The sequence below is a fragment of the Dendrobates tinctorius genome, unplaced genomic scaffold, assembly GCF_039654945.1.
Source record: "Dendrobates tinctorius isolate UK_male_01 unplaced genomic scaffold, ASM3965494v1 ptg000095l, whole genome shotgun sequence".
NCBI lineage: Eukaryota > Metazoa > Chordata > Amphibia > Anura > Dendrobatidae > Dendrobates > Dendrobates tinctorius.
Window position 1 is genome coordinate 18005270 of NW_027361763.1, and position 144179 is coordinate 18149448.

At 47.0% G+C, this 144179-nt stretch overlaps 1 protein-coding gene across 2 annotated transcripts; it reads left to right on the forward strand.

The window, feature by feature from the left end:
- Positions 1 to 21777: 21777 nt before the first annotated feature.
- DNAAF9 (dynein axonemal assembly factor 9) lies at positions 21778 to 107346 on the forward strand. 2 transcript variants are annotated; one of them, XM_073586757.1, is made up of 37 exons: positions 21779 to 22080; positions 51295 to 51374; positions 52309 to 52428; positions 53300 to 53424; positions 53540 to 53636; positions 53867 to 53973; positions 54310 to 54387; positions 57974 to 58072; positions 58446 to 58501; positions 61580 to 61715; positions 67305 to 67386; positions 68787 to 68823; positions 71074 to 71161; positions 73032 to 73108; positions 73508 to 73552; positions 73844 to 73889; positions 75650 to 75761; positions 76332 to 76402; positions 76630 to 76680; positions 77681 to 77768; positions 77923 to 78026; positions 80292 to 80438; positions 86455 to 86546; positions 93484 to 93585; positions 93971 to 94088; positions 94929 to 95017; positions 95347 to 95505; positions 98341 to 98466; positions 99610 to 99647; positions 99731 to 99866; positions 101359 to 101445; positions 102202 to 102308; positions 103412 to 103486; positions 103586 to 103791; positions 103882 to 103947; positions 104457 to 104550; positions 105537 to 107346. In XM_073586757.1, the coding sequence occupies exons 1-37, from the start codon at positions 22031 to 22033 to the stop codon at positions 105647 to 105649; spliced, it is 3504 nt and encodes a 1167-aa protein (XP_073442858.1). In that variant the 5' UTR covers positions 21779 to 22030; the 3' UTR covers positions 105650 to 107346. The 2 variants fall into 2 exon arrangements, 1 of the variants encoding a protein (XP_073442858.1); XR_012234352.1 differs by lacking the exons at positions 103586 to 103791; positions 103882 to 103947; positions 104457 to 104550; positions 105537 to 107346 and having other exon boundaries at positions 21778 to 22080; positions 101359 to 101552; positions 103412 to 103423.
- Positions 107347 to 144179: the final 36833 nt, after the last annotated feature.

The window sequence follows — 144179 nt, forward strand, 5'->3', positions numbered from 1 at the left end:
ATGGCGGTACTATAAGGCTATATGGTGGTGTTATGAGGGCACTGTATGGCAGCACTGTATAGTCATCATAGAATGTATTACCGGGCCCTGAATGGCAGCGTTCGGCATCACATGGTGGTACTATACCGCTATATGGTGGTGTTATGTGGGCACTGTATGGCAGCACTGTATAGTCATCATAGAATGTATTACCGGGCCCTGTATGGCAGCGTTAGGCATCTCATGGCGGTACCATACCGCTATATGGTGGTGTTATGTGGGCACTATATGACAGCACTGTATAGTCATCATAGAATGTATTACCGGGCACTGTATGGCAGCGCTAGGCATCACATGGCCGTACTATAAGGCTATGTGGTGGTGTTATGAGGGCACTGTATGGCAGCACTGTATAGTCATCATAGAATGTATTACCGGGCCCTGTATGGCAGCGTTAGGCATCACATGGCGTTACCATACCGCTATATGGTGGTGTTATGTGGGCACTGTATGGCAGCACTGTATAGTCATCATAGAATGTATTACCGGGCACTGTATGGCAGCGCTAGGCATCACATGGCGGTACTATAAGGCTATATTGTGGTATTATGTGGGCACTGTATGGCAGCACTGTATAGTCATCATAGAATGTATTACCGGGCCCTGTATGGCAGCGTTAGGCATCACATGGCGGTACCATACCGCTATATGGTGGTGTTATGAGGGCACTGTATGACAGCGCTGTATAGTCATCATAGGATGTATTACCGGGCCCTGTATGGCAGCGTTAGGCATCACATGGCGTTACTATACCGCTAAATGGTGGTGTTATGTGGGCACTGTATGGCAGCACTGTATAGTCATCATAAAATGTATTACCGGGCACTGTATGGCAGCGCTAGGCATCACATGGCGGTACTATAAGGCTATATGGTAGTGTTATGTGGGCACTGTATGGCAGCGCTGTATTGTCATCATAGAATGTATTACCGGGCCCTGTATTGCAGCGTTAGGCATCACATGGCGGTACTATACCGCTATATGGTGGTGTTATGTGGGCACTGTATGGCAGCACTGTATAGTCATCATAGAATGTATTACCGGGCCCTGTATGGCAGCGCTAGGCATCACATGGCGGTACTATACCGCTATATGGTGGTCTTATGTGGGCACTGTATGACAGCGCTGTATAGTCATCATAGAATGTATTACCGGACCCTGTATGGCAGCGCTAGGCATCACATGGCGGTACTATACCTCTATATGGTGGTGTTATGTGGGCACTGTATGGCAGCGCTGTATAGTCATCATAGAATGTATTACCGGGCCTTGTATGGCAGCGTTAGGCATCACATGGCGGTACTATACCGCTATATGGTGGTCTTATGAGGGCACTGTATGGCAGCACTGTATAGTCATCATAGAATGTATTACCGGGCACTGTATGGCAGCGTTAGGCATCACATGGCGGTACTATACCGCTATATGGTGGTGTTATGTGGGCAATGTATGACAGCGCTGCATAGTCATCATAGAATGTATTACCGGGCCCTGTATGGCAGCGCTAGGCATCACATGGCGGTACTATACCGCTATATGGTGGTGTTATGAGGGCACTGTATGGCAGCACTGTATAGTCATCATAGAATGTATTACCGGGCTCTGTATGGCAGGGTTAGGCATCACATGGCAGTACTATACCGCTATATGATGGTATTATGTGGGCACTGTATGACAGCGCTGTATAGTCATCATAGAATGTATTACCGGGCCCTGTATGGCAGCGTTAGGCATCACATGGCGGTACTATACCACTATTTGGTTGTGTTATGTGGGCACTGTATGACAGCGCTGTATAGTCATCATAGAATGTATTACCGGGCCCTGTATGGCAGCGCCAGGCATCACATGGCGGTACTATACCGCTATATGGTGGTATGAGGGCACTGTATGGCAGCGCTGTATAGTCATCATAGAATGTATTACCGGGCCCTGTATGGCAGCGTTAGGCATCAAATGGATGGCCGTACTATACCGCTATATGGTGGTCTTATGTGGGCACTGTATGGCAGCGCTGTATAGTCATCATAGAATGTATTACCGGGCCCTGTATGGCAGCGTTAGGCATCAAATGGATGGCCGTACTATACCGGTATATGGTGGTCTTATGTGGGCACTATATGCCAGCGCTGTATAGTCATCATAGAATGTATTACCGGGCCCTGTATGGCAGCGATAGGCATCACATGGCGGTACTATACCGATATATGGTGGTGTTATGTGGGCACTGTATGGCAGCGCTGTATAGTCATCATAGAATGTATTACCGGGCCCTGTATGGCAGCGTTAGGCATCAAATGGATGGCCGTACTATACCGCTATATGGTGGTCTTATGTGGGCACTGTATGGCAGCGCTCTATAGTCATCATAGAATGTATTACCGGGGCCTTTATGGCAGCGTTAGGCATCACATGGCGGTACTATACCGCTATATGGTGGTGTTATGAGGGCACTGTATGGCAGCACTGTATAGTCATCATAGAATGTATTACCGGGCCCTGTATGGCAGCGTTAGGCATCACATGGCGGTACTATACCGCTATATGGTGGTGTTATGTGGGCACTGTATGGCAGCACTGTATAGTCATCATAGAATGTATTACTGGGCCCTGTATGGCAGCGTTAGGCATCACATGGCGGTACTATACCGCTATATGGTGGTCTTATGTGGGCACTGTATGGCAGCGCTGTATAGTCATCATAGAATGTATTACCGGGCCCTGTATGGCAGGGTTAGGCATCACATGTCAGTACTATACCGCTATATGGTGGTGTTATGAGGGCACTGTATGGCAGCAATGTATAGTCATCATAGAATGTATTACCGGGCCCTTTATGGCAGCGTTAGGCATCACATGGCGGTACTACACCGCTATATGGTGGTCTTATGAGGGCACTGTATGGCAGCACTGTATAGTCATCATAGAATGTATTACCGGGCCCTGTATGGCAGCGTTATGCATCACATGGCGGTACTATACCGCTATATGGTGGTGTTATGAGGGCACTGTATGGCAGCGCTGTATAGTCATCATAGACTGTATTACCGGGCCCTGTAGGGCAGCGTTAGGCATCACATGGCGGTACTATACTGCTGTATGGTCGTGTTATGTGGGCACTGTATGGCAACACTGTATAGTCATCATAGAATGTATTACCGGGCCCTGTATGGCAGCGTTAGGCATCACATGGCGGTACTATACCGCTGTATGGTCGTGTTATGTGGGCACTGTATGGCAGCACTGTATAGTCATCATAGAATGTATTACCGGGCCCTGTATGGCAGCGTTAGGCATCACATGGCGGTACTATACCGCTATATGGTGGTGTTATGTGGGCACTGTATGGCAGCACTGTATAGTCATCATAGAATGTATTACTGGGCCCTGTATGGCAGCGTTAGGCATCACATGGCAGTACTATACCGCTATATGGTGGTGTTATGTGGTCACTGTATGGCAGCGCTGTATAGTCATCATAGAATGTATTACCGGGCCCTGTATGGCAGTGTTAGGCATCACATGGCGGTACTATACCGCTGTATGGTCGTGTTATGTGGGCACTGTATGGCAGCACTGTATAGTCATCATAAAATATATTACCGGGCCCTGTATGGCAGTGTTAGGCATCACATGGCGATACTACACCGCTATATGGTGGTGTTATGAGGACACTGTATGGCAGCACTGTATTGTCATCATAGAATGTATTACCGGGCCCTGTATGGCATCCTTAGGCATCACATGGCGGTACTATACCGCTGTATGGTCGTGTTATGAGGGCACTGTATGGCAGCACTGTATAGTCATCATAGAATGTATTACCAGGCCCTGTATGGCAGCGTTAGGCATCACATGGCGGTACTATACCGCTATATGGTAGTGTTATGTGGGCACTGTATGGCAGCACTGTATAGTCATCATAGAATGTATTACCGGGCCCTGTATGGCAGCGTTAGGCATTACATGGCGATACTATACCGCTGTATGGTCGTGCTATGTGGGCACTGTATGGCAGCACTGTATAGTCATCATAAAATGTATTACCGGGCCCTGTATGGCAGCGTTAGGCATCACATGGCGGTACTACACCGCTATATGGTGGTCTTATGAGGGCACTGTATGGCAGCACTGTATAGTCATCATAGAATGTATTAATGGGCCCTGTATGGCAGCGTTAGGCATCACATGGCGGTACTATACCGCTATATGGTGGTGTTATGAGGGCACTGTATGGCAGCGCTGTATAGTCATCATAGACTGTATTACCGGGCCCTGTATGGCAGCGTTAGGGATCACATGGCGGTACTATACTGCTGTATGGTCGTGTTATGTGGGCACTGTATGGCAGCACTGTATAGTCATCATAGAATGTATTACCGGGCCCTGTATGGCAGCGTTAGGCATCACATGGCGGTACTATACCGCTATATGGTGGTGTTATATGGGCACTGTATGGCAGCACTGTATAGTCATCATAGAATGTATTACCGGGCTCTGTATGGCAGCACTGTATAGTCATCATAGAATGTATTACCGGGCACTGTATGGCAGCACTGTATAGTCATCATAGAATGTATTACCGGGCCCTGTATGGCAGCGTTCGGCATCACATGGCGGTACTATACCGCTATATGGTGGTGTTATATGGGCACTGTATGGCAGCACTGTATAGTCATCATAGAATGTATTACCGGGCCCTGTATGGCAGCGCTAGGCATCACATGGCGGTACTATAAGGCTATATGGTGGTGTTATGAGGGCACTGTATGGCAGCACTGTATAGTCATCATAGAATGTATTACCGGGCCCTGTATGGCAGCGTTCGGCATCACATGGTGGTACTATACCGCTATATGGTGGTGTTATGTGGGCACTGTATGGCAGCACTGTATAGTCATCATAGAATGTATTACCGGGCCCTGTATGGCAGCGTTAGGCATCTCATGGCGGTACCATACCGCTATATGGTGGTGTTATGTGGGCACTATATGACAGCACTGTATAGTCATCATAGAATGTATTACCGGGCACTGTATGGCAGCGCTAGGCATCACATGGCCGTACTATAAGGCTATGTGGTGGTGTTATGAGGGCACTGTATGGCAGCACTGTATAGTCATCATAGAATGTATTACCGGGCCCTGTATGGCAGCGTTAGGCATCACATGGCGTTACCATACCGCTATATGGTGGTGTTATGTGGGCACTGTATGGCAGCACTGTATAGTCATCATAGAATGTATTACCGGGCACTGTATGGCAGTGCTAGGCATCACATGGCGGTACTATAAGGCTATATTGTGGTATTATGTGGGCACTGTATGGCAGCACTGTATAGTCATCATAGAATGTATTACCGGGCCCTGTATGGCAGCGTTAGGCATCACATGGCGGTACCATACCGCTATATGGTGGTGTTATGAGGGCACTGTATGACAGCGCTGTATAGTCATCATAGGATGTATTACCGGGCCCTGTATGGCAGCGTTAGGCATCACATGGCGGTACTATACCGCTAAATGGTGGTGTTATGTGGGCACTGTATGGCAGCACTGTATAGTCATCATAAAATGTATTACCGGGCACTGTATGGCAGCGCTAGGCATCACATGGCGGTACTATACCGCTATATGGTGGTCTTATGTGGGCACTGTATGACAGCGCTGTATAGTCATCATAGAATGTATTACCGGACCCTGTATGGCAGCGCTAGGCATCACATGGCGGTACTATACCTCTATATGGTGGTGTTATGTGGGCACTGTATGGCAGCGCTGTATAGTCATCATAGAATGTATTACCGGGCCTTGTATGGCAGCGTTAGGCATCACATGGCGGTACTATACCGCTATATGGTGGTGTTATGAGGGCACTGTATGGCAGCACTGTATAGTCATCATAGAATGTATTACCGGGCCCTGTATGGCAGCGCTAGGCATCACATGGCGGTACTATACCGCTATATGGTGGTCTTATGAGGGCACTGTATGGCAGCACTGTATAGTCATCATAGAATGTATTACCGGGCACTGTATGGCAGCGTTAGGCATCACATGGCGGTACTATACCGCTATATGGTGGTGTTATGTGGGCAATGTATGACAGCGCTGCATAGTCATCATAGAATGTATTACCGGGCCCTGTATGGCAGCGCTAGGCATCACATGGCGGTACTATACCGCTATATGGTGGTGTTATGAGGGCACTGTATGGCAGCACTGTATAGTCATCATAGAATGTATTACCGGGCTCTGTATGGCAGGGTTAGGCATCACATGGCAGTACTATACCGCTATATGATGGTATTATGTGGGCACTGTATGACAGCGCTGTATAGTCATCATAGAATGTATTACCGGGCCCTGTATGGCAGCGTTAGGCATCACATGGCGGTACTATACCACTATTTGGTTGTGTTATGTGGGCACTGTATGACAGCGCTGTATAGTCATCATAGAATGTATTACCGGGCCCTGTATGGCAGCGCCAGGCATCACATGGCGGTACTATACCGCTATATGGTGGTATGAGGGCACTGTATGGCAGCGCTGTATAGTCATCATAGAATGTATTACCGGGCCCTGTATGGCAGCGTTAGGCATCAAATGGATGGCCGTACTATACCGCTATATGGTGGTCTTATGTGGGCACTGTATGGCAGCGCTGTATAGTCATCATAGAATGTATTACCGGGCCCTGTATGGCAGCGTTAGGCATCAAATGGATGGCCGTACTATACCGGTATATGGTGGTCTTATGTGGGCACTATATGCCAGCGCTGTATAGTCATCATAGAATGTATTACCGGGCCCTGTATGGCAGCGATAGGCATCACATGGCGGTACTATACCGATATATGGTGGTGTTATGTGGGCACTGTATGGCAGCGCTCTATAGTCATCATAGAATGTATTACCGGGGCCTTTATGGCAGCGTTAGGCATCACATGGCGGTACTATACCGCTATATGGTGGTGTTATGAGGGCACTGTATGGCAGCACTGTATAGTCATCATAGAATGTATTACCGGGCCCTGTATGGCAGCGTTAGGCATCACATGGCGGTACTATACCGCTATATGGTGGTGTTATGTGGGCACTGTATGGCAGCACTGTATAGTCATCATAGAATGTATTACCGGGACCTGTATGGCAGCGTTAGGCATCACATGGCGGTACTATACCGCTGTATGGTCGTTCTATGTGGGCACTGTATGGCAGCACTGTATAGTCATCATAAAATGTATTACTGGGCCCTGTATGGCAGCGTTAGGCATCACATGGCGGTACTATACCGCTATATGGTGGTCTTATGTGGGCACTGTATGGCAGCGCTGTATAGTCATCATAGAATGTATTACCGGGCCCTGTATGGCAGGGTTAGGCATCACATGTCAGTACTATACCGCTATATGGTGGTGTTATGAGGGCACTGTATGGCAGCAATGTATAGTCATCATAGAATGTATTACCGGGCCCTTTATGGCAGCGTTAGGCATCACATGGCGGTACTACACCGCTATATGGTGGTCTTATGAGGGCACTGTATGGCAGCACTGTATAGTCATCATAGAATGTATTACCGGGCCCTGTATGGCAGCGTTATGCATCACATGGCGGTACTATACCGCTATATGGTGGTGTTATGAGGGCACTGTATGGCAGCGCTGTATAGTCATCATAGACTGTATTACCGGGCCCTGTAGGGCAGCGTTAGGCATCACATGGCGGTACTATACTGCTGTATGGTGGTGTTATGTGGGCACTGTATGGCAACACTGTATAGTCATCATAGAATGTATTACCGGGCCCTGTATGGCAGCGTTAGGCATCACATGGCGGTACTATACCGCTGTATGGTCGTGTTATGTGGGCACTGTATGGCAGCACTGTATAGTCATCATAGAATGTATTACCGGGCCCTGTATGGCAGCGTTAGGCATCACATGGCGGTACTATACCGCTATATGGTGGTGTTATGTGGGCACTGTATGGCAGCACTGTATAGTCATCATAGAATGTATTACTGGGCCCTGTATGGCAGCGTTAGGCATCACATGGCAGTACTATACCGCTATATGGTGGTGTTATGTGGTCACTGTATGGCAGCGCTGTATAGTCATCATAGAATGTATTACCGGGCCCTGTATGGCAGTGTTAGGCATCACATGGCGGTACTATACCGCTGTATGGTCGTGTTATGTGGGCACTGTATGGCAGCACTGTATAGTCATCATAAAATATATTACCGGGCCCTGTATGGCAGTGTTAGGCATCACATGGCGATACTACACCGCTATATGGTGGTGTTATGAGGACACTGTATGGCAGCACTGTATTGTCATCATAGAATGTATTACCGGGCCCTGTATGGCATCCTTAGGCATCACATGGCGGTACTATACCGCTGTATGGTCGTGTTATGAGGGCACTGTATGGCAGCACTGTATAGTCATCATAGAATGTATTACCAGGCCCTGTATGGCAGCGTTAGGCATCACATGGCGGTACTATACCGCTATATGGTGGTGTTATGTGGGCACTGTATGGCAGCACTGTATAGTCATCATAGAATGTATTACCGGGCCCTGTATGGCAGCGTTAGGCATTACATGGCGATACTATACCGCTGTATGGTCGTGCTATGTGGGCACTGTATGGCAGCACTGTATAGTCATCATAAAATGTATTACCGGGCCCTGTATGGCAGCGTTAGGCATCACATGGCGGTACTACACCGCTATATGGTGGTCTTATGAGGGCACTGTATGGCAGCACTGTATAGTCATCATAGAATGTATTAATGGGCCCTGTATGGCAGCGTTAGGCATCACATGGCGGTACTATACCGCTATATGGTGGTGTTATGAGGGCACTGTATGGCAGCGCTGTATAGTCATCATAGACTGTATTACCGGGCCCTGTATGGCAGCGTTAGGCATCACATGGCGGTACTATACTGCTGTATGGTCGTGTTATGTGGGCACTGTATGGCAGCACTGTATAGTCATCATAGAATGTATTACCGGGCCCTGTATGGCAGCGTTAGGCATCACATGGCGGTACTATACAGCTGTATGGTCGTGTTATGTGGGCACTGTATGGCAGCACTGTATAGTCATCATAGAATGTATTACCGGGCCCTGTATGGCAGCGCTAGGCATCACATGGCGGTACTATACCGCTATATGGTGGTGTTATGAGGGCACTGTATGGCAGCGCTGTATAGTCATCATGGACTGTAATACCGGGCCCTGTATGGCAGCGTTAGTCATCACATGGCGGTACTATACTGCTGTATGGTCGTGTTGTGTGGGCACTGTATGGCAACACTGTATAGTCATCATAGAATGTATTACCGGCCCTGTATGGCATCGTTAGGCATCACATGGCCGTACTATACCGCTGTATGGTCGTGTTATGTGGGCACTGTATGGCAGCAATGTATAGTCATCATAGAATGTATTACTGGGCCCTGTATGGCAGCGTTAGGCATCACATGGCGGTACTATACCGCTGTATGGTCGTGTTATGTGGGCACTGTATGGCAGCACTGTATAGTCATCATAGAATGTATTACCGGGCCCTGTATGGCAGCGCTAGGCATCACATGGCGGTACTATAAGGCTATATGGTGGTGTTATGAGGGCACTGTATGGCAGCACTGTATAGTCATCATAGAATGTATTACCGGGCCCTGTATGGCAGCGTTAGGCATCATATGGCGGTACCATACCGCTATATGGTGGTGTTATGTGGGCACTGTATGGCAGCACTGTATAGTCATAATAGAATGTATTACCGGGCACTGTATGGCAGCGCTAGGCATCACATGGCGGTACTATAAGGCTATATTGTGGTATTATGTGGGCACTGTATGGCAGCACTGTATAGTCATCATAGAATGTATTACCGGGCCCTGTATGGCAGCGTTAGGCATCACATGGCGGTACTATACCGCTATATGGTGGTGTTATGTGGGCACTGTATGGCAGCACTGTATAGTCATCATAGAATGTATTACCGGGCACTGTATGGCAGCGCTAGGCATCACATGGCGGTACTATAAGGCTATATGGTGGTGTTATGTGGGCACTGTATGGCAGCGCTGTATTGTCATCATAGAATGTATTACCGGGCCCTGTATTGCAGCGTTAGGCATCACATGGCGGTACTATACCGCTATATGGTGGTGTTATGTGGGCACTGTATGGCAGCACTGTATAGTCATCATAGAATGTATTACCGGGCCCTGTATGGCAGCGCTAGGCATCACATGGCGGTACTATACCGCTATATGGTGGTCTTATGTGGGCACTGTATGACAGCGCTGTATAGTCATCATAGAATGTATTACCGGGCCCTGTATGGCAGCGCTAGGCATCACATGGCGGTAGTATACCGCTATATGGTGGTGTTATGTGGGCACTGTATGGCAGCGCTGTATAGTCATCATAGAATGTATTACCGGGCCCTGTATGGCAGCGTTAGGCATCACATGGCGGTACTATACCGCTATATGGTGGTGTTATGAGGGCACTGTATGGCAGCACTGTATAGTCATCATAGAATGTATTACCGGGCCCTGTATGGCAGCGCTAGGCATCACATGGCGGTACTATACCGCTATATGGTGGTCTTATGAGGGCACTGTATGGCAGCACTGTATAGTCATCATAGAATGTATTACCGGGCCCTGTATGGCAGCGTTAGGCATCACATGGCGGTACTATACCGCTATATGGTGGTGTTATGTGGGCAATGTATGACAGCGCTGCATAGTCATCATAGAATGTATTACCGGGCCCTGTATGGCAGCGCTAGGCATCACATGGCGGTACTATACCGCTATATGGTGGTGTTATGAGGGCACTGTATGGCAGCACTGTATAGTCATCATAGAATGTATTACCGGGCTCTGTATGGCAGGGTTAGGCATCACATGGCAGTACTATACCGCTATATGATGGTATTATGTGGGCACTGTATGACAGCGCTGTATAGTCATCATAGAATGTATTACCGGGCCCTGTATGGCAGCGTTAGGCATCACATGGCGGTACTATACCACTATACGGTTGTGTTATGTGGGCACTGTATGACAGCGCTGTATAGTCATCATAGAATGTATTACCGGGCCCTGTATAGCAGCGCCAGGCATCACATGGCGGTACTATACCGCTATATGGTGGTATGAGGGCACTGTATGGCAGCGCTGTATAGTCATCATAGAATGTATTACCGGGCCCTGTTTGGCAGCGTTAGGCATCAAATGGATGGCCGTACTATACCGCTATATGGTGGTCTTATGTGGGCACTGTATGGCAGCGCTGTATAGTCATCATAGAATGTATTACCGGGCCCTGTATGGCAGCGTTAGGCATCAAATGGATGGCCGTACTATACCGGTATATGGTGGTCTTATGTGGGCACTGTATGCCAGCGCTGTATAGTCATCATAGAATGTATTACCGGGCCCTGTATGGCAGCGATAGGCATCACATGGCGGTACTATACCGATATATGGTGGTGTTATGTGGGCACTGTATGGCAGCGCTGTATAGTCATCATAGAATGTATTACCGGGCCCTGTATGGCAGCGTTAGGCATCAAATGGATGGCCGTACTATACCGCTATATGGTGGTCTTATGTGGGCACTGTATGGCAGCGCTGTATAGTCATCATAGAATGTATTACCGGGCCCTGTATGGCAGCGTTAGGCATCACATGGCGGTACTATACCGCTATATGGTGGTGTTATGTGGGCACTGTATGGCAGCACTGTAAAGTCATCATAGAATGTATTACCGGGCCCTGTATGGCAGCCTTAGGCATCAAATGGATGGCCGTACTATACCGCTATATGGTGGTCTTATGTGGGCACTGTATGGCAGCGCTGTATAGTCATCATAGAATGTATTACCGGGCCCTGTATGGCAGCGTTAGGCATCACATGGCGGTACTATACCGCTATATGGTGGTGTTATGAGGGCACTGTATGGCAGCACTGTATAGTCATCATAGAATGTATTACCGGGCCCTGTATGGCAGCGCTAGGCATCACATGGCGGTACTATACCGCTATATGGTGGTCTTATGAGGGCACTGTATGGCAGCACTGTATAGTCATCATAGAATGTATTACCGGGCCCTGTATGGCAGCGTTAGGCATCACATGACGGTACTATACCGCTATATGGTGGTGTTATGTGGGCAATGTATGACAGCGCTGCATAGTCATCATAGAATGTATTACCGGGCCCTGTATGGCAGCGCTAGGCATCACATGGCGGTACTATACCGCTATATGGTGGTGTTATGAGGGCACTGTATGGCAGCACTGTATAGTCATCATAGAATGTATTACCGGGCTCTGTATGGCAGGGTTAGGCATCACATGGCAGTACTATACCGCTATATGATGGTATTATGTGGGCACTGTATGACAGCGCTGTATAGTCATCATAGAATGTATTACCGGGCCCTGTATGGCAGCGTTAGGCATCACATGGCGGTACTATACCACTATATGGTTGTGTTATGTGGGCACTGTATGACAGCGCTGTATAGTCATCATAGAATGTATTACCGGGCCCTGTATGGCAGCGCCAGGCATCACATGGCGGTACTATACCGCTATATGGTGGTATGAGGGCACTGTATGGCAGCGCTGTATAGTCATCATAGAATGTATTACCGGGCCCTGTTTGGCAGCGTTAGGCATCAAATGGATGGCCGTACTATACCGCTATATGGTGGTCTTATGTGGGCACTGTATGGCAGCGCTGTATAGTCATCATAGAATGTATTACCGGGCCCTGTATGGCAGCGTTAGGCATCAAATGGATGGCCGTACTATACCGGTATATGGTGGTCTTATGTGGGCACTGTATGCCAGCGCTGTATAGTCATCATAGAATGTATTACCGGGCCCTGTATGGCAGCGATAGGCATCACATGGCGGTACTATACCGATATATGGTGGTGTTATGTGGGCACTGTATGGCAGCGCTGTATAGTCATCATAGAATGTATTACCGGGCCCTGTATGGCAGCGTTAGGCATCAAATGGATGGCCGTACTATACCGCTATATGGTGGTCTTATGTGGGCACTGTATGGCAGCGCTGTATAGTCATCATAGAATGTATTACCGGGCCCTGTATGGCAGCGTTAGGCATCACATGGCGGTACTATACCGCTATATGGTGGTGTTATGTGGGCACTGTATGGCAGCACTGTAAAGTCATCATAGAATGTATTACCGGGCCCTGTATGGCAGCCTTAGGCATCAAATGGATGGCCGTACTATACCGCTATATGGTGGTCTTATGTGGGCACTGTATGGCAGCGCTGTATAGTCATCATAGAATGTATTACCGGGCCCTGTATGGCAGCGTTCGGCATCACATGGTGGTACTATACCGCTATATGGTGGTGTTATGAGGGCACTGTATGGCAGCATTGTATAGTCATCATAGAATGTATTACCGGGCCCTGTATGGCAGCTTTAGGCATCACATGGCGGTACTATACCGCTATATGGTGGTGTTATGTGGGCACTGTATGGCAGCACTGTATAGTCATCATAGAATGTATTACTGGGCCCTGTATGGCAGCGTTAGACATCACATGGCGGTACTATACCGCTATATGGTGGTGTTATGTGGGCACTGTATGGCAGCACTGTATAGTCATAGAATGTATTACCGGGCCCTGTATGGCAGCGTTAGGCTTCACATGGCGGTACTATACCGCTGTATGGTCGTGCTATGTGGGCACTGTATGGCAGCACTGTATAGTCATCATAAAATGTATTACTGGGCCCTGTATGGCAGCGTTAGGCATCACATGGCGGTACTATACCGCTATATGGTGGTCTTATGTGGGCACTGTATGGCAGCGCTGTATAGTCATCATAGAATGTATTACCGGGCCCTGTATGGCAGGGTTAGGCATCACATGGCAGTACTATACCGCTATATGGTGGTGTTATGAGGGCACTGTATGGCAGCACTGTATAGTCATCATAGAATGTATTACCGGGCCCTTTATGGCAGCGTTAGGCATCACATGGCGGTACTACACCGCTATATGGTGGTCTTATGAGGGCTCTGTATGGCAGCACTGTATAGTCATCATAGAATGTATTACCGGGCCCTGTATGGCAGCGTTAGGCATCACATGGCGGTACTATACCGCTATATTGTGGTGTTATGAGGGCACTGTATGGCAGCGCTGTATAGTCATCATAGACTGTATTACCGGGCCCTGTAGGGCAGCGTTAGGCATCACATGGCGGTACTATACTGCTGTATGGTCGTGTTATGTGGGCACTGTATGGCAACACTGTATAGTCATCATAGAATGTATTACCGGGCCCTGAATGGCAGCGTTAGGCATCACATGGCAGTACTATACCGCTATATGGTGGTGTTATGTGGGCACTGTATGGCAGCGCTGTATAGTCATCATAGAATGTATTACCGGGCCCTGTATGGCAGTGTTAGGCATCACATGGCGGTACTATACCGCTATATGGTCGTGCTATGTGGGCACTGTATGGCAGCACTGTATAGTCATCATAAAATGTATTACCGGGCCCTGTATGGCAGCGTTAGGCATCACATGGCGGTACTACACCGCTATATGGTGGTCTTATGAGGGCACTGTATGGCAGCACTGTATAGTCATCATAGAATGTATTACCGGGCCCTGTATGGCAGCGTTAGGCATCACATGGCGGTACTATACCGCTATATGGTGGTGTTATGAGGGCACTGTATGGCAGCGCTGTATAGTCATCATAGACTGTATTACCGGGCCCTCTATGGCAGCGTTAGGCATCACATGGCGGTACTATACCGCTGTATGGTCGTGTTATGTGGGCACTGTATGGCAACACTGTATTGTCATCATAGAATGTATTACCGGGCCCTGTATGGCATCGTTAGGCATCACATGGCGGTACTATACCGCTGTATGGTCGTGTTATGTGGGCACTGTATGGCAGCACTGTATAGTCATCATAGAATGTATTACCGGGCCCTGTATGGCAGCTTTAGGCATCACATGGCGGTACTATACCGCTATATGGCAGTGTTAGGCATCACATGGCGGTACTATACCGCTATATGGTTGTGTTATGTGGGCACTGTATGGCAGCGTTAGGCATCACTTGACGGTACTATACCACTATATGGTTGTGTTATGTGGGCACTGTATGGCAGCACTGTATAGTCATCATAGAATGTATTACCGGGCCCTGTATGGCAGGGTTAGGCATCACATGGCAGTACTATACCGCTATATGGTGGTGTTATGTGGGCACTGTATGGCAGCACTGTATAGTCATCATAGAATGTATTACCGTGCCCTGTATGGCAGCGTTAGGCATCACATGGCGGTACTATACCGCTATATGGTGGTGTTATGTGGGCACTGTATGGCAGCACTGTATAGTCATCATAGAATGTATTACCGTGCCCTGTATGGCAGCGTTAGGCATCACATGGCGGTACTATACCGCTATATGGTGGTGTTATGTGGGCACTGTATGGCAGCACTGTATAGTCATCATAGAATGTATTACCGTGCCCTGTATCGCAGGGTTAGGCATCACATGGCAGTACTATACCGCTATATGGTGGTGTTATGAGGGCACTGTATGGCAGCACTGTATAGTCATCATAGAATGTATTACCGGGCCCTGTATGGCAGCATTAGGCATCACATGGCGGTACTATACCGCTATATGGTGGTGTTATGTGGGCACTGTATGGCAGCACTGTGTAGTCATCATAGAATGTACTACCGGGCCCTGTATGGCAGCGTTAGGCATCACATGGCGGTACTATACCGCTATATGGTGGTGTTATGTGGGCACTGTATGGCAGCACTGTATAGTCATCATAGAATGTATTACCGTCCCCTGTATGGCAGCGTTAGGCATCACATGGCAGTACTATACCGCTATATGGTGGTGTTATGTGGGCACTGTATGGCAGCACTGTATAATCATCATAGAATGTATTACCGGGCCCTGTATGGCAGCGTTAGGCATCACATGGCGGTACTATACCGCTATATGGTGGTGCTATGAGGGCACTGTATGGTAGCACTGTATAGTCATCATAGAATGTATTACCGGGCCCTGTATGGCAGCGTTAGGCATCACATGGCAGTACTTTACCGCTATATGTTGGTGTTTTGTGGGCACTGTATGGCAGCGTTAGGCATCACATGGCGGTACTATACCGCTATATGGTGGTGTTATGTGGGCACTGTATGGCAGCACTGTATAGTCATCACAGAATGTATTACCGGGCCCTGTATGGCAGCGTTAGGCATCACATGGCGGTACTATACCGCTATATGGTGGTGTTATGAGGGCACTGTATGACAGCACTGTATAGTCATCATAGAATATATTACCGGGCCCTGTGTGGCAGCATTAGGCATCACATGGCGATACTATACCGCTATATGGTGGTGTTATGAGGGCACTGTATGGCAGCACTGTATTGTCATCATAGAATGTATTACCGGGCCCTGTATGGCAGCGTTAGGCATCACATGGCAGTACTATACCGCTGTATGGTGTTATGTAGGCACTGTATGGCAGCGTTAGGCATCACATAACGGTAATATACCGCTATATGATGGTATTATGTGGGAACTGTATGACAGCACTGTATAGTCATCATAGAATGTATTACCGGGCCCTGTATGGCAGCGTTAGGCATCACATGGCGGTACTATACCGCTATATGGCAGTGTTATGTGGGCACTGTATGGCAGCGTTAGGCATCACATGGCGGTACTATACTGCTATATGGTTGTGTTATGTGGGCACTGTATGGCAGCGTTAGGCATCAATTGACAGTACTATACCACTATATGGTTGTGTTATGTGGGCACTGTATGGCAGCACTATATGCACAGCTCAAAAAAATAAAGGGAACACTAAAATACCACATCCTAGATATCTCTGAATGAAATATTCCAGTTACAAATCTGTATTCATCACATAGTGTAATGTGTTCAGAGCAATAAAACATAACAATTATCAATGTAAATCACAATGAATATTCCACGGAGGTCAGGATCTGGAATGTTACTCAAAATCAAAGTGGAAAATCAAATTACAGGCTGATCCAACTTCAGTGGAGATACCTCAAGACAAAGAAATGATGCTCAGAAGTGTGTGTGGACTCCACGTGCCTGTATGACCTCCCTACAATGCCTGGGCATGGTCCTGATGAGACCTGGGCTAAAGCATCAGTCATGTTTTGGACAGTCTGTGGTGGAAGGTGGTGTTGGTGGATGGAGCTAGACATGATGTCCCAGATGTGCTCGATTGTATTCAGGTCTGGGGAACGGGCGGGCCAGTCCATAGCTTCAATGTCTTTATCATGGAGGAACTGCTGACACACTCCAGCCACATGAGGTCTGGCATAGTCCTGCATTAGGAGGAACCCAGGGCCAACCGCACCAGCATATGGTCTCACAATGGGTCCGAGCATCTCGTCCCGGTACTTCATGGCAGTAAGGGTACCTCTGGCGAGCACATGGAGGGCTGTGCGGCCCTAAAAAGAAATGCCACCCCACACCATTACAGACCCACTGCCAAACCGGTCATGCTGAAGGATGTTGCAGGCAGCAGGTCGCTCTCCATGGCGTCTCCAGACACTGTCACGTCTGTCACATGTGCTGAGTGTGAACCTGCCCTCAACTGTGAAGAGCACAGGGCGCCAATTTTGAATAAGCCAATGTTGGTGTTCTCTGGCAAATGCCAAGCATCCTGCACGGTGTTGGGTTGTAAGCACCACACCCACGTGTGGACATAGGACCCTCATGGGGTCTGATTCTGTCAGTTTGAGCAGACACATGAATGTTAGTGGCCTGCTGGAGGTCATTTTGCAGGGCTCTGGCATTGCTGCTAATGTTCCCTCTTGCACAAAGTAGGAGGTAGAGGTCCTGCTGCTGGGTTGTTGCCCTCTTACGGCCTCCTTCATGTCTCCAGGTATCTGCTCCATGCTTTGGACACTGTGCTGACAGACACAGCTACAATTCTGGCCACAACTCGTATTGATGTGCCATCCTGGATGAGCTGCACTACCTGACCAACTTCTGTGGGTTGTAGACACCACCTTATGCTACTGTACAGTATCTTCTAGGGGAGAGAGCAATGACAAAATGCAAAAGTGACCAAAACAACAGCCAAGAAGGATGAGAACAGAGAAATGGTCTGTGGTCATCCCCTGCAGAACCACTCCTTTATAGGGGTTGTCGTGCTAATTGTCTATCATTTCTACCTGTTGTCTGTTCCATTTGCACAACCGCAGGAGAAATTGATTCACAATCAGTGTTGCTTCCCAACTTTACAGGTTGATTTCACAGAAGGGATTGACTTAGTGTTACATTGTGTTCCCTTTATTTTTTCAAGCAGTGTAGTTGTCATGGAATAGTATTACCGCAGCCTGTATGGCAGCACTATTTAGGCTCCATAGAACGGTATTACTGCACCCTGTATGACAGCACTATTTAGGCTCCATAGAACGGTATTACTGCACCCTGTATGACAGCACTATTTAGGCTCCATAGAACGGTATTACTGCACCCTATATGGCAGCACTATTTAGGCGCCATAGAACGGTATTACTGCACCCTGTATGATAGCACTATTTAGACTCCATAGAGCGATATTACCACACCCTATATGGCAGCACTATTTAGGCTCCATAGAACGGTATTACTGCACCCTGTATGGCAGCACTATTTAGACTCCATAGAGCGATATTACTGCACCCTATATGGCAGCACTATTTAGGCTCCATAGAACGGTATTACTGCACCCTGTATGGCAGCACTATTTAGGCGCCATAGAGCGATATTACTGCACCCTGTATTGAAGCATTAGGCATCACACTGGGTGGCGGTTTCATGTGATAACATAGTAACATAGTTTTGAAGGCTGAAGGAAGACCTTATGTCCATCTAGTTCAGCCTATTTTTAGTGCAGCTGTTCTGCATTGTTGATCCTGGGGAAGGCAAAAAACCCACAGAGTAGAAGCCAATTTTCTCCATAGGGAAAAAAATTCCTTCCCCTAAGCTGGGTCACCCATCTACCTATAATATTCTGTTATTTGTAACCTTCTATACTGTTACTCACAAGAAAAGCATCCATTCCTTCCTTACATTCATTCAGTGAGTTGGCCATCACCACTTCCTCAGGAAGAGAATTCCAGAGCCTCACTGCTCTTACCGTGAAGAACCCTCTTCTATGCTGGTGCAGAAATTGTCTTTCCTCCAAACGAAGAGAATGCCCCCTTGTTCTTGTCACAGTCCTTGGTACAAACAGTTCATTGGAGAGATCTCTGTATTGCCCTCTGATATACTTGTACATATATATTAGGTCTCCCCTAAGTCTTCTCTTTTCTAGAGTAAATAGACCTAATTTTGATAACCTTTCTGGGTATTGTAGTGAACCAACTCCATGTATGATTTTAGTAGCCCGCCTTTGAACCCTTTCAAGTTCAGTAATGTCTTTCTTGAGCACCGGCGTCCAAAATTGCACACAATTCTCCAAGTGTGGTCTGACGAGTGATTTGTACAGAGGGAGAATTATGTTTTCATCTCGTGTCCCCAGACCTCTTCTAATACATCCCATGACCCTATTTGCTTTGGTGGCAGCTGCCTGACACTGGGCACTCCAATTTAGCTTCTTATTAACTAAGATGCCTAAGTGTTTTTCCATGTCTGATTTCCCCAGCAGTTTCCCATTTAGTAAGTAATTGTAGCATCTGTTTCTCCTTCCCATGTGCATAACCTTACACTTATCTGTGTTAAACCTCATTTGCCATTTTTCAGCCCAATTCTCCAATTTACTCAAATCTGTCTGTAGTTGCAAACTGTCCTCCTTTGTGGTAACTACCTTACATAGTTTTGTATCATCTGCAAATACTGATATTTTACTGTGTAAGCCATCCACTAGATCATTAATAAATATATTAAATAGTAGGGGGCCCAATACAGAACCCTGTGGTCCCCCACTAGTAACCCTGGCCCAATCTGAGGATGCCCCATTAATAACCACTCTTTGTTTTCTATCACTAAGCCAGCTACCTACCCATCTACACACATTTTCCCCTAGCCCAAGCTTTCTCATCTTACTTACCAATCTTTTATGTGGGACAGTGTCAAATGCTTTAGAGAAGTCGAGATAAATGACATCCAATGATTCTCCTTGGTCCATTTGAGAGCTTACATCCTCATAGAAGCTGATCAGGTTAGTTTGACAGGAGCGATCCTTCCTAAATCCATGTTGATAAGGAGTTAAACATTTATTAACATTGAGATATTCCATAATGGTATTCCTCAGAAACCCTTCAAAAATTTTACCCACAACAGATGTTAAGCTTACCGGCCTATAGTTTCCAGGTTCCCTTTTACACCCCTTTTTGAATATTGGTACCACACTTGCTTGCCGCCAATCAAAAGGAACAGACCCTGTTTCTATAGAGTCTTTAAATATAAGGAATAGAGGCCTGTCTATCACATTACTTAACTCCCTTAATACCCGAGGGTGAATGCCATCAGGGCCTGGTGATTTGTCCATTTTAATCTTTCTAAGGCGGTTCTGCACTTCTTCCTGGGTTAGGCAGGTAATACTTTATGGGGAGTTTACATTATCACTCTGCATTTCCCCTGGCAAATCCTTTTCCTGTGTGAACACTGTTGAGAAAAAAGTATTTAAAACATTTGCTTTTCCCACATTGCTCTCTATGATTTCACCCTCATTGCTCTTTAAAGGGCCGACACCATCAATTTTAATCTATTTACTGTTTGTATAATTATAGAATAGTTGGGGGTTTGTTTTACTTTCCTTAGCAATGAGTCTCTCACTTTCCACTTTTGCTAAATGTATTTGTTTCTTACACATTTTATTTTTTTCTCTATAACGTTTTAATGCTTCTTCATTGCCTTCTTGTTTTAGCTTCCTAAATGCCTTGTTCTTGTTATTTATTGCCCTTTTTACATCCTTATTTAGCCACATTGGTGTTCTCCTGTTCCTAGCCCTTTTATTTCTGTACGGTATGGCTAGCTCGCAGTGGGGGTGTAAAACTGATTTAAATATTTCCCATTTATTTTCTGTGCTCCTATTTTTGAGGACATTGTCCCAATCAATTCGGCGAAGGTCGTCTCTAAGCTGATCAAACTTTGCTTTCCTGAAATTCAGCGTTTTCGTTACCCCCTTCCAGGGCACCTTACTGAAGGACAAGTGGAGTTGTGTTATATTGTGGTCACTGTTCCCTCGGTGCCCATCCACTCGGACTTCTGTTATTCTATCTGGCCTGTGGCTTAACATTAAAATTAAGTCCAGCAGGGCTGGATGTTCCCCATTATTTGGGCCATGTTGTTGTGAGGTAACTGTCTGATGGACGTCGTCTCGTTTGCATGAGGCGCGCACTCGCGGCAGCTCGGAGGGCGCAGCGCTCTGTACCATCACTCGCAGACCTCGGCTAATAAAACGAGCCTTGTCGCCTGTAGTGACCAATCAGAGCTCAGCTTTCATTTTTTAAACCGCTGTGGTAAAATGAAAACTGCACCCTGATTGGTTGCAACAAAGACAGTTTTCTTTCAGTTTTATCATTGCACCATTGAAAACTGGTATTAAATGTCTTCTGCTAAACATCCCCCTCCCCATAGACATTAGACCGCCGGGAGGAAGAGGGCGCCGCACTTCTTTTTTGTTTTGGCTTCTCTCTATGTTGTGGGATGCGTGCGCGCTCTCGCCGTTGTCAGGCCTGAGGCGCATGCGCACACTCCCCCGGCCTGAGGCAGCGGTGACGCGCGCTGCAGTCGGGGACGCGCCTGGAGGCAGGCAGACAGAGGTCGGTGAGAAGGAGACGCGAGGTAACGGGCACATGCCGCGCTGTGTGCACCGGGAGGACACGGCGTGATCTGCAGCCATACACGGCGCCATCATGTCCCAGAGGAGACGCAGCCGCTACCAGAGCTGCCGCCCTGCTGCCAGGTACGTGCCAGCCTCATAGCCTGGGTGTGACAGCCATTGTGTATGGAGAGGAGGTAGCAGGCCCCGGGCACCACAGCTCCCAGCATGCCAGGCCTGGTCGTCATAACCTAGAAACGGAATAAAACGGCGACTCGTCCGGATTGTGGCACGTTACGGCGATGGCGACCCCGTATTTCACTACGTCGGTTTCCATGGTAACACATTGCCCTGCGCTGCTACACTGTGACGGAAACGCGAGACGACGGGAAGGGATTCCTGGTTGTCAGGAGGTTTGTGGTGACGGTTTGTTGTCGGACTCTGCCGCGTTGCTATGGCGATGTCGCTGCCGCCTGTCAGTCTCCGCGGGGTCGGATGGCGTCCTGCTTTCATTCGCTGCCATAGAGAGGGGTCCTCATCTCACATAGGACCCCCGCCTGCTGTCACTGAGTGAGGACACAACTATTTACACCCCGAGGCTAAAATCCCTGCACAGACCTGACGCGTGTACCCGCTGCATGCATTCCTTCATAGAGAAAAGTATGTGCCCCCTACAGCCATAGATATGACTATGGCGTCGCTCCATCACTGCACAGAACACGTCTTCTCCAGAGCCCAGCGATGGCGGCTTTACACCACTCCATCCGACGCTCGGCCTTGTGCTTGGTGGTGTACGGCTGCATGCAGCTGCTTGGCCATGAAGCTCCCGGCGGGGCGCAGGGTTTATACCAGAGGAGGTCTGGACTCTGCAGTTCTGGGGGCAGCAGAGCGGTGGAGACTTTTCTGCCCTCTGCTCCTCAGCACTTGGCCCCCTGCTCTGTAACCTTACGGGGTCTCAACTTCGTGAGGTTCATTCCACTTCTCAGTAATATCACTCTCAGGTGTCCAGTGCGAGTCTCTCGCCTCTATCGCTGGCACTCGGGACCGGAGCGATCAGCTGTATAGAAAGACATGCAGCCCACACTCCGATCCCGAGTGTCAGGTATTGAGGCGAGAGACTCGCACTGCACTCACGTGTGACCCCGGCCAAAGAACCGGAATAGTAAGTCACAGATCGCTTCACTATAGGATTTATGGAAATACATAACTTGGGATTTCGGTGGGACCGGCCGACCATCTGATGTATATGGGGCCACCAACTCTCCCCTGACAGATGATGTCGGAAAATATACAGACAGTTGTAATTTTAGCGTCAGATCCTGGTATTTCCAAGAGAAATGAGCCACTGCTAGAGGTGCCCGGCAGCGTCTCACTCCTCTCTCCCCATTGAAAATGCATGAATGCTTGGGTGAGCACTTATGTTTATGGGGATTCAGGAGAAATTCTGTTCACACCATGATAGAATCTGGTCTGAAACCCAAAGCTTCTGATGATTGCTACGGATCAGCATATGAGCCACCACCGGTGGTGGTCCACCACGGATACAGCTTCAGAAAATGGCAGCTGAGGCGATTTGAGCTGGCTTAGGGTGTACCGCTAAGCTCTATGACAGTGAGATTCTGCGGGTAACAGTGTAGCTCAGAGCTGTCCTCCAGGTGACGGTGTAGCTCAGAGCTGTCCTCCAGGTGACGGTGTAGCTCAGAGCTGTCCTCCCGGTGACGCTGTAGCTCAGAGCTGTCCTCCAGGTGACGCTGTAGCTCAGAGCTGTCCTCCAGGTGACGCTGCAGCTCAGAGCTGTCCTCCAGGTGAATCTGTAGCTCAGAGCTGTTCTCCAGGTGACGCTGTAGCGCAGAGCTGTCCTCCCGGTGATGGTGTAGCGCAGAGCTGTCCTCCAGGTGACGCTGTAGCGCAGAGCTGTCCTCCAGGTGACGCTGTAGCGCAGAGCTGTCCTCCAGGTGACGCTGTAGCGCAGAGCTGTCCTCCAGGTGACGCTGTAGCGCAGAGCTGTCCTCCAGGTGACGCTGTAGCGCAGAGCTGTCCTCCAGGTGACGCTGTAGCGCAGAGCTGTCCTCCAGGTGACGCTGTAGCGCAGAGCTGTCCTCCCGGTGACGGGGTAGCTCAGAGCTGTCCTCCCGGTGACGGGGTAGCTCAGAGCTGTCCTCCCGGTGACGGGGTAGCTCAGAGCTGTCCTCCCGGTGACGGGGTAGCTCAGAGCTGTCCTCCCGGTGACGGGGTAGCTCAGAGCTGTCCTCCCGGTGGCGGGGTAGCGCAGAGCTGTCCTCCCGGTGGCGGGGTAGCTCAGAGCTGTCCTCCCGGTGACGCTGTAGCGCAGAGCTGTCCTCCCGGTGGCGGTGTAGCGCAGAGCTGTCCTCCCGGTGACGGGGTAGCTCAGAGCTGTCCTCCCGGTGACGGGGTAGCTCAGAGCTGTCCTCCCGGTGACGGGGTAGCTCAGAGCTGTCCTCCCGGTGACGGGGTAGCTCAGAGCTGTCCTCCCGGTGGCGGGGTAGCGCAGAGCTGTCCTCCCGGTGGCGGGGTAGCGCAGAGCTGTCCTCCCGGTGGCGGGGTAGCGCAGAGCTGTCCTCCCGGTGGCGGGGTAGCTCAGAGCTGTCCTCCCGGTGACGGGGTAGCTCAGAGCTGTCCTCCCGGTGACGGGGTAGCTCAGAGCTGTCCTCCCGGTGACGGGGTAGCGCAGAGCTGTCCTCCCGGTGACGGTGTAGCCACACCATCACATACAGGAAGCCCTGAGCTACACCGTCTACTACAAATCAGCCATACAGCCCCGAGCTACATTGTCACTTACAGTGCAGTCATGGGGTCATTCCATGGTAACTTACTTTACAACACAGTTAGTACCTTGCGTTACAATAAGTTTACTTCTCATAGGAAGTAATGGTATTGTAACGTAAGTTGCCATCAGCTTTGTAACGTAAGTTACTGCATTGTGTTGTAACGTAAGTTACCAAGTAATAACACTGTATTTTGTTTTTAATTTGTATTTTTGAAAAATCAAACTGTGTTGAAATCTGTTGAGAATAGTTTAATGTACAATATACATTCACTCATTTTTGTGCCTGCCTTCAAAGAACAATCTGTAGCCATTATTAACTCAGTTTTTGTCTTGTGAATGTAAAGCAAGTTTTCATGGAATGACCCCATACCTAAGCTTCGTCACCTACAGGATAATCAGACACTGAGCTACATCATCACCTAAAGGGCTAAAAAGGAAGCACACTGTAGCGCCAAACCATGCAAACATGAAAAATGAATAATGAATTGCATTAGAAGTATGAAAAATTGAGAAAGTTTAGCACATAAAATGGCCAAGTTATGTGCACCTGGAAGCCAGTGTTAAGGCATTTCTCGTTTTCCAGGTCTCTATTCTATGCCAATCCTCACTAAGACTGTAGTCTCCATCTGAATGGGAGCCTATGAATAATCCTCTGTTAGGACTGAAGTCTATATCTCTGTGGAGGGGAAATGGCCCTAGTTTGATTAATGCAGTAATGCAATTCATTATTCATTGTTCATGTTTGCATGGTTTGGCGCTACAGCGTGCTTCCTTTTTTGCTTGAATGTATATGAGTTGGTGACTCTAGGTTAAGCATCTGTTCACACTATGCTTGGATGTGATGGTCAGTTTTTGAAATTTTTATCACCTAAAGGGCTGTCAAAGAGCGCTGAACTACGCCATCATCTACAGGATAGTCGTAGAGCCCTGAGCTACCTGTATGTGATGGTATGGCTCAGGGTTCAATGACTGCCTGTATGTGACAGTGTGGATCAGTGCTCTGACTGTCTTGTATGTGACTTTGTAGTTTATTGTTCTATAGGTGACAATGTAGCTTGGGGCTGTATGACTATCCTGTAGGTGACGGTGTAGCTTAGGATTCGAAGACTTCCTGTAGGTGACGGTGTAGCTCAGGACTTTATGACTATCCTGTAGGTGACGGTGTAGCTTAGGGTTCGAAGACTTCCTGTAGGTGACGGTGTAGCTTACGTTTCTCTATAATTGCTGTAGGTGACGGTGTACAGTCATGGCCAAAAGTTTTGAGAACGACACAAATATTATATTTTCACATGATCTGCTGGCCTCTGGTTTTTATGTGTGTTTGTCAGATGTTTTTATCACATACAGGAATATAATTGCAATCATATTATGAGTAACAAAAGGTTATATTGACAGTTAGAATGAGTTAATGCAGCAAGTCAATATTTGCAGTGTTGACCCTTCTTCTTCAGGACCTCAGCAATTCTCCCTGGCATGCTCTCAATCAACTTCTGGATCAAATCCTGACTGATAGCAGTCCATTCTTGCAAAATCAATGCTTTTATTTTGTCTGAATTTGAAGGTTTTTGTTTGTCCACCCGTCTCTTGATGATTGACCACAAGTTCTCAATGGGATTAAGATCTGGGGAGTTTCCAGGCCATGGTCCCAAAATCTCTATGTTTTGTTCCCTGAGCCATTTAGTTATCACCTTTGCTTTATGGCAAGGTGCTCCATCATGTTGAAAAAGGCATTGTTGATCGCCAAACTGCTCTTGGACGGTTGGGAGAAGTTGCTCTTGGAGGACATTCTGGTACCATTCTTTATTCATGGCTGTGTTTTTAGGCAAGACTGAGAGAGAGCCCATTCCCTTGGCTGAGAAGCAACCCCACACATGAATGGTTTCAGGATGCTTGACAGTTGGCATGAGACAAGACTGGTGGTAGCGCTCACCTGGTCTTCTCCAAATAAGCCGTTTTCCAGATGTCCCAAACAATCGAAAAGGGGATTCATCAGAGAAAATGTCTTTACCCCAGTCCTCAGCAGTCCACTCCCTGTACCTCTTGCAGAATATCAGTCTGTCCATGACGTTTTTCCTGGAGAGAAGTGGCTTCTTTGCTGCCCTCCTTGAGACCAGGCCTTGCTCCAAGAGTCTCCGCCTCACAGTGCGTGCAGATGCACTCACACCTGCCTGCTGCCATTCCTGAGCAAGCTCTGCACTGCTGGTAGCCCGATCCCGCAGCTGAAACTCTTTTAAGAGACGGTCCTGGCGCTTGCTGGTCTTTCTTGGGCGCCCTGGAGCCTTTTTGGCAACAAGGGAACCTCTCTCCTTGAAGTTCTTGATGATACGATAGATTGTTAACTGAGGTGCAATCTTTCTAGCTGCGATACTCTTCCCTGTTAGGCCATTTTTGTGCAGTGCAATGATGACTGCACGTGTTTCTTTAGAGATAACCATGGTTAACAGAAGAGAAACAATGATGCCAAGCACCAGCCTCCTTTTAAAGTGTCCAGTGGTGTCATTCTTACTTAATCATGACAGATTGATCTCCAGCCCTGTCCTCATCAACACCCACACCTGTGTTAATGGAGCAATCACTGAAACGATGTTAGCTGGTCCTTTTAAGGCAGGGCTGCAATGATGTTGAAATGTGTTTTGGGGGGATAAAGTTAATTTTTTAGGCAAATATTGACTTTGCAAGTAATTGCTGTTAAGCTGATCACTCTTTATAACATTCTGGAGTATATGCAAATTGCCATTAGAAAAAATGAAGCAGTAGACTTTGTAAAAATTAATATTTGTGTCATTCTCAAAACTTTTGGCCATGACTGTAGCTCAGGGCTCTATGGCAGTACGGTAGGTGACGGTGTGGCTCAGGGCACTGACTTCTTGTAGGTGGTGGTGTAGCTCAGGGCTCTATGGCAGTGCGGTAGATGACGGTGTAGCTTACGGCTTGACTTTCTGTAGGTGACGGTGTAGCTCAGGACTCTATGGCAGTGCGGTAGGTGGCTGTGTGGCTCAGGGCATTGACTTCCTGTAGGTGGTGGTGTAGCTCAGGGCTCTATGGCAGTACGGTAGGTGACGGTGTGGCTCAAGGCTTTATGGCCGTACGGTAGGTAACGATGTGGCTCAGGGCACTTTCCCCATTGAGTTGCATTACCGGCGGATCTTGACGGATGGCCATCTGTTGGATCCTTTTTTTGCAGATCTGCCAAATTTTTGCCGTCCACTGAGATCATCGAACAGAGCCTGTAACTTTTTTTGCCCTGCGGATCCGCATTTTCCCTTTTTAACCCTGAATCTTGTCTGGCTGCTGGAAGAAAATTCTCGCTCTCTCGAGCTCTGGGTCTCTGACTGTCCTTCTGTGTATAGTTGATGGTGGAGCTCGGGTCTCTCTGACTGTCCTTCTCTGTATAGATGGTGGAGCTCGGGTCTCTCTGACTGTCCTTCTCTGTATAGTTGATGGTGGAGCTCGGGTCTCATAGTTGATGGTGGAGCTCGGGTCTCTATGCCTGTTCTTCTCTGTATAGTTGATGGTGGAGCTTGGGTCTCTATGCCTGTCCTTCTCTGTATAGTTGATGCAGGAGCTTGGGTCTCTATGACTCTTCTTCTCTGTATAGTTGATGGTGGAGCTCGGGTCTCTCTGACTGTCCTTGTCTGTATAGTTGATGGTGGAGCTCGGGTCTCATAGTTGATGGTGGAGCTCGGGTCTCTATGCCTGTCCTTCTCTGTATAGTTGATGGTGGAGCTCGGGTCTCTATGCCTGTCCTTCTCTGTATAGTTGATGGTGGAGCTCGGGTCTCTATGCCTGTCCTTCTCTGTATAGTTGATGGAGGAGCTTGGGTCTCTTTGACTCTTCTTCTCTGTATAGTTGATGGTGGAGCTCGGGTCTCTATGACTGTTCTCTGTATAGTTGATGGTGGGGCTCGGGTCTCTATGACTGTCCTCTGTATAGTTGATGGTGGGGCTCGGGTCTCTATGACTGTCCTCTGTATAGTTGATGGTGGGGCTCGGGTCTCTATGACTGTCCTTCTCTGTATAGTTGATGGTGGAGCTCGGGTCTCTATGCCTGTCCTTCTCTGTATAGTTGATGGTGGAGCTCGGGTCTCTATGCCTGTCCTTCTCTGTATAGTTGATGGTGGAGCTCGGGTCTCTATGCCTGTCCTTCTCTGTATAGTTGATGGTGGAGCTCGGGTCTCTATGACTGTCCTCTGTATAGTTGATGGTGGAGCTCGGGTCTCTATGACTGTCCTTCTCTGTATAGTTGATGGTGGAGCTCGGGTCTCTATGACTGTCCTTCTCTGTATAGTTGATGGTGGAGCTCGGGTCTCTATGACTGTTCTTCTCTGTATAGTTGATGGTGGAGCTCGGGTCTCTATGACTGTCCTCTGTATAGTTGATGGTGGAGCTCGGGTCTCTATGACTGTCCTCTGTATAGTTGATGGTGGAGCTCGGGTCTCTATGACTGTCCTTCTCTGTATAGTTGATGGTGGAGCTCGGGTCTCTGACTGTCCTCTTTATAGTTGATGGTGGAGCTCCAGGTCTCTATGACTGTCCTCTGTATAGTTGATGGTGGAGCTCGGGTCTCTGACTGTCCTTCTCTGTATAGTTGATGGTGGAGCTCGGGTCTCTATGACTGTCCTCTGTATAGTTGATGATGGAGCTCCGGGTCTCTATGACTGTCCTCTATATAGTTGATGGTGGAGCTCGGGTCTCTGACTGTCCTTCTCTGTATAGTTGATGGTGGAGCTCGGGTCTCTATGACTGTCCTTCTCTGTATAGTTGATGGTGGAGCTCGGGTCTCTGACTGTCCTCTTTATAGTTGATGGTGGAGCTCCAGGTCTCTGACTGTCCTCTGTATAGTTGATGGTGGAGCTCGGGTCTCTGACTGTCCTTCTCTGTATAGTTGATGGTGGAGCTCGGGTCTCTATGACTGTCCTCTGTATAGTTGATGGTGGAGCTCGGGTCTCTATGACTGTCCTCTGTATAGTTGATGGTGGAGCTCGGGTCTCTATGACTGTCCTTCTCTGTATAGTTGATGGTGGAGCTCGGGTCTCTATGACTGTCCTTCTCTGTATAGTTGATGGTGGAGCTCGGGTCTCTATGACTGTCCTCTGTATAGTTGATGGTGGAGCTCGGGTCTCTATGACTGTCCTCTGTATAAGTTGATGGAGGAGCTCGGGTCTCTGACTGTCCTTCTCTGTATAGTTGATGGTGGAGCTCGGGTCTCTGACTGTCCTCTGTATAGTTGATGATGGAGCTCCGGGTCTGTGGCTGCTCCTCAGCTTGTTGTGGATGTGAAGCTTAGTTGATAGGGAGGAAGTCATCAATTAATGGGATCTGAGTCCTGGGGAGTGCTCTGCATCTTCCCCTCCCCCGCCTGCTGTCACAGACCCCGGATCATGTCTCAGCTTTTGGTTGGTGTAATGATTTCTCCACCTCCTGTGAATAGGAAGGTCAGAGAGTCGCCATGCTGGCGCTGGGGTTACTGGGGGGATTTCCAGTGATCTCACTCCCACCAATAACAATGGGCTGATTATTCTGTTATTTCCCAGTAATGGGATAAAAGAACTTGGACAGCAGCTATGTGATTGCTTGCAGATGTAGCAGGGGTCAGCTTGTCCTATGGCTTCTGCAGGGGAAATGCAGACTGACATGGCACACACTGAAGTGACTGAGCCTCCTACAAAAAACCATGAGACTCTATGGGATGTAGACCCACAATGCTGTACACTGCCCTACATTGGAGGCGTTCATGCCCACATACCCAAAGACCTCATGCTTGGTCTTACACTAATGGTTGCTGCCTCCTGGTGTAAGCAATCCTCTGTGAGCTAAGCAGTCTGCTAGTCTGTCCTGATCATCTGTCACATTGTTTCTATGATGGTACACTAAGACAATGGTCTGGATTGTTACACCTGGTAAAAGCTCATTATGTGTCACTGCAAAATTGCAAGTGAGCTGCTGTCCATGGGATAGGGCCCGGGGGTGGACCGTTGGGGCTCCTCAGAGCCTGGAATAGGGCACAGCTTTCTGATTGCTCGGGGTCGGACCGTTGGGGCTCCTCAGAGCCTGGGATAAGGCACAGCTTTCTGATTGCCCAGGGTCGGACCGTTGGGGCTCCTCAGAGCCTGGCATGAGGCACAGCTTTCTGATTGCCCAGGGTCGGACCGTTGGGGCTCCTCAGAGCCTTGGATAGGGCACAGCTTTTTGATTGCTCAGGGTCGGACCGTTGGGGCTCCTCAGAGCCTTGGAATAGGGCACAGCTTTTTGATTGCTCAGGGTCGGACCGTTGGGGCTCCTCAGATCCTGGGTTAGGGCACAGCTTTCTGATTTCTCGGGGTCAGACCGTTGGGGCTCCTCAGAGCCTGGAATAGGGCACAGCTTTCTGATTGCTCGGGGTCGGACCGTTGGGGCTCCTCAGAGCCTGGGATAAGGCACAGCTATCTGATTTCTCAGGGTCGGACCGTTGGGGCTCCTCAGAGCCTGGGATAAGGCACAGCTTTCTGATTGCCCAGGGTTGGACCGTTGGGGCTCCTCAGAGCCTTGGATAGGGCACAGCTTTTTGATTGCTCAGGGTCGGACCGTTGGGGCTCCTCAGAGCCTTGGAATAGGGCACAGCTTTTTGATTGCTCAGGGTCGGACCGTTGGGGCTCCTCAGATCCTGGGTTAGGGCACAGCTTTCTGATTGCTCGGGGTCAGACCATTGGGGCTCCTCAGAGCCTGGGATAGGGCACAGCTTTCTGATTGCTCGGGGTCAGACCGTTGGGGCTCCTCAGAGCCTGGGATAGGGCACAGCTTTCTATTTGCTCGGGGTCGGACCGTTGGGGCTCCTCAGAGCCTGGGAGAGGGCACAACTTTCTGATTGCCCAGGGTCGGACCGTTGGGGCTCCTCAGAGCCTGGGATAGGGCACAGCTTTCTGATTGCTCGGGGTCGGACCGTTGGGGCTCCTCAGAGCCTGGGATAGGGCACTGCTTTCTGATTGCTCTTGGTCAGACCGTTGGGGCTCCTCAGAGCCTGGGATAGGGCACAGCTTTCTGATTGCCCGGGGTCGGACCGTTGGGGCTCCTCAGAGCCTGGGATAGGGCGCAGCTTTCTGATTGCCCAGGGTCGGACCGTTGGGGCTCCTCAGAGCCTGGGATAGGGCACAGCTTTCTGATTGCTCGGGGTCGGACCGTTGGGGCTCCTCAGAGCCTGGGATAGGGCACTGCTTTCTGATTGCTCTTGGTCAGACCGTTGGGGCTCCTCAGAGCCTGGGATAGGGCACAGCTTTCTGATTGCCCGGGGTCGGACCGTTGGGGCTCCTCAGAGCCTGGGATAGGGCGCAGCTTTCTGATTGCCCGGGGTCGGACCGTTGGGGCTCCTCAGAGCCTGGGATAGGGTACAGCTTTCTGATTGCCCGGGGTCGGACCATTAGGGCTCCTCAGAGCCTGGGATAGGGCACAGCTTTCTGATTGCTCGGGGTCGGACCGTTGGGGCTCCTCAGAGCCTGGGATAGGGCACAGCTTTCTGATTGCCCGGGGTCGGACCGTTGGGGCTCCTCAGAGCCTGGGATAGGGCACAGCTTTCTGATTGCCCGGGGTCGGACCGTTGGGGCTCCTCAGAGCCTGGGATAGGGCACAGCTTTCTGATTGCCCGGGGTCGGACCGTTGGGGCTCCTCAGAGCCTGGGATAGGGCACAGCTTTCTGACTGCTCGGGGTCGGACCGTTGGGGCTCCTCAGAGCCTGGGATAGGGCACTGCTTTCTGATTGCTCGGGGTCGGACCGTTGGGGCTCCTCAGAGCCTGGGATAGGGCACAGCTTACTGATTGCCCGGGGTCGGACCGTTGGGGCTCCTCAGAGCCTGGGATAGGGCACAGCTTTCTGATTGCCCGGGGTCGGACCGTTGGGGCTCCTCAGAGCCTGGGATAGGGCACAGCTTTCTGATTGCCTGGGGTCGGACCGTTGGGGCTCCTCAGAGCCTGGGATAGGGCACAGCTTTCTGATTGCCCGGGGTCGGACCGTTGGGGCTCCTCAGAGCCTGGGATAGAGCACAGCTTTCTGATTGCCCGGGGTCGGACCGTTGGGGCTCCTCAGAGCCTGGGATAGGGCACAGCTTTCTGATTGCTCGGGGTCGGACCGTTGGGGCTCCTCAGAGCCTGGGATAGGGCACAGCTTTCTGATTGCTCGAGGTCGGACCGTTGGGGCTCCTCAGAGCCTGGGATAGGGCACAGCTTTCTGATTGCTCGGGGTCGGACCGTTGGGGCTCCTCAGAGCCTGGGATAGGGCACAGCTTTCTGATTTCTCGGGGTCGGACCGTTGGGGCTCCTCAGAGCCTGGGATAGGGCACAGCTTTCTGATTGCCCGGGGTCGGACCATTGGGGCTCCTCAGATCCTGGGATAGGGCGCAGCTTTCTGATTGCCCGGGGTCGGACCGTTGGGGCTCCTCAGAGCCTGGGATAGGGTACAGCTTTCTGATTGCCCGGGGTCGGACCATTAGGGCTCCTCAGAGCCTGGGATAGGGCACAGCTTTCTGATTGCTCGGGGTCGGACCGTTGGGGCTCCTCAGAGCCTGGGATAGGGCACAGCTTTCTGATTGCCCGGGGTCGGACCGTTGGGGCTCCTCAGAGCCTGGGATAGGGCACAGCTTTCTGATTGCCCGGGGTCGGACCGTTGGGGCTCCTCAGAGCCTGGGATAGGGCACAGCTTTCTGATTGCCCGGGGTCGGACCGTTGGGGCTCCTCAGAGCCTGGGATAGGGCACAGCTTTCTGACTGCTCGGGGTCGGACCGTTGGGGCTCCTCAGAGCCTGGGATAGGGCACTGCTTTCTGATTGCTCGGGGTCGGACCGTTGGGGCTCCTCAGAGCCTGGGATAGGGCACAGCTTACTGATTGCCCGGGGTCGGACCGTTGGGGCTCCTCAGAGCCTGGGATAGGGCACAGCTTTCTGATTGCCCGGGGTCGGACCGTTGGGGCTCCTCAGAGCCTGGGATAGGGCACAGCTTTCTGATTGCCTGGGGTCGGACCGTTGGGGCTCCTCAGAGCCTGGGATAGGGCACAGCTTTCTGATTGCCCGGGGTCGGACCGTTGGGGCTCCTCAGAGCCTGGGATAGAGCACAGCTTTCTGATTGCCCGGGGTCGGACCGTTGGGGCTCCTCAGAGCCTGGGATAGGGCACAGCTTTCTGATTGCTCGGGGTCGGACCGTTGGGGCTCCTCAGAGCCTGGGATAGGGCACAGCTTTCTGATTGCTCGAGGTCGGACCGTTGGGGCTCCTCAGAGCCTGGGATAGGGCACAGCTTTCTGATTGCTCGGGGTCGGACCGTTGGGGCTCCTCAGAGCCTGGGATAGGGCACAGCTTTCTGATTTCTCGGGGTCGGACCGTTGGGGCTCCTCAGAGCCTGGGATAGGGCACAGCTTTCTGATTGCCCGGGGTCGGACCATTGGGGCTCCTCAGAGCCTGGGATAGGGCACAGCTTTCTGATTGCCCGGGGTCGGACCGTTGGAGCTCCTCAGAGCCTGGGATAGGGCACAGCTTTCTGATTGCCCGGGGTCGGACCGTTGGGGCTCCTCAGAGCCTGGGATAGGGCACAGCTTTCTGACTGCTCGGGGTCGGACCGTTGGGGCTCCTCAGAGCCTGGGATAGGGCACAGCTTTCTGACTGCTCGGGGTCGGACCGTTGGGGCTCCTCAGAGCCTGGGATAGGGCACTGCTTTCTGATTGCTCGGGGTCGGACCGTTGGGGCTCCTCAGAGCCTGGGATAGGGCACAGCTTTCTGATTGCCCGGGGTCGGACCGTTGGGGCTCCTCAGAGCCTGGGATAGGGCACAGCTTTCTGATTGCCCGGGATCGGACCGTTGGGGCTCCTCAGAGCCTGGGATAGGGCACAGCTTTCTGATTGCCCGGGGTCGGACCGTTGGGGCTCCTCAGAGCCTGGGATAGGGCACAGCTTTCTGATTGCCCGGGGTCGGACCGTTGGGGCTCCTCAGAGCCTGGGATAGGGCACAGCTTTCTGATTGCTCGGGGTCGGACCGTTGGGGCTCCTCAGAGCCTGGGATAGGGCACAGCTTTCTGATTGCTCGAGGTCGGACCGTTGGGGCTCCTCAGAGCCTGGGATAGGGCACAGCTTTCTGATTGCTCGGGGTCGGACCGTTGGGGCTCCTCAGAGCCTGGGATAGGGCACAGCTTTCTGATTGCTCGGGGTCGGACCGTTGGGGCTCCTCAGAGCCTGGGATAGGGCACAGCTTTCTGATTGCTCGGGGTCGGACCGTTGGGGCTCCTCAGAGCTTGTCTTAGATGGAGCAGAGGTGCCGACTATAGCGGAGCTTTCTGCTTTGCATTCTCCGTCAGTCCCATAGACAATGAGTGAAGCAGAGTTTAGCATTTTTGTGGGAGAGGGGGCTCTGTTGGGCTTCCTAATAATCAGGACCCCATTGGACAAAGGACGACTTATAATTCTGGTAGTAGAAAAAAGTCAGCCAAACCAGGGGATTTCTGTAAGGGTGGCCATATATGTACTGTATGTTATGGTGGGATGCCCTCCTGGTGATAGATGGTGTGCACAGAAGAACTGGGCAGGTGAGATTTTAATATAACAAGGAACTGAAGATTTGGAAAGTTGTCCTCTGACCGATGTATATGTGAGTGACGCCGTCCCTCCACGGTGAGTGGGCAGAGCGCCAGCGAGCTGTTAACCTGCGCTGTAATCCCCCGCACCCTGTCATTACCAGCAGATGATTACAGCAGGTTGTACTATGATCACTGACAGGCGAGTTAATTTCTCTTTTACTTTTATGTCTTCTCATAATTGAGTGTAATTACTTTATAACAAAAGCCAGTGCTCAAAAGTGTGCCGCTCTTAGGCCTGTTTCACACTTCCGTTTTTTCAAATCCGTCAAAATCCGTTGTTTTCCGTAAAAAAACGGATCCGCCATTTTTTTTCAGGATCCGTTTTTTTTGTCCCATAGACTTCCATTACGGTTACCGCGGATCCGTCAAAAAAACGGATCCGTTTTTAAAAAAACGGATCCGTTTGCATCAGTTTCCGTCAAAAAAACGGAAACGGATCCGTTTGGCGGACACAAAAACGGAAGTGTGAAACAGGGGAAAGTATCCTTGCAGCCATTGGTGTGTATATTAAATAGGTGTATACAGTGGGTATGGAAAGTATTCAGAATCCTTTAAATTTTTCACTCCTTGTTTCATTGCAGCCATTTGGTAAATTCAAAAAAAAAAAAGTTCATTTTTTCTCTTTAATGTACACCCTGCACCCCATCCTGACTGAAAAAAACCCAGAAATGTAGAAATTTTGGAAATGTATTAAAACTGAAATATCACATGGTCATAAGTATTCAGCCCCTTTGCTCAGTGTTGAGTAGAAGCACCTTTTGAGCTAGCACAGCCATGAGTCTTCTTGGGAATGATACAAGTTTTTCACCCCTGGATTTGGGGATCCTCGGCCATTCTTCCTTGCAGATCCTCTCCAGTCCCGTCAGGTTGGATGGTGAACGTTGGTGGGCAGCCATTGTCAGGTCTCTCCAGAGATGCTCAGTTGGGTTTAGGTCAGGGCTCTGGCTGGGCCAGTCAGGAATGGTCACAGAGTAGTTCTGAAGCCGCTCCTTTGTTGTCATGACACAGACTACGTTGATACCGTGAGAAAGTCGCACAGCGCGGAGGCGAGTTCACAGCAGTAAAATTCTCCCGGTGAACTCGCCTCTGCACCGTGCGACTTTCTGGGTGTCTGTGTTTTCATACAATGTGACTATGGGGTTAGGTAATGGGGGCGTCTTATTGGCACCTCTCCAGCAGCAGGTGTCGGATGATGGGATCAGTAGTCTCATCAGCTGACACCAGTGACCGGAGGTAAGCTTTATATCTCTGATTACAGCTGAGCGCTCTCAGTCTTTTGACAGCGTGGGAACAGCGGCTCTCTGACCTGCAGGGATGGTTTCACCGCTGATCAGAAAATCTGTTTGCCACGCTGTCATGCAACGTGTGAAACACTGTATTGTAGGGCCCCCCATACAAGTCAATGGGGTTCGGGTCCACTCTGCTGGATGACAGGCTGTATGGACGCATCATGCAACCATGCAGCCTGCCATCTAGAGGTAGCGGAGCTGACTGTGAGGTCACATCCTGCTGTCCTTGACTTTTCTGCAGCAAATATGCTCACAAAAAGTCAACCTGCGTATTTGCAGCGTTTTTTCACCATCCATTCAAGTCAATGGGTGAAAAAATCTGAAAGAAGTGACGTGCTCTATGTAAAAAAAAAACACCGCAAAGAGCAAAATCCTGATAGCAAAAAAAAACAGCTTTCTGATTGCCTGGGGTCAGAATGTGTGTGTATGAGATTTCTCAGAGGCTTTGCTGCTACTGTGAAAAGCAGCTGAAAATTAGCATATAAAAGCAGCAAAAAAAACGCCCAGTGTCTGTGAACATTCCCTTAGGGGACCTTTGTGGCCACTGTTTTCTGGATTTGTGTAGTCCGACAAGTGACCTTGAGTATTCTTCCATGGGGTTGTGGACGCGATACATTTCTTCGTCCGCAGACAGACGAGTATTGTGGCTTCTGCTTATAAAGGAAAGGATGTCAGTGTGCCGAGCCCAGTGCGCGCCGGGGCCAGGGTTTTGGATTTGTAATGGGGCACGTCAGATTCTGGCGTGACGTTCATTGGAAGATCAGTGCTGTGGGCTGTGAGATTTCTGTGCTGTGGACAGACACTACTTTTTAAACAGCTTCCCTGACAATAATCGGATCACAAAGTGTCCTCCTGCTATGATCTCAACATGACGTTTCCCTGCAGCGCCACCTCAGGGGAAATTATGTATTGCAAGGGGCCCATTCTCTTCATTTTGGGATTTCTGTGGGACAAGCTCTAAGGCTGTGTGCACACGATGCGTTTTTTTAAGCGTTTCCGCAGCGTTTGAGCCGGCTCAGATCGCTGTGTGTGACGGGACCCTAAGAGTAAAAAGATCATTAGAAAGGTCTCTTAATAGGTTTGTCACCTTGTACTCCATCGAGGCCGGTGGAGTGCGCAGTGTGCACAGAGCCCAATCAGTCACATGTGGGGTACCACAGGGCTCCGTCCTGGGCCCTGTATTGTTCAACATCTTTATCAACGATTTAGATGAAGGAATTGAGGGTAAACTGATTAAATTTGCTGATGACACAAAGCTAGGAGGGATAGCTAATACTAGAGAAGAGAGAGAGGATTCAAAAAGATATAAACTGGAGAAGTGGGCAGCAACTAACAGAATGGTTTTTAACAGGGAGAAATGCAAAGTACTACATCTGGGCAATAAAAATGAAAAAAGCATATACAGAATGGGAGGAATAGGGCTAAGTGACAGCACATGTGAAAAAGACTTGGGTATACTAATAGATCACAGACTGAATATGAGTCAACAGTGTGATGCAGCAGCAAAAAAGGCAAATGCAATTCTAGGATGTATTAACAGAAGTATACAGTCTAGATCACGTGAAGTCATTATTTCCCTCTACTCCTCTTTGGTCAGACCTCATCTGGAATATTGTGTCCAGTTTTGGGCACCACATTTTAAAAAAGACATCAACAAACTGGAGCAAGTTCAGAAAAGAGCGACCAGAATGGTGACCGGTCTGCAAACCCTGTCTTATGAGGAAAGGTTGCAGGATTTGGGAATGTTTAGTTTGCAAAAGAGAAGACTGAGAAGAGACTTAATAGCTGTCTACAAATATCTAAAGGGCTGTCACATTGTAGAAGGATCAACTTTATTCTCATTTGCACAAGGAAAGACTAGAAGCAATGGGATGAAACTGAATGGGAGGAGACACAGATTAGATATTAGAAAAAACTTTTTGACAGAGTGATCAATGAGTGGAACAGGCTGCCACGAGAAGTGGTGAGTTCTCCTTCAATGGAAGTCTTCAAACATAGGCTGGACAGACATCTGACTGGGATGATTTAGCGAATCCTGCTTTGAGCAGGGGGTTGGACCAGATGGCCCAGGCGGTCCCTTCCAACTCTACGATTCTATGATTCTACACATGTCCCTAGTTGGGTTTATGACAATGGCGTTTCTATTTCTAAACTGACTGGAACCTTTAGGCTGTGTGCCCGCGTAAGCGTTTTTTAAGCGTTTTTACCAGCAAAAACACTTAAAAATCGCTCAAAAGAAGCATCCCATTCATTTTAATGCATTTTAACGCATATTGATGCGTTTTTTTCCGCGAAAAAAACGCTTCGCGGTAAAAAACGCAGCATGCTCATTAATTTTGCGGAAAAGTCCACATTTTTAGCTATTTTCTATGTGTCTGGGGACGCGGCAAAAATGCGCGTTTTCTGGGAAGGAGTCCGTTTTTTTGTCAGGAATTTTCTGCATACGTGGGCACATAGCCTTAGGGTATGTGCACACGGTGCGGATTTTACTGCGCATCCGCAGGCATTGTACAGTACAATGCATTTCAATGGGTTTTCAAATCCACAGTGCACATGCTGCAGATTTTTCCGCACAGATTTGCTGCGGCTTTAAATCCGCAACATGTCAATTCTTTCTGCGGATTCTGCAGGAGTTTGACGCCTGCTCCATTGTCCAGGTGTCAAACCGTAGGGGAAAACCGCTGGCCAATCCGCAGGAAAACCGCAGGTCACATTACCTGCGGTTATACCTGCAAATCCGTGCGGAAAAATCTGCAGGTCAATCCGCAGCGTGTGCACTCACCCTTACTCTGATGTGTACAGATAAAGGGAGTAATGCAATCACCAGGTCAATAACGGGGGCTCCGCGTCCATGAGTGTGAATGTAAAGCATTGGTAAGAAGAGAAGATGATGAAGTAGCTGCACATGGATGGGAGCGCAGGAAGCCGCTGGCACCCAGGAGACTGCTAACACGATGCACATGGAGGGGAGCGCGCCTCAGGACGGGGGAGCGCAGGAAGCCGCAGGCACCCAGGAGACTGCTAACACGATGCACATGGAGGGGAGCGCGCCTCAGGACGGGGGAGCGCAAGAAGCCGCAGGCACCCAGGAGACTGCTAACACGATGCACATGGAGGGGAGCGCGCCTCAGGACGGGGGAGCGCAAGAAGCCGCAGGCACCCAGGAGACTGCTAACACGATGCACATGGCGCCTGGCGTCCAGCCGCTCACATACACACATATATCCGCAGATACACATTATACAGTTGTGGCCAAAAGTATTGACACCCCTGCAATTCTGTCAGATAATACTCAGTTTCTTCCTGAAAATGATTGCAAACACAAATTCTTTGGTATTATTATCTTCATTTAATTTGTCTTAAATGAAAAAACACAAAAAGAATTGTCCTAAAGCCAAATAGGATATAATTCCATACCAAACATAAAAAAGAGGGTGGACAAAAGTATTGGCACTGTTCGAAAAATCATGTGATGCTTCTCTAATTTGTGTAATTAACAGCACCTGTAACTTACCTGTGGCACCTAACAGGTGCTGGCAATAACTAAATCACACTTGCAGCCAGTTGACATGGATTAAAGTTGACTCAACCTCTGTCCTGTGTCCTTGTGTGTACCACATTGAGCATGGAGAAAAGAAAGAAGACCAAAGAACTGTCTGAGGTCTTGAGGAAGCATGAGCAATTTCAAGGCTACAAGTCCATCTCCAAAGACCTGAATGTTCCTGTGTCTACCGTGCGCAGTGTCATCAAGAAGTGTAAAGCCCATGGCACTGTGGCTAACCTCCCTAGATGTGGACGGAAAAGAAAAATTGACAAGAGATTTCAACGCAAGATTGTGCGGATGTTGGATAAAGAACCTCGACTAACATCCAAACAAGTTCAAGCTTCCCTGCAGTCCGAGGGTACAACAGTGTCAACCCATACTATCCATCGGCGTCTGAATGAAAAGGGACTGTATGGTAGGAGACCCAGGAAGACCCCACTTCTTACCCCAAGACATAAAAAAGCCAGGCTGGAGTTTGCCAAAACTTACCTGAAAAAGCCTAAAACGTTTTGGAAGAATGTTCTCTGGTCAGATGAGACAAAAGTAGAGCTTTTTGGGCAAAGGCATCAACATAGAGTTTACAGGAGAAAAAAGAGGCATTCAAAGAAAAGAACACGGTCCCTACAGTCAAACATGGTGGAGGTTCCCTGATGTTTTGGGGTTGCTTTGCTGCCTCTGGCACTGGACTGCTTGACCGTGTGCATGGCATTATGAAGTCTGAAGACTACCAACAAATTTTGCACCATAATGTAGGGCCCAGTGTGAGAAAGCTGGGTCTCCCTCAGAGGTCATAGGTCTTCCAGCAGGACAGTGACCCAAAACACACTTCAAAAAGCACTAGAAAATGGTTTGAGAGAAAGCAATGGAGACTTCTAAGGTGGCCAGCAATGAGTCCAGACCTGAATCCCATAGAACACCTGTGGAGAGATCTAAAAATGGCAGTTTGGAGAAGGCACCCTTCAAATATCAGGGACCTGGAGCAGTTTGCCAAAGAAGAATGGTCTAAAATTCCAGCAGAGCATTGTAAGAAACTCATTGATGGTTACCGGAAGCGGTTGGTCGCAGTTATTTTGGCTAAAGGTTGTGCAACCAAGTATTAGGCTGAGGGTGCCAATACTTTTGTCTGGCCCTTTTTTGGAGTTTTGTGTGAAATGATCAATGTTTTGCTTCATTGTCTTTTGTGTTTTTTCATTTAAGACAAATTAAATGAAGATAATAATAACAAAGAATTTGTGTTTGCAATCATTTTCAGGAAGAAACTGAGTATTATCTGACAGAATTGCAGGGGTGTCAATACTTTTGGCGAAAACTGTATATGGGGGTACGTGTGGTGTCTCCCTTACTGAGGTACTGAGGACGACGAGGACCTCGGCGGATCGGCATCATGGCGCCCAGCCTGTGTACAGGCGCAGGATTCATCCAGGCTGCCCAGTACTGAACCTGGGAATACCCTCTTTGTATTATGAGGATTTTTCTTATTACTTTTTCTTCTATTCATCGCAGATGTGTAAGGATCTATAAAGCCCCGCACGGGTTCTGCTATAACACATTCAGTTTTCAGTGGTTTATTCTGAGGCTACACTGCAATTACTGAGCGTGCGTGGCCCAGACGGTGAGAGGGCTGGTGTGTGTATGGACGAGGAGAGGGTGCAAGCCAGATTTAGAACAGCTGCTTGGTCAGGGGAGGGTGATTAGCCCAGACCACCCCTGATACCCGGGTGTGTCCTACTTGGCAGGATGAGCAGCTGCTAGGGGACCCGCCCCTGGGGCATTTGCCCCTCTGTCTCCTGGCCCTGCTCGCCCCTGATACCCGTGTGTGTCCTGCTAAGCAGGCGGAGCAGCTGCTAGGGGACTGGCCCCAGGGGCATTTGCTCCTCTACCTCCTGGTCCAGCCCGCCCCTGATACCCGGGTGTGTCCTGCTTGGTAGGAGGAGCAGCTGCTAGGGGACCGGCCCCAGGGGCATTTGCTCTTCTGGCCCTGCCCACCCCTGATATCCAGTTGGTTCTTGCTTGGCAGGATGAGCGGTTGCTTGCCCCGAGGGCATTTGCCTCTCTGCATCCTGGCCCAGCCCACCCCTGATACACGTGTGTGTCCTGCTTGGCAGTAGGAGCAGCTGCTAGGCTGCCTGCCCCAGGGGCATTTGCCCCTCTGCCTCCTTGCCCAGCCCGCCCCGATATCCAGTTGGGTCCTGCTTGGCAGGAGGAGCAGCTGCTAGGCGACCGGCCTCGGGGGCATTTGCCCCTTTGCCTCCTAGCCCAGCCCGCCCCTGATACCCGTGTGTGTCCTGTTTGGCAGGAGGAGCAGCTGCGGCCTCTGCATATTTCCTTCTGCCTGTGTCAGTGTTGTGCCGGTGGTGAGCACCACCTCATCTGCTGTCCCCAGGTGTTGTTACAATGTGTCAGTGCTGGGAAGGTGTCCCAGTAGGATTGTCCAGACAGGGGGCTCTCTTGGCACAGTACTAATTCATGGCATCCATTGCCCGCTGTATTTCTTGGTGACCCAGGCACTGGTACATGGCAGGTGGGGGCAGTCTTACAGATTTTGTTTCCGGTTACTCATCAGTTTCGGACTCCATGAGGGGCGAGGCGCTGCCCCGATCTCCCAGTACGATGCAGTCCAGTAACTGGATCCATAGGCTGCCCTTACTGGGGTCTTTGGGGACCCCCTGTGATCTCTTCTGCCACCTGCCAGACATGTACTAACCCGAGCACCTCCCCTATGTGATCATAACCACTCATAATGACACAGAGATTGCAGCTCATCATCCTCTTGGGCTTCAGCCTCAGCATTTTGGCAGCATTAGTGAATCTCCGAGGTCCTTGGGCTTTGATCAGGTGACTAATTGCGGCCTCCATTATCATCATTTTCTTGTCCTGAGCGACGGCTTCTCGTCACTTCTGACGATCCCTGTATGATTTAATGCCCAAGACGTTCTCCATACTCTGCGCTGGTTACATTATAGACGAGCAGAGATTTACCCCGAGGAGATTTCTCACGTTGCTGAATCCCTCGAGGAATTATCCGCTGGGGTCTGTCCTAACATGAGCGATGGCTGTTTACTCGCACGCCTTACTGTAATATCCCCAGGTTCCCCCCTCCCCATAGTAAGAGCACGGCTTCTCCTCCGCTGGAGGCTTTTCACTTAGGACGCGGAAAGCTAAAAAATCCTGGGGAGACCTCAGTCTGTTCTTTGTACCAACGTGTGTCGCTTCCAGTCACAGCCCAGCGGGGGGGGGCATGAAAATAAGTGCGATCTACAGTATCGAAAGTGAGGGGGAAAGAACGATCGCACAGATCCCCCATTATTGGTAAATGACAGTTAATGAGAGCCTATCAATGTCCCATAAAACTATAGAGGTGTTATCAGTTATTGTACAGGAGGAGGAGGAGGTGAGCTGTGACATCACCTATTTGGCATGTGGAATCCTGTGTTATCTACTGTATATATGTCACAGCTCACCTCTTCCACCTACTGTAGAATGACTGATAACACCTCTATATACCGTAGATAACACAAGGATCCACCATTCACAACAGGTGATATCACAGCTCACCTCCTGCTGTACAATGACTGATAACACCTCCATATACAGTAGATGACACTGGATCCACCATTCACAATAGGTGATGTCAGAGCTCACCTCCTCTCTTGTACAGTGTCTGATGATAACATCTCCTATATACAGTAGATATCACAGGATCAACCATTCACAATAGGTGATGTCAGAGCTCACCTCCTCCTCCTGTACAATGACTGATAACACCTCTATGTACAGTAGATATCACAAGGATCCACCATTCACAATAGGCGATGTCACAGCTCACTTCCTCCTCCTGTACAATGACTAATAACACCTATGTTTCTTATACACCTGATTGATGTATGATGAGTGCAATGTGACCCCAGAGATCCCCTCGGAGGATGAGAATGAAGGGTCCTGAGCCCCCCACTCAGATCTGCTTTTTGTAGCTGGGCCTTTCTTTCTCCTCTGCCTCTTTGTATCATAGAATCATAGAATCGTAGAGTTGGAAGGGACCTCCTGGGCCATCTGGTCCAACTTCCTGCTCAAAGCAGGATTCGCAAAATCATCCCAGACAGATGTCTGTCCAGCCTCTGTTTGAAGGCTTCCATTGAAGGAGAACTCACTGCCTCTCGTGGCAGCCTGTTCCACTCATTGATCACTCTGTCAAAAAGTTTTTTTCTAATATCTAATCTGTGTCTCCTCACATTCAGTTTCATCCCATTGCTTCTAGTCTTTCCTTGTGCAAATGAGAATAAAGATGATCCTTCTACAATGTGACAGCCCTTGAGATATTTGTGGACAGCTATTAAGTCTCCTCTCAGTCTTCTCTTTTGCAAGCTAAACATTCCCAAATCCTGCAACCTTTCCTCATAAGACATGGTTTGCAGACCGGTCCCCGTTCTGGTCGCTCTTTTCTGAACTTGCTCCAGTTTGTTGATGTCTTTTTTAAAATGTGGCGCCCAAAACTGGACACAGTATTCCAGATGAGGTCTGACCAAAGAGGTGTAGAGGGCAATAATGACTTCACGTGATCTAGACTGTATGCTTCTGTTAATACATCCTAGAATTGCATTTGCCTTTTTTGCTGCTGCATCACACTGTTGACTCATATTCAGTCTGTGATCTATTAGTATACCCGTCTTTTTCACATGTGCTGTTGCTTAGCCCTATTCCTCCCATTCTGTATATGCTTTTTTTATTGTTATTGCCCAGATGTAGTACTTTGCATTTTTCCCTGTTAAAAACTATTCTGTTAGTTGCTGCCCACTCCTCTAGTTTATTTATATCTTTTTGAATCCTCTCTCTCTATTATTGGTTATCCTTCCTAGCTTTGTGTCATCAGCAAATTTAATCAGTTTACCCTCAATTCCTTCATCTAAATCATTGATAAAGATGTTGAACAATACAGGGCCCAGGACAGAGCCCTGTGGTACTCCACTTGAGACATTCTTCCAACTGGATGTGCATCCATTTACGACCACTCTTTGGGTCCGATCACTAAGCCAGTTATGAATCCACCTAACAGTTGCCTTGTCCATTCCATACTTAGTCATTTTTTCAATAAGGATTGTGTGAGATACTTTGTCAAATGCTTTGCTGAAGTCAAGATATACTATATCTACAGCATTTCCCTGATCCACCCAGTCAGTGATTCCGTCATAGAAGGAAACTAAGTTAGTCTGACGTGACTTATTAGTTACAAACCCATGCTGACTCTGTTTTATCACTTCATTCTTATCCAGGTACTGACATACATGTTGTTTAATAATTTTTTCAAAGATCTTTCCTGGTATAGAAGTCAGACTCACCGGCCTATAGTTGCCTGGGTTCACGTTCTTCCCCTTTTTGAAGATAGGAACAACGTTTGCTCTTCTTCAGTCTTCTGGGACTTCTCCTGTTCTCCAAGAATTTTCAAAGATTATGGAGAGGGGTTCAAATATTTCTTCTGCTATCTCCTTCAGTACTCTGGGGTGTAATTCATCTGGACCTGGAGACTTGAATTCATTTAGGTTAGCTAAGTGTTTCCTCACTATCTTTCTGTATAGATATCCTGGATTCTTCTATACTCTTAATAGGACAGTGAAGAACAGTTGATGTTACATTTCCTTTCTGAGAGAAAACAGATGCAAAATAGGAATTTAAAAGTTCAGCCTTCTCAACATCCTGTCTTACCATTCCATCATTTTCATCCTGTAAAAATCCTATAGCATCTTTGACTTTTCTTTTACTTTTGACATATCCCCAAAATCCTTTATTATTGCTTTTGACGTCTCTTGCAAGCCTCAATTCATTGTCAGCTTTAGTAATCTGATTTGTGCCCTGCAGGTTCTGCAGACAGCATTATATTCTTCTTTAGATATGCCTCCCTCTTTCCATTTTATAAACATTTTTTTCTTACTTTTTAGCTCTGTGTTCATCCATCCTGGTTTCCTTAAATGCTTCCTATTCTTCCCTCTTTTCGGAATTGTTAACAATTGTGCTTTGAGAATCTCATTTTTCAAGATTTCCCATCCTTCCTAGACATTTTTTTTTTTAAATTTGTTTATTAAGCCATAAACAGGGTATACATTATACATACTTGTACATGGTGTAAAATACTGTACAAAATATATATGTTCATATGACATTAAATGCAAAAGAAAATGTGCACACCAGTTGTATACCGAATAAAACAATGTCAAATATATCACACTGGTCTTTATGTTATTGCTCAAGTGATAAAACCTATCTAACTACCTATATCTACAAGAACAACAACTATTTTGCAGCCTAAAACTACACAATTAATCATCTATTATGTGACATCTCCACTCTACAAAGTAAGGTGAGAGGAGTTCCACCTCTCCCAAATCTTCTCAAATTTACCCGGGCATCTTCTGTTTTGATGCAGCGTGCGCTCATATGGGATGATAGAGTTCACTAAATTGATCCAGATCCCAAGAGAGGGCGATGAGCCTCCCATCCACCGCAGTGCCAGTACCCTTCGTGCCATAAACAACGTCTCCCGTAAGAAAATCCCAGCATATCGATCCCATGTCTCCTCATCCCATACCCAAAATAAACAGACCAGCGGCTCAAGGGGAACAGGAACTTGTACCAGGGACGTTAATGATGTCACCTCCTTCCAGTATTGTGCAGTGATAGGACACTGCCAGATCATGTGGATAAAATCTGCATCTAGTAGATGACATCTTTAAGACGGCCCATCTTAAAGAGTCGAGTCAGAGTCAAATATGATTGGTTTATAATATATAATTGTATCCTCCTGTTATTAACAGACGGAGATACCCTGGTTGGAGACTCCAAAATTTCCTCCCACTCCACTCCCTGTGCACCAGGGATGAGCCTTTCCCTTTAACCGAATCTATTGTGGACTCTGACCCCACTGACAGCATGTATGTGTACAGAGAGGAGATGAGACTCTGGGGACCCTGTGATGAAAGGATTCCTATCAAGGGTAAAGACGAGAGAGCATTGTCTGCACCCACATTTCTCATGTGTGACTGAAAGGCTGACCTTAATTGTAAATAACGGAAGAACTGCGACCTTGGGGCACCGCATTTAACCTGTAAATGTTCAAAAGATATCAGAGATCCATGATCATGTAGATCACCTATCGTAAAACATTGTATTGAGTCCAGAATTCGGCAGACGGGTGTTCAAGTAATGCCGGGAGGTAACCATTATTCCATAGGGGCATCTCAGCTATAATATCTCTAAATCCAATCACCCTTCTAATCTGTTTCCATACTGATCGTGCCAGACGAAGTAAGGGCAACGAACGAGAGACATTTATTTTCCCCAATTCCAAAAAACCCAGCGGGCAATCAGCCCGTGCGGCATGAAGCAGATGATCTTCAGAATTAGGGAGGTGACCACCGGGCATCCACTTACAGCTCTGGCCTGTCCAGCCAGATAATACAGAAAAAAGTTCGGTAACGCTGCCCCCCCATCTTTTTAGGTCTTTGCAGGGTGGATAGCTTGAGTTTAGGCCTGGTTTTCCCCCATACAAAAGACGTAATCTGGGAATTCAGGTTCGCAAAGAAGGACCTGGGCACCACCACAGCACTGTGAGAGAATAGCTGAGCTTGGGGAGCAATATCATTTTAATTAGGTTAATGCGTCCGGCTACAGACAGCGGGAGTTTACTCCAAACTGTGAATTTGACTTTGACCATCTCCAGCAATGGATGTATGTTAAGTAAGCGTACTGCCATGAGAAATATGGACACCTAGATATTTAAAACTGGGTACTATGGGTAATGAGGAGAGAGTCTCAAGTTGGGGCATGGGAGAGAGGCATCAGAGCAGATTTCTCCCAGTTTATATACAGGCCAGAATATTTACTGAATGTATTTATAGTGGTGATCACTCTTGTCAGGGTTTCTTCCGCTCTATCCATAAATATCACCATATCATCAGCATATAGACCTATGGTATCTATCCTATCCGCTATTTCTATGCCCACAATACTGGGGGAGGATCTTATGTGTATTGCCAGTGCCTCGATCGCAAGAGCAAAAAGGACAGGGGACAGGGAACACGGGTTCCCCTGTGAAGTGAAAAGGCCTCAGATATGGAACTATTTACAATAACCCGGGCCTTGGGTTTCATATATAATATACTAATCCATTTTAAAAATCTATCACCGAATCCGTATTTCTGTAAACATGCATGGAGGAAAGGCCCTTCCTGGACATTTTTGTCCTTAAAATCCCTTAAAATCTGCCTTTCTGAAATCTAACCTTGACATCTGAGTCTTCACAGGTCTTCCTCCTCTAGTTATCCAAAATTCTAAAATAGCATGGTCGCTACATCCTAGGGTCCGAGCCACTTATACCTCCTCAACCATTTCCTCCCTGTTTATAAGGATTAGATCCAAGGTAGCAGTTCCCCTTGTTTTCTCCCCTACCTTCTGGAAGATAAAGTTGTCAGCAAGAGAGGATAAGAATTTCCTTGACCTGTTAGTTTTGCCTGAGAGAGATTCCCAACAAATGTCTGGATAGTTGAAATCTCCCATGACAACTATGTCATATTTTTGGAGAACTTGGCCATTTGATGCATAAAGAGTTCATCCATATCTTCAGCTTGCACAGGCGGCCTGTAGTAAATGCCTACAATGGTGTCCTTTCCATTGTTCTGTCCTTGTATTCTTACCCAAACAGTTTCCACAGAACTCCCAGTCTCTGAAGCTTCAATCTCTGTGCAGATATACGCGTTTCTAACATACAATGCGACACCTCCTCCTCGTTTATCAAGTCTGTTTCTGGCAAATAAGTTGTATCCTTCTAGTCTTGTATTCCAATCATGTGTATTGTCCCACCAAGTTTCAGTGATTCCAATGACATCATATTTCTTTTCCTGTGTTAGTAGTTCCAATTCTCTTTGTTTGTTGCCCATGCTTTGTGCATTAGTATAGAAACATTTTAGTTTGTGATTGGTTTCTCTTTCTCCAATATTTTTATTGTTTAGATTTTTTTGTCTTTGTTCTTCCTTTCCACTTCTAATAGCAGAATTCTCAATAGCATTTGTCAGGTGTATGGCTTTTTCTGGCCTTTTGCTTCCCTTCCCACGTTGTTCTAGTGTAAGGCTGAGTTCACACGTGGCGTTTTTTTCGCGTTACCGCGGCGGTTTTAACTGCGCGATTTTGCCGCGAAAAATAAGCATCCCATGCATTCCTATGGGATTCCGCAATGCTTTGCTAATGCTGCGTTTTTTACCGCTGCGGAATCGCTTTGCGGTAAAAAACGCAGCATGCTCATTAATTTTGCGGAATTGCGGCGATCCCGCACCCATAGGAATGCATTGTTCTGCTTACTTCCCCGCATGTGGCTGTGCACACCATGCGAAAAGTAAGCAGAACATTTGCGGATGGTACCCACGGTCTGGAGGAGAGGAGACTGTCCTCTGGGCTTTGGGTAACATATCCCTGTAAAAAATAGAATTTAAAATAAAAAATATTGTTATTCTCACCTTCCGACGTCCCGCGCAGCCTTCCCGCCTCTCTCCACGCTCCCGGTCCCAGTAAGCCTTTGCGAAAATGCCCGCGATGACGTCCGTTCTCGCGGGATCGCGAAGTCTCGCGGTCATTCACGCAACGTCATCGCGAATGATCGCGAGAATGGACGTCATCGCAGGCATTTTCGCAAAAGATTACTGAGAACGGCAGCGTGGAGAGAGGCGGGAAGGCTGCGCGGGACGTCGGAAGGTAAGAATAACACCATTTTTTATTTTTTTTTTTTTACATTTTATCTTTTACTACTGATGCTGCATAGGCGGCCTCAGTAGTAAAAAGTTGGTCACACTTGTCAAACACTGTTTGACGAGTGTGACCAACCTGTCAATCAGTTCTCCAAGCGATGCTACAGATCGCTTGGAAAACACTAGCATTTTGCAAGCTAATTACGCTTGCAAAATGCTGGTTTTTCCGCGGGAATTTAAAATGCGATTTTCCCGCGGAATGGAATTCCAGAACTCCGGAGTTCCGTTTCGTGTGAACTTAGCCTTAAGCTCTCCTGATAAGTGTAGCAAGGCAACTTCCAAATACATGTTTTCCAGTCTTGGTAAGGTGCACCCCATCTCTAGCAAGTAGTCCATCGTAAAGGTAATTCACTCCGTGATCCAGAAATCCAAATCCTTGCTGACGGCACCATCGACGTAGCCAGTTGTTCACCTGCAGAATCTTATTCCACCTCCTTGTTCCATGGCCATCCACTGGGAGGATGGAAGAGAAGACCACCTGCGCTCCCAGTTCTTTCACTTTCTTATCTAAGTTTTCAAAGTCACTGCAGATGGTTTCCAGGTCGTTTCTTGCTGTGTCACTTGTCCCCACAAATAGCCGTCTCTGTTTCCTTCCTACGGTTCCTTTATGATTATTTCTGGCCCTTTCCTGGTGGTGTTGAGCGCCGCCAGTCACGAGGCTGCCCGGCAGCGCCACCCTCGCTCCCAATCCTTACTGCAGGATGACAATCTGGTGTTGTGCTGGACAACAATCATCTGTTTGTGCCGGTCACGTCTCTGCGGTCACGGTCCACGTTACCAGGGAATATTCCGGATTCTTTGCAGTCCTCTGATCACGGCTGACACCAGTGTGTTATTACGGGGATGAAGCTCGTTGTGCTGAACCTTTTTTTTGATCTCTGGAGCAGGGTTGGGTCCGTTCGTGAATTCCGTCTCCTCTACTCCCACAGCGCTCAATAATTAGTAGCGTTGTAATAACGGGGATCCGATCCGAGGGCTGTAGGGGCGTAAGATGATTTCTGCCATTTTACCTCAAAAATCCAGTGGATGGTTTGGGTGAAAACCTTCATGTCCATATGCAAATAAGGCGCTGTGAGCATTATGGGCGGGGCCTGCGTTCTGAAGGACCCTTCCTACAACAGATTGGCCAGCTGGCTTACTGCCCTCCATCAATGCAGTGTGGGCAGAGCTAGCTGTGCAAACTGGGAAGGGCACTTGTGTCACAGCCCCGCCCATGGGGCTCCAGGTGCATTATTTGCATATGAGCAGGAAGTTCCCCCCCCCCCCCCGAACCGTGCTGCGGTCCCTACAAGGAGTGAGGTTGAGGGGTGGTGGTGATTTCTCCTTGTGGTAGTCTCTCGTATAACTTGCTTTCTTTTTTGCTCTTCAGCTGCAGTCGTCTGAGGAAAATACAAGAAATCCTCACAAAATCCAGCAAATCCTCTCCGGACGGCATCCTGTGTATACTGGGTAAGGGGCTGACATGGCCGCTGTTACACCAAGACAGACCCCGACTCCACAGCCCCGGTCACTACTGACGTGAAGAGCAGCGGAGTCATCTAAAGGCCGAGACCCTCAGATCAGAAACAGAACTGACATTAGGACGTTTCATTGCTTTCCCAAATTATTATGAAAAAACTTACATTTTATAACGACTCCACCAAAATGGACCCAGACTCCACAGCCCTGTCCCAAACTGAAGATGTTCTGGGGTTGGAAGGGGTCATGATTAGTAAGATACCCAGGTCGGCTGTGTAGTGAACTGGTGCCAGCTTGGATGAGTGGGGTACAGAGGCTGGTGGTGTGAGGTACAGCAACTGTGATGAGTGGGGTTCAGCGGCTGGTGGTGTTTGGGGGGGTCCAGCGGCTGGTGGTGTGGGGGTTCAGCGGCTGGTGGTGCAGGGTCCAGCAGCAAGTAGTGTGGGGTACAGCGGCTGGTGGTGTGGGGTGCGGCCACTGGTGGTGTGGGGGTCCAGCCGCTGGTGGTGTGGGGGTCCAGGGGCTGGTGGTGTGGGGGTCCAGGGGCTGGTGGTGTGGAGGTCTTCCGGGTGGAGGGGAGGGGTACCAGCGGCTGGCTGTGTGGGGGTCCAGCGGCTGACTGTGTGGGGGTCGAGGGGCTGACTGTGTGGGGGTCGAGGGGCTGGCGGTGTGGGGGTCCAGCGGCTGGCGATGTGGGGGTCCAGCGGCTGGCGGACTCGGGGGTCCAGTGGCTGGCGGTGTGGGGGTCCAGCGGCTGGCGGTGTGGGGGTCCAGCGGCTGGTGGTGCGGGGTCCAGCAGCAAGTAGTATGCCTGACAGCGGCTGGTGTTGTGGGGTAGAGCAGCTGTGATGACTGGGGTACAGATGCTGGTGGGGTACACCCTGGTCTCTGCAGTCTCTTATATGATGTATCTCTTTGCTTCCAGGCATTGACAGCCGCTACAATGATGGCTGCAGGGATCTGGCCAATTATCTCCTCTTTAACCTGTACAGCCAGAGAAGCATGGACTTTGAGAAGAATGGATTTCCAGAGGAAGTTCTGGATGGTGGGTTGACAGTACTACACTTCGGCTGTCTCGTCGTCTTCCTCCTCGGCTGTCTCGTCGTCTTCCTCCTCGGCTGTCTCGTCGTCTTCCTCCTCGGCTGTCTCGTCGTCTTCCTCCTCGGCTGTCTCGTCGTCTTCCTCCTCGGCTGTCTCGTCGTCTTCCTCCTCGGCTGTCTCGTCGTCTTCCTCCTCGGCTGTCTCGTCGTCTTCCTCCTCGGCTGTCTCGTCGTCTTCCTCCTCGGCTGTCTCGTCGTCTTCCTCCTCGGCTGTCTCGTCGTCTTCCTCCTCGGCTGTCTCGTCGTCTTCCTCCTCGGCTGTCTCGTCGTCCTCCTCCTCGGCTGTCTCGTCGTCCTCCTCCTCGGCTGTCTCGACGTCTTCCTCCTCGGCTGTCTCGTCGGCTGTCTCGTCGTCTTCCTCCTCGGCTTCCTCCTCGGCTGTCTCGTCGTCTTCCTCCTCGGCTGTCTCGTCGTCTTCCTCCTCGGCTGTCTCGTCGTCTTCCTCCTCGGCTGTCTCGACGTCTTCCTCCTCGGCTGTCTCGTCGTCTTCCTCCTCGGCTGTCTCGTCGTCTTCCTCCTCGGCTGTCTCGTCGTCTTCCTCCTCGGCTGTCTCGTCGTCTTCCTCCTCGGCTGTCTCGTCGTCTTCCTCCTCGGCTGTCTCGTCGTCTTCCTCCTCGGCTGTCTCGTCGTCTTCCTCCTTCTCCTCGGCTGTCTGGTCCTCCTCCTTCTCCTCGGCTGTCTCGTCCTCCTCCTCGGCTGTCTCTTCCTTGGCTGTCTCGTCCTCCTCCTCCTCGGCTCTCTCGTCCTCCTCAGCAGTCTCGTCCTCCTCCTCGGCTTCTAGTCACAGTGTCTTTGTGATTTCTTGTCTTTTTGCAGATGTGATCATCCTGATCCGCTCGGACAGCGTCCACCTGTACTGTAACCCTGTGAACTACTCCTACCTGCTGCCGTACGTCAGCTGCTGGAGGAACCTGCACGTCCACTGTATGAACCAAAATGAGGCACGTGGTCTCTCCCGTCCTCGCCTGTCACACATGTGCTGCCTGCTTGTCCGTGGAGCTAACGCTCGCTTGCATGAAGCAGATGTCTAAGTCTTATCTTCTTTCTTGTCTGTAGTACGAAGATGAAGAAGCCGCAGAAGAGTTTAAAATTGCAAGTTTTGTCAACATGGTCCGAGACTGCCGCCGCATCGGGATCCCGTACAGCTCCCAAGGTCAGCAGTGCTGGACCCGTCATGGTTCAGGGGATCAGCGGCCCCCGTTAGAACCCAGTGCCTTACTATTGGGACAGGTGTATACTGTGCTCTGGTTACGTGCCCATATCCCTCGTCCATTTCTCCGCCGATCTCTGGTAGTGGAGGAGTGAATGCCTCCATCCCTGGTGATCTGATGGGTAATCGAGAGCCCATCCATAGCGTGACCCTTCACCCTCGTATTCCCTCAGGTCACCTGCAATCATTCGACATGTTCATAGTGGAGAAGTGGCCGATCGTGCAGGCGTTTGCACTGGAGGGCATCGGAGGCGGGGGCTTCTTTACAATGAAATACGAGGTATGTGTTATCATAAGGGCCATGGTCATTGTTCCTACACTTGGTGATTGCCTCCCTCATCAGTGTTTCCTTCCACCCACCCTGCTCTGTTCACTGTGTGTGGTAGGAGGGTGGGGGCAACATGGACACCTGGGACATTAGACCCAATATTAGAAGGAGGCAGAAGACTGTCCCCAGCCTCCTGCTGCTCTGGGGTAAGACATTGTGTATTGTGGCATGTTGTCCAGCACCCTGGGGTAACATTGCATACGACAACTGCTGAGAGATTTCTGTCAACTGTACTGTGTGTGGTCATATCACGTATGTCACGTCCCGCAATCACGGTGTGTCTTACAGTTGATGGACGTGAGCGAGAGTCTGTGGAGAGTGTACAGCATCATGGACCCCGTCTCTTTAGAGGATCTGGTAATGGAGGTACGACTATCAAGATGGGGGATATGCTGGTCACTGCATACATATGTTGCCTTGCAAAAGTATTCACCTCCTTGACTTTTTACCTATTTTGTTACAGTACAACCTATGTGTGATACATCAGATTTAGAATAATCTAGGCATAAATTAAATTTATGGGATCAAATAGCTAAAAATTGGCATGAACATATGTATTCACCCCTTTTGCGCTAAAGTCCCTAAAAATTTCTGGTGCAAGCAATTATCTTCATAAGTCCCATACTTAGTGACAGGACGTCCCCCTGTGTGCAATCTAAATGTTTCATGTCTGTTAGTATATACACTTTACCTTTTCTGAAAGGCCACAGAGGCTGCAGTACCATTAACAAGAGGCACCACTAACCAAACACCATGAAGACCAAGGAGATCTCCGAACAACACCATAGAGACCAAGGAGATGTCCAAACAACACCACGAAGAACAAGGTGATATCCAAACACGACCACAAAGACCAAGGAGATCTCCGAACAACACCACGAAGAACAAGGTGATCTCCAAACACCATGAAGACATGAAGACCAAGGAGATCTCCAAACAACACCACCAAGACCAAGGAGATCTCCAAACAAGACCACCAAGACCAAGGAGATCTCCAAACAAGACCACCAAGACCAAGGAGATCTCCAAACAAGACCACCAAGACCAAGGAGATCTCCAAACAAGACCACCAAGACCAAGGAGATCTCCAAACAAGACCACCAAGACCAAGGAGATCTCCAAACAAGACCACCAAGACCAAGGAGATCTCCAAACAAGACCACCAAGACCAAGGAGATCTCCAAACAAGACCACCAAGACCAAGGAGATCTCCAAACAAGACCACCAAGACCAAGGAGATCTCTAAACAAGTCAGGGACGAAGTTGTTGAGATGTACAAGTCAGGAATGGGTTGTAAAAAAAAAAAAAAAATATCCCAATCACAAACCTGCCAAGAGAGGGTGCCACCAAATCTCTCAGCCCGGGCAAGGAGGGCATTAATCAGAGAAGGCAGCACAGAGACCTAAGGTAATCCTGAAGGAGGGGCTGAGTTCGTAAGCAGAGACTAGAGTATCTGTTCATAGGACCACAATAAGCCGAACACTCCATAGAGGGGGCATTTGTGGAAGAGTGGGCTTAAAAAAAGTTTTACTTAAACACAAAAAAATTTGGGAGACCCCATATGTACGAAGGAAGGTGCTGTTGTCAGATGACACCAAAATTTAAATTTTTTAGCCACCAAAATAAATGCTATGTCTGACGCCAAACCAACACAGCTCTTCACCCCAAGAACACCACCCCCACAGTAAAACGAGGTGGCAGCATCATACTGTGGGGATGTTTTTCGGCAACACGGACAGAGAAAGTAGCCCGAATCAAAGGGAAGATAGATGGTGAGAAATACAGGGATATTCTTGAGCAAAACCTGTTTGACACTGGGACGGAGGTTCACCTTCCAACTAGGCAATGACTCAAAGTATACTGCTAAAGCAACACTCAAGTGGTGTAAGGGGAAATGTGTAAATGTTCTGGAGCGGCCGAGTCACAGCCCGGACCTTAATCCAATGGAGAATCTGTGGTCAGATGTGAAAATTTCTGTTCACCAGAGGAAACATTTAACCTGATGGACATGGAGCAGTTTTACCATGAGGAATGGGGAAAATCCCAGTGGTAAGATGTGGAAAGCTCATAGAGACTTAACCAAAGCGACTAGTAGATGTAATTGCTGCAAAAGTACTGACTTTAGGGCGGTAAACAGTTATGGATTTTGTCCTATTTGTTGTTTGCTTCACAATAAAAATAAAAATGTTCACAGTTGTCATCATGTTCTTTATATGAACTGATGCAAACCCTAAAAAACAGTAAAATTGTAGGTTGTGAGTTAGCAAAACACAAAAAATGCCAAGGGATTGAATACTTTCGAAAGCCACTGTACATTACATTACTTATTTTGTACTGATCCTGAGTTACATCCTGTTATACTCCAGAGCTGCACTCACTATTCTACTGGTGCAGTCACTGTGTACATATATTACTGATCCTGAGTTACATCCTTTATTATACTCCAGAGCTGCACTCACTATTCTGCTGGTGCAGTCACTGTGTACATACATTACATTACTGATCCTGAGTTACATTCTGTATTATACTCCAGAGCTGCACTCACTATTCTGCTGGTGCAGTCACTGTGTACATATATTACATTACTGATCCCGAGTTACCTCCTGTATTATACTCCAGAGCTGCACTCACTATTCTGCTGGTGCAGTCACTGTGTACATACATTACATTACTGATCCTGAGTTACCTCCTGTATTATACTCCAGATCTGCACTCACTATTCTGCTGGTGCAGTCACTGTGTACATACATTACATTACTGATCCTGAGTTACATCCTGTATTATACTCCAGAGCTGCACTCACTATTCTGCTGGTGCAGTCACTGTGTACATACATTACATTACTGATCCTGAGTTACCTCCTGTATTATACTCCAGAGCTGCACTCACTATTCTGCTGGTGCAGTCACTGTGTACATACATTACATTACTGATCCTGAGTTACATCCTGTATTATACCCCAGAGCTGCACTCACTATTCTGCTGGTGCAGTCACTGTGTACAGACATTACATTACTGATCCTGAGGTTTGCGCTGCATTATTCCCGGCCAACGCATTGCTTGTTTTTAATAGGGCTAAGTGACAGCACATGTGAAAAAGACTTGGGTATACTAATAGATCACAGACTGAATATGAGTCAACAGTGTGATGCAGCAGCAAAAAAGGCAAATGCAATTCTAGGATGTATTAACAGAAGCATACAGTCTAGATCACGTGAAGTCATTATTTCCCTCTACTCCTCTTTGGTCAGACCTCATCTGGAATATTGTGTCCAGTTTTGGGCACCACATTTTAAAAAAGACATCAACAAACTGGAGCAAGTTCAGAAAAGAGCGACCAGAATGGTGACCGGTCTGCAAACCCTGTCTTATGAGGAAAGGTTGCAGGATTTGGGAATGTTTAGTTTGCAAAAGAGAAGACTGAGAGGAGACTTAATAGCTGTCTACAAATATCTAAAGGGCTGTCACATTGTAGAAGGATTAACTTTATTCTCATTTGCACAAGGAAAGACTAGAAGCAATGGGATGAAACTGAATGGGAAGAGACACAGATTAGATATTAGAAAAAACTTTTTGACAGTTAGAGTGATCAATGAGTGGAACAGGCTGCCACGAGAAGTGGTGAGTTCTCCTTCAATGGAAGTCTTCAAACAGAGGCTGGACAGACATCTGACTGGGATGATTTAGCGAATCCTGCTTTGAGCAGGGGGTTGGACCAGATGGCCCAGGAGGTCCCTTCCAACTCTACGATTCTATGATTCTATACTCCAGAGCTGTGCTCGTCTATAGAGGGATTCTCTCACTATTGATCTGTACTGTGGTTGTTGAATTCTCTGTAGACACTCATCCAGCAGGGAATACTGTGCACTCTGCCTTTAGACTGTCCCTTCAGTTAATGCTGCTGCGCTGTGTGTTCAGTACAGGACATTGACTCTTCCACCTTTTCTTGCAGGATTTGGTGACATTTCAGCACCAGTGGAGCGGTTTTCTGTCAAACTTTGAGACTGAAATTCCTTTCCTCCTAGAATTGTCGGAATCCCAAGCTGGAGAGGTAAGAAGTGACGCCAGGAGCAGCCGGAGCTGCACTCATTAATGCGGAGCTTTCTAATTGCTACAGTGGGGAGATGAGCTCTGACCTCATCGGCTTCTTCTCACCAATAATTATAGCTGGATTGAGAAAATAATGATTCTCAGTATTGAATAGTAATGCAGCAGTAAAGCGGCTTCTGGATTCCTCCGCTATTGTACAGAGAAGTTATTTTTGTGCCATTTTGCCCAAGATTCTTATGATGATGAGTTCACTGAGGCGATGATTAGGATGTGACTCATCAGAAGCAGGATTACACTGAATGGCTGTAATAATAATGGTTATAATGAAGCAGACACATCCTTATATCATGATGTAATCTCTTATTATCCTGCAGCCATTCAGGAGTTACTACAGCCACGGGATGCTCTCCAGCCATATAGCCGATAACAGGTATGTGCATGCCATCTTCACTGGTTACCGTGCAATCAGTGTTATCATAGGTGTATGTCCCAGGATGAAGCATATAACTACTATAATACTGCCCCCATGTACAAGAATATAACTACTATAATACTGCTCCTGTGTACAAGAATATAACTACTATAATACTGCTGCTATCTACAAGAATATAACTACTATAATACTGCCCCCATGTACAAGAATATAACTACTTTAATACTGCCACTTATGTACAGCAATATAACTACTATAATACTGACCCTATGTACAAGAATATAACTACTATAATACTGCCCCTATGTACAAGAATATAACTACTATAATACTGCCCCAAGGTTCAAGAATATAACTACTATAATACTGCTCCTATGTACAACAATATAACTACTATAGTACTGCTCCTATGTACAAGAATATAACTACTATAATACTGCTATGTACAAGAATATAACTACTATAATACTGCTCCTATGTACAAGAATATAACCACTATAATACTGCCCCTATGTACAACAATATAACTACTATAATACTGCTCCTATGTACAAGAATATAACTACTATAGTACTGCTCCTATGTACAAGAATATAACTACTATAATACTGCTATGTACAAGAATATAACTACTATAATACTGCTCCTATGTACAAGAATATAACTACTATAGTACTGCTCCTATGTACAAGAATATAACTACTATAATACTGCTCCTATGTACAAGAATATAACTACTACAGTCATGGCCAAAAGTATTGACACCCCTGCAATTCTGTCAGATAATATTCAGTTTCTTCCTGAAAATGATTGCAAACACAAATTCTTTGGTATTATTATCTTCATTTAATTTGTCTTAAATGAAAAAACACAAAAGAGAATGAAGCAAAAAGCAAAACATTGATCATTTCACACAAAACTCCAAAAATGGGCCGGACAAAAGTATTGGCACCCTCAGCCTAATACTTGGTTGCACAACCTTTAGCCAAAATAACTGCGACCAACCGCTTCCGGTAACCATCAATGAGTTTCTTACAATGCTCTGCTGGAATTTTAGACCATTCTTCTTTGGCAAACAACTCCAGGTCCCTGATATTTGAAGGGTGCCTTCTCCAAACTGCCATTTTTAGATCTCTCCACAGGTGTTCTATGGGATTCAGGTCTGGACTCATTGCTGGCCACCTTAGAAGTCTCCAGTGCTTTCTCTCAAACCATTTTCTAGTGCTTTTTGAAGTGTGTTTTGGGTTATTGTCCTGCTGGAAGACCCATGACCTCTGAGGTAGACCCAGCTTTCTCACACTGGGCCCTAAATTATGCTGCAAAATTTGTTGGTAGTCTTCTGACTTCATAATGCCATGCACATGGTCAAGCAGTCCAGTGCCAGAGGCAGCAAAGCAACCCCAAAACATCAGGGAACCTCCACCATGTTTGACTGTAGGGACCGTGTACTTTTCTTTGAATTCCTCTTTTTTTCTCCTGTAAACTCTATGTTGATGCTTTTGCCCTAAAAGCTCTACTTTTGTCTCATCTGACCAGAGAACATTCTTCCAAAATGTTTTAGGCTTTTTCAGGTAAGTTTTGGCAAACTCCAGCGTGGCTTTTTTATGTCTCGGGGTAAGAAGTGGAGTCTTCCTGGGTCTCCTACCATACAGTCCCTTTTCATTCAGACACCGACGGATAGTACGGGTTGACACCGTTGTACCCTCGGACTGCAGGGCAGCTTGAACTTGTTTGGATGTTAGTGGAGGTTCTTTATCCAACATCCGCACAATCTTGCGTTGAAATCTCTTGTCAATTTTTCTTTTCCGGCCACATCTAGGGAGGTTAGCCACAGTGCCATGGGCTTTACACTTCTTGATGACACTGCGCACGGTAGACACAGGAACATTCAGGTCTTTGGAGATGGACTTGTAGCCTTGAGATTGCTCATGCTTCCTCACAATTTGGTTTCTCAAGTCCTCAGACAGTTCTTTGGTCTTCTTTCTTTTCTCCATGCTCAATGTGGTACACACAAGGACACAGGACAGAGGTTGAGTCAACTTTAATCCATGTCAACTGGCTGCAAGTGTGATTTAGTTATTGCCAACACCTGTTAGGTGCCACAGGTAAGTTATAGGTGCTGTTAATTACACAAATTAGAGAAGCATCAAATGTTTTTTCGAACAGTGCCAATACTTTTGTCCACCCTCTTTTTTATGTTTGATGTGGAATTATATCCAATTTGGCTTTAGGACAATTCTTTTTGTGTTTTTTCATTTAAGACAAATTAAATGAAGATAATAATACCAAAGAATTTGTATTTGCAATCATTTTCAGGAAGAAACTGAGTATTATCTGACAGAATTGCAGGGGTGTCAATACTTTTGGCCATGACTGTATAATACTGCCCCTATGTCCAAAAATAAAACTACTATAATACTGCCCCTATGTACAAGAATAAAACTACTATAATACTGCTCCTATGTACAAGAATATAACTACTATAATACTGCTCCTATGTACAAGAATTTAACTGCTATAATACTGCTCCTATGTACAAGAATATAACTACTATAATACTGCCACTATGTGCAAGAATATAACTACTATAATACTGCCCCTATGTACAAGAATAAAACTACTATAATACTGCTCCTATGTACAAGAATATAACTACTATAATACTGCTCCTATGTACAAGAATATAACTACTATAATACTGCCCCCTATGTACAAGAATATAACTACTATAATACTGCCCCTATGTACAAGAATATAACTACTATAATACTGCTCGTATGTACAAGAATATAACTACTATAATACTGCTCCTTATGAACAAGAATATAACTAATACTGTCGTGTGTCAGACTTGTCATGCTGGTTAAGTTTTCTGTCTACTGTTTGACCCTTTAGCGCATACTTTTTGTAGATGGATGTTGAATATTTTCATTATAGTCGCTGTATAGTCTTGTAAGGTTTTGTCTTTCCTGCTTCTGCTTCTCGTGTGTCTAAGTTCTGCCTCCTTCTTGAGCTTTCAGTCACATGTGGAGCAGCTGTTTTGCCTTTTCTAATTATTTAATCTTCTCCATGTAGTCCTTTCAGACAACCCTTTGTGCTGTTCGGCAGCCATTCCACCAAAGAGAACTTGAAGCCCGGCAATTTTATATTCCCGTCAGAAGGCCACTTGGTCAGGAACACGGGACCTGGAGGCAGCACAGCGAAACACATGGTAAAGAAACAGCATCCTGTAATGCTTTATAGCCATGTGATCTGCCGAAGACCTTCATAACATGTCATATGATTACCCTTTACTGACCCTGAGTTACATCCTGTATTATACTCCAGAGCTGCACTCACTATTCTGCTGGTGTAGTCACTGTGTACATACATTACATTACTGATCCTGAGTTACATCCTGTATTATACCCCAGAGCTGCATTCACTATTCTGCTGGTGCAGTCACTGTGTACATACATTACTGATCCTGAGTTACATCCTGTATTATACCCCAGAGCTGCACTCACTATTCTGCTGGTGCAGTCACTGTACACATGCATTACATTACTGATCCTGAGTTACATCCTGTATTATACACTAGAGCTGCACTCACTATTCTGCTGGTGCAGTCACTGTGTACATACATTACTGATCCTGAGTTACATCCTGTATTACACTCCAGAGCTGCATTCTCTATTCTGCTGGTGCAGTCACTGTGTACATACATTACTTTACTGATCCTGAGTTACATCCTGTATTATACTCCAGAGCTGCATTCACTATTCTGCTAGTGCAATAACTGTGTACATACATTACATTACTGATCCTGAGTTACATCCTGTATTATACTCCAGAGCTGCATTCTCTATTCTGCTGGTGCATTCACTGTGTACATACATAACTGATCCTGAGTTACATCCTGTATTATACTCCAGAGCTGCACTCACTATTCTGCTGGTGCAGTCACTGTGTACATACATTACATTACTGATCCTGAGTTACATCCTATATTATACTCCAGAGCTGCACTCACTATTCTGCTGGTGTAGTCACTGTGTACATACATTACATTACTGATCCTGAGTTACATCCTTTATTATACTCCAGAGCTGCACTCACTATTCTGCTGGTGCAGTCACTGTGTACATACATTACATTACTGATCCTGAGTTACATCCTGTATTATACTCCAGAGCTGCACTCACTATTCTGCTGGTGCAGTCACTGTGTACATACATTACATTACTGATCCTGAGTTACATCCTATATTATACTCCAGAGCTGCACTCACTATTCTGCTGGTGTAGTCACTGTGTACATACATTACATTACTGATCCTGAGTTACATCCTTTATTATACTCCAGAGCTGCACTCACTATTCTGCTGGTGCAGTCAATGTGTACATACATTACATTACTGATCCTGAGTTACCTCCTGTATTACTCCAGAGCTGCACTCACTATTCTGCTGGTGCAGTCACTGTGTACATACATTACATTACTGATCCTGAGTTACATCCTTTATTATACTCCAGAGCTGCACTCACTATTCTGCTGGTGCAGTCACTGTGTACATACATTACATTGCTGATCCTGAGTTACATCCTTTATTATATCCCAGAGCTGCACTCACTATTCTGCTGGTGCAGTCACTGTGTACATACATTACATTACTGATCCTGAGTTACATCCTGTATTATACTCCAGAGCTGCATTCTTTATTCTGCTGGTGCAGTCACTGTGTACATACATTACATTACTGATCCTGAGTTACATCCTGTATTATACTCCAGAGCTGCATTCACTATTCTGCTAGTGCAATAACTGTGTACATACATTACATTACTGATCCTGAGTTATATCCTGTATTATACCCCAGAGCTGCACTCACTATTCTGCTGGTGCAGTCACTGTGTACATACATAACTGATCCTGAGTTACATCCTGTATTATACTCCAGAGCTGCACTCACTATTCTGCTGGTGCAGTCACTGTGTACATACATTACATTACTGATCCTGAGTTACATCCTATATTATACTCCAGAGCTGCACTCACTATTCTGCTGGTGTAGTCACTGTGTACATACATTACATTACTGATCCTGAGTTACATCCTATATTATACTCCAGAGCTGCACTCACTATTCTGCTGGTGTAGTCACTGTGTACATACATTACATTACTGATCCTGAGTTACATCCTATATTATACTCCAGAGCTGCACTCACTATTCTGCTGGTGTAGTCACTGTGTACATACATTACATTACTGATCCTGAGTTACATCCTATATTATACTCCAGAGCTGCACTCACTATTCTGCTGGTGTAGTCACTGTGTACATACATTACATTACTGATCCTGAGTTACATCCTATATTATACTCCAGAGCTGCACTCACTATTCTGCTGGTGTAGTCACTGTGTACATACATTACATTACTGATCCTGAGTTACATCCTGTATTATACTCCAGAGCTGCACGCACTATTCTGCTGGTGCAGTCACTGTGTACATACATTACATTACTGATCCTGAGTTACATCCTGTATTATACTCCAGAGCTGCACTCACTGTTCTGCTGGTGCAGTCACTGTGTACATACATTACATTACTGATCCTGAGTTACCTCCTGTATTACTCCAGAGCTGCACTCACTATTCTGCTGGTGCAGTCATTGTGTACATACATTACATTACTGATCCTGAGTTGCATCCTGTATTATACCCCAGAGCTGCATTCACTATTCTGCTGGTGCAGTCACTGTGTACATACATTACTGATCCTGAGTTACATTCTGTATTATACCCCAGTGCTGCATTCACTATTCTGCTGGTGCTGTCACTGTACACATGCATTACATTACTGATCCTGAGTTACATCCTGTGTTTTACACTAGAGCTGCACTCACTATTCCGCTGGTGCAGTCACTGTGTACATACATCACTGATCCTGAGTTACTTCCTGTATTATACCCCAGAGCTGCACTCACTATTCTGCTGGTGCAGTCACTGTGTACATACATTACATTACTGATCCTGAGTTACATCCTGTATTATACCCCAGAGCTGCACTCACTATTCTGCTGGTGCAGTCACTGTGTACATACATTACATTACTGATCCTGAGTTACATCCTGTATTATACACTAGAGCTGCACTCACTATTCTGCTGGTGCAGTCACTGTGTACATACATTACATTACTGATCCTGAGTTACTTCCTGTATTATACCCCAGAGCTGCACTCACTATTCTGCTGGTGCAGTCACATAAACTACATTCACATCTCCTCAGTATTTCTCTAGTACTGATATCAGTACACTGTACTTGGATATTGACTATTTCTGCATTTATTTATATGTGTGTATATACTGTGTAGTTGTGTGTATATACAGTGTATTGCAAAAATATTCACCTCCTTAACTTTTTTCCTGTTTTGTTACATTACAACCTGTGTGTAAATATTTTGTTATCTGATTTATGTGTGTGGCATCACAGTGAGAAAAATATCGGCATACATTAAATTTATGGGATCAAATAACTAAAAATTGGCCCATGCATGTGTATTCACTTCTTTTGCTATGAAGCCTCTAAAAATCACCTGCTTAATGACAGGACGTCCAGCTGTGTGCAATCTAAAGGTACTGTCACACTTAGCGATGTACCAGCGATCCCGACTAGCGATATGACGCGGTCAGGATCGCTGGTACATCGCTAAGTGGTCGCTAGTGAGCTGCCACACAGGCAGATCTCACCAGCGAGATTGCAGGGGTCTGGGGTTGCTACTTACCTGTCACACTAGGCGATCCTGACATCCTCCCGCCCGGCTCCACGCGTCGCTCGTCTCTCCACAGGAAGCGTCGCCGGAAGCTGACGACGAGAAACAGTCCTGGACGTTCTCGCGCGATCAGCGATAACCAGCGGGAGAGCCGGTCGTAGGTAAGTATCAGACACAGCGATATCGCTAGCAATATCGCTATAATGTCACAAGTTATAGAGATATTGCTAGCGATATCGCTAAGTGTGACAGTACCTTAACTGACATATGTCTGTCAGTATATACACTTGACCTTTTCTGAAAGGCCACAGAGGCTGCAACACCATTAACAAGAGACACCACTAACCAAACACCACCTTGAAGAACAAGGAGATCTCTGAAGAACAAGGAGATCTCCGAACAACACCATGAAGACCAAGGAGATCTCCGAACAATACCATGGAGCCCAAGGAGATCTCCAAACAACATCATGAAGACGAAGAAGATCTCCAAATAACACAATGGAGACTAAGGAGATCTCCAAACAACACTATGAGGACCAAGGAGATCTCCAAACAACACCATGGACACCAAGGAGATCTCCAAACAACACCATGAGGACCAAGGAGATCTCCGAACAACACCATGGATACCAAGGAGATCTCCGAGCAACACCGTGAGGACCAAGGAGATCGCCATACAACAACATGAGGACCAAGGAGATCGCCATACAACACCATGAATACTAAGGAGATATCCGAACAACACCACGAAGACCAAGGTGAAATCCAAACAACATCATGAAGACCAAGGAGATCTCCAAACAAGTCAGGGACAAAGTTGTTGACAAGTACAAGTTAGGGTTGGGTTTAAAAAAAAAAAAAAAAAAAATCCCCCCCAGTCTCTGATGATCCACCATTAAATCCTTTATCATCAAATGGAAAGAACATTGTACCACAACAAACCTGCCAAGAGAAGGCATCCACCAAAATTCAGTCTAGGCAAGGAGGGCATTAATCAGAGAGGCAGCACAGAGACCAAATGTAACCCTGAAGGAGCTGCAGAGTTCCCAAGAATGGGCAGAAAGTGCCTATGTTTACACTCAAAAAGACATGTGGGAGACTCCCCAAATGTTCGGAGGAACGTGCTGTGGTCAGGTGAGTCTAAAATTGAACTTCTTGGCCACCAAGGTAAACGCTGTGTCTGGCGCCGAACCAACACAGTCCATCACTCCAATAACACCATCCCCACAGTAAAACATGGTGGTGGCAGCATTTTACTGTGGTTTTGTTTTTCGGAAACAGGGACAGGGAAAATGGTCTGAGTCAATGGGGAAGATGGATGGAGAGAAATACAGGGATATTCTTGACAAAACCTGTTTCTCTGTCAGTGATTTGGGACTTGAACCTCCGTCCCAAATCTAACAATACAATGACCCAAAGGAAACTGCTAAACCAACACTCAAGTGGTTAAGGGGAAATGTGTAAATGTTTTGGTGCGGCCCAGAGAAAGCCAAAACCTTAATCCAATGGAGCATCTGTGGTCAGACTTGAAGATCGCTGTTCAGCATAGGAAACATCTAACCTGAAGGAGCTGGAGCAGTTTTTCCTTGAGGAATGGGGAAAAATTCCAGTGGAAAGCTCATGCCGGCATGTCCAATGGGACTTGTAGCTGAAATGACCACAAAAGGAGGCTCTAGAAAGTACTGACTGTAGGGAGGTGAATTTTGTCCTTTGTTGTCTGCTTCACAATAAAAAACAAACAAATGTTCACAGTTGTAGGCTTGCTTTTTGCATGAACTGATGCGAACTGTGATAGGAAAGGAGGCTAAATGGCTGTTAAATATGACTTTATTGAAAATTAATAAAAAGTTTGTTTGAAGAGAAAAAAAAAAAAAAACTGATGCAAATCCGGAAAAAAATCAACACAAAAACCCCAAAACATAATTCCAGGTTGTTGGGTAACAAAACACAAAAGATTCTATGGGAGTGAATACTTTCGGAAATCACTGTACTGTATTTGTGTGTGTATACTGAGATGTCAGATGTGATTTTTCTTATCAGGTGGCCCAGTGCATCTCTCCTAAAGGCCCCTTAGCTTGTTCCCGGACGTACTTCTTTGGGACCACCCATGTCCCTTACTTAGGTGGGTTTACTGCTTTCTGTGTCACTTTTCTGCATCTTGTTTGATAACATGGCGCAGTCCTATAGAGGAGGTTTTCTGATCCAGTGGTCATGGACTACAAGTATGGCCGCCGGCCCAGGGTCCTGCAGACAAGTATGGCCGCTGGCCCAGGGTCCTACACACAAGTATGGCCGCCGGCCCAGGGTCCTACACACAAGTATGGCCGATGGCTCAGGGTCCTGCGCATAAGTATGGCCGATGGCTCAGGGTCCTGCAGACAAGTTTGGCCGCTGGCCCAGGGTCCTGCAGACAAGTATGGCCGCTGGCCCAGGGTCCTACACACAAGTAAGGCCGCCGGCCCAGGGTCCTACACACAAGTATGGCCGCCGGCCCAGGGTCCTACACACAAGTATGGCCGCCGGCTCAGGGTCCTGCGCATAAGTATGGCCGCTGGGCCAGGGTCCTGCAGACAAGTATGGCTCCGGCCCAGGGTCCTGCAGACAAGTTTGGCTGCCGGCCCAGGGTCCTACAGACGAGTATGGCCGCGGGCCCAGGGTTCTGCAGACGAGTATGGCCGCGGGCCCAGGGTTCTGCAGACGAGTATGGCCGCGGGCCCAGGGTTCTGCAGACGAGTATGGCCGCGGGCCCAGGGTTCTGCAGACGAGTATGGCCGCGGGTCCAGGGTTCTGCAGACGAGTATGGCCGCGGGCCCAGGGTTCTGCAGACGAGTATGGCCGCCGGCCCAGGGTTCTGCAGACGAGTATGGCCGCCGGCCCAGGGTTCTGCAGACGAGTATGGCCGCCGGCCCAGGGTTCTGCAGACGAGTATGGCCGCCGGCCCAGGGTTCTGCAGACGAGTATGGCCGCCGGCCCAGGGTTCTGCAGACGAGTATGGCCGCCGGCCCAGGGTTCTGCAGACGAGTATGGCCGCCGGCCCAGGGTTCTGCAGACGAGTATGGCCGCCGGCCCAGGGTCCTGCAGACGAGTATGGCCGCCGGCCCAGGGTCCTGCAGACGAGTATGGCCGCCGGCCCAGGGTCCTGCAGACGAGTATGGCCGCCGGCCCAGGGTCCTGCAGACGAGTATGGCCGCCGGCCCAGGGTCCTGCAGACGAGTATGGCCGCCGGCCCAGGGTCCTGCAGCTGTTTTTGCTCCGCTCCGGTGTCTGATAATTGGGGGGTAATAGCCGCTGTTACAGTCAGTAAGATCAGACTGTCAGGGAGGACCGTGTGTGACAGGTGTGTAATCCCAGTGTATATCGCCAATGCTGGGGGCCATTACTGGGAATGATCCGATCAGTATTAGGGTTAGTCCTGATCCCCAGCGTGCTCCCGTCTGTGCTTCATATTACTATATAGGTAACCTTTGCTTTATCGTCACATGCAGCAAAAGAAGTTTAATTTTTTTTTCTTCATCATTCTAGGTCATGATAATGAAACTCACAAGAAAAATGAGCAAATGTAAGTGTCCTGTGTGGGCAACTCTGTTATCGGGAGGCTGCGTGCTCCTCCAGCACTGTGTGTACTGTGTGCTCTCTAGCAGCCACACATGTTGTTATGCCTGCTGTGATTGGGCTCCTGTTGTGTCGGCTGCGCATCACCATATAATGTCCCCTGGATCTGTCCCCTCCTTGAGGTGCACCGTATTTCCCCGGCTTATCCCAGCCCCATCCTGCGGCTTCCTGCCGACATGACCCATCCTGTCATTGCTACACAGGTGAACCAGAGGTCTTGGTGTATATTGTGATCAACGCGTGTGAGCCCATCGCCGACCTTCTGTAGATGGGACCCTGTGCTGAATACACTCACCCCTATGACTCGGTTTAGGGTGCCTTTTGTGTAAAAGTTATATTGAGCAAGAAGGTTGTCGAGCGTCTATACAGTACCCCACGGTAATGGAACGTCGCCATTGTGTGGTCTTCATGAGAGCATTAGATAAATCAGGAAGCTACTGCTAGGGTAGTCACCTCTCCCGCCAGGGTAGTCGCCTCTCCCGCCAGGGTAGTCTCCTCTCCCGCCAGGGTAGTCTCCTCTCCCGCCATGGTAGTCGCCTCTCCCGCCATGGTAGTCGCTTCTCCCGCCATGGTAGTCGCCTCTCCCGCCATGCTAGTCGCCTCTCCCGCCATGCTAGTCGCCTCTCCCGCCATGCTAGTCGCCTCTCCCGCCATGGTAGTCTCCTCTCCCGCCAGGGTAGTCTCCTCTCCCGCCAGGGTAGTCTCCTCTCCCGCCAGGGTAGTCTCCTCTCCCGCCAGGGTAGTCTCCTCTCCCGCCATGGTAGTCGCCTCCCGCCATGGTAGTCGCCTCTCCCGCCATGGTAGTCGCCTCTCCCGCCATGGTAGTCGCCTCTCCCGCCAGGGTAGTCTCCTCTCCCGCCAGGGTAGTCTCCTCTCCCGCCAGGGTAGTCTCCTCTCCCGCCAGGGTAGTCTCCTCTCCCGCCAGGGTAGTCTCCTCTCCCGCCAGGGTAGTCTCCTCTCCCGCCAGGGTAGTCTCCTCTCCCGCCAGGGTAGTCGCCTCTCCCGCCAGGGTAGTCGCCTCTCCCGCCAGGGTAGTCGCCTCTCCCGCCAGGGTAGTCGCCTCTCCCGCCAGGGTAGTCTCCTCTCCCGCCAGGGTAGTCTCCTCTCCCGCCAGGGTAGTCTCCTCTCCCGCCAGGGTAGTCTCCTCTCCCGCCATGGTAGTCGCCTCTCCCGCCATGGTAGTCGCCTCTCCCGCCATGGTAGTCGCCTCTCCCGCCAGGGTAGTCTCCTCTCCCGCCAGGGTAGTCTCCTCTCCCGCCAGGGTAGTCTCCTCTCCCGCCAGGGTAGTCTCCTCTCCCGCCAGGGTAGTCTCCTCTCCCGCCAGGGTAGTCTCCTCTCCCGCCAGGGTAGTCTCCTCTCCCGCCAGGGTAGTCTCCTCTCCCGCCAGGGTAGTCTCCTCTCCCGCCAGGGTAGTCTCCTCTCCCGCCAGGGTAGTCTCCTCTCCCGCCAGGGTAGTCTCCTCTCCCGCCAGGGTAGTCGCCTCTTCCGCCAGGGTAGTCGCCTCTCACGCCAGGGTAGTCGCCTCTCACGCCAGGGTAGTCGCCTCTCCCGCCGGTCCGCCTCCTGCTCTGGACTATCCGATAGCAGAGATACCACTAAGCCGTATCCTGTGCTGCTGCTTTAGAGACTGGCATTCAGCTCCACTCTCATACATGGAAGCCTTTGCTCAAACCCTGCTCCCCGGTGAGGCCCCGGCTGGCGCCTCGTGCGATGGGAATGTCACTGATAAGACGTCGTGCCTGGGCTTGTTCTCGGCCCCCTGCAGCGATGCACAGTGCACCTGTAACTACTCGTCTTCCATCCTCTGCCCCTGAGGAGTCTGGCTCCGGTTTCAGCCGTCCACACCTTTCCTGGTCACGCACACATCAGTAGCCGTTCCTGCGCTCTTTCAGGGGCGGCTCCCTCCCCAGTCGATCATTGGGGACTAGTGTTTGTTAGATAATCAGCCATTAAAACTGCTCGTATGAAGAGTGATCAGAACTAAAGTGGTCATCATCGGCAGCACACCGCTGGTGTAGGCAGGACGTGCTGCCGAGAATTTTATTCTACGGACACAGAGCCGTTGTATTAACAACGTTGAATTCGGGTCGGTGAGTGACCCCCGATCGCTGATACATAGCCGATCAATGTACTTGGCGGCAGATCTACCTGTACCTGTAATGTGACCTCTCAGTAACACGTCTGATTTCCCGTCTAGCACGTTGCTGTCGCAGATCTACGCCGCAGCGGTGGAGGCCGTTCTTGCAGGGATCGCAAGTTACGTCAAGCATTCCAGTTTTTCCAAGGTAACGGCCATATTGGGTCAGCAGTTACCCCATGGGACTCAGGCCTACAGCTGCCAGACCACAATGGGGGTTGTAGTTACACAACAGCTGCAGGTCATAGGTGTGGTGGCTGAAGTCGGAAACATGGAGTCCACACAGATAGTTATGGGAATTATATGATCTAAGTTCCAGTCACACAGCATGTCTCGTCACGTCCAGCCTCGTCTCTGTAAAGCTGCGGTGTGTGAACGCGGGCGACGATCTGCCTCCGCCCTGCGGAGTTACAGCTATATAATGCACCGGAGAAAGGGGAGATTACCACCGTGAAATAACAGGAAAGCTCAGGAGGCTCCTGGAGGGTGCAGGCTGTGTAATGACTGTGCAGTAACGAGGAGCAGAGTCACTCAGGAGATTTCACTGTGAGCCCCTCCTTATCCTGAGGTGGGGGATAACGAAGAGCAGCAGATTGCCTTGAATCACTTGGAGAGATACCACCACCTTGCCCTTTCACCACCTGAGAGCGGCTGAAAATTGCGGAGGGCCCAGCAGTGGGGATGCATGCATTGTCAGCGTCCGTCCTCGCTCAGATCCCGGGTCCCTCCGTCTCGTCCCAGCCCGTTCCCTCCGTCTCGTCCCAGCCCGTTCCCTCCGTCTCATCCCAGCCCGTTCCCTCCGTCTCGTCCCAGCCCGTTCCCTCCGTCTCGTCCCAGCCCGTTCCCTCCGTCTCGTCCCAGCCCGTTCCCTCCGTCTCGTCCCAGCCCGTTCCCTCCGTCTCGTCCCAGCCCGTTCCCTCCGTCTCGTCCCAGCCCGTTCCCTCCGTCTCGTCCCAGCCCGTTCCCTCCGTCTCGTCCCAGCCCGATCCCTCCGTCTCGTCCCAGCCCGTTCCCTCCGTCTCGTCCCAGCCCGTTCCCTCCGTCTCGTCCCAGCCCGTTCCCTCCGTCTCGTCCCAGCCCGTTCCCTCCGTCTCGTCCCAGCCCGTTCCCTCCGTCTCGTCCCAGCCCGTTCCCTCCGTCTCGTCCCAGCCCGTTCCCTCCGTCTCGTCCCAGCCCGTTCCCTCCGTCTCGTCCCAGCCCGTTCCCTCCGTCTCGTCCCAGCCCGTTCCCTCCGTCTCGTCCCAGCCCGTTCCCTCCGTCTCGTCCCAGCCCGTTCCCTCCGTCTCGTCCCAGCCCGTTCCCTCCGTCTCGGCCCACCCCGTTCCCTCCGTCTCGTCCCAGCCCGTGACCTCCGTCTCGGCCCACCCCGTGACCTCCGTCTCGGCCCAGCCCGTGACCTCCGTCTCGGCCCACCCCGTGACCTCCGTCTCGGCCCACCCCGTGACCTCCGTCTCGTCCCAGCCCGTGACCTCCGTCTCGTCCCAGCCCGTGACCTCCGTCTCGTCCCAGCCCGTGACCTCCGTCTCGTCCCAGCCCGTGACCTCCGTCTCGTCCCAGCCCGTGACCTCCGTCTCGTCCCAGCCCGTGACCTCCGTCTCGTCCCAGCCCGTGACCTCCGTCTCGTCCCAGCCCGTGACCTCCGTCTCGTCCCAGCCCGTGACCTCCGTCTCGTCCCAGCCCGTGACCTCCGTCTCGTCCCACCCCGTGACCTCCGTCTCGTCCCAGCCCGTGACCTCCGTCTCGTCCCACCCCGTGACCTCCGTCTCGTCCCACCCCGTGACCTCCGTCTCGTCCCACCCCGTGACCTCCGTCTCGGCCCACCCCGTGACCTCCGTCTCGGCCCACCCCGTGACCTCCGTCTCGGCCCACCCCGTGACCTCCGTCTCGGCCCACCCCGTGACCTCCGTCTCGGGCCACCCCGTGACCTCCGTCTCGGCCCACCCCGTGACCTCCGTCTCGGCCCACCCCGTGACCTCCGTCTCGGCCCACCCCGTGACCTCCGTCTCGTCTTTTCACAGGCAAAGGAAGCTGCAGAGCTCAGTCTGTGGACGCTACTGGACTCCTTTAATCTCGCTCAGATGAAAGCCGCCCTGAGGTTTGTTTCTTTTTTTGTTTTTCTCCCATTTTGCAGGTTCATTAATTTTTCTGTGTTTTCCTGTGATTAAGTCTTAAAGTAACAGGAAACATGGCTGACGTCAGCGGCCCGGCTCGTCCCCGAGGGTGGCGGGGGAGAAGTGTCCCCTGAGTGTGTCCAGTGTTATTTCCCACTTTCCCTGATGTTGTCTGATCTGTCATTGAGCCCTGTGTGTGAGCTGTCTGCAGTGAGCCCCCTCTGGTGGTGGCTGCAGGGATACAGGGTTTATTGTGGTTTTCAGTGATTGTGTCTCCTGCTTCTCTGTGACACAGTAATCATTGAAATGTTGCAACGCTCTAATCTGCGCTCTAATCTACGCTCTGTTATACGCTGTAATATACCCTCTACTTCTTGTTTTAGGTCCAAAGTATCATTTCAGATGGAAGCTGTGAACAGTCTGGGCAGGTAATTATTCTGTTCAGCTGGGAGTCTGTTGCAGTGTATCAGTCCATAATCTACACAGCAGCAGCTCACATACTCCTGTCCTAGTGCCTCAGTGTAGGCTGTGGTGGCACTACAGCTCCCAGCAGGCACTGACAGATGCAGCTGAGGGGTCGCCCATGATCTGAGTGCAGCCGTCTGTGTAGATGAGTGAGAGCCGGACGTGGCCACATTCACTGACGGCAAGCGGAGGTTGTGCTGCCCCAATCACATCTAATGCAGACATACAAACTTACTCCTATTTTTCTCCTTTAGGATCCTCCCTTTGGACCATGAGGACAGCACAGACTTAATTAAAACTGTAAGTGCGGCTCAATATCTGTGGAATGGTCTTAAAGGTTTTTTTAAGGCTTAAAAAAAATCAGATAATTTGTGGTCTGACACCTTGTGTCACCATCAATGAGCCATGGCAGCTCGGGCGAATGCTGCATGAGAACACCACAGCGCCACCATCTGTGTAGTGGCCGCTCTCTGAACTGCATATCTGCTCCTAGTCACTGCCGTAAGTGCTGAGCTGCAATACCAGGAGCGTCCACTTCACAGAAAATGGAGCTGTACTTTTCTGCCGACTGCTGATCAGTGAGGGTGCAGCTGACCCCCAAATATCCCATATTGATGACCAGTCGTGGATAGGTTATCAATATACTAAGCTTGGAAAGTTCCTTAAAAGTGGTTACGCGCCCCCAGCACTAACTGACATCCCCCTCCTCATACACACATACCAATCCTCACCCCCCTGTGCACGCACAGCCACTCCCCGTGCACGCACCACGCAGCTTCCCTCCGTGCAAACACCACGCAGCTTCCCCCCGTGCACACACCACGCAGCTTCGCCCCCCCGTGCACACACCACGCAGCTTCGCCCCCCCGTGCACACACCACGCAGCTTCGCCCCCCCGTGCACACACCACGCAGCTTCGCCCCCCCGTGCACACACCACGCAGCTTCGCCCCCAGTGCACACACCACGCAGCTTCGCCCCCCCGTGCACACACCACGCAGCTTCGCCCCCCCGTGCACACACCACGCAGCTTCGCCCCCCCGTGCACACACCACGCAGCTTCGCCCCCCCGTGCACACACCACGCAGCTTCCCCCCCCCCCGTGCACACACCACGCAGCTTCGCCCCCCCGTGCACACACCACGCAGCTTCGCCCCCCCCGTGCACACACCACGCAGCTTCGCCCCCCCGTGCACACACCACGCAGCTTCGCCCCCCCCGTGCACACACCACGCAGCTTCGCCCCCCCCGTGCACACACCACGCAGCTTCGCCCCCCCCGTGCACACACCACGCAGCTTCGCCCCCCCCCGTGCACACACCACGCAGCTTCGCCCCCCCGTGCACACACCACGCAGCTTCGCCCCCCCGTGCACACACCACGCAGCTTCGCCCCCCCCGTGCACACACCACGCAGCTTCGCCCCCCCCGTGCACACACCACGCAGCTTCGCCCCCCCCGTGCACACACCACGCAGCTTCGCCCCCCCCGTGCACACACCACGCAGCTTCGCCCCCCCCGTGCACACACCACGCAGCTTCGCCCCCCCGTGCACACACCACGCAGCTTCGCCCCCCCGTGCACACACCACGCAGCTTCGCCCCCCCGTGCACACACCACGCAGCTTCGCCCCCCGTGCACACACCACGCAGCTTCGCCCCCCCGTGCACACACCACGCAGCTTCGCCCCCCCGTGCACACACCACGCAGCTTCGCCCCCCCGTGCACACACCACGCAGCTTCGCCCCCCCGTGCACACACCACGTAGCTTCCCCCCCGTGCACACACCACGTAGCTTCCCCCCCGTGCACACACCACGCAGCTTCGCCCCCGTGCACACACCACGTAGCTTCCCCCCCGTGCACACACCACGTAGCTTCCCCCTTGCACACACCACGCAGCTTCGCCCCCCCGTGCACACACCACGTAGCTTCCCCCTTGCACACACCACGCAGCTTCGCCCCCCGTGCACACACCACGTAGCTTCCCCCTTGCACACATGTCATTCCTGTACTGCAGCACTCTCTGATTGCTCTCTCATCCCTCTGTACGTGTCTTCCAGGCGTCCATGACGGTCTATGACATTCCTGACCTGCAAGGCGGAAGAGGAAATCTGGGATCCGTGGTTTTTTCTGAGTCGTTTTTGAAGTCGGACATACTTGTCAGAGACAAAGGTTCACTTACTTTTGTCTTTATTTGCAATAAATCCTTGCACTCCGTCACGTGACAGCGTCAGCATCGACGGGGCCGTGTTTTGGGGCATAGCCTGGGGGCCGATCTTGCTCATTCTTACAGCAGGTCTGTGCACACAGGTGGGTGGTCCACACAGATGTTTATTTGTCCTGGGCGGTGACTATTTATTCTGGTGCGCCCTCTTTCGGGGTGATGTACAGGATGTGTGTTATATGGTGTAAACATGGAAGTGTGAGAGTCGCCCCCGCCCCGGGCGTGCAGAGACGTGGCCACACGGGAGGCTGCTGTGCTTTGTGTAGGAGCCGATAGTTTATATGATAAGCAGGAGACAGATCAGGAATACGGGTGGGGAGGTGACACCCGTGGATGTGTGGGGTGTCGCACTGGTGACTGTACACGCACCACCTCCAATCACCGGATACAGTCCGGTGGGGTCATCATTGTCTTCACGTAGGGCATCACAATTTATGGCAGATGCAATGTCTCCACGTCTTAGCGGGAGAGATCTACAGAGAATACATGAGTGACTCCTTGTCTCCTCTCCTCCTCAGACGGAGCTCTCCCATTGGACACCAGTTACCTCATCCTGACGGCGGCTGTGCCTCGCTTTACGTCATGGCTGGTGAGTGCCTCGTCGTACCACTGAACAATGGGGATTACACGGACCCCATTCATTTTACGGGGTAACATTCAATGCTTCACTGTAGCCTGAGCATAGGGATTAATTGGGGGGCTTAAAAGTCCCACCGCCTGCTCAGTGGAAACAGTGGGTGTCTTAAACTCATGTAAGGTGCATTTTGTTTTTGGATGCCATTTTTTTTAATATACATTTTGCTTTCGCTCCCATAGGTGGATGAGACTGAAGTAAAACTCTCTGAGAAAGCTGTGAATACCGTGAAGGTGAGTGGTGATGTCCGACCCTGGGGCCCGGGCGGCTCTGGGTGTGTGATGGGTCAGAGGCTACAGATATGGGGTTACTCTGCAGGTCAGGTGGGGACACGGCCGCTGTACTGAGAGTGCGGCACAAGAGAGGAAATCAGCTTTATTTCACCCAGGAGCCGGCAGCTGTCAGAAGTGTGCACGGGGCGGCGACAGTGACAGCCGCGGCTGTAATCACACCTAGCACTTACAGACTGCCAGCATCAGTGCACAGCCTGCTGTCAGTCAGAAGTGTGCACGGTGCGGCGGTGACAGCAATGAGTGCAGCGGCTGTAATCACACCCGGCACTTACAGACAGCCTGCTGTCAGTCAGAACAGTGAACGGTGCGGCAGCAGGGAGGGCTGTGGCTGTAATCACACCCGGCACTGACTGACAGCCAGCTGTCAGTGCACAGCCAGCTGTCAGTCAGAAGTGTGCACGGTGCGGCGACGGTGACCACAATGAGAGCTGCGACTGTAATCACACCTAGCACTTACAGTCAGCCTGCTGTCAGAAGTGTGCACGGAGCGTCAGCAGTGACAGCAATGAGAGTGGCAGCTGTAATCACACCCGGCACTTAGACTGCCAGCATCAGTGCACAGCCAGCTGTCAGTCAGAAGTGTGCACGGTGCGGCGACAGTCACAGCAATGAGAGCAGCGGCTGTAATCACACCCGACACTGATGGACAGCCAGCTCTACAGTGTGTCAGTGCAGCGTGGTCGTACATGGGTACAGTGTGTCCCTGAATGGAAACTGGACACGAGGTAAAAAGTGAATTTTCTCGTCTACACAAAGTGCCGGGTTCTGCTCTGGTATTGTCAGTCCGGAGCGAGGCCGCCATCTGGTGTGATCTGTGATCCGTCGGATCGCTTTAGTATGAGGACGGCGAGGACCGGCAACCGCTGCCCTCAAACAGTTGCTGTGGTTGTGACGTGGTGCAGTGGTGGCGCTCGTCTAACTGACGACTGATGTGTTGCAGGAGCAAGAATCGTTTCTGGGTGGCTTCCTGTGCGGCGGTGATGGGGCGTACATGTGCTCCAGCAGCCAGCACGTCTCCCCCGAGGAAGGTAATCCGAGGCCATACATCCCAGTGCTTAAAGGGAGTGTCCCATTGCAGGCCGTGCCTTTTAATAGAAGAGCTGCTCTGGTGCACACAGCACCGTACATGGAGGCCGCTGATCGCGATTTCCTTGTCACACTTTGTGATTTCTCTCTCCTTAGGTAAATTGCATTTCTTCTCTGACGGCGTCCTGTTTGTTCACCCCAGTTACGGGAGTGTGACCGTATCGAGAAGTCACATGACCTCTGCAAAGTTTTACGACGGTGTAAGTATCGTGCAGCTAATAATGAGTTTCTCCAGCGTCGGTGTCCACCGTACAGTGGGCAGGCATTATAGGTGCAGGTAGCAGAGCCGCCTCGGTTCTAAGGAGTCAGACTGGCCTCCTCATAAATCCCTACAGAGCCATGGGGGAGTCCAGGATCAGTCTCCCTGATGAACCCGAAACCATTGCAGTGAATTGTCCTCGGTGGAGTCAGTGCCCCCCCCCCACTGTCCCCGCAGCTCACCGCTGTGCCCACAGCTCTCATCTGTACCCTCAGCCTCCATCTGTCCCGCAGCCTTTATCTGTGCCTGCTGCCCCCCATTTGTGCCTGCTGCCCCCCATTTGTGCCTGCTGCCCCCCATTTGTGCCTGCTGCCCCCCATTTGTGCCCGCTGCCCCCCATTTGTGCCCGCTGCCCCCCATTTGTGCCCGCTGCCCCCCATTTGTGCCCGCTGCCCCCCATTTGTGCCCGCTGCCCCCCATTTGTGCCCGCTGCCCCCCATTTGTGCCCGCTGCCCCCCATCTGTGCCCGCTGCCCCCCATCTGTGCCCGCAGCCCCCCATCTGTACCCGCAGCCCCCCATCTGTGCCTGCAGCCCCCCCATCTGTGCCTGCAGCCCCCACATCTGTGCCTGCAGCCCCCCCATCTGTGCCTGCAGCCCCCCCATCTGTGCCTGCAGCCCCCCCATCTGTGCCTGCAGCCCCCCCATCTGTGCCTGCTGCCCCCCATCTGTGCCTGCAGCCCCCCCATCTGTGCCTGCAGCCCCCCATCTGTGCCTGCAGCCCCCCCATCTGTACCCTCAGCCCCTGGACTCAGTGGGTTTTGTTTTTTTGCTCCCTGACAATAGTCTCAAAAATAGGAAATGATTATTTGCATCAAACATCAGCGGCCACTGTGTGTTCTCCCGGCCGCCCCATCCTCCAGATTATATCTCCCCTCGTCCGTCTGTGGCAGGCGCTGACCTTCCTGCCATTGTGGTCACGAGGTGGATATTTATAGTCAGAGCACAATGTCCGCATGCGAGATCAGAAAGCGAGGTGAGATGTTGTCACGGGGCACAGACTGGACATTTATTACACAGTGTTCCCCTGGACGCCTTATATTGCTCCAAAATAATCCCCGAAGCAACATTGATTGGGGGCTCGGCTGTAAAGGTACTGTCACACTTAGCGATGTACCAGCGATCCTGACCAGCGATATGACGCGGTCAGGATCGCTGGTACATCGCTAAGTGGTCGCTAGTGAGCTGCCACACAGGCAGATCTCACCAGCGACATCGCTGGGGACGGGGGTCGCTACTTACCTGTCACACCAGGCGATCCTGCGTCCTCCCGCCCGGCTCCACGCTCGTGTCTCCACAGGAAGCGCCGCAGGAAGCTGACGAGGAGAAACAGTCCTGGACATTCTCGCGCGATCAGCGATAACCAGCGGGGGAGCGGGTTGTAGGTAAGTCACAAGTTATAGCGATATTGCTAGCGATATCGCTTAGTGTGACAGTACCTTTATCAGCGGTGTACAAAGGTGTTATCAGTCTTTGTAATCCTGCCTCTGATGATATGGAAACTGCTGAAAACTATTCCCGAAACGTCAGGAGATACGTGTCTGGGAAGAAAAAAGCCCCAGTAGCTGGTATGAACATTGCAAAAGTGCTCATTTCATTTTTAATAATGATTGTGTTAAAAGAAAAAAAGTGCCACAATTAAAAAAATGTTCATGTAACACAAAAACCTTATATGCACTATAGGGTCTTTCTGCTGACGGTTTCCTTTTAAGTTGTAGTTATCACCGAGGGTCCCGGCTGTCACCCACTTGTTACTGAAGGCCCCCATACACATGGAATAACTGCCCCTATACACAGTACGCAGTCTGTCTCCAGCAAGCCCCCTCTGGCCACCTCTTTCTCCAGCGGCTGCAGTGTGATGTGTGGGGGGGCCCTGTACTCTGCGAGGGGGCCCTGTACTCTGCGGGGGGGGGCCCTGTACTCTGCGGGGGGGGCCCTGTACTCTGCGTGGGGGGGCCTGTACTCTGCGGGGGTCCTGTACTCTGCGGATCGGTGCTCAATGTATTGAGTGGGATAAGCGATAAAATAAGGAGAATGTAGAATATCATCATTCATCATTTCAGCTTCCTTCCTCAGCTCCGTTCTTATTGAGCCCCTGGGCCGGCACAGCCTGTAGCCAGTGACTTTCCTCCTCTAGCGCCTCCTGTGGGCAAGAGGTGAGAGGCGTCAGACAGGCAGACACTACTCATGTCTCTCCTCCTCCTACAGGACTCCAGCAGTGCCGCCGCCATCCTGCTCCTGGAGTATAAGAGCTCTCTACTCCCCCACCTGCCGCTGCCTCTCATCACTCCTGGGAACTTCATCGCATTTGCACTTTTCCCCAAGTCTAAAAGCTTCCGAAACTTCTACTCGCAGGTGATGTATTGTGGCGATGTACTGGGGTGGTGTATGGGGGCAGTGTACTGAGGTGATGTATGGGGGCGGTGTACTGAGGTGGTGTATGGGGGCTGTGTACTGGGGCGGTGTATGGGGGCTGTGTACTGGGGCGGTGTATGGGGGCTGTGTACTGGGGCGGTGTATGGGGGCTGTGTACTGGGGCGGTGTATGGGGGCTGTGTACTGGGGCGGTGTATGGGGGCTGTGTACTGGGGCGGTGTATGGGGGCTGTGTACTGGGGCGGTGTATGGGGGCTGTGTACTGGTGTGGTGTATGGGGGCTGTGTACTGGTGTGGTGTATGGGGGCTGTGTACTGGTGTGGTGTATGGGGGCTGTGTACTGGTGTGGTGTATGGGGGCTGTGTACTGGTGTGGTGTATGGGGACGGTGTACTGGGGCGGTGTATGGGGGCTGTGTACTGGTGCGGTGTATGGGGACGGTATACTGGGGCGGTGTATGGGGGCAGTGTACTGGGGTGGTGTATGGGGATGGTGTACTTGGGCGGTGTATGGGGACGGTGTACTGGGGCGGTGTGTGGGGGTTGTATACTGGGGCGGTGTATGGGGGCAGTGTACTGGGGTGGTGTATGGGGACGGTGTACTGGGGGCAGTGTACTGGGGCGGTGTATGGGGGCTGTGTACTGGGGCGGTGTATGGGGGCTGTGTACTGGGGCGGTGTTTGGGGACGGTGTACTGGGGTGGTGTATGGGGGCGATGTACTGGGGTGATGGGGGCGGTGTACAGAGGCGGTGCAGTACTCTGCTGTCTGCAGCATACTGTAGATCCTATGTCACTCCTGCTCGCAGGGGTCCAGTAAATGGCCTCGTGAGCTGATAAATCATTTGTGGCATTCATATTTTTTTCTATTAACAGCATTTTTATAATCTTTGCACCTGTTCTCATAAATCTTTCCCTCTAAATAAACAGGACACTGGCATATTCATTAAAGCCTTCATGTTTTACACTGCATTTAGTGAACTCAACATGATGGCAAATAAAATATTGAGATACGGCCATCACTAGGGGGAGTGCACTACATAAATATTTATATAGCCACCACTAGAGGGAGCTCACTACATACAGATTTATACATCCACCACTAGAGGGAGCTCACTACATACAGATTTATACATCCACCACTAGGGGGAACTCACTACATACAGATTATAAAGCCACCACTAGGGGGAGCTCACTACATTCAGATTATACAGCCACCACTAGAGGGAGCTCTGTTATGATTGGGTCACCAAGGAGGAAGGCAAGATCAAGCTAAACCACAGAAAACCAGAGAGGTTGGTAACTAAGCGAATTGCAGACCCCTGATCCTATCCACACAACTAGCAGTAGCCGTGGAGCGTACCTACGATGATCCTAGACGCCTCGACACAGCCGGAGAACTAAATAAGCCTAAAGCAAGAAAGGGGAAATCTAAACTGCCCCAGAGCAGACCCCAAAGGAATAGACAGCCTCCAAACATATATTGACTGCGAAACAAGATGAAAGCACAAACACAGATAGGAAAATAGGCTGAGCAAACGATGGGGCCCACACTAACTAGACAGGACAAGACAGGAAAGGAAAGACTCTGTCTGCAATCACACAAAAAACCCTGCAAAAAATGCCCAACACGTCTGATAGAAAAATACTGAAGTCACTAGACTTCGCCCACTATATCAGCACTCTGGTATATTCTGAAAACAGAGCAAAGAGAGGCCAATCTAATAAGGGACGAAAACAAACTGGCACAAACAGTAACATACGGATGGAAATTCAGTACAGCCCCAACCGGAGCTGGCTGACCAGCACAAAACTGAGAGAGACAGAACCAAATCAAATGTGAACAATAGCAAAAGAACACTTTGCTGAGCATGCAGGGACTGAGCTGGAAACTAGGACCTCAGGAGGCAGGAAAAAATCACCAGCAGGGATAGAGGGCTTCGGCTGTCTTAAATCCAGTCAGAAACTCCAGATTTCCAGTCATCCTCCTCATTATCAGGTGGCAGGCCTCTGTTAATTAGATCAGCTCCATTACCTACAGTCACCACCAGAGGGAGCTCGGGAAGAGAACTCGCAACCCCTCTGTCACTATAACCAGCTCCACTACCTTCACTAGTAACCAGTGGTAGGCCAGAAAGCGAATTCACAACAGTACCCCCCCCCCTTGAGGAAGGGTCACCGAACCCTCATCCACGCCACCAGGCCGATCAGGATGGGCCCGGTGAAAAGCACGAACCAATCTATCGGCATGAATGTCAGAGGCAGAGACCCAAGAATTATCCTCCTGGCCATAACCCTTCCATTTGACCAAGTACTGGAGTCTCCATCTAGCCAAACGAGAATCCAATATTTTCTCTACCTCATATTCCACATTGCCTTTAACCAATACAGGATCAGGAGGTGCCGCCACAGGAACTACTGGCTCTACAAATCTCTTCAACAGCGATTTATGAAACACGTTATGGATCTTAAACGTAACTGGAAGAGCCAATTGAAAAGAAACAGGATTAAGAATCTCCAAAATCTTATAAGGTCCAATGAATCTTGGCTTGAACTTTGGAGATGCAACCTTCATGGGAATTTTCTTTTACGACAACCAAACCATATCACCCACTTTAAACCGGGGACCTTTTCCTGAGAGAGGGACAACTTATCCACCACTTGGTCCCATATCTGCTGCATTCTCTCTACCACAGTGTCCACACCTGGGCAGGTCGAATATTCCACTTGCCCTGAAGAGAATCGAGGATGAAACCCAAAGTTACAGAAAAAGGGCGACATCAAAGTGGCAGAACTAGCTCTATAGTTTAGCACGAATTCGGCCAAGGGCAAAAATGAGACCCAATCATCCTGATCAGCAGATATAAAACATCTTAAATAGGACTCCAAAGTCTGGTTTGTTCTCTCAGTCTGCACATTGGTCTGAGGATGAAACGCGGAGGAGAGATAACTGAATTCCCAGTTTGGAACAAAAAGCTCTCCAAAATCTGGAGACAAACTGAACTCCTCTGTCCGACACAATGTTCTCAGGAATCCCGTGTAACCGAACCACCTGTTGTAAAAACAAGGGCACCAACTCTGAAGAAGATGGCAACTTCGGGAGTGGTACAAGATAGATCATCTTAGAAAATCTATCACAAATCACCCAGATAAGACATTCTCTGAGAGACAGGAAGATCAGAAATAAAATCCATTGAGATATGGGTCCTTGGCCTCTTGGGCACCGGCAGGGGCATCAACAACCCACTAGAACGAGAACAGGGTTTAGACCGAGAACAAGTCCCACAGGACTGCACAAAACTCCTGACATCACGAGATAAGGCAGGCCACCAAAAAGACCGACTCACCAAATCTCTGGTAGCAAAAGTACCTGGATGACCAGCCAACGCAGAGCAATGAATTTCAGACATTACTCTCTTCCTCCACTGGTCAGGGACATACAATTTTCCCATAGGGCAACGTTCAGGTTTGTCCTCCTGAAATTCCTCCAGGGCACGTCTCAAATCGGGTGAGATGGCGGAAAGAACTACCCCCTCATTTAGAATGGTAGTAGGCTCGGTCACAATAAGAGAATCCGCAAAGAAACTCCTAGAAAGGGCCATCCACCTTAACATTCTTAGTGCCCGGAAGAAAAGAGACCACAAAATTAAAACGCGTGAAAAACAAGGCTTATGGCTCCATGGCCAACAATTCCCGATTCCCAACGTCATAGTTGCGTTCAGATGGGGAGAACTTTCGAGAAAAGAAGGCACAGGGATTCATCTTAGAAGTCACAGGGTCTTTTTGGGACAAAACAGCTCCTGCACCAATCTCAGAAGCATCTACCTCCACCTGAAATGGAAGTGAGACATCAGGTTGCCGTAGAACCGGAGCAGAAGTGAATCTCCGCTTAAGCTCCTGAAATGCTGAGACAGCCTCAGGAGACCAATTCTGCACATCAGCGCCCTTCTTGGTCAGATTAGTCAGTGGTTTGACAATACCAGAAAAATTACCTATAAATTTACGATAGAAATTAGCAAAACCCAAAAACTTCTGGAGGGCCTTCAAAGAAGTAGGCTGAACCCAATCATAAATGGCCTGTACCTTGGCTGGGTCCATTTCAATAGTCGATAGAGACAAGATAAATCCCAAAAATGAAATCCTCTGTACACCAAAGAGGCATTTCGATCCCTTAACAAACAGGCAATTCTCCCTCAAAATCCGGAACACAGTCCAGACGTGTTCCACATGAGAATCCCAATCACTAGAAAAGATCAAAATATCATCCAGATAGATGATCAAAAACTTATCCACAAAGTCCCGGAAAATATCATTCATAAAGGATTGGAAGACAGAAGGTGGTGTATGGGGGAGGTGTACAGGGGCGGTGCAGTACTCTGCTGTCTGCAGCATACTGTAGATCCAATGTCACACCTGCTCGCAGGGGTCCAGTAAATGGCCTCGTGAGCTGATAAATCATTTGTGGCATTCATATTTTTTTCTATTAACAGCATTTTTATAATCTTTGCACCTGTTCTCATAAATCTTTCCCTCTAAATAAACAGGACACTGACATATTCATTAAATCCTTCATGTTTTACACTGCATTTAGTGAACTCAACATGATGGCAAATAAAATATTGAGATACGGCCACCACTAGGGGGAGTGCACTACATAAATATTTATATAGCCACCACTAGAGGGAGCTCACTACATACAGATTTATACATCCACCACTAGAGGGAGCTCACTACATACAGATTTATACATCCACCACTAGGGGGAGCTCACTACATACAGATTATAAAGCCACCACTAGGGGGAGCTTACTACATACAGATTATACAGCCACCACTAGGGGGGACCTCACTACATACAGATTATACAGTCACCACTAGAGGGAGCTCTGTTATGATTGGGTCACCAAGGAGGAAAGCAAGACCATGCTAAGCCACAGAAAACCAGAGAGGTTGGTAACTAAGCAGATTGCAGAACCCTGATCCTATCCACACAACTAGCAGTAGCCGTGGAGCGTGCCTACGATGATCCTAGACGCCTCGGCACAGCCTAAAGCAAGAAAGGGGAAATCTAAACTGCCCCAGAGCAGACCCCAAAGGAATAGATAGCCCCCAAACATATATTGTCAGTGAGACAAGATGAAAACACAAACGCAGGTAGAAAAATTGGCTGAGCAAACAATGGGGCCCAAACTAACTAGACAGGACAGGAAAGGAAAGACACTGTCTGCAATCATGCAAAAAACCCTGCAAAAAATGTCCAACACGTCTGATAGAAAAAAATTCTTAAGTCGCACGACTTCGTCTACTGTATCAGCACTCTGGTATATTTTGAAAGCAGAGCAAAGAGAGGCCAATCTAATAGGGGACAAAAAGAAACTTGCACAAACAGTAACATACGGATGGAAATTCAGCACAGCCCCAGCCGGGGCTGGCTGACCACACAAAAACTGAAATAGACTAAACCAAATCAATGTGAATGTGAACAATAGCAAAAGAACACTTAGCTTGAGCATGCATGGACTGAGCTGGAAATTAAGACCTCAGGAGGCAGGGAAAAATCAGCAGCAGGGATAGAGGGAGTCGGCTGTCTTAAATCCAATCAGAAACTCCACAAGTCCAATCGTCCTACTCATTATCAGGTGGCTGGCCTCTGTTAATTAGATCAGCTCCATTACCTACAGTCACCACCAGAGGGAGCCCGGGAAGAGAACTCGCGACCCCTCTGTCAATATAACCATCTCCACTACCTTCACTAATAACCAGAGGTAGGCCAGAAAGCGAATTCACAACAGAGCTCACTACATACAGATTATACATCTACCACTAGGCGTAGCTCACTACATACAGAATATACAACCACCACTAGAGGGAGTTCATTACATACAGATTATACAGCCACCACTAGAGGGAGTTCATTACATTAACATTATACAGCCACCACTAGAGGGAGCTCACTACAAAAGGCCTGTTCTGTAGTAATGACTTCTTTCATATACTGCAGGTGCTAAACACATGGCAGCGGCAGACGGAGAGTGGTGGAGTGACCCTACAGCTCATCCAGGAACACCAGCTCTCCGAGGAACAGAAGAAAATGTAGGTCCAAACTCTAAGAGGTTCTCAGAATTTCCTACAGGGAAAAACTATATCCGATGCTCCTCTCCCCAGCGCGGCAGATGAGAGCGCTGTCCGTAAGCTACGATCATGTGTTGGAGGAGGAGACGTTCCCCTCTCTAGACACGTGTCTCCACAAATGGGAGGGTGACCTGGGTCAATGATAGGGACACACTCTAGGTGCACCGATCACCTGGAGAATGCCAGAAAGCTACTGTAGAGGTGGTACCTCGCACCCTACAGACTGTCCGAGATCTACCCCAGCTCCCCAGGTGTGTGCTGGAGGTGCGGAGACACCAACGTAGATATGTTACTTGTCTGGTGGAGGTGACATAAGGTGGAGCAGCTCTGGGACGCAATCTCCCATCTAGTGTCTCAGATTAGCCACATCCCAATGAAGATTGGGAGAGAGCAGACGCTTCTGGCCAGTGACCTGAATCTAATCCCGTACGAGTTCAGGATGGTTATTGCACATCCTTATAGATACTAGGATTAGAATCGCAGGAAAAACCCCAAATGCCCGTCACTGACTGAGATCGGGGCATTGGTGAATGACCATTGTCTATCAGAGAAGATAATTGCTTCATCCACCATTAATTTAACATCATACAGTTGTGGCCAAAAGTATTGACACCCCTGCAATTCTGTCAGAGAATACTCAGTTTCTTCCTGAAAATGATTGCAAACACAAATTCCTTGGTATTATTATCTTCATTTAATTTGTCTTAAATGAAAAAACACAAAATGAATTGTCCTAAAGCCAAATTGGATATAATTCCACACCAAACATAAAAAAGAGGGTGGACAAAAGTATTGGCACTGTTCAAAAAATCATGTGATGCTTCTCTAATTTGTGTAATTAACAGCACCTGTAACTTACCTGTGGCACCTAACAGGTGTTGGCACTAACTAAATCACACTTGCAGCCAGTTGACATGGATTAAAGTTGACTCAACCGCTGTCCTGTGTCCTTGTGTGTACCACATTGAGCATGGAGAAAAGAAAGAAGACCAAAGAACTGTCTGAAGACTTGAGAAACCAAATTGTGAGGAAGCATGAGCAATCTCAAGGCTACAAGTCCATCTCCAAAGACCAGAATGTTTCTGTGTCTACCGTGCGCAGTGTCATCAAGAAGTGTAAAGCCCATGGCACTGTGGCTAACCTCCCTAGATGTGGACAGAAAAGAAAAATTGACAAGAGATTTCAACGCAAGATTGTGCGGATGTTGGATAAAGAACCTCGACTAACATCCAAACAAGTTCAAGCTGCCCTGCAGTCCGAGGGTACAGCAGTGTCAACCCGTACTATCCGTCGGCGTCTGAATGAAAAGGGACTGTATGGTAGGAGACCCAGGAAGACCCCACTTCTTACCCCGAGACATAAAAAAGCCAGGCTGGAGTTTGCCAAAACTTACCTGAAAAAGCGTAAAACGTTTTGGAAGAATGTTCTCTGGTCAAATGAGACAAAAGTAGAGCTTTTTGGGCAAAGGCATCAACATAGAGATTACAGGAGAAAAAAAGAGGCATTCAAAGAAAAGAACCCGGTCCCTACAGTCAAACATGGCGGAGGTTCCCTGATGTTTTGGGGTTGCTTTGCTGCCTCTGGCACTGGATTGCTTGACCGTGTGCATGGCATTATGAAGTCTGAAGACTACCAACAAACTTTGCAGCATAATGTAGGGCCCAGTGTGAGAAAGCTGGGTCTCCCTCAGAGGTCATGGGTCTTCCAGCAGGACAATGACCCAAAACACACTTCAAAAAGCACTAGAAAATGGTTTGAGAGAAAGCACTGGAGACTTCTAAGGTGGCCAGCAATGAGTCCAGACCTGAATCCCATAGAACACCTGTGGAGAGATCTAAAAATGGCAGTTTGGAGAAGGCACCCTTCAAATATCAGGGACCTGGAGCAGTTTGCCAAAGAAGAATGGTCTAAAATTCCAGCAGAGCATTGTAAGAAACTCATTGATGGTTACCGGAAGCGGTTGGTCGTAGTTATTTTGGCTAAAGGTTGTGCAACCAAGTATTAGGCTGAGGGTGCCAATACTTTTGTCTGGCCCTTTTTTGGAGTTTTGTGTGAAATGATCAATGTTTTGCTTCATTCTCTTTTGTGTTTTTTTTGATTTAAGACAAATTAAATGAAGATAATAATACCAAAGAATTTGTGTCTGCAATCATTTTCAGGAAGAAACTGAGTATTATCTGACAGAATTGCAGGGGTGTCAATACTTTTGGCCACAACTGTATCTCAGGAGATGGGACAGCTGCGACCATTCACACTGCACCCTGTGGCCAGATATAATAGGGCGGGTATAATGATCTGATGTCAGCGCCCCTGCCCTTCCCCCATAATATTTAGTTATGGTAAAGTTATTATTACTGTATGTTTACCTGTCGAGTGATTGTGAAAGATCTTGTAATGATGTACAGTGATTGGAGGCTGAAATTGATGCCCAAAGTCTGACTTTATAAAATTAATAAAAAATTAATGGTTAAAAAGGAGGTCGTCCGAGCGCAAGCGAAAGTTTTGCAATCCCTTGTTATGACTGCAGATGATCGGGTCGTGTCAGTGTGCTCGCTGTCAGAATTTCCCTATATCTCCGGAGTGACTGGTTGCTCACATGAAGTGCGCGCTTTGCACATTTTGCAGTTAGATACAATATAAAATTCATTTTAGACTCAGAAAAGCCCTTTAGTATACAAGGCAACACGGCACACACAGGCGGTTTTTACTGGTCATGTGACTTGATATCCGTACGTCCTGAATATCATGATACTACATACCACCAAAGTGTGCCTGATACATAGAGGGGGAGTTCATTACATACAGGTCATACAGCCACCACTAGGGGGAGCTCACTACATACAGATTATACAGTCACCACTAGGGGGAGCTCACTACCTACATATTATACAGTCACCACTAGGGGGAGCTCACTACATACATATTATACAGCCACCACTAGAGGGAGCTCACTACATACAGATTATACAGTCACCACTAGAGGGAGCTCACTACATACATATTATACAGTCACCACTAGGGGGAGCTCACTACATACATATTATACTGTCACCACTAGGGGAAGCTCACTACATACATATTATACGGTCACCACTAGGGGGAGCTCACTACATACAAATTATACAATCACCACTAGAGGGAGCTCACTACATACATATTATACAGTCACCACTAGGGGAGCTCACTACATACAGATTATACAGTCACCACTAGGGGGAGCTCACTACATACAGATTATACAGTCACCACTAGAGGGAGCTCACTACATACAGATTATACAGCCACCACTAGAGGGAGCTCACTACATACAGATTATACAGTCACCACTAGAGGGAGCTCACTACATACAGATTATACAGCCACCACTAGGGGGAGCTCACTACATACAGATTATACAGTCACCACTAGGGGGAGCTCACTACATACAGATTATACAGTCACCACTAGAGGGAGCTCACTACATACATATTATACAGTCACCACTAGGGGGAGCTCACTACATACATATTATACAGTCACCACTAGGGGGAGCTCACTACATACATATTATACAGCCACCACTAGAGGGAGCTCACTACATACAGATTATGCAGCCACTACTAGAGGGAGCTCACTACATACAGATTATACAGTCACCACTAGGGGGAGCTCACTACATACATATTATACAGCCACCACTAGAGGGAGCTCACTATATACAGATTATGCAGCCACCACTAGAGGGAGCTCACTATATACAGATTATGCAGCCACCACTAGAGGGAGCTCACTATATACAGATTATGCAGCCACCACTAGAGGGAGCTCACTACATACAGATTATACAGCCACCACTAGGGGGAGCTCACTACCTACAGATTATACAGCCACCACTAGGGGGAGCTCACTACCTACAGATTATACAGCCACCACTAGGGGGAGCTCACTACCTACAGATTATACAGCCACCACTAGGGGGAGCTCACTACATACAGATTATACAGTCACCACTAGAGGGAGCTCACTACATACATATTATACAGTCACCACTAGGGGGAGCTCACTACAAACATATTATACAGTCACCACTAGGGGGAGCTCACTACATACATATTATACAGCCACCACTAGAGGGAGCTCACTACATACAGATTATGCAGCCACTACTAGAGGGAGCTCACTACATACAGATTATACAGTCACCACTAGGGGGAGCTCACTACATACATATTATACAGCCACCACTAGAGGGAGCTCACTATATACAGATTATGCAGCCACCACTAGAGGGAGCTCACTACATACAGATTATGCAGCCACCACTAGAGGGAGCTCACTACATACAGATTATACAGTCACCACTAGGGGGAGCTCACTACATACATATTATACAGCCACCACTAGAGGGAGCTCACTACATACAGATTATGCAGCCACCACTAAAGGGAGCTCACTACCTACAGATTATACAGCCACCACTAGAGGGAGCTCACTACCTACAGATTATACAGCCACCACTAGAGGGAGCTCACTACATACAGATTATACAGTCACCACTAGGGGGAGCTCACTACCTACAGATTATACAGTCACCACTAGGGGGAGCTCACTACCTACAGATTATACAGCCACCACTAGGGGGAGCTCACTACGTACAGATTATACAGCCACCACTAGAGGGAGCTCACTACCTACAGATTATACAGCCACCACTAGAGGGAGCTCACTACCTACAGATTATACAGCCACCACTAGGGGGAGCTCACTACATACAGATTATACAGTCACCACTAGGGGGAGCTCACTACCTACAGATTATACAGTCACCACTAGGGGGAGCTCACTACCTACAGATTATACAGCCACCACTAGGGGGAGCTCACTACGTACAGATTATACAGCCACCACTAGAGGGAGCTCACTACCTACAGATTATACAGCCACCACTAGGGGGAGCTCACTACATACAGATTATACAGCCACCACTAGGGGGAGCTCACTACATACAGATTATACAGCCACCACTAGGGGGAGCTCACTACATACAGATTATACTGTCACCATTAGAGGGAGCTCACTACATACATATTATACAGTCACCACTAGGGGGAGCTCACTACATACATATTATACAGTCACCACTAGGGGGAGCTCACTACATACATATTATACAGCCACCACTAGAGGGAGCTCACTACATACAGATTATACAGCCACCACTAGAGGGCGCTCACTACATACAGATTATGCAGCCACTACTAGAGGGAGCTCACTATATACAGATTATACAGTCACCACTAGGGGGAGCTCACTACATACATATTATACAGCCACCACTAGAGGGAGCTCACTATATAGATTATGCAGCCACCACTAGAGGGAGCTCACTATATACAGATTATGCAGCCACCACTAGAGGGAGCTCACTACATACAGATTATGCAGCTACCACTAGAGGGAGCTCACTACCTACAGATTATACAGCCACCACTAGAGGGAGCTCACTACCTACAGATTATACAGCCACCACTAGGGGGAGCTCACTACCTACAGATTATACAGCCACCACTAGGGGGAGCTCACTACATACAGATTATACAGTCACCACTAGAGGGAGCTCACTACATACATATTATACAGTCACCACTAGGGGGAGCTCACTACATACATATTATACAGTCACCACTAGGGGGAGCTCACTACATACATATTATACAGCCATCACTAGAGGGAGCTCACTACATACAGATTATGCAGCCACTACTAGAGGGAGCTCACTACATACAGATTATACAGTCACCACTAGGGGGAGCTCACTACATACATATTATACAGCCACCACTAGAGGGAGCTCACTATATACAGATTATGCAGCCACCACTAGAGGGAGCTCACTACATACAGATTATGCAGCCACCACTAGAGGGAGCTCACTACATACAGATTATACAGTCACCACTAGGGGGAGCTCACTACATACATATTATACAGCCACCACCAGAGGGAGCTCACTACATACAGATTATGCAGCCACCACTAGAGGGAGCTCACTACCTACAGATTATACAGCCACCACTAGAGGGAGCTCACTACCTACAGATTATACAGCCACCACTAGGGGGAGCTCACTACATACAGATTATACAGCCACCACTAGAGGGAGCTCACTACCTACAGATTATACAGCCACCACTAGGGGAAGCTCACTACATACAGATTATACAGCCACCACTAGGGGGAGCTCACTACATACAGATTATACAGTCACCACTAGAGGGAGCTCACTACATACAGATTATACAGCCACCACTAGAGGGAGCTCACTACATACAGATTATACAGCCACCACTAGGGGGAGCTCACTACATACAGATTATACAGCCACCACTAGGGGGAGCTCACTACATACAGATTATACAGTCACCACTAGAGGGAGCTCACTACATACAGATTATACAGCCACCTCTAGAGGGAGCTCACTACATACAAATTATACAGCCACCACTAGAGGGAGCTCACTACTGACAGATTAAACAGCCACCACTAGGGGGAGCTCACTACATGCAGATTATATTGTGACCACTCGTGGGAGCTCGCTCTATGTGGATTTCCACTGCCACCATGGGATTTCGCAGTATATTTTAATTTAATTAGAAGCGAATATGTGTAATTCTTAGATTATGGTTATAGTCTATTGACTTGCAAATCGGGACTTGTTTTTGTCATCCTAGCTGTGCCCAGTAGGTGGCAGTGACGCCCTTCTGGCTGTAATGACCCTTACTGACAGGCTGCACTGAGTCTAGAGCGCGGCTCCTGACTTACAGTACTGAGATTGTGCCGAGATTACAGCTGGCGGCCATTCCTAGTTATCCAGATGTCGGTTTGGGGTCTAATTATCCATTTTCTTTTCCTTTCCCAGATACTTGAACATGCAGAGTCTGTACGAGACCTTATCCTACTCAGGCCCTGAAAGATGGAGCCACAGAAAGATGCTTCCCGCCATCCTCCCGGGACTGGAGAGGTAAATGATTGGTATTTTGTTTCGGATTGTCTGGTGTCACTGAGTAGCAGCAGAGGCCATATATGTGAATGTGCATTGTTTCTGCAAGTATTCACACTAAATCTGAAGTTTGGCAGTTTTATACGGCAATAAGTTCATATACTGCTAGTTACTTATATCAATTTCGGGACCGGGGGTCTCCTGACCTAAACTCATCGGTCTCACCAGTGATTATGAGGCTGGTGACCTCAGACCAGGAGGCCGGCGGTTGGTCCGTACACCGCACTGTGCAGAGGGTCAATATCTGCGGGATTACACATTTTTTTAGGTTGTGTTTTCTGGGTGGATCCACGCACTAGATCCTGTATGATTTCCATATGGCTTATCTCTGCTGATGTTTCCGCAGCTTCTTGCAGCACCTGTCGATCAGTAGTGTGGGCCGAGAGCCGCTCCCTAGAACACATCTGTCAGCGCTGCTTCAACATGCGGACCCCTTAGCCGGGAGCGAAGCACAAAACGACAAGGTGACAACCGCTTCACCTCACGGAAGTCAAGAAAACCTCATTTGTTAATGGGGAACTCTTCAAAACCCATTAATGTGGCATTTTCACTGCAGTGTTGCAGTCATTAATAGGCCTTATTCCAGAATGTTGTTCAGTAGTGGGCTTCATGGGAGGTTGTGCGCCTGGGGGTCTGGCAGGAATGGTGTTTTCCCATGTGTTCTTTCCTGATCTTTGTCGTATGAGCTATGGTTGCCTGAATGGGATCCTGAGTGACTGTCATAGTGGTAAAAAATTTTATTAAGTGGGATCCCGAGTGACCGTGGTGGGGACGGTCACTATTCACAGGCTTTTTCCCCTGTCAATGAGATTGTTATAGTGGTAAAAAATGGGATCCCAAGTGACCGTGATGGGGACAATCGGTAGTCACCATTGTTCTCCCCTGTCAGTGAGATTGTTATAGTGGTAAAAAATGGCATCCCAAGTGACCGTGATGGGGACTGTGGCTAGTCACCATTGTTTTCCCCTATCAATGAAATTGTTATAGTGGTAAAAAAATGAGATCCTGAGTGACTGTGATGGGGATGATCGCTAGTCACGGGTGTTTTCCCCTGTCAATAAGATTGTTATAGTGGTAAAAAATGGGATCCCAAGTGACTGTGATGGTGACTGTCGCTAGTCACCATTGTTTTCCCTTGTCAATGGGATTGTTATAGTGGTAAAAAATGGGATCCCGAGTGACCATATGGGGATGGCCACTAATTACGATGTTTTCCCTTGACCGTCTGCTAATATTTTGCCAATATATGAGCCCTTCAGTATGTTGCTGCAATAAATGCCTGACATTGCTGTTTTGTCTTGTAGGTGGCTATAAACATCATATCTGGGCTACCGGGAAGTCATTGCAATGAGCTGTGCGATTTTCTGGTGTCCTTCCAAAAGGAGTACGGCAGGTAAGTCATCTCACTGCAGGTTGTGCCCCAAACAACCCGTAACTTACAATCGTGCGTTTTATTCCTCCAGTCACCTCCTGAGCTGCACTCACAATTCTTCAGGCTGCTACTATTCTTCTGTAATCTGCTGTACTCTGGACCTTCAGATTCTGCCAGGCTGAATTCTGAGTGCAGCTCTGGATGTCAGTGGAGCTTGGTCTGCGCACCTCCTTGTTGTGTCATACGTCACTTATTGGGTTATGCTGCTTCCATGACTTCTGTTTTTCTGTCACTCACGTTTGCTACGCAGCCTGAGTTATTGATCCTGCTGACTGTTTGCTTCCCTCCAGGTGGATGGTGTACCGGCAGCCCACAGACGGCACTGACGATTTCACCAAAGCACAATTCCAGCGGTTCCTTTCCAGCATCCTTGAAGCACAGCGTAACCGCAGCGCCCGCCAGGCCGTCTATTCCAGGAAGAAGATGAGAGTCATTGCTGCTCTGGAGGGGTGAGGAGGATGAGAGTAATCGTCTCCATACTGGCTGCCTGCCGAGCCGGTGTGAGCTGCAGTATAAAGCATAGAGGACAAAGCGTGGAGCTCCATAGACAACAGACGAATAAGCTCTGCAGTGATGTTCTGGATTGGCCACACGTGGTGCATCCTGACGTTCTCCAGCATATCCATAGACAAAGTGCTGCCAAGAATATGTGGTTTTTACTGCATTTTGATGGGGCTTTTCAGAATGGGGGGTCCTATTGCTGGACCCCACTGATCTGAGCATAAGCCCCTCTTATCTGTGCATGGATGATGTTAGTACTAAAGCTGGAGTCACACATAGCGACTTACCAGCGATACCGACACCGATATCAAGGTGTCAGGATCGCTGGTAAGTCGCTATGTGATCGCTGGTGAGCTGTCACACAGACAGCTTCACCAGTGATTAGCACAGCGATGCCGAGCGCCCGGCATCGCTGGCCATCCCTGTAAAAAATAGAATTAAAATAAAAAATATTGTTATTCTTACCTTCCGACGTCCCGCGCAGCCTTCCCGCCTCTCTCCACGCTCCGGTCCCAGTAATCCTTTGCGAGAATGACCACGAGACATCACGGTCTCGTGGGAGCGCGAAGTCTCGCGGTCATTCGTGCAAAGGATCACTGGGACCGGAGCATGGAGAGAGGAATGCTGCGCGGGACGTCGGAAGGTGAGAATAACAATATTTTTTATTTTAATTCTATTTTTTACAGCTGATCGCTGGTCTCCCACCTGTCACACGCAGCGATGAATGCTGGCCAGCGGGAGACCAGCGACGAAAAATATGTCCAGAGGTTTCTTACAGCGATCAGCGATACCGGCAGGGGGGCCGCTCGCTGATCGCTGTCACACACAGCGATCTCGCTGGTGAGATCGCTGTTACGTCACAAAAGTTGTGACTCAGCAGCGATATTGCTAGCAAGATTGCTATGTGTGACTCCCGCTTACCACTTTACGAGTGCAAAGCAGAGTTAGCTGCAGCAGACCCCCTGCTCCTCCCAATCCCCCAGTGTAATATGCATCTGCTTCACCCTCATGTCTGCTGTCAAGAATTACTGATGACTGCGGCTGTAGACGCATATGGGGGCATACATCGGCATATGGGGGGCATACATCGGCACACAGGGCGTGCATTGGCATATGGGGGCGTGCATCGGCATATGAGGGCATGCGTTGGCACATGGGGGCATGCGTTGGCACATGGGGACGTACATTGGCATATGGGGGCATACGTCGGCACATGGGTGGCGTGCGTCGGCTCATGGGGGGCGTGCGTCGGCTCATGGGGGGGCGTGCGTCGGCTGGGGGGGCGTGCGTCGGCTCATGGGGGGGCGTGCGTCGGCTCATGGGGGGGCGTGCGTCGGCTCATGGGGGGCGTGCGTCGGCACATGGGGGCATGCGTCGGCTCATGTGCCATCATTAACGAGGGATAGGGGCCATTGCACCGCTGAGACTACAGGAAGCCTACGGGCAGCACAAAGAAAATCCAGCTTCTGTGGGAACTTGTTCCTCGGCATTTTATCTTTCTTGTCATTACAGCTTCTATTCTTCTGAGGGACAGCACAGCTTATTACAGCTTATCTGTCACCAGATATTACTAAGTATATCTTAGACCTGATGAGGCTGTCGATTTACTTTGATACTTGTCAGAACGGCTGTATGATCATTTTTGAAAGTTTAACGCAATCGCTGCTCCCTACTGTGATGAACGGCTCCTCACTGTCCCTCCTCACTGCTGCTGTTGAATCTGTATCCTACCTACCCTGACTGCCCCCCATTGCTTCCCTCCCTGCTGCTGCTGAATCTCCTTCCACCTACCCTTCATCATCCTTCCTGCTGCTGAATGTTTTTTTCCCCTAGCCTGAGCAACATGTCCTCAGTGTCCCTCTTCCCTGCTCCTTCCTTGACTGATTGACATCTTTTCCCTGCCACCACCGCTGCTATTGAAGCTTCATCTACTTAGGCTGACTGGCGACTCCTCAGAGCTCCTCCTCCCTGCTGATGCTGATTCTCCCATCCACCTAACTTGATTAGCAACTCCTCAGTGTGCCTCCTGCCTGCTGCGGTTGAATCTTCCTCCATCTAATCTGACACGAGCCTCCTTTTCTTGTGATTGCCATAAATTCCAGTGGTCGGCCCCCACTGATCTTACATCTAGCACCGATTCACCACCACTTTCATGCTCGGGAGCCGTGCTCGGTCCAGGTCTAATCACATTAAGGGTGAATCACAGCAGGAGCGCGTTGGTCGCCGAGCCGCATTGTCAGCTTTCTGATAATGAGGTCCATGAGACATTATCAGCCTTGTGTTTAATCTGCAGCTGTAGAATTTGAGTTCATTTACTAATAAAGGCAAGTGGAATCCGATGAGGCTGGATTACGCCGTTTTTGCCATTTACACTGATACATTGTACCAGACTATATCATGACGGAGAGATCTGCACTGATACACTGTAACAGACCATAAGGACAGAGAGATCTGCGCTGATACACTGTAACAGACCATCAGGACAGGAGAGATCTGCGCTGATACACTGTAACAGACTATCAGGACAGGCGAGATCTGCGCTGATGCACTGTAACAGACCATCAGGACGGGAGAGATATTAGGCAGTGCCTACACTGGATACCATAGTACATGTCTGCGGTATCATTATATCGCGGTGTTTGGTCCTACATGTGTCTGCAGGGGGCTGATCACAGCGGACCCTCGCCTGTGGTCTGTGCTTCCCACGCTGAGCTCTGCGGCCGCTGACAGCTCTTCTTAAGCTCAGTTATCACCTTCTCGTCTCCGCTCTTTTCCTTCTCCAGATACGCAGATGTGATTGATGTAGTGCAGGCCGTGCACACTCACCCTGACCCTCTCATCAAGTCGTCCTTCGTCATTGGCGCTGTCACCGCTTGTGTGGATCCTCTGGGCTGCATCATGGAGCACAGGTGGGTGCGACTCCTGCATGTGTCGGGGGCCTCTTTCCTGCGTGTGTCGGGGGCCTCTTTCCTGCGTGTGTCGGGGGCCTCTTTCCTGCGTGTGTCGGGGGCCTCTTTCCTGCGTGTGTCGGGGGCCTCTTTCCTGCGTGTGTCGGGGGCCTCTTTCCTGCGTGTGTTTGTGGGCCTTTTTCCTGCGTGTGTTGGGGGCCTTTTTCCTGCATGTCTCGGGGGCCTTTTTCCTGCGTTTTTCGGGGGCCTCTTTCCTGCGTGTGTCCGGGGCCTCCTTTCCTGCGTGTGTCGGGGGCCTCCTTTCCTGCGTGTGTTGGGGGCCTCTTTCCTGCGTGTGTCGGGGGCCTCTTTCCTGCGTGTGTCGGGGGCCTCTTTCCTGCGTGTGTCGGGGGCCTCTTTCCTGCGTGTGTCGGGGGCCTCTTTCCTGCGTGTGTCGGTGGGCCTTTTTCCTGCGTGTGTCGGTGGGCCTTTTTCCTGCGTGTGTCGGTGGGCCTTTTTCCTGCGTGTGTCGGTGGGCCTTTTTCCTGCGTGTGTCGGTGGGCCTTTTTCCTGCGTGTGTCGGGAGCCTTTTTCCTGCGTGTGTCGGGGGCCTCTTTCCTGCGTGTGTCGGGGGCCTCTTTCCTGCGTGTGTCGGGGGCCTCTTTCCTGCGTGTGTCGGGGGCCTCTTTCCTGCGTGTGTCGGGGGCCTCTTTCCTGCGTGTGTCGGTGGGCCTCTTTCCTGAGTGTTTCGGGGGCCTTTTTCCTGCGTGTTTCGGGGGCCTTTTTCCTGCGTGCGTCGGGGGCCTCTTTCCTGCGTGCGTCGGGGGCCTCTTTCCTGCGTGCGTCGGGGGCCTCTTTCCTGCGTGCGTCGGGGGCCTCTTTCCTGCGTGCGTCGGGGGGGCCTCTTTCCTGCGTGCGTCGGGGGCCCCACTTTCCTGGGTGCGTCGGGAGGGCCCACTTTCCTGGGTGCGTCGGGGGCCCCTCTTTCCTGGGTGCGTCGGGGGCCCCTCTTTCCTGGGTGCGTCGGGGGCCCCTCTTTCCTGGGTGCGTCGGGGGCCCCTCTTTCCTGGGTGCGTCGGGGGCCCCTCTTTCCTGGGTGTGTCCGGGGCCCCTCTTTCCTGCATATAGGATATGAATAAAATATTCCTGTCTTTTATTTTTAAGGTTTTATTTCCCTAAGTTCCTGGAGCAGTGTTCTCACGGTATGTATCTCATTATCTGTCAGCCGGCATATGGTGGTCTGTGGGGGTCTCACCCCTACGTTGTGTGTATTCTTCACTTACAGGTATAGTCAGCAATATTGTGTTCACCAGCCTGACATCAGAGCAAAGGCACCCGTCCCTAGGACTCGTCCAGAAGCTGCTCCGCACTGTGAACCCTGGGGCGGCATTTATTCTAGCAGAGAAGGGGGTGATCACCAGGTAATGATCCTGGAACAGAGTACCGTATATACTCGATTATAAGTCAACCCAAGTATAAGCTGAGGCACCTAATTTTGCCACAAAAAACTGGGTAAACTTATTGACTCGAGTATAAGTCAGGTATGCATTGTCCCCTCATCCCTATCCTTGTATGCATGGCTCCTTCATCCTATCCTGGTATGCATGGCTCCTTTTCCCTGTTCTTATATGCATGGCTCCTTATCCCCTATCCTTGTATGCATAGTTCCTATAAAATAAAAACATCCTACTTACCTTGCCTGCGTGCCATGCAGCATCTCGTTCAGGCGCCAGCAGCTTTTCCAGCCGAGCAATCACCTGGCCCTGTTCATTTAGGGAATGAATATTCATTTTATGCATATGGGAGTGGGAAGGCGTGAATATTCATTACTTTAATTAGCAGGACCACGTGATCACTCGGCCGGAAGAGCTGCTGGTGCCGGAACGAACGAGATGCAAAGATGGCGCACAGGGAAGGTAAGTAGGATGTGTGCTGGTGGCTGCGGCTGTCACTGTGCGCTATTACAGAGAAATTAATATTCATTTCTCTTTAGCAGCGGCACAGGCTTTAGCCACAGCTTCCAGCTCCTGCCTCTGTAACCCGCTGCTCCACCGCTGCCCCCTCTCCGCTGGCTCCTGCCTCTGAGACCCACGGCTCCGCCGCTCCCCTCTCCCCCGACGGCTCCTGCCTCTGTGACCCACTGCTCCTCAACTCCCATTCCCCAGACGACTCCTGCCTCTGACCTGCTGCTCCCCCTCCCCTTCCAGCTCCTGTCTCTGTGACTCGTTGCTCCGCCGCTCCCCCTCCCCCGCCGGCTCCTGCCTCTGTGACCCGCTGCTTCCCCTCTCCCGCCGGCTCCTGCCTCTGTGACCCGCTGCTCCCCCTCCCCGCTGGCTCCTGCCTCTGTGACCCGCTGCTCCCACTCCCCGCCGGCTCCTGCCTCTGTGACTCGCTGCTCCCCCGTCGGCTCCTGCCTCTGTGACTCGCTGCTCCCCCGTCGGCTCCTGCCTCTGTGACTCGCTGCTCCCCCGTCGGCTCCTGCCTCTGTGACTCGCTGCTCCCCCGTCGGCTCCTGCCTCTGTGACTCGCTGCTCCCCGCCGGCTCCTGCCTCTGTGACTCGCTGCTCCGCCACTCCCCCTCCACCACAGGCTCCTGCCTCCTATGACCCGCTGCTCTGCCGCTCCCTCCCCTCCGTCTTTCTAGGACAATGACTCGTGTATAAGCAGAGGGGGGAGTTTTCAGCACAAAAAAATGTGCTGAAAAACTCTGCTTATACACGAGTATATACGATATATTGTAAGAGGCCTTCTACAAATACCGAACCCTGGGAACAGGTAATTCTACTTACCATGTACCGATGTAGCAGAGCTGAGCTGGTTATCAGTTTCCTGTGTGTTACAATAACCCTGCAGCTTTCAGAAGGGAAATGGTCAACACTCAACAATAATGAACCTGTATCTGATTCCCTGCAGGAATGAGGACATTGAGCTCGTCCTATCAGAAAGCAACTTTTCCAGTATTCAAATGCTGAGGACGCGATATTTGATGTATCCGGGCTGGTGAGTCTCTTTAACTTTTGCAAAACCTTCTTTTTGTTTGTCTCCAGCAGTGCAATGGATTGTCATCGACGATACTTCAGATTCATGGCATTAAAGGAATCCTCAAGGTATAACTGATATTTCCAGAGCAGGTCCTCAGGGGCAGAGCCAAACACTAGAACTCCTCCCCCGAGCAGCCTCCCCATATTTTTTCTTTTAGTTGCCACCTTCAGATACAGAAGAACTACAGGTCAGCTAATAATGCAATTATTCTTATATCCCCCCACTAAATTATGGCAGCCCTGAACAAATAACCCTACACAGTGCTGCAGGAAAGCAGTGTGAGTACTCCTACAAGCCTCTGGGCTCAGGATGAGTGGGAAAAAAACAGATATTTCACTGAGCCATTGTACTACACATTCACCCATGGATCACCCATGGATACAATCTGGCTGAGAGCCGTCCGCCTCCTCAGGATTTATGATAATGCCTCTGGGGCCGGGTAATTGTGCTGCAGACGCGGCGGCCGCTGCTGATACTCTTTTCTATTGGATTAGACTTCTCTTCTAATAGACTCGCAGGCCGTACATTCCCAGGAGAGAAACCTTCCCGGATTTGTCTACATGGATGAACTTGATCCCTGACAGATCCTTCTTGAGACGCTCTGAGGATTCAAAAGTTCTATTAGTTAACAAAGAAAAACAAATTTTATGAAGAAAATGCCCTCTGTGTAGTGGAGCAACAGGTTGTTTTTTTTTTTCTTTTTTTGAATTTTAGGTATGATGGGAAATTTTCTACAGGAGCAGTCTCACCAAAGGTGGATCGTGTCAGTCTGTGGTTCAGTCGTCCGTTGGAGAAGGCCCGATTCATGACCAGGTGCAAAAGTGAGTAATAGTATAAAGAGATGCCCTGATTATTTTACCCAGAGTCTCCTCATCATGCCTCATGATTGAGTCCTGCAGGGTCCATAGTCTATAAGAGTTGTCCCCTGCTGAATAATGAGTAGCATCTAGGAGGGCGCATGGAAAGAGACAACTGTTTCAGGTGAGGGTTACCAGGAGGAATGGGGCGGGGTGTGCCAGGAGGAATAGGGCGGGGCATGCCAGGAGGAATAGGGCGGGGCATGCCAGGAGGAATGGGCAGGTCGTACCAGGAGAAATGAGGTGGGGCGTGCCGGGAGGAGGAGAGCTGGATATACCCAGAGGAATGGGGCGTGCCAGGAGCAATTGGGCGAGGCCTGTCAGGAGAAATGATGTTGGACTGTGCCAGAAGGGATGAGGCAGGGCATGCCAGTACCAGTGGGTTGGGGCGTGCCAGGAGGAATGGGGAGTGGCTGTGGTGTACCAGGAGGAAATGATTCGGACATGCCAGGAAGAAAAGAACGGGTTGTGCCCAGACCAGTGGATCGGAGAGTGAAGGTGGAGGGCGCGTGCCAGGAGTGATAGGTCAGGGTGTACCAGGAGGAATGGGGAGGGACGTATAAAGTTGTACTAAGAGTAGGGGGTACGTTATATCTGGAAAAGTGGCTGCAGCGTACTGTGGCCAGGTGTGGGGTTGCCAGAATGGGACTCGTCCATCACATTTTAACCTGATGGCTCAGATCTGCTCATGGTAGGGAACAATCTCATTTTCTGAATTTAGGACAATCTTCTCTTTCCTCTGCCTTATGCCTCCTCCGTCTTTGCCCTATGCTTCCTCCGTCTCCACCTTATGCCTCCTCCGTGCCCATCTTAGGTCTCCTCCGCCCCCACCTTATGCCTCCCCGTTTTATCCCTCCTCCGCCCGTCTTATGTCTCTTCCGCCAGTCTTATGTCTCTTCTGCCCGTCTTGTGCCTCCACCTCCGCCCGTCTTGTGCCTCCTCCGCCCGTCTTGTGCCGCCGACTCCCCCCATCTTGTGTCTCCGCCCATCTTGTGCCGCCTCCTCCGCCCATCTTGTGCCTCCTCCGCCCATCTTATGCCTCCTCTACACTGTGTGTTTTATTTCAGCTCTAACGTCGTCCATCAAGTCCTTCCCTTTTACAGGAAACATCTATCACATCTTGGGCAGAGTCGCCTTCACTGGTGAGCCATATTGTATGTCTCCTCTGTGTCTGCTGGTCTCCCCGGTATAGGGCTCTGGAGGGAGACCATGTCACTTACTGTCCACTTCTTTCTTACTAGACTCGGAGCAGATGGTGGACGTCTCCTATAACACAGTGAACAACTCGCTGATGCTCCTGCCAGTGGTGGATGGACCAGCGCCTCCCCCCGACCCCAGGAACGAGCGGCGCGATAACGGCATCCTCCAGCAATGTGTCCTGGTGTTCACAGGCTGCGCCCTGAGAGAGGATGACCTGAAGGACTGGCTACGGCTGTGTGCCAAGCAGGTGAGGAGGCCGGACCCCCGAAATAACCTCTACAATAGATAACCAGATACAATAATAATAATCCCGGACCCTGTGCTCACTGTCATGTAGAAACCGCAGAAAATGCCTCCAAGAACAAGAAGATCATTGTCTGTACAGGAGATCCGGAGCATCCATGTAAGACGCTGTCTGCCGCATGTCCGGCTATTGCCAGACGTGTCCCCCTCTTCTCTCTCTCTTTCTCTTTTTCTATCATGTTCTTTTATTTCTCTTTTATTTTATATTTCTCTTTTTTTGTCTATTTTTCATTTTTTCTTTTCCTCTCTGTCTTACTCTTTCTTTCTTTTTGTTTTCTTTCTATTTTACTCTTTGTATCCTTTTTTCCTTCTTTTTTTTAAATTTTCTGTCTTTTTTACCTCCACGCTACATTCTTTCTTTTCGTTTCATTTCTTTCTTTTTCTCTCTTTACTCTTTCATTTTTGCTTTATTTTTCTGTTTTCTTTCTTGATCACTGATTATTTTTCTTTCTCTTACTTTTTTTTTCCTTTTTTTGCTTTCTTTCTTGATCACTATTTATTTTTATTTTTATTTCTTTTTTGCTTTCTTTCTTTCTCTTTCTTTTTTGATATCTCTTTTTCTCTTTCTCTCACATCGATGTCTCACTCGTCTCTGGTTGTCCCCCGCAGGTGAAGCGACACTTGGATCCTCTTCCTGAGGGATATTTTTACAATGGAACCCAATTTGTGAATTTTCTTGGAGAAAAGATGGATCACCACCCACGTATCCTTGTGCATGATGATGATGGGGGTCATCCTCAGCAGACACAGGGATGGTAATCCGCCATACTGGGGCCCAGTTACCAGTTAGATCAGGACCCTACAGAATTGGCCTTTCCTGGGCGGCCACTTTCCCTTTGTCCTGTTTTGTATATGGAGGTGGTTGGGGTTTATATCGTGGCTTTCATACTAATATTGTATCTATAAGGCTAGTTTCACACTAGCGTATGGCCGAGGTGCGGAGGGCTGCGGGCTTCCTCTGTGAAGCTCCACCCCCGGTCACACCTCCTCCAATCAGCTCCGCCTTTGTCAGCATGTGGCCTGCGTACCCTGTCTTTAGCATTAGGTACGCAGGCCGTGCCGATGAATGCAGATGCCTCCGCATGCGTCTTTTTGACGTTGTGGCGAGCGCACCAAAATGCAACATGCTGCGTTTGGCGCTGGTCACCGCACCCTCAAACAGACGCATGCGGAGGCATCTGCATTCATCATCACGGCCTGCATACCTAATGCTAAAGATAGGATATGCAGGCTGCATGCCGACAGAGGCGTAGCTGACCAGAGGAGGTGTGACCGGGGCGGAGCTTCACAGAGGAAGCCCGCAGCCCTCCGCACCTCGGCCATATGCTAGCCTAAGATAGGTCATTAGTATGAGATTGTTGGGGGTCCGACACCTACCACCATCAGCCATTATCTACTCCCGCAGCTCTGCATATCATGTAGTAGCCATTCTTGGGTTAGGCAGCTCGGCTCCTATTAACTTCAATGTGATCTGAGAACATCCACTACACTGTGAACGTTGCACATCCAGCTGCGCGCAGGAGCTCCGGACCCTGATCAGTGGGGTCCCACATGTCTGCTCCCCTAATTCTTCAGTGTTTCGCCGTTATGACTCCCTAAGGACGGTCCTGATATGGAGGACCATTCGGTTACATATGGAGCATTTCCTGTCACGTTCCTCAGACTTGGCCCTTAACTCCTGGCTCTCAGTAATGGATCAGTTCATATACGATTACGTCATTGAGGCGAACAAAGAGATCGAGCGGCACAACCGGGATCTGGAGCAGCAGGAGTACTACGACGTCTTCGGGCAGAAGCTGTGAGCGCTGCGCCGTCGCCTTGATGTAGCGTTCTCTATCCCGGGCCATTAGTAAAGTGACGGCAGAGCCACAATGACCATCTGTGAGCCGCTTCTCCCTCCTGTTTTATGCCATTAGTCTTCTCCTACAATCTGCTTTATGTCCAGGGAGGGACGGGGGAGCTGGTAAATCAGTGTGCACCTTATGTGTTGCATCTGTTCACAAGAGCGCAGCAGCCATGAGCCGTTGTAATGGGCCACTTAGCCACCGGTTCAGGTCGTGTCTGCCATCTGGTTTAGCCACCGGCAGGTCACGTGAACCGATTATTAGCGAGTCAGGCATCGATAGTGAATGAAGAAACTTGTGAAATCTCCATTCACTTCTCGCATTCTGACTCCAGAAGGCTGCGCCCGGTAACGAGTGATCGTCTCCGATTGTCGGGACGCTCCGTTTTAGGCTGCAGCATTGGTCCTATCACAAGAGCTGCAATCAGCCATGACGGTGGCCACAAAGACCAGTGCTAGCCTTAATATTTGCATCAACCTCTCCTCATGCAAAAAACAATAGTGACTATATGTCTGTTGAGATTGCACAGTCACCTCCATGGAAGACGATTATTCCGGGGTCCTGCTGCCCCCTGAAGACTTATCATTATGTAAGTTTCATGTTTCAGTATTGAGGGACTTTTTTTATAAAAGGATTTTATAAGCCATTCCAAACCAGCAATAGAAGGGGAACATTTAAGTTACTTTAACTTTCTGAGCTAGGCAAACGACGGCGGTGGAGGCAGCCATGAAATGGGCGGAGCATTTACATATCACCTCATATGATTCATTCCAGATGATGCACTACATTTACTCCCCCACCATGGCTGCCTGCCGCGTGTTATTGTGGGGTGCACATTCTTAAGCATGCAGATTTTTTTGAGCCCCTGAAGCCATAGATCCAGTGAGCGAAACACTCCAATGTACCAATTATTGTGGAGCAGAGGAGGCCAGTGTGCATCCAAAATAAAAAAATGAAGCATCTGTGAAAACCTACATATCCGGTCTACAGTTCTTATGGAGACCTATATGTTTCCATGGCTCCAGACGGCAAAATAAACCTTTTTTTTTTGCCTGTGAGACAGGTGCCGCTGTCACACTAGCATAATGCAGCTGCATGGGGGAGCATTGTGACCTCTAGGGTACTCCAACAAGCAAAAAATCCAGCTGGGTCTGACTTTTTGTCATTTGCTTGTTCTGGTACTGTAGTGGACGCAAGGTTATCCCCTCTCTACCTGTATTACACTGCAGTGTAGCTGAGCAACATGACCTGTGTCATGGAAAAAGTCACGGTGAAATAAGCAACGAAAGCCACCTGTGAACATACCCTAAATCAAAAGGCGCAGTGGTGGTATGTTTGCTTTAACATATCGAAGATCTTCTAAGGAGGAGATAATTCAGAATTTCCCCTAGGTTTTACCAGACGAGTTTCTTGTCTTTCCTAAAACATGACCTGGACCATCACTTGGAGCACATAGAGCCAGGTCTACAGTCCGCTCCTCTGTTCCTCTAATGTAGCTGTTTTGCAAATTTTTTAAAGGTACACTCCATTTTATCTTTAGCTAAATGGGATGTAATTAGAGGAAGGGGTGGGTTCTACTTGCTTGGAAAAGGGGAACAATACTTTTTTGTGACACCTCCCCTAATAAAGTCACTGGAAGCCATAAATGTCCTCTGTTTAACACTACAAACTTTTTTTTTGAACCATAACCTGACACTCTTCCCCTTCATACTCCAAGCATTGCGGTATCCACGGCCTCCGTAAACATGGCCCCGTCCAGTTTGATTGTCCTGGTGACGCCTTTCTTCCTTTTTGTTATATCTGGAGCCCCGACTCCCACCATTATTACTACCACATATATACATTGAGACGTGAGATTAAAATCGTGTGTAGTGACGTAGAATTAGACTTGTTACTGATTTGTGTCTCGGGGGCCGATCGTGCTGACTTGTCAGAGAACGAGCTGCCATGTCGTAACCTCCGAGTAACCAGAGACGTATGTGATGTATCTATGCATGGACAGTGCCTCGGAGAATGGAGAGGGATTAGCAGGCGATGCCGGACTATTGACTGGACATGGAAATTGTAGAACATGTAACCAACAAAAAAATTGGAAGCCAAGGCTAGAACCCAACTGGTTGGAGTTTAGCATCACCTGGTTTCTCCAGTGGTAATTATTAATTTAATCTGTAAAAATTTGTGTAATTAAGGTGAATGCAATTCCAGAACGTAAAGTGGTCACCAAAAAGCCTGGCATTGGTCAGCAGTATGCATCACCATCCTCGATCGGCACCTTGCCTTGGGGTATGGTACAGGCTAGATTGTTGGAGCAGATATGCCAGTATATATCGCAGTGTCTCCTTGTCTTCTCTTGCTTAAAGGGGTTGCCGTCTTGGCTGCGCTCGACCGGCCGGTCTCTGCCTGGACTTTGGCTGGTCGCTGCCTTGGCTGTGGTTGGAAGGTCCATCTGTCACCGCCCTGGCTGTGGTATGTTGGTCCGCCTCCGCCATTGCTGTGGTCAGTCGGCCTGTTGACGCCGTAGCTGTGGTTGGCAGGCCAGTCTCTTGCTGTGGTCGGTCTGTTGGGGGCCGGCTTGGCTGTGGTTGGTCGGCTGGCTGGTCGCTTCCTTGACACTGGTTAATCAACTAGTTGCTGCCTTAGCTGTGGTCAGTCAGCTGGTCGCCGCCTTGGCTGTGGTTGATCAGCCAGTCGCTGCTTTAGCTGTGGTCGGTCAGCTGGTCACCGCCTTTGCTGTGTTTGGTCGGCTGGCCGGTCGCCGCCTTGGCTGTGGTTGGTCAGCTGGTTGCCGCCTTGGTTGTGGTTGATTAACTGGTCGCCGCCTTGGGTGTGGTTGGTCAGCTGGTCGCTGCCTTGGCCGTGGTTGTTCAGCTGGTTGCCACCTTTGCTGTGGTTGGTCAGCTGGTCGCCGCCTTGGCTGTGGTTGGTCAGCTGGTCGCTGCTGTGGTTGGTCAGCTGGTCGCCGCATTGGCTGTAGTTGGTCAGCTGGTCGCTGCCTTGGCTGTGGTTGGTCAGCTGATCGCTGCCTTGGCTGTGGTTGGTCAGCTGATCGCTGCCTTGGCTGTGGTTCGTCAGCTGGTCACCACCTTGGCTGTGGTTGGTCATCTAGTTGCCGCCTTGGCTGTGGTTGGTCAGCTGGTCGCTGCCTTGGGTGTGGTTGGTCAGCTGGTCGCCACCTTGACTGTGGTTGGTCAGCTGGTCGCCGCCTTGCCTGTGGTTGGTCAGCTGATTGCTGCCTTGGCTATGGTTGGTCAGCTGGTCACCGCCTTGGCTGTGGTTGGTCAGCTGGTCGCCGCCTTGGGTGTGGTTGGTCAGCTGGTCGCTGCTGTGGTTGGTCAGCTGGTCGCCGCATTGGCTGTAGTTGGTCAGCTGGTCGCTGCCTTGGCTGTGGTTGGTCAGCTGATCGCTGCCTTGGCTGTGGTTGGTCAGCTGATCGCTGCCTTGGCTGTGGTTCGTCAGCTGGTCACCACCTTGGCTGTGGTTGGTCATCTAGTTGCCGCCTTGGCTGTGGTTGGTCAGCTGGTCGCTGCCTTGGGTGTGGTTGGTCAGCTGGTCGCCACCTTGGCTGTGGTTGGTCAGCTGGTCGCCGCCTTGCCTGTGGTTGGTCAGCTGATTGCTGCCTTGGCTGTGGTTGGTCAGCTGGTCGCCGCCTTGCCTGTGGTTGGTCAGCTGATTGCTGCCTTGGCTATGGTTGGTCAGCTGGTCACCGCCTTGGCTGTGGTTGGTCAGCTGGTCGCCGCCTTGGGTGTGGTTGGTCAGCTGGTCGCTGCTGTGGTTGGTCAGCTGGTCGCCGCATTGGCTGTAGTTGGTCAGCTGGTCGCTGCCTTGGCTGTGGTTGGTCAGCTGATCGCTGCCTTGGCTGTGGTTGGTCAGCTGATCGCTGCCTTGGCTGTGGTTCGTCAGCTGGTCATCACCTTGGCTGTGGTTGGTCATCTAGTTGCCGCCTTGGCTGTGGTTGGTCAGCTGGTCTCTGCCTTGGGTGTGGTTGGTCAGCTGGTCGCCACCTTGGCTGTGGTTGGTCAGCTGGTCGCCGCCTTGCCTGTGGTTGGTCAGCTGATTGCTGCCTTGGCTGTGGTTGCACAGCTGGTCACCATCTTGGCTGTGGTTGGTCAGCTGGTCGCCGCCTTGGCTGTGGTTGGTCAGCTGGTCGCTGCTGTGGTTGGTCAGCTGGTCGCCGCATTGGCTGTAGTTGGTCAGCTGGTCGCTGCCTTGGCTGTGGTTGGTCAGCTGATCGCTGCCTTGGCTGTGGTTGGTCAGCTGATCGCTGCCTTGGCTGTGGTTCGTCAGCTGGTCACCACCTTGGCTGTGGTTGGTCATCTAGTTGCCGCCTTGGCTGTGGTTGGTCAGCTGGTCGCTGCCTTGGGTGTGGTTGGTCAGCTGGTCACCACCTTGCCTGTGGTTGGTCAGCTGGTCGCCGCCTTGCCTGTGGTTGGTCAGCTGATTGCTGCCTTGGCTATGGTTCGTCAGCTGGTCACCGCCTTGGCTGTGGTTGGTCAGCTGGTCGCCGCCTTGGCTGTGGTTGGTCAGCTGGTCGCTGCTGTGGTTGGTCAGCTGGTCGCCGCATTGGCTGTAGTTGGTCAGCTGGTCGCTGCCTTGGCTGTGGTTGGTCAGCTGATCGCTGCCTTGGCTGTGGTTGGTCAGCTGATCGCTGCCTTGGCTGTGGTTGGTCAGCTGATCGCTGCCTTGGCTGTGGTTCGTCAGCTGGTCACCACCTTGGCTGTGGTTGGTCATCTAGTTGCCGCCTTGGCTGTGGTTGGTCAGCTGGTCGCTGCCTTGGGTGTGGTTGGTCAGCTGGTCGCCACCTTGGCTGTGGTTGGTCAGCTGGTCGCCGCCTTGCCTGTGGTTGGTCAGCTGATTGCTGCCTTGGCTATGGTTGGTCAGCTGGTCACCGCCTTGGCTGTGGTTGGTCAGCTGGTCGCCGCCTTGGGTGTGGTTGGTCAGCTGGTCGCCGCCTTGGCTGTGGTTGGTCAGCTGGTCGCTGCCTTGGGTGTGGTTGGTCAGCTGGTCGCCGCCTTGGCTGTGGTTGGTCAGCTGGTCGCCGCCTTGCCTGTGGTTGGTCAGCTGATTGCTGCCTTGGCTATGGTTGGTCAGCTGGTCGCCGCCTTGGCTGTGGTTGGTCAGCTGGTCGCCGCCTTGGGTGTGGTTGGTCAGCTGGTCGCCACCTTGGCTGTGGTTGGTCAGCTGGTCGCTGCCTTGGCTGTGGTTGGTTAGCTGGTCGCTGCCTTGGGTGTGGTTGGTCAGCTGGTCGCTGCCTTGGGAGTGGTTGGTCAACTGGTTGCCGCCTTGGCTGTGGTTGGTCAACTGGTCGCCGCCTTTGCTGTGGTTGGTCAGCTGGTCGCCGCCTTGGCTGTGTTTGGTCAGCTGGTCGCTGCCTTGGGAGTGGTTGGTCAACTGGTTGCCGCCTTGGCTGTGGTTGGTCAGCTGGTAGCTGCCTTGGCTGTGTTTGGTCAGCTGGTCGCTGCCTTGGCTGTGTTTGGTCAGCTGGTCGCTGCCTTGGCTGTGGTTGGTTAGCTGGTCACCTCTTTGGCTGTGGTTGGTCAGCTGGTTGCCGCCTTGGCTGTGGTTGGTCAGCTGGTTGCCGCCTTGGCTGTGGTTGGTCAGCTGGTTGCCGCCTTGGCTGTGGTTGGTCAGCTGGTTGCCGCCTTGGCTGTGGTTGGTCAGCTGGTTGCCGCCTTGGCTGTGGTTGGTCAGCTGGTCGCCACTGTTGCTGTGGTTGGTCAGTTGGTCGCTGCCTTGGCTGTGTTTGGTCAGCTGGTCGCTGCCTTGGCTGTGTTTGGTCAGCTGGTCGCTGCCTTGGCTGTGTTTGGTCAGCTGGTCGCCGCCTTGGCTGTGGTTGGTCAGCTGGTTGCCGCCTTGGCTGTGGTTGGTCATCTGGTTGCCGCCTTGGCTGTGGTTGGGCAGCTGGTTGCCGCCTTGGCTGTGGTTGGTCAGCTGGTTGCCGCCTTGGCTGTGGTTGGTCAGCTGGTCACCACTGTTGCTATGGTTGGTCAGTTGGTCGCTGCCTTGGCTGTGGTTGGTCAGCTGGTTGCCGCCTTGGCTGTGGTTGGTCAGCTGGTTGCCGCCTTGGCTGTGGTTGGTCAGCTGGTCGCCACTGTTGCTATGGTTGGTCAGTTGGTCGCTGCCTTGGCTGTGGTTGGTCATCTGGTTGCCGCCTTGGCTGTGTTTATTGAAAGCATGGGATCTAGTAAGGGTTTCCCTGAACTACAGAACTAAACCAGCCTGTGCAGCATAGAGAGGCAGTTACCTCTACAGCAGAGAGACTTTCCTGTGACCACTGCAGCTCCATGTAGTAAAAAAAAGTGGTCACTCAGTTAAGTGGTTGCCAGGCAACTTGAGGTGCCACAACTTAAAGGGGAAGCGTTAGAAAATGACATGAGCACAGCGTGGTTCTGACATGCTGCTGCTGAGTCTGGGCGTATGGCGGCAGCCTTAGCGGAGTCCTGGTGTCTGGTCGCTCCGCGTTCGCTCTGCTGGTCCCTCCAGGAGGATATTTAGCTTTGTGAAAGCCATACTGACGTAGAATAGATAGTAGATGTGTAGTTTACTCTCGGAGACACGGATTGTAGAGGAAGTGTCTTCATTAATGGGTTTTTTTTACCACTTGGGCTAAAATGCTAATTTTAATCCTTAGCTCGCTGATTGTTTTATACAAGGACGTTTGGATTTATATCTATATTTTGTCTAATCGTCTGGATAGAGCAGTAACTCGGTGCCTGCACTGTATTGTGGGGGCGTCTGCACTGTATCGCGGGGCACCATCGCGAGCTCCTGCGCTCCAGGCAGGCAGCGGGGTACGCTATTAATGATGAGCACACATTAGCTGGTTTATTAAAGGGACACAACCCCCATGTGGTGGAGTGTGCCCGGCATCGTGCTGAGTTCCTTTCACCAGACGGGTACTACCATTGGGCAGCCGGCGGCGTGGTGTCCGTCCGCTTACCTCATATAGATAGAGATTATTTTGTGATAAATTGTCAGACTGTGACGGTGCTAGTCCGGGTGAGACGGCCGTGCCTTCCAATCACCGCACATCAGCCTGCGAGCCGCACCTACCAAATCCAACCTATACCCCTCCCCCAACGCCCCGCAATTTAAGGGGTTAACAGCGCTGGTGAAAGGATATAAAACTCGCTCGTCCCTTCCCTTTTTTTTGTACGTTTCCAGCACGTTCTATATGTTATAGGAATTTAAAAAATTGTTAAAAAAAAAAAGTTTAAGAAAAAAAAACTCTTTGGGGACTGAAGATTCGGGTTCTGGATAATCGCCTGGACCAATCCAGGGGAGAAAAATGAACTTTTTTTTTCTTTTTTAAGTATTGTAGATACTGTAATAACACGGCGGAGATTCCCATGTAACGTCGATGCGTGGGGATCCCTCGGAGGTTCCCGTGTAACGTCGATGCGTGGGGATCCCGCGGAGGTTCCCGTGTAACATCGATGCGTGGGGATCCCGCTGAGGTTCCCGTGTGACGTCGATGCGTGGGGATCCCGTGGAGGTTCCCGTGTGACGTCGATGCGTGGGGATCCCGCGGAGGTTCCCGTGTGACGTCGATGTGTAGGAGATCCCGCGGAGGTTCCCGTGTGATGTCGATGTGTAGGGGATCCCGCGGAGGTTCCCGTGTGACGTCGATGCGTGGGGATCCCGCGGAGGTTCCCGTGTGACGTCGATGCGTGGGAATCCCGCGGTGGTTCCCGTGTGATGTCGATGTATAGGGGATCCCGCGGAGGTTCCCGTGTGACGTCGATGCGTGGGGATCCCGCGGAGGTTCCCGTGTGACGTCGATGCGTGGGGATCCCGCGGAGGTTCCCGTGTGACGTCGATGCGTGGGGAACCCGCGGAGGTTCCCGTTTGACGTCGATGCGTGGGGATCCCGCGGAGGTTCCCGTTTGACGTCGATGCGTGGGGATCCCGCGGAGGTTCCCGTGTGACGTCGATGCGTGGGGAACCCGCGGAGGTTCCCGTGTGACGTCGATGCGTGGGGAACCCGCGGAGGTTCCCGTTTGACGTCGATGCGTGGGGATCCCGCGGAGGTTCCCGTGTGACGTCGATGCGTGGGGATCCCGCGGAGGTTCCCGTGTGACGTCGATGCGTGGGGATCCAGCGGAGGTTCCCGTGTGACGTCAATGTGTAGGGGATCCCGCTGAGCTTCCCGTGTGACGTCGATGCATGGGGATCCCGCGGAGGTTCCCTGTGTAATGTCGATGCGTGGTGATCCCGCGGAGGTTCCCGTATGACGTCGATGCATGGGGATCGCGCGGAGGTTCCCGTGTGACGTCAATGCATGGGGATCCCGCGGAGGTTCCCGTGTGACGTCAATGCATGGGGATCCCGCGGAGGTTCCCGTGTGACGTCAATGCATGTGGATCCCGCGGAGGTTCCCGTGTGACGTCAATGCATGGGGATCCCGCGGATGTTCCCGTGTGACATTGATACGTGGGGATCCCGCGGAGGTTCCAGTGTAACGTCGATGTGTAGGGATCCCGCGGAGGTTCCCGTTTGACGTCAATGCGTAGGGGATCCCGCGGAGGTTCCCGTGTGACGTCAATGCGTAGGGGATCCCGCGGAGGTTCCCGTGTGACGTCAATGCGTAGGGGATCCCGCGGAGGTTCCCGTGTTACGTCGATGCGTGGGGATCCCGCAGGGTATCCCACGGAGGTTCCAGTGTGACATCGATGCGCGGGAACCCGCCGCGGTAAAACGACTGAATGAATGAAGTGCCATTATACCGTGCGATCAAGATGGTCGCCGGGACCTGGCCGCATGTAGCGTCCTCAAGGAGTTTCCTCGCTTCGCTGACCTTCACCTCCGGCAGCTTGTGTTTCTATCACAGAGTGACTGTGTCAAGATTGCTGAAGTTATAGGGGCACACGGGACGGTTACACCCAATTCTCCTCCTAAAGTTTTTATGGCGCCACTTTTTGGAACTTGTTTAATTCTCTAGTAAGTGATATGGAGTCCTACACTATGACTTAATGATAATCTGTGCTCCAATCACATCTAAAGCTGCATGAAAAATGCTGTCAGGTGCCAGCGCTGCCCCCCAATGCCCCGCTGCGATAGGAACAAGATCCCAGAGGACAGTCAGTCCCACAAAGCAATAATATAACGGAAGGTTTGGGGTGGTAGATGGTGACTGCAGCTTTGTATGTGACTAGAGCATACGGTATTGCAGCAATTTGATTAGGAATCAATATGAAGATGATTTGTTGCAGCTTTGAATGTGAACGAGGTTTATGATGTAGCAATATTGCATTCAGGAGGAAACAGCCATTACTAACTGCAGCTTTATGTGTGAGTGGAGTATTCAGCTGTTCTCATTCTTCTGACCTCCTGTTCACTCCGCAGAAGCTCACTAGTTACTATTTCCCCTTTAAATATTAAGGATAGGGACGACTTTGGGGGCATTTATCTTTTACCCTAAATGCGTGTATTTATTTTTTCAGTTGGCTGTCATGAAAAATTGTACACGGTTTGCCTTGTACAGGGTCTGTGCTGCAGAATAAGTTAACTGAGAACCCATCAGTGAGCTCATTTTCTGGTGGGAGAGTTAATGACCTCTTAATTTCTGGACTCCTTTTACAGCATTTGCCACCATAACAATTTTTAGCTGAATCTTGCGGTCTTAAATCACCTGGGAGGAGGAGCCCAAACACTCCCGACAGAAGGAGCTCACTGACAGATTCTCAGTTGCCTCATTCTGCAGCACAGGGGCTGTAAAAGAACCCAATTGCTAAAAAAACACATGTTTTAAAGTAAAAAATGAAACATTTTAGAAATTTGGCACCCAAAGGCTGCTCTATTAGTACAATGGTCAGTTGGCAGAAAGTGTTTGCAGCTTTGGATGTGACGGCGTGATATAATGAAAGGGGCACAATACTAAATTCATATATGACGTATATTCAGAAGTGGAGCCAGGGTGCGAATCAGGCTCAGGCCGACCTGAAGCGGCGCCCGTCTCTGGGACCTGTTCTTTCCTTCCTATAAAAAGAAAACAAAAAAAATCTATATATAAATGCACAAAAAAAGCTCAGCGCAGAGCGTCGGCGCGGCCTGATTCAAAAAGCCTGCCATAAAAATGGCCGGAGGAGACCGACGCGGAGCGTAACCGTCCCAAGAAAGGTTCCTGATTTTTCTTTTCCTTCTATTGTTTTGCACATTTGTCCACGTTGTCGGATACCAGCCGGTATTCACAAAAAGGGAAAATCTTCAGAGATTGAAAACTGTGACTTTTAGAGATTTATTATTAATTACTTTACCTCAGAGCACTAGTGAGATGTAGCTCCAATCTGTCCACCACCGAGAGGCGCCGACGCGCAGAGCTCTCCCTCCACGCCGTGCCAAATTCACTTTATTTTGTTTTGTTTCTTTTTGTTGGATTTTACTGTTTTACTTGATTTTTAAGGTGTTTTTACTCACGTCCACAGACACTACTGTAACTTCAGTAAAACTGAACCGAGTGATTGCAGCTTTTGCTATAACTATTGTATTTATTACGACTTAGTATAGAGAAATGTTATGAAATGACCTTTCCATTTATTTTTGTATTACTTTTAATGTTTTTACTTGCCGTTGTGCAAATCTGATTTTTACACTTAACTCCAATGTATTGCTAGATAACAATAAAGTATTTTATGTCTGTATTTGTGTCCTGCGTGTCTTTTTGTGCTATAATACTGCCCCTATGTACAAGAATACACCTACTATAATACTGCCCCCTATGTACAGGAATATAACTACTATAATACTGCCCCTATATACAAGAATATAACTACTATAATACTGCCCCCTATGTACAAAAATATAACTACTATAATACTGCCCCCTATGTACAAGAATATAACTACACCTAAATACTGCTATTATGTACAAGAATATAACTACTATAATACTGCCCCTATGTACAAGAATAACTACTATAATACTGCTCCCTATGTACAAGAATATAACTACTATAATACTGCTCCTATGTACAAGAATATAACTGCTATAATACTGCTCCTATGTACAAGAATATAACTGCTATAATACTGCTCCTATGTACAATATAACTACTATAATACTGCTCCTATGTACAAGAATATAACTACTATAATACTGCTCCCTATGTACAAGAATATAACTACTATAATACTGCCCTATGTACAAGAATATAACTACTATAATACTGCTCCTATGTACAAGAATATAACTACTATAATACTGCTCCCTATGTACAAGAATATACTATAATACTGCCCTATGTACAAGAATATAACTACTATAATACTGCTCCTATGTACATGAATATAACTACTATAATACTGCTATTATGTACAAGAATATAACTACTATAATACTGCCCCTATGTACAAGAATATAACTACTATAATACTGCCCCCTATGTACAAGAATATAACTAATATAATACTGCCCCTATGTACAAGAGTATAACTACTATAATACTACCCCTATGTACAGGAATATAACTATAATACTGCTCCTATGTACAAGAATATAACTACTATAATACTGCCCCCTATGTGCAAGATTATAACTACTATAATACTGCTCCTATGTACAAGAATATAACTACTATAATACTGTCCGTATGTACAAGAATATAACTACTGTAATACTGCCCCTATGTACAGGAATATAACTATAATACTGCTCCTATGTACAAGAATATAACTACTATAATACTGCCCCCTATGTACAAGATTATAACTACTATAATACTGCTCCTATGTACAAGGATATAGCTACTATAATACTGTCTGTATGTACAAGAATATAACTACTATAATACTGCTCCCATGTACAGGAATATAACTACTATAACACTGCCCCCTATGTACAAGAATATAACTACTATAATACTGCTCCTATGTACAAGAATATAACTATTATAATTCTACCCCTATGTACAAGAATATAACTACTATAATACTGCTCCTATGTACAAGAATATAACTACTATAATTCTGCCCCTATGTACAAGAATATAACTACTATAATACTGCCCCCTATGTACAAGAATAAAACTACTAGAATACTGCCCCCTATGTACAAGAATATAACTACTATAATACTGCTCCTATGTACAAGGATGTAACTACTATAAAACTGCCCCTATGTACAAGAATATAACTACTATAATACTGCTCCCTATGTACAAGAATATAACTGCTATAATACTGCCCCGATGTACAAGAATGTAACTACTATAACACTGCTCCTATGTACAAGAATATACCTACTATAATACCGCTCCTATGTACAAGAATATACTATAATACTGCCCCCTTTGTACAAGAATATACCTACTATAATACTGCTCCTATGTACAAGAATATAACTACTATAATACTGCCCCCTATGTACAAGAATATAACTACTATAATACTGCTATGTACAAGAATATACTATAATTCTGCCCCCTTTGTACAAGAATATACCTACTATAATACTGTACCTATGTACAAGAAAATAACTACTATAATACTGCCCCCTATGTACAAGAATATAACTACTATAATACTTCTATGTACAAGAATATAACTACTATAATACTGCCCCCTTTGTACAAGAATATAACTACTATAATACTGCTCCCTATGTACAAGAATATAACTACTATAATACTGCTCCCTATGTACAAGAATAATATACTGCACCTATGTACAAGAATCTAATATACTGCCCCTATGTACAAGAATATAACTACTATAATACTGCTCCTATGTACAAGAATATAACTACTATAATACTGCTCCTTTGTACAAGAATATAACAACTATAATACTGCCCTGTGTACAAGAATATAACTACTATAATACTGCTCCTATGCACAAGGATATAGCTACTATAATACTGCCCCTATGTACAAGAATATAACTACTATAATACTGCCCCCTATGTACAAGAATATAACTACTATAATACTGCTCCTATGTACAAGAATGTAACTACTTTAATACTGCTCCCTATGTACAAGAATATAACTACTATAATACTGCTCCCTATGTACAAGAATATAACAACTATAATACTGCCCTGTGTACAAGAATATAACTACTATAATACTGCCCCTATGTACAAGAATATAACTACTATAATACTGCTCCTTTGTACAAGAATATAACAACTATAATACTGCCCTGTGTACAAGAATATAACTACTATAATACTGCCCCTATGTACAAGAATAACTACTATAATACTGCTCCCTATGTACAAGAATATAACTACTATAATACTGCTCCTATGTACAAGAATATAACTACTATAATACTGCTCCTATGTACAAGAATATAACTACTATAATACTGCTATTATGTACAAGAATATAACTACTATAATACTGCTATGTACAAGAATATAACTACTATAATACTACTCCCTATGTACAAGAATATAACTACTATAATACTGCTCCTATGTACAAGAATATAACTACTATAATACTGCTCCTTTGTACAAGAATATAACAACTATAATACTGCCCTGTGTACAAGAATATAACTACTATAATACTGCTCCTATGCACAAGAATATAACTACTATAATACTGCCCCTATGTACAAGAATATAACTACTATAATACTGCCCCCTATGTACAAGAATATAACTACTATAATACTGCTCCTATGTACAAGAATATAACTACTTTAATACTGCTCCCTATGTACAAGAATCTAACTAATATAATACTGCCCCTATGTACAAGAATATAACTACTATAATACTGCTCCTTTGTACAAGAACATAACAACTATAATACTGCCCTGTGTACAAGAATATAACTACTATAATACTGCTATGCACAAGAATATAACTACTATAATACTGCCCCTATGTACAAGAATATAACTACTATAATACTGCCCCCTATGTACAAGAATATAACTAATATAATACTGCTCCTATGTACAAGAATATAGCTACTATAATACTGTCCGTATGTACAAAAATATAACTACTATAATACTGCTCCCATGTACAGGAATATAACTACTATAATACTGCTCCCTATATACAAGAATATGACTACTATAATACTGCCCCTATGTACAAGAATATAACTACTATAATACTGCTCCTATGCACAAGAATATAACTACTATAATACTGCCCCTATGTACAAGAATATAACTACTATAATACTGCCCCCTATGTACAAGAATATAACTAATATAATACTGCTCCTATGTACAAGAATATAGCTACTATAATACTGTCCGTATGTACAAGAATATAACTACTATAATACTGCCCCCTATGTACAAGAATATAACTACTATAATACTGCTCCCTATGTACAAGAATGTAACTACTATAACACTGCTCCTATGTAGAAGAATGTAACTACTATAATACTGCTCCCTATGTACAAGAATGTAACTACTATAACACTGCTCCTATGTACAAGAATATACCTACTATAATACTGCCCCTATGTACAAGAATCTAATATAATACTGCCCCTATGTACAAGAATATAACTACTATAATACTGCTCCTATGTACAAGAATATAACTACTATAATACTGCCCTGTGTACAAGAATATAACTACTATAATACTGCTCCTATGCACAAGAATATAACTACTATAATACTGCCCCTATGTACAAGAATATAACTACTATAATACTGCCCCCTATGTACAAGAATATAACTACTATATTACTGCTCCTATGTACAAGAATATAACTACTATAATACTGCCCCTATGTACAAGAATATAACTACTATAATGCTGCCCCTATATACAAGAATATAACTACTATAATACTGCCTATGCACAAGAATATAACTACTATAATACTGCTCCCTATGTAGAAGAATATAACTACTATAATACTGTCCGTGTGTACAAGAATATAACTACTATAATACTGCCCCTATGTACAAGAATATAACTACTATAATACTGCTCCTATGCACAAGAATATAACTACTATAATACTGCTCCCTATGTACAAGAATCTAATATAATACTGCCCCTATGTACAAGAATCTAATATAATACTGCCCCTATGTACAAGAATATAACTGCTATAATACTGCTATTATGTACAAGAATATAACTACTATAATACTGCCCCTATGTACAAGAATAACTACTATAATACTGCTCCCTATGTACAAGAATATAACTACTATAATACTGCCCTATGTACAAGAATATAACTACTATAATACTGCTCCTATGTACAAGAATATAACTACTATAATACTCCCTATGTACAAGAATATAACTACTATAATACTGCTCCTATGTACAAGAATATAACTACTATAATACTGCTCCTATGTACAAGAATATAACTACTATAAAACTGCTATTATGTACAAGAATATAACTACTATAATACTGCCCCTATGTACAAGAATATAACTACTATAATACTGCCCCCTATGTACAAGAATATAACTACTATAATACTGCTCCTATGTACAAGAATATAACTACTATAAAACTGCTATTATGTACAAGAATATAACTACTATAATACTGCTCCTATGTACAAGAATATAACTACTATAATACTGCTATTATGTACAAGAATATAACTACTATAATACTGCTATGTACAAGAATATAACTACTATAATACTTCTCCCTATGTTCAAGAATATAACTACTATAATACTGCCCCTATGTACAAGAATATAACTACTATAATACTGCTCCTATGTACAAGAATATAACTACTATAATACTGCTCCTATGTACAAGAATATAACTACTATAATACTGCTATTATGTACAAGAATATAACTACTATAATACTGCCCCTACGTACAAGAATATAACTACTATAATACTGCTCCTATGTACAAGAATATAACTACTATAATACTGCTATTATGTACAAGAATATAACTACTATAATACTGCCCTTATGTACAAGAATATAACTACTATAATACTGCCCCCTATGTACAAGAATATAACTACTATAATACTGCTATTATGTACAAGAATATAACTACTATAATACTGCTATGTACAAGAATATAACTACTATAATACTTCTCCCTATGTACAAGAATATAACTACTATAATACTGCCCCTATGTACAAGAATATAACTACTATAATACTGCTATGTACAAGAATATAACTACTATAATACTGCCCCTATGTACAAGAATATAACTACTATAATACTGCTCCTATGTACAAGAATATAACTACTATAATACTGCCCCTATGTACAAGAATATAACTACTATAATACTGCTATTATGTACAAGAATATAACTACTATAATACTGCCCCTACGTACAAGAATATAACTACTATAATACTGCTCCTATGTACAAGAATATAACTACTATAAAACTGCTATTATGTACAAGAATATAACTACTATAATACTGCTCCTATGTACAAGAATATAACTACTATAATACTGCTATTATGTACAAGAATATAACTACTATAATACTGCTATGTACAAGAATATAACTACTATAATACTTCTCCCTATGTTCAAGAATATAACTACTATAATACTGCCCCTATGTACAAGAATATAACTACTATAATACTGCTCCTATGTACAAGAATATAACTACTATAATACTGCTCCTATGTACAAGAATATAACTACTATAATACTGCTATTATGTACAAGAATATAACTACTATAATACTGCCCCTACGTACAAGAATATAACTACTATAATACTGCTCCTATGTACAAGAATATAACTACTATAATACTGCTATTATGTACAAGAATATAACTACTATAATACTGCCCTTATGTACAAGAATATAACTACTATAATACTGCCCCCTATGTACAAGAATATAACTACTATAATACTGCTATTATGTACAAGAATATAACTACTATAATACTGCTATGTACAAGAATATAACTACTATAATACTTCTCCCTATGTACAAGAATATAACTACTATAATACTGCCCCTATGTACAAGAATATAACTACTATAATACTGCTCCTATAATAATAATAATAATCTTTATATAGCGCCAACATATTCCGCAGCGCTTTACAGTTTAACAGTTTCAAAACACAAGTCATAAGTAACAACGCTAACAATACAATAATTAAAGCAAAATAAGACGAAATAAGATGACCCTGCTCGTGAGAGCTTACAATCTACAATGAGGTGAGGGAGATACAGAGTACAGGTGTGTATTTACAATGGTGTATTTACAATGAAGGTCCAGCCATCTTGCGGGAGTGAAGGATGGATGGAGATAGTGAATGGGCTACGCACGCACACTTACACAGAGAATTACTTTGATTAGTGAATGTGATAGGCCGCTCTGAACAGGTGTGTTTTGAGGGAGCGCCTAAAACTATGCAAATTGTGGATAGTCCTGATTTCTTGGGGTAGAGCATTCCAGAGGATAGGAGCAGCACGGGAGAAGTCTTGGAGTCGGGAGTGGGAGGTACGGATTAGTGCAGAGGTTAGTCGAAAGTCGTTTGCAGAGCGCAGCGATCGGCTAGGCCGATAGACAGAAATGAGGGAGGAGATGTAAGGGGGTGCCGCACTGTGGAGAGCTTTGTGGGTGAGAACAAGTACTTTGAATTGGATCCTATAATGAATGGGCAGCCAATGTAAGGACTGGCGAAGAGCGGACGCGTCCGAGTACCGATTACCCAGATGGACGATCCTGGCCGCTGCATTAAGTATGGACTGGAGAGGGGATAGTCGAGTGACGGGGAGGCCAATTAATAGAGCGTTGCAGTAATCCAGGCGAGAGTGGATCAATGCAACAGTGAGGGTTTTTGTTGTTTCCATAGTGAGAAAAGGGCGGATTCTAGAGATGTTCTTTAGGTGTAAGCGGCAAGAGCGGGCAAGGGATTGTATATGGGATGTGAAGGAGAGATTGGTGTCAAACATAACACCCAGACAGCGCACCTGCTGCTGGGGTGTTATTGTGGTACCACCCACGGAGAGGGAAATGTCAGATTTAGGGAGGTTAGTAGACGGCGGGAGCAGAAGAAGTTCAGTTTTGGAGAGGTTGAGTTTCAGATAGAGAGCGGACATGAAATTGGAGACTGCGGACAGACAGTCACTGGCGTTCTGTAGTACAGCGGGGGTAAGGTCGGGGGAAGACGTGTATAGTTGTGTGTCATCAGCATAAAGATGGTACTGAAAGCCAAATCTGCTGATGGTCTGTCCAATTGGGGCTGTGTAGAGAGAGAAAAGAAGGGGGCCAAGGACTGAGCCCTGAGGTACCCCGACAGCAAGAGGAAGAGGAGATGACGTGGAGCCAGAGAACAAAACACTGAAGGAGCGGTCAGAGAGATAGGAAGAGAACCAGGAGAGTGCAGTGTCCTTAATGCCTAGTGACTGGAGCCTAGAGAGTAGGAGATGGTGGTCAACAGTATCGAAAGCTGCAGATAGGTCAAGAAGAATTAGCAGAGAGTGGTCACCGTTACGTTTTGCTGTCAGAAGGTCATTGGTCACTTTGATGAGTGCACTTTCAGTCGAATGTAGGGGGCGGAAGCCGGACGGTGAAGGGTCTAGAAGGGAGTGAATGGAGAGGTAACGGGTAAGGCGGGAGTAAACTAGGCGTTCCAAAAGTTTAGAGATGAAGGGGAGATTGGAGACTGGTCTGTAGTTGTTTGTGCAGGATGGGCTGAGAGCAGGTTTCTTTAGTAATGGAGTAACGATGGCGTGTTTGAAGGAGGATGGGAAAATGCCCGAGGAGAGGGAGAGATTAAAGATTGTAGTTAGGTGGGTTGTGACGACTGGAGAGAGAGACTGGAGGAGATGTGAGGGAATGGGGTCGGTAGTGCATGTAGTCGGACGAGAAGAAGAGAGGAGTCTGGAGACTTCTTCTTCTGTGATGGGATCAAATGTGGAGAGTGAGCCAGGGGAGATGTAGGAAGGGATGGGAGTCACAGCACTTGGTGGTTGGGAGCAGATTTCTTGACGGATATTATCTATTTTTTCTGTAAAGTGGGAGGCCAGGTCATCAGCACAAATGTCTGTGATAGGGGCTTGTGCTTTTGGCCTGAGGAGGGAGTGAAAAGTGTCAAAAAGTTTCTTGGGGTTGTTGGCTAGTGAGGAGATCAGGGTGGTGAAGTAGGTCTGTTTGGCAAGGTGAAGGGCAGCGTTATAGGTTCTTAACATAAATTTGAAGTGGATGAAGTCTTCTGGTGTGCAGGTTTTTCTCCATAGGCGTTCAGCACTCCTGGAGCATCGCTGGAGAAGTTGAGTTTGCGATGTGAGCCAGGGCTGTTTTACTCTGTGTTTGGAGGTTCTGAGGGTGAGGGGAGCTACTTGGTCAAGGGTGCTTCTAAGAGTGTCATTGTAGTGATGAACAGCCAGATTAGGACAGGAAAGAGAGGAGATTGGGGACAGAGATGAATGTAGGGAATCTGAAAGTGTCTGAGGGTTAATAGCTTGTAGATTTCTGACTGTGTGGTAGGTAGGAATGAGCTGGGGTGGGCGAGGATTTGTGAGCGTGAAGGAGAGAATGTTGTGGTCAGAGAGTGGAAGCGGTGAGTTGTTTAGGTGGGAGATTGAACAGAGCCGGCAGAAGACCAGATCAAGGGTGTTACCGTCCTTATGTGTCTCAGAGGTTGAAAGCTGTGAGAGGCCTAGAGAGGTGGTTAGTGATAGAAGCTGGGATGCAGATGTGGAATTAGGGCTGTTAATGGGGATGTTGAAGTCTCCCAGGATGAGGGTTGGTAGTTCTGAGGACATGAAGTGTGGCAGCCAGGCTGAAAAGTGGTCAAGCAAGTGGGTGGGTGAGCCTGGGGGCCGGTATATGACCGCTACCCTGAGGGAGAGGGGACGGAAGAGCCTGATGGTGTGGACCTCAAAAGAAGGGAATAAGAGTGATGGGACTGGGGGGATGACCTGGAAAGTGCATTGTGGGGACAGGAGTATGCCAACTCCACCACCAGGTCTGTTTGTGGGTCTCGGGGAGTGAGAGAATTGTAAGCCACCGTAGGAAATGGCAGCAGGAGAGACAGTGTCAGAATCCTGAATCCAGGTTTCAGTGAGGGCCAACAGATTAAGAGAGTTGTTCAGAAAGTAGTTGTGTAGGAAAGGAAGCTTGTTACAAGCAGACCGTGGATTCCAGAGGGCACAATTAAAAGATGGAGATGAGGGAGTGCAAGTAATGTTAATCAGATTATTGTGGTTTCGATATGAGGTAGGGTAGGGGTTGAGGATGGGGGATGGTGGACCAGGGTTGGGGGAGATGTCCCCTGAAATCAGTAGGAGAAGGAAGATAAAGCGCCAATAGTTGTTGGAATTGTAAGTAGTTTTTTTCTGCGATGTGTTTGGGCAAGATGGGCTGAGGTTTCTCAGGAAGGTGAGGAGTGTGTGGGAGCTGTACATGGGAGAGGGAAGTATAGAGGGGCTGATATGTATGAGTCGTGATGGAGGGGGGATAGGGTGATGAATGTGGATGGCAAGGGAACACAGGAGGATAAAAATAAAGCACATGGATAAAGGGGAAAGCAAAGTGTGGGTTACCTGACTCCTGCCCTAACTAACTGCCATGTATAACTGCCGTTTTGCTGGATGCTTATCTTCTGTGATGTTTTGCTTATGGGATGCTTGCGTGCTGTACCCCACACTGCGTGCTTCCCCTTAGCAACTACTACATATATAGGCCACACTACAGGGTCAGAAGAGAGGGATTGTGGGAGATGGTTGGGTATAATTTGGCAGCTGGGGCAGGCACACCAGGGGATGGTTAGATGATCAAAGGCACTAGACCAAGATGTGGCAAAATGCTATAGCACCTTCCACCTGAAAAGATCTAGAAAGGCCCCAGTCACAGATCTAAAGCAGTAAGTATAACTACTATAATACTGCTATTATGTACAAGAATAAAACTACTATAATACTGCTCCTATGTACAAGAATCTATTATAATACTGACCCTATGTACAAGAATCTAATATAATACTGACCCTATGTACAAGAATCTAATATAATACTGACCCTATGTACAAGAATATAACTACTATAATACTGCTCCTTTGTACAAGAATATAACAACTATAATACTGCCCTGTGTACAAGAATATAACTACTATAATACTGCCCCTATGTACAAGAATAACTACTATAATACTGCTCCCTATGTACAAGAATATAACTACTATAATACTGCTCCTATGTACAAGAATATAACTACTATAATACTGCTCCTATGTACAAGAATATAACTACTATAATACTGCTCCCTATGTAAAAGAATATAACTACTATAATACTGCCCTATGTACAAGAATATAACTACTATAATACTGCTCCTATGTACAAGAATATAACTACTATAATACTTCTCCCTATGTACAAGAATATAACTACTATAATACTGCCCCTATGTACAAGAATATAACTACTATAATACTGCCCCCTATGTACAAGAATATAACTACTATAATACTGCTATTATGTACAAGAATAAAACTACTATAATACTGCTCCTATGTACAAGAATCTATTATAATACTGACCCTATGTACAAGAATCTAATATAATACTGACCCTATGTACAAGAATATAACTACTATAATACTGCTCCTTTGTACAAGAATATAACAACTATAATACTGCCCTGTGTACAAGAATATAACTACTATAATACTGCCCCTATGTACAAGAATAACTACTATAATACTGCTCCTATGTACAAGAATATAACTACTATAATACTGCTCCTATGTACAAGAATATAACTACTATAATACTGCTCCTATGTACAAGAATATAACTACTATAATACTGCTCCCTATGTAAAAGAATATAACTACTATAATACTGCCCTATGTACAAGAATATAACTACTATAATACTGCTCCTATGTACAAGAATATAACTACTATAATACTTCTCCCTATGTACAAGAATATAACTACTATAATACTGCCCCTATGTACAAGAATATAACTACTATAATACTGCCCCCTATGTACAAGAATATAACTACTATAATACTGCTCTTATGTACAAGAATATAACTACTATAATACTGCTATGTACAAGAATATAACTACTATAATACTTCTCCCTATGTACAAGAATATAACTACTATAATACTGCTCCTATGTACAAGAATATAACTACTATAATACTGCTCCTTTGTGCAAGAATATAACAACTATAATACTGCCCTGTGTACAAGAATATAACTACTATAATACTGCTCCTATGCAGAAGAATATAACTACTATAATACTGCTCCTATGCAGAAGAATATAACTACTATAATACTGCCCCTATGTACAAGAATATAACTACTATAATACTGCCCCCTATGTACAAGAATATAACTACTATAATACTGCTCCCTATGTACAAGAATATAACTACTTTAATACTGCTCCCTATGTACAAGAATCTAACTAATATAATACTGCCCCTATGTACAAGAATCTAATATAATACTGACCCTATGTACGAGAATATAACTACGATAATACTGCTCCTTTGTACAAGAATATAACAACTATAATACTGCCCTGTGTACAAGAATATGACTACTATAATACTGCTCCTATGCACAAGAATATAACTACTATAATACTGCCCCTATGTACAAGAATATAACTACTATATTACTGCTCCTATGTACAAGAATATAACTACTATAATACTGACCCTATGTACAAGAATGTAACTACTATAATACTGCTCCTTTGTACAAGAATATAACAACTATAATACTGCCCTGTGTACAAGAATATAACTACTATAATACTGCCCCTATGTACAAGAATAACTACTATAATACTGCTCCCTATGTACAAGAATGTAACTACTATAATACTGCTCCTATGTACAAGAATATAACTACTATAATACTTCTCCGATGTACAAGAATATAACTACTATAATACTGCTTCCTATGTACAAGAATATAACTACTATAATACTGCCCTATGTACAAGAATATAACTACTATAATACTGCTCCTATGTACAAGAATATAACTACTATAATACTTCTCCCTATGTACAAGAATATAACTACTATAATACTGCCCCTATGTACAAGAATATAACTACTATAATACTGCCCCCTATGTACAAGAATATAACTACTATAATACTGCTCTTATGTACAAGAATATAACTACTAAAATACTGCTATGTACAAGAATATAACTACTATAATACTTCTCCCTATGTACAAGAATATAACTACTATAATACTGCTCCTATGTACAAGATTATAACTACTATAATACTGCTCCTTTGTACAAGAATATAACAACTATAATACTGCCCTGTGTACAAGAATATAACTACTATAATACTGCTCCTATGCACAAGAATATAACTACTATAATACTGCCCCTATGTACAAGAATATAACTACTATAATACTGCCCTCTATGTACAAGAATATAACTACTATAATACTGCTCCTATGTACAAGAATATAACTACTTTAATACTGCTCCCTATGTACAAGAATCTAACTAATATAATACTGCCCCTATGTACAAGAATCTAATATAATACTGCCCCCTATGTACAAGAATATAACTAATATAATACTGCTCCTATGTACAAGAATATATCTACTATAATACTGTCCGTATGTACAAGAATATAACTACTATAATACTGCTCCCATGTACTGGAATATAACTACTATAATACTGCCCCTATGTACAATAATATAACTACTATAATACTGCCCCCTATGTACAAGAATATAACTACTATAATTCTGCCCCTATGTACAAGAATATAACTACTATAATACTGGCCCCTATGTACAAGAATATAACTACTATAATACTGCCCCCTATGTACAAGAATATAACTACTATAATACTGCTCCCTATGTACAAGAATGTAACTACTATAACACTGCTCCTATGTAGAAGAATGTAACTACTATAATACTGCCCCCTATGTACAAGAATGTAACTACTATAACACTGCTCCTATGTACAAGAATATACCTACTATAATACTGCCCCTATGTACAAGAATCTAATATAATACTGCCCCTATGTACAAGAATATTACTACTATAATACTGCTTCTATGTACAAGAATATAACTACTATAATACTGCTCCTTTGTACAAGAATATAACAACTATAATACTGCCCTGTGTACAAGAATATAACTACTATAATACTGCTCCTATGCACAAGAATATAACTACTATAATACTGCCCCTATGTACAAGAATATAACTACTATAATACTGCTCCCTATGTACAAGAATATAACTACTATATTACTGCTCCTATGTACAAGAATATAACTACTATAATACTGCCCCTATGTACAAGAATATAACTACTATAATGCTGCCCCTATATACAAGAATATAACTACTATAATACTGCCTATGCACAAGAATATAATTACTATAATACTGCTCCCTATGTAGAAGAATATAACTACTATAATACTGTCCGTATGTACAAGAATATAACTACTATAATACTGCCCCTATGTACAAGAATATAACTACTATAATACTGCTCCTATGCAGAAGAATATAACTACTATAATAGTGCTCCCTATGTACAAGAATCTAATATAATACTGCCCCTATGTAAAAGAATCTAATATAATACTGCCCCTATGTACAAGAATATAACTGCTATAATACTGCTATTATGTACAAGAATATAACTACTATAATACTGCCCCTATGTACAAGAATAACTACTATAATACTGCTCCCTATGTACAAGAATATAACTACTATAATACTGCCCTATGTACAAGAATATAACTACTATAATACTGCTCCTATGTACAAGAATATAACTACTATAATACTTCTCCCTATGTACAAGAATATAACTACTATAACACTGACCCTATGTACAAGAATATAACTACTATAATACTGCCCCCTATGTACAAGAATATAACTACTATAATACTGCTCTTATGTACAAGAATATAACTACTATAATACTGCTATGTACAAGAATATAACTACTATAATACTTCTCCCTATGTACAAGAATATAACTACTATAATACTGCTCCTATGTACAAGAATATAACTACTTTAATACTGCTCCCTATGTACAAGAATCTAACTAATATAATACTGCCCCTATGTACAAGAATCTAATATAATACTGACCCTATGTACAAGAATATAACTACTATAATACTGCTCCTTTGTACAAGAATATAACAACTATAATACTGCCCTGTGTACAAGAATATGACTACTATAATACTGCTCCTATGCACAAGAATATAACTACTATAATACTGCCCCTATGTACAAGAATATAACTACTATAATACTGCCCCCTATGTACAAGAATATAACTAATATAATACTGCTCCTATGTACAAGAATATAGCTACTATAATACTGTCCGTATGTACAAGAATATAACTACTATATTACTGCTCCCATGTACAGGAATATAACTACTATAATACTGCTCCCTATATACAAGAATATAACTACTATAATACTGCCCCTATGTAAAATAATATAACTACTATAACACTGCCCCCTATGTACAAGAATATAACTACTATAATTCTGCCCCTATGTACAAGAATATAACTACTATAATACTGCCGCCTATGTACAAGAACATAACTACTATAATACTGCCCCCTATGTACAAGAATATAACTACTATAATACTGCCCCCTATGTACAAGAATATAACTACTATAATACTGCTCCTATGTACAAGAATCTAATATAATACTGACCCTATGTACAAGAATCTAATATAATACTGACCCTATGTACAAGAATGTAACTACTATAATACTGCTCCTTTGTACAAGAATATAACAACTATAATACTGCCCTGTGTACAAGAATATAACTACTATAATACTGCCCCTATGTACAAGAATAACTACTATAATACTGCTCCCTATGTACAAGAATGTAACTACTATAATACTGCTCCTATGTACAAGAATATAACTACTATAATACTGCTCCTATGTACAAGAATATAACTACTATAATACTGCTCCCTATGTACAAGAATATAACTACTATAATACTGCCCTATGTACAAGAATATAACTACTATAATACTGCTCCTATGTACAAGAATATAACTACTATAATACTCCCTATGTACAAGAATATAACTACTATAATACTGCCCCTATGTAGAAGAATATAACTACTATAATACTGCCCCCTATGTACAAGAATATAACTACTATAATACTGCTCTTATGTACAAGAATATAACTACTAAAATACTGCTATGTACAAGAATATAACTACTATAATACTTCTCCCTATGTACAAGAATATAACTACTATAATACTGCTCCTATGTACAAGATTATAACTACTATAATACTGCTCCTTTGTACAAGAATATAACAACTATAATACTGCCCTGTGTACAAGAATATAACTACTATAATACTGCTCCTATGCACAAGAATATAACTACTATAATACTGCCCCTATGTACAAGAATATAACTACTATAATACTGCCCTCTATGTACAAGAATATAACTACTATAATACTGCTCCTATGTACAAGAATATAACTACTTTAATACTGCTCCCTATGTACAAGAATCTAACTAATATAATACTGCCCCTATGTACAAGAATCTAATATAATACTGCCCCCTATGTACAAGAATATAACTAATATAATACTGCTCCTATGTACAAGAATATATCTACTATAATACTGTCCGTATGTACAAGAATATAACTACTATAATACTGCTCCCATGTACTGGAATATAACTACTATAATACTGCCCCTATGTACAATAATATAACTACTATAATACTGCCCCCTATGTACAAGAATATAACTACTATAATTCTGCCCCTATGTACAAGAATATAACTACTATAATACTGCCCCCTATGTACAAGAATATAACTACTATAATACTGCCCCCTATGTACAAGAATATAACTACTATAATACTGCTCCCTATGTACAAGAATGTAACTACTATAACACTGCTCCTATGTAGAAGAATGTAACTACTATAATACTGCCCCCTATGTACAAGAATGTAACTACTATAACACTGCTCCTATGTACAAGAATATACCTACTATAATACTGCCCCTATGTACAAGAATCTAATATAATACTGCCCCTATGTACAAGAATATTACTACTATAATACTGCTTCTATGTACAAGAATATAACTACTATAATACTGCTCCTTTGTACAAGAATATAACAACTATAATACTGCCCTGTGTACAAGAATATAACTACTATAATACTGCTCCTATGCACAAGAATATAACTACTATAATACTGCCCCTATGTACAAGAATATAACTACTATAATACTGCTCCCTATGTACAAGAATATAACTACTATATTACTGCTCCTATGTACAAGAATATAACTACTATAATACTGCCCCTATGTACAAGAATATAACTACTATAATGCTGCCCCTATATACAAGAATATAACTACTATAATACTGCCTATGCACAAGAATATAATTACTATAATACTGCTCCCTATGTAGAAGAATATAACTACTATAATACTGCCCCTATGTACAAGAATATAACTACTATAATACTGCTCCTATGCACAAGAATATAACTACTATAATAGTGCTCCCTATGTACAAGAATCTAATATAATACTGCCCCTATGTACAAGAATCTAATATAATACTGCCCCTATGTACAAGAATATAACTGCTATAATACTGCTATTATGTACAAGAATATAACTACTATAATACTGCCCCTATGTACAAGAATAACTACTATAATACTGCTCCCTATGTACAAGAATATAACTACTATAATACTGCCCTATGTACAAGAATATAACTACTATAATACTGCTCCTATGTACAAGAATATAACTACTATAATACTTCTCCCTATGTACAAGAATATAACTACTATAACACTGACCCTATGTACAAGAATATAACTACTATAATACTGCCCCCTATGTACAAGAATATAACTACTATAATACTGCTCTTATGTACAAGAATATAACTACTATAATACTGCTATGTACAAGAATATAACTACTATAATACTTCTCCCTATGTACAAGAATATAACTACTATAATACTGCTCCTATGTACAAGAATATAACTACTTTAATACTGCTCCCTATGTACAAGAATCTAACTAATATAATACTGCCCCTATGTACAAGAATCTAATATAATACTGACCCTATGTACAAGAATATAACTACTATAATACTGCTCCTTTGTACAAGAATATAACAACTATAATACTGCCCTGTGTACAAGAATATGACTACTATAATACTGCTCCTATGCACAAGAATATAACTACTATAATACTGCCCCTATGTACAAGAATATAACTACTATAATACTGCCCCCTATGTACAAGAATATAACTAATATAATACTGCTCCTATGTACAAGAATATAGCTACTATAATACTGTCCGTATGTACAAGAATATAACTACTATATTACTGCTCCCATGTACAGGAATATAACTACTATAATACTGCTCCCTATATACAAGAATATAACTACTATAATACTGCCCCTATGTAAAATAATATAACTACTATAACACTGCCCCCTATGTACAAGAATATAACTACTATAATTCTGCCCCTATGTACAAGAATATAACTACTATAATACTGCCGCCTATGTACAAGAATATAACTACTATAATACTGCCCCCTATGTACAAGAATATAACTACTATAATACTGCTCCCTATGTACAAGAATGTAACTACTATAACACTGCTCCTATGTAGAAGAATGTAAGTACTATAATACTGCCCCTATGTACAAGAATCTAATATAATACTGCCCCTATGTACAAGAATATAACTACTATAATACTGCTCCTATGTACAATAATATAACTACTATAACACTGCCCCCTATGTACAAGAATATAACTACTATAATTCTGCCCCTATGTACAAGAATATAACTACTATAATACTGCTCCCTATGTAGAAGAATGTAACTACTATAACACTGCTCCTATGTAGAAGAATGTAACTACTATAATACTGCTCCCTATGTACAAGAATGTAACTACTATAACACTGCTCCTATGTACAAGAAAATACCTACTATAATACTGCCCCTATGTACAAGAATCTAATATAATACTGCCCCTATGTACAAGAATATAACTACTATAATACTGCTCCTATGTACAAGAATATAACTACTATAATACTGCTCCTTTGTACAAGAATATAACAACTATAATACTGCCCTGTGTACAAGAATATAACTACTATAATACTGCTCCTATGCACAAGAATATAACTACTATAATACTGCCCCTATGTACAAGAATATAACTACTATAATACTGCTCCCTATGTACAAGAATATAACTACTATATTACTGCTCCTATGTACAAGAATATAACTACTATAATACTGCCCGTATGTACAAGAATATAACTACTATTATACTGCCTATGCACAAGAATATAACTGCTATAATACTGCTCCCTATGTAGAAGAATATAACTACTATAATACTGTCCATATGTACAAGAACATAACTACTATAATACTGCCCCTATGTACAAGAATATAACTACTATAATACTGCCCCTATGTACAAGAATATAACTACTATAATACTGCTCCTATGCACAAGAATATAACTACTATAATACTGCTCCCTATGTACAAGAATCTAATATAATACTGCCCCTATGTACAAGAATCTAATATAATACTGCCCCTATGTACAAGAATATAACTGCTATAATACTGCTATTATGTACAAGAATATAACTACTAGAATACTGCCCCTATGTACAAGAATAACTACTATAATACTGCTCCCTATGTACAAGAATATAACTACTATAATACTGCCCTATGTACAAGAATATAACTACTATAATACTGCTCCTATGTACAAGAATATAACTACTATAATACTTCTCCCTATGTACAAGAATATAACTACTATAATACTTCTCCCTATGTTCAAGAATATAACTACTATAATACTGCCCCTATGTACAAGAATATAACTACTATAATACTGCTCCTATGTACAAGAATATAACTACTATAATACTGCTATTATGTACAAGAATATAACTACTATAATACTGCCCCTACGTACAAGAATATAACTACTATAATACTGCTCCTATGTACAAGAATATAACTACTGTAATACTGCCCCTATGTACAAGAATATAACTACTATAATACTGCCCCCTATGTACAAGAATATAACTACTATAATACTGCTATTATGTACAAGAATATAACTACTATAATACTGCTATGTACAAGAATATAACTACTATAATACTTCTCCCTATGTACAAGAATATAACTACTATAATACTGCCCCTATGTACAAGAATATAACTACTATAATACTGCTCCTATAATAATAATAATAATAATTTTTATTTATATAGCGCCAACATATTCCGCAGCGCTTTACAGTTTAACAGTTTCAAAACACAAGTCATAAGTAACAACGCTAACAATACAATAATTAAAGCAAAATAAGACGAAATAAGACGACCCTGCTCGTGAGAGCTTACAATCTACAATGAGATGAGGGAGATACAAAGTACAGGTGTGTATTTACAATGGTGTATTTACAATGAAGGTCCAGCCATCTTGCGGGAGTGAAGGATGGATGGAGATAGTGAATGGGCTACACACGCACACTTACACAGAGAATTACTTTGATTAGTGAATGTGATAGGCCGCTCTGAACAGGTGTGTTTTGAGGGAGCGCCTAAAACTATGCAAATTGTGGATAGTCCTGATTTCTTGGGGTAGAGCATTCCAGAGGATAGGAGCAGCACGGGAGAAGTCTTGGAGTCGGGAGTGGGAGGTACGGATTAGTGCAGAGGTTAGTCGAAAGTCGTTTGCAGAGCGCAGCGATCGGCTAGGCCGATAGACAGAAATGAGGGAGGAGATGTAAGGGGGTGCCGCACTGTGGAGAGCTTTGTGGGTGAGAACAAGTACTTTGAATTGGATCCTATAATGAATGGGCAGCCAATGTAAGGACTGGCGAAGAGCGGACGCGTCCGAGTACCGATTACCCAGATGGACGATCCTGGCCGCTGCATTAAGTATGGACTGGAGAGGGGATAGTCGAGTGACGGGGAGGCCAATTAATAGAGCGTTGCAGTAATCCAGGCGAGAGTGGATCAATGCAACAGTGAGGGTTTTTGTTGTTTCCATAGTGAGAAAAGGGCGGATTCTAGAGATGTTCTTTAGGTGTAAGCGGCAAGAGCGGGCAAGGGATTGTATATGGGATGTGAAGGAGAGATTGGTGTCAAACATAACACCCAGACAGCGCACCTGCTGCCGGGGTGTTATTGTGGTACCACCCACGGAGAGGGAAATGTCAGATTTAGGGAGGTTAGTAGACGGCGGGAGCAGAAGAAGTTCAGTTTTGGAGAGGTTGAGTTTCAGATAGAGAGCGGACATGATATTGGAGACTGCGGACAGACAGTCACTGGCGTTCTGTAGTACAGCGGGGGTAAGGTCGGGGGAAGACGTGTATAGTTGTGTGTCATCAGCATAAAGATGATACTGAAAGCCAAATCTGCTGATGGTCTGTCCAATTGGGGCTGTGTAGAGAGAGAAAAGAAGGGGGCCAAGGACTGAGCCCTGAGGTACCCCAACAGCAAGAGGAAGAGGAGATGACGTGGAGCCAGAGAACACAACACTGAAGGAGCGGTCAGAGAGATAGGAAGAGAACCAGGAGAGTGCAGTGTCCTTAATGCCTAGTGACTGGAGCCTAGAGAGTAGGAGATGGTGGTCAACAGTATCGAAAGCTGCAGATAGGTCAAGAAGAATGAGCAGAGAGTGGTCACCATTACGTTTTGCTGTCAGAAGGTCATTGGTCACTTTGATGAGTGCACTTTCAGTCGAATGTAGGGGGCGGAAGCCGGACGGTGAAGGTTCTAGAAGGGAGTGAATGGAGAGGTAACGGGTAAGGCGGGAGTAAACTAGGCGTTCCAAAAGTTTAGAGATGAAGGGGAGATTGGAGACTGGTCTGTAGTTGTTTGTGCAGGATGGGCTGAGAGCAGGTTTCTTTAGTAATGGAGTAACGATGGCGTGTTTGAAGGAGGATGGGAAAATGCCCGAGGAGAGGGAGAGATTAAAGATTGTAGTTAGGTGGGTTGTGACGACTGGAGAGAGAGACTGGAGGAGATGTGAGGGAATGGGGTCGGTAGTGCATGTAGTCGGACGAGAAGAAGAGAGGAGTCTGGAGACTTCTTCTTCTGTGATGGGATCAAATGTGGAGAGTGAGCCAGGGGAGATGTAGGAAGGGATGGGAGTCACAGCACTTGGTGGTTGGGAGCAGATTTCTTGACGGATATTATCTATTTTTTCTGTAAAGTGGGAGGCCAGGTCATCAGCACAAATGTCTGTGATAGGGGCTTGTGCTTTTGGCCTGAGGAGGGAGTGAAAAGTGTCAAAAAGTTTCTTGGGGTTGTTGGCTAGTGAGGAGATCAGGGTGGTGAAGTAGGTCTGTCTGGCGAGGTGAAGGGCAGCGTTATAGGTTCTTAACATAAATTTGAAGTGGATGAAGTCTTCTGGTGTGCGGGTTTTTCTCCATAGGCGTTCAGCACTCCTGGAGCATCGCTGGAGAAGTTGAGTTTGCGATGTGAGCCAGGGCTGTTTTACTCTGTGTTTGGAGGTTCTGAGGGTGAGGGGAGCTACTTGGTCAAGGGTGCTTCTAAGAGTGTCATTGTAGTGATGAACAGCCAGATTAGGACAGGAAAGAGAGGAGATTGGGGACAGAGATAAATGTAGGGAATCTGAAAGTGTCTGAGGGTTAATAGCTTGTAGATTTCTGACTGTGTGGTAGGTAGGAATGAGCTGGGGTGGGCGAGGATTTGTGAGCGTGAAGGAGAGAATGTTGTGGTCAGAGAGTGGAAGCGGTGAGTTGTTTAGGTGGGAGATTGAACAGAGCCGGCAGAAGACCAGATCAAGGGTGTTACCGTCCTTATGTGTCTCAGAGGTTGAAAGCTGTGAGAGGCCTAGAGAGGTGGTTAGTGATAGAAGCTGGGATGCAGATGTGGAATTAGGGCTGTTAATGGGGATGTTGAAGTCTCCCAGGATGAGGGTTGGTAGTTCTGAGGACATGAAGTGTGGCAGCCAGGCTGAAAAGTGGTCAAGGAAGTGGGTGGGTGAGCCTGGGGGCCGGTATATGACCGCTACCCTGAGGGAGAGGGGACGGAAGAGCCTGATGGTGTGGACCTCAAAAGAAGGGAATAAGAGTGATGGGACTGGGGGGATGACCTGGAAAGTGCATTGTGGGGAAAGGAGTATGCCAACTCCACCACCAGGTCTGTTTGTGGGTCTCGGGGAGTGAGAGAATTGTAAGCCACCATAGGAAATGGCAGCAGGAGAGACAGTGTCAGAATCCTGAATCCAGGTTTCTGTGAGGGCCAACAGATTAAGAGAGTTGTTCAGAAAGTAGTTGTGTAGGAAAGGAAGCTTGTTACAAGCAGATTCCAGAGGGCACAATTAAAAGATGGAGATGAGGGAGTGCAAGTAATGTTAATCAGATTATTGTGGTTTCGATATGAGGTAGGGTAGGGGTTGAGGATGGGGGATGGTGGACCAGGGTTGGGGGAGATGTCCCCTGAAATCAGTAGGAGAAGGAAGATAAAGAGCCAATAGTTGTTGGAATTGTAAGTAGTTTTTTTCTGCGATGTGTTTGGGCAAGATGGGCTGAGGTTTCTCAGGAAGGTGAGGAGTGTGTGGGAGCTGTACATGGGAGAGGGAAGTATAGAGGGGCTGATGTGTATGAGTCGTGATGGAGGGGGGATAGGGTGATGAATGTGGATGGCAAGGGAACACAGGAGTATAAAAATAAAGCACATGGTTAAAGGGGAAGGCAAAGTGTGGGTTACCTGACTCCTGCCCTGACTAATTGCCATGTATAACTGCCGTTTTGCTGGATGCTTATCTTCTGTGATGTTTTGCTTATGGGATGCTTGCGTGCTGTACCCCACACTGCGTGCTTCCCCTTAGCAACTACTACATATATAGGCCACACTACAGGGTCAGGAGAGAGGGATTGTGGGAGATGGTTGGGTATAATTTGGCAGCTGGGGCCAGCACACCAGGGGATGGTTAGATGATCAAAGGCACTAGACCAAGATGTGGCAAAATGCTATAGCACCTTCCACCTGATAAGATCTAGAAAGGCCCCAGTCACAGATCTAAAGCAGTAAGTATAACTACTATAATACTGCTATTATGTACAAGAATATAACTACTATAATACTGCTCCTATGTACAAGAATCTAATATAATACTGACCCTATGTACAAGAATCTAATATAATACTGACCCTATGTACAAGAATATAACTACTATAATACTGCTCCTTTGTACAAGAATATAACAACTATAATACTGCCCTGTGTACAAGAATATAACTACTATAATACTGCCCCTATGTACAAGAATAACTACTATAATACTGCTCCCTATGTACAAGAATATAACTACTATAATACTGCTCCTATGTACAAGAATATAACTACTATAATACTGCTCCTATGTACAAGAATATAACTACTATAATACTGCTCCCTATGTACAAGAATATAACTACTATAATACTGCCCTATGTACAAGAATATAACTACTATAATACTGCTCCTATGTACAAGAATATAACTACTATAATACTTCTCCCTATGTACAAGAATATAACTACTATAATACTGCCCCTATGTACAAGAATATAACTACTATAATACTGCCCCCTATGTACAAGAATATAACTACTATAATACTGCTCTTATGTACAAGAATATAACTACTATAATACTGCTATGCACAAGAATATAACTACTATAATATTTCTCCCTATGTACAAGAATATAACTACTATAATACTGTTCCTATGTACAAGAATATAACTACTATAATACTGCTCCTTTGTACAAGAATATAACAACTATAATACTGCCCTGTGTACAAGAATATAACTACTATAATACTGCTCCTATGCACAAGAATATAACTACTATAATACTGCCCCTATGTACAAGAATATAACTACTATAATACTGCCCCTATGTACAAGAATATAACTACTATAATACTGCTCCTATGTACAAGAATATAACTACTTTAATACTGCTCCCTATGTACAAGAATCTAACTAATATAATACTGCCCCTATGTACAAGAATCTAATATAATACTGACCCTATGTACAAGAATATAACTACTATAATACTGCTCCTTTGTACAAGAATATAACAACTATAATACTGCCCTGTGTACAAGAATATGACTACTATAATACTGCTCCTATGCACAAGAATATAACTACTATAATACTGCCCCTATGTACAAGAATATAACTACTATAATACTGCCCCCTATGTACAAGAATATAACTAATATAATACTGCTCCTATGTACAAGAATATAGCTACTATAATACTGTCCGTATGTACAAGAATATAACTACTATAATACTGCTCCCATGTACAGGAATATAACTACTATAATACTGCTCCCTATATACAAGAATATAACTACTATAATACTGCCCCTATGTACAATAATATAACTACTATAATACTGCCCCCTATGTACAAGAATATAACTACTATAATTCTGCCCCTATGTACAAGAATATAACTACTATAATACTGCCCCCTATGTACAAGAATATAACTACTATAATACTGCCCCCTTTGTACAAGAATATAACTACTATAATACTGCTCCCTATGTACAAGAATGTAACTACTATAACACTGCTCCTATGTAGAAGAATGTAACTACTATAATACTGCCCCTATGTACAAGAATCTAATATAATACTGCCCCTATGTACAAGAATATAACTACTATAATACTGCTCCTATGTACAATAATATAACTACTATAACACTGCCCCCTATGCACAAGAATATAACTACTATAATTCTGCCCCTATGTACAAGAATATAACTACTATAATACTGCCCCCTATGTACAAGAATATAAATACTATAATACTGCCCCTATGTACAAGAATATAACTACTATAATACTGCTCCCTATGTACAAGAATGTAACTACTATAACACTGCTCCTATGTAGAAGAATGTAACTACTATAATACTGCTCCCTATGTACAAGAATGTAACTACTATAACACTGCTCCTATGTACAAGAATATACCTACTATAATACTGCCCCTATGTACAAGAATCTAATATAATACTGCCTTCATGTACAAGAATATTACTACTATAATACTGCTCCTATGTACAAGAATATAACTACTATAATACTGCTCCTTTGTACAAGAATATAACAACTATAATACTGCCCTGTGTACAAGAATATAACTACTATAATACTGCTCCTATGCACAAGAATATAACTACTATAATACTGCCCCTATGTACAAGAATATAACTACTATAATACTGCTCCCTATGTACAAGAATATAACTACTATATTACTGCTCCTATGTACAAGAATATAACTACTATAATACTGCCCCTATGTACAAGAATATAACTACTATAATGCTGCCCCTATATACAAGAATATAACTACTATAATACTGCCTATGCACAAGAATATAACTACTATAATACTGCTCCCTATGTAGAAGAATATAACTACTATAATACTGTCCGTATGTACAAGAATATAACTACTATAATACTGCCCCTATGTACAAGAATATAACTACTATAATACTGCTCCTATGCACAAGAATATAACTACTATAATACTGCTCCCTATGTACAAGAATCTAATATAATACTGCCCCTATGTACAAGAATCTAATATAATACTGCCCCTATGTACAAGAATATAACTGCTATAATACTGCTATTATGTACAAGAATATAACTACTATAATACTGCCCCTATGTACAAGAATAACTACTATAATACTGCTCCCTATGTACAAGAATATAACTACTATAATACTTCTCCCTATGTACAAGAATATAACTACTATAATACTGCCCCTATGTACAAGAATATAACTACTATAATACTGCCCCCTATGTACAAGAATATAACTACTATAATACTGCTCTTATGTACAAGAATATAACTACTATAATACTGCTATGTACAAGAATATAACTACTATAATACTGCTCCTATGTACAAGAATATAACTACTATAATACTGCTCCTTTGTACAAGAATATAACAACTATAATACTGCCCTGTGTACAAGAATATAACTACTATAATACTGCTCCTATGCACAAGAATATAACTACTATAATACTGCCCCTATGTACAAGAATATAACTACTATAATACTGCACCCTATGTACAAGAATATAACTACTATAATACTGCTCCTATGTACAAGAATATAACTACTTTAATACTGCTCCCTATGTACAAGAATCTAACTAATATAATACTGCCCCTATGTACAAGAATCTAATATAATACTGACCCTATGTACAAGAATATAACTACTATAATACTGCTCCTTTGTACAAGAATATAACAACTATAATACTGCCCTGTGTACAAGAATATAACTACTATAATACTGCTCCTATGCACAAGAATATAAATACTATAATACTGCCCCTATGTACAAGAATATAACTACTATAATACTGCCCCCTATGTACAAGAATATAACTAATATAATACTGCTCTTATGTACAAGAATATAGCTACTATAATACTGTCCGTATGTACAAGAATATAACTACTATAATACTGCCCCTATGTACAATAATATAACCACTATAACACTGCCCCCTATGTACAAGAATATAAATACTATAATTCTGCCCCTATGTACAAGAATATAACTACTATAATACTTCCCCCTATGTACAAGAATATACAGTCATGGCCAAAAGTATTGACACCCCTGCAATTCTGTCAGATAATATTCAGTTTCTTCCTGAAAATGATTGCAAACACAAATTCTTTGGTATTATCTTCATTTAATTTGTCTTAAATGAAAAAACACAAAAGAGAATGAAGCAAAACATTGATCATTTCACACAAAACTCCAAAAATGGGCAGGACAAAAGTATTGGCACCCTCAGCCTAATACTTGATTGCACAACCTTTAGCCAAAATAACTGCGACCAACCGCTTCCGGTAACCATCAATGAGTTTCTTACAATGCTCTGCTGGAATTTTAGACCATTCTTCTTTGGCAAACAGCTCCAGGTCCCTGATATTTGAAGGGTGCCTTCTCCAAACTGCCATTTTTAGATCTCTCCACAAGTGTTCTATGGGATTCAGGTCTGGACTCATTGCTGGCCACCTTAGAAGTCTCCAGTGCTTCCTCTCAAACCATTTTCTAGTGCTTTTTGAAGTGTGTTTTGGGTCATTGTCCTGCTGGAAGACCCATGACCTCTGAGGTAGACCCAGCTTTCTCACACTGGGCTCTAAATTATGCTGCAAAATTTGTTGATAGTCTTCTGACTTCATAATGCCATGCACACGGTCAAGCAGTCCAGTGCCAGAGGCAGCAAAGCAACCCCAAAACATCAGGGAACCTCCGCCATGTTTGACTGTAGGGACCGTGTACTTTT

Excerpts from the sequence above, each read along its gene's own strand:
- DNAAF9 (XM_073586757.1), top strand. The coding sequence starts at position 22,031 with ATGTCCCAGAGGAGACGCAGCCGCTACCAGAGCTGCCGCCCTGCTGCC. Across the intron at positions 52,429-53,299 it reads TCCAGAGGAAGTTCTGGATG|ATGTGATCATCCTGATCCGC; the intron begins GTGGGTTGACAG and ends GTCTTTTTGCAG. Across the intron at positions 86,547-93,483 it reads TCCGAGGAACAGAAGAAAAT|ATACTTGAACATGCAGAGTC; the intron begins GTAGGTCCAAAC and ends TTCCTTTCCCAG.